This window comes from Rutilus rutilus (assembly GCF_951802725.1).
Source record: "Rutilus rutilus genome assembly, chromosome: 22".
NCBI lineage: Eukaryota > Metazoa > Chordata > Actinopteri > Cypriniformes > Leuciscidae > Rutilus > Rutilus rutilus.
The window spans coordinates 14,295,835-14,407,064 of NC_140227.1; the positions used below are offsets into that span (position 1 = coordinate 14,295,835).

The 111,230-nt window shown below is 37.4% G+C and overlaps 3 protein-coding genes across 9 annotated transcripts in view; 2 read left to right on the forward strand and 1 right to left on the reverse strand.

The window, feature by feature from the left end:
* The window catches only part of slc4a10a (solute carrier family 4 member 10a), a 56,123-nt gene extending 49,914 nt beyond the window's left edge, over positions 1-6,209 (forward strand). For 3 of the 5 annotated variants that reach the window (XM_084394566.1, XM_084394567.1, XM_084394568.1), the window contains 2 exons: positions 53-163; positions 4,684-6,209. In XM_084394566.1, the coding sequence (XP_084250692.1) occupies positions 53-163; positions 4,684-4,765 (193 nt within the window). In that variant the 3' untranslated portion in view covers positions 4,766-6,209. Of the gene's footprint in view, positions 1-52; positions 164-2,156; positions 2,194-4,683 lie in introns of all 5 variants that reach the window. The other 2 variants (XM_084394569.1, XM_084394570.1) reach the window with 1 other exon arrangement.
* A 3,742-nt stretch (positions 6,210-9,951) lies between these two features.
* Positions 9,952-109,429, forward strand: mcf2l2 (MCF.2 cell line derived transforming sequence-like 2). 3 transcript variants are annotated; one of them, XM_084394564.1, is made up of 34 exons: positions 9,952-10,375; positions 29,815-29,898; positions 35,834-35,948; positions 36,026-36,116; positions 37,116-37,235; positions 40,812-40,928; positions 41,158-41,307; positions 41,566-41,690; positions 42,183-42,297; positions 42,421-42,540; positions 43,470-43,661; positions 44,851-45,042; positions 51,116-51,293; positions 51,598-51,701; positions 60,785-60,873; positions 87,631-87,697; positions 88,414-88,529; positions 90,133-90,202; positions 90,288-90,380; positions 92,375-92,467; positions 92,569-92,694; positions 92,835-93,056; positions 93,547-93,639; positions 94,193-94,271; positions 94,790-94,844; positions 95,700-95,794; positions 97,732-97,827; positions 98,650-98,733; positions 99,589-99,660; positions 101,101-101,190; positions 101,452-101,567; positions 102,819-102,934; positions 106,113-106,207; positions 108,015-109,429. In XM_084394564.1, the coding sequence occupies exons 1-34, from the start codon at positions 10,294-10,296 to the stop codon at positions 108,077-108,079; spliced, it is 3,717 nt and encodes a 1,238-aa protein (XP_084250690.1). In that variant the 5' UTR covers positions 9,952-10,293; the 3' UTR covers positions 108,080-109,429. The 3 variants fall into 3 exon arrangements, with proteins under 3 accessions (XP_084250690.1, XP_084250691.1, XP_084250689.1); XM_084394565.1 differs by lacking the exon at positions 9,952-10,375 and adding an exon at positions 19,070-19,383; XM_084394563.1 differs by lacking the exon at positions 9,952-10,375 and adding an exon at positions 21,160-21,395.
* On the reverse strand, positions 74,048-87,023 carry b3gnt5a (UDP-GlcNAc:betaGal beta-1,3-N-acetylglucosaminyltransferase 5a). The gene is made up of 2 exons (XM_084394577.1): positions 86,896-87,023; positions 74,048-75,579 (listed from the first exon to the last, which is right to left on the reverse strand). The coding sequence occupies exon 2, from the start codon at positions 75,302-75,304 to the stop codon at positions 74,165-74,167; it is 1,140 nt and encodes a 379-aa protein (XP_084250703.1). The 5' UTR covers positions 75,305-75,579; positions 86,896-87,023; the 3' UTR covers positions 74,048-74,164.
* Positions 109,430-111,230: the final 1,801 nt, after the last annotated feature.

Here is a 111,230-nt window from a genome sequence, read left to right on the forward strand (position 1 = left end):
TGACATAACAGAAATAATCATTAAAAATGCTAATGTGTTTGCATTCATTAAGGGACGATCCATCCACGGTCAACATTACAGATGAAATGACAAAGACGTCTTTTGGAAACGTCTGGAAAGGCCTCAACTCTGAAAGCACCAACAAAGATCAAAGCTCAAAAAGGTTTGGATTTAATATTCCCTCAGAACATCCCCTGGCATGCATAACAATATTCAAACATGTCACTTTAATCTCACCGCAAACCTGCAAACATTGCATTAGGATAGATGAAAATACATACACAGTATTTTATTTTACCATGGGACATTTTCAGTTTCTCGATTCAGTAGCGGCACGCTTTTATTCCCCCTTTTGGAACATTGAACTGAAATCCTACTTTTAAAGGGGTCATGAACTGAATTTTTTTAATGTTCTTTGAGGTCATCACAGGCATCTCTATCATTTTGTTGCTCGAGTAATCCTGTGTTTGCGTCTATCTCGTATTTACTACTACATGACATGTGTGAATTAGTGGGCGGGGCTAAAGAGGCAATGATGTAAAAGTAGTCGTTGATCTTGTAGTGGCAATTTTTCATTAAACAATCATCAACTGCGTAAGAGACACTCTGAAATTCAAATGATCATTAAAAAAGTATTTTATTCTTGCAAGAAGGCCCAGTTGCCACACAGAAGTCATTAGTACAGTCTGTGGAACAAGTGCGACGAAGGGAGGGAGGGCAGAGGAGCCTTTATAGTACCTTCAAGGTCTTCTGCCCACAGGCCCTTATCTAAACAAGGGAAGGTTTCTCTGCTAGTGACCTAATCCTGCTGAGTTTATTCCTACAAACTCAGAAGTCCCAAATGGGACCACCTCTGATCCCAAGGGGTCAGAGGTTCCCTTTTCCGCTGTCTCCCCCTTTGTCTCACAGTGTTCACATTAATCATTATATTGAAAAATCAGGAGCACACCTAGAGTGTGAAAATTAAAATTCCCATTACAATCTTCTTCTGTAGAGGCGGTCTTTCATCGCACTATTACGCCATACTGTGACAAAATCCGAAACGAGTTGTTTTGTGAGCTTGGTTTCAATAAAAGCAGTTTTTGGACTGATGAGGAAGTTTTAAGTTATGAAACTTACAGGATTTTTTAATAGTACAATGACCTCTTGGGCCCTAACGATCTAAGCGCGTGGTCTAAAGCGCACGGCGCAAGTTCACTTAGGGCGAATCTGAATCCACTTTTTTTTGTTTAATGACGGGAAAAATGGTTGGTGCGCCAGGCGCATGGTCTAATAGGGTTGTCCCTATTCTCATTATGAGTAATGGGTGTGTTTTGGGATTTATGTGCGTTAAACCAATCAGAGTCTCATCTCCCATTCCCTCTGCCATGGCAGATTCGCTATTTACATGACGGAATTTGATAGTGGAAAGACAGAACGCGTCTCCAGAGCAGAAACGGAACTGCTCGTGCGCGAGGTAAAAGTGCGCAAGCAGACCATCTACGGGACAAGCCGGATTCCACCATATCTTTATGTACACAATAATAATCTTTTATATTGTAATCCTTTTATTTTAAATATCTGGCATGTTTGTGTGCTGCTGTGCGTCCCTGTGTGTTTAATAAGCAGTGTACGCGCGTTGTGGATCCGCCTATAGGCGCACATTACTAACGCGCTCATTAAATAACAAAAACATATTGTCTATTTCTATTGCCTCAAAATAGCATCGCGCCAACAATGCGCTAGAACACACCTCATTTTCAGACCAGCACACCCACGGGCGCACAAATGGGCACAAATGCACTTGCTATTTAAACAATGTGGTGCAGGACGTGAAAATGATAACTGCGTCGGACTGAAACTAGCAAAAAACACTCGCGCCTGGCGCTGCATTGCGCCAGGTGTAAGATTGGGCCCCTTATGTCAAAAGATCAAGGAAAATTTGATTTCTCAATTCATGACCCCTTTAAAAACTCTGTTAAAGATCAAATAAGAAACATTTTCATTCTCAGAGCAGAGTTTGGTCATGTCTGAGCCCCTCAAAAAAGATTAATTAGCAATTAGCAATCTAGCAATATATCTGTTCAGTGAACTAAAACATGCTGTTCTCTTAAAAATGGAAGTGTGAATATCAGGCTCATATCATGACTGAATTTTTCATCCCTGTCACTCATAAGCTCCCTCTCCTAATGTCTCAGATGCTGATTTCCAAAGGTAAGACACAACTCAACCCGTCTGTGCATGAACACTGTATATACACTAGTGCTGTGGGTACGATGCTTCATGTTTCCTAAATGTTCAAACCTTTTCTCATTTTTCTGAAAAACGTTGTGTCTTCCTTTTTAGAGGTTAAGTTAGGGATAATGTACGTCCAACCGGTGGTTCTCTCAAAATAACCCCCGACAGGACACCGACGCGAAGCGGAGGGGTCTTGATCAGCCTTGAGAGAACCACCGGAATTGACCAATCAGAATCAAGTATTCCACAGAGCCGTGTAATAATGATAATTAAATAATTCCAGGCTTTACAAAGGGCATCTTAATAAAAAAAAACACGGGCATCCTGTGGGATTCAAGCTCTTTTTTCCTGGGCATTTTAGCCTCTGTGTGCATGTTTGTGTGTATTTGTTCAGAATGTTAAATGCATGGAAAAGCATGATTTCAGACAGGTTAACTCACTGGGATCATATAGTCATGTAAAATAATGACTGTCAAAGTTAACGCATACAGTTAACGAAATGTATTTAACGTTCTTTTTTTGTTTTTAAGTCTGATATTTAATTTGACCTCTGTTTCATTCTGTCCTGTGTGAATCTGAATATTCAGTCCCTGGTAGAACTCAGTAATGTTTCTCAGTTTATTCTGTATACAATATTATTTATTTATAAATCAAACTTATATGTGATGTTCAACAAAAAGTCTAGAGTGATTATAGATGTGCACACTCCATTACGAGAGTCGTCAACACAATAATTATACTTTTATTTTTCTTTCCAAAAAATGCTTCAACAGATGAATTATAAAAGAAGTGTTTAATATTAATTAATATTTACTTAATGCTACATATTTAAAAACAGTAAATAGTAATAATTAAATAATTCTAATATGATATATTTAGTACAATAATTAATTATTTTGATCATTTGACAGCACGAATAAATCATAATAATGTAACTTTAACTTTTTATCATAAAGGAGCCAGGGTTATTATTATAACTGTAACTAAAACTAAAATTAAGTAAATTTTAATTAATTAAAATAAAATAAACTTAAATATACTGTACAAACATTTAAACTTATCTCATTTCAGCTAGTTTCCAATGCAAAATTTAGACAAAAAAAAAAAAACGACTAAAATGGAAACACTTTTTTTTTTTGACAAAACAAAAAAATTACTGAAATTAAAATGAAAATGGAAAATATAAACATAAAATCTAATTCAAAATATTAATAAGACTATGATAGTATCTCAATGATACAAAAATAACACTGGAAGGCGTTCACATAAAACGCCATAAAACCTTTGGTTGCCTGAGAAGGGGATTGAGTCACTGTGTCTTCATCAGCATGACCTGTGTCTGAAGCACGTGTGTACACTCGACAATTTCATCGGCCGACGACAGTCCATGATGTGACGTGATGAGCTGAGGTGACGTGGCGCTAACAGACAGCAGACAAACGGCTAGTAGTGACCAAGGGGGTAATCTTTCAGAAAAAACTGAAGCTTCCCCGGGCGCCGCCATTGATTAGCAGACCATCATCTGCTGTTAGCATTCCATTGACTCCCATTCATTTTGGCGTCACTTTGACAGGGAATAACTTTACATCTGAGGCGCTTAAAGACTCCATTTGTCCATTATTTATTTCTAAAGAAACACGAAAATGTATAAAAGGCTCCATTACCTTGTATCTTACGTTATGGTCTCATGGACACATCCTACTCACACTCTCCGTCTCTGCAAGTTTCGGAAGGGAATGATTCAGATTTCTCTTGGCACAGCTACTAGAAGACAGACGGGTTGCTCACGTCACATCTACGTCGTCAAGCTCAGTTTGAGTCTGGCTCAGCCATCAGGAAGTGAGTGCTTCTAATTGACTTCACTTTTTTCCGTTGAATCCAATGGGGTCGCTGTGTCCATTTCTTTTACTGTCTATGGTAGTGACAGCAGCGGCAATCCACCCGTCACTCAAGTGGCCGCGCCCTTAATTATGCAGAACTTTAAGGCTTAATATCTAAAACAAACGAGTTCTAAAAAAATTCACCCTACTCACAGTTGTCATGAAGGGCAAAATTAGCTATATAGACCAAAACCACTTTTTTTTACCAGGCTGTAAACACATTTTTTTTCTGCTGTAAAGTTGGGCATATTAACATGGGGGTCTATGGGATTGACTCTCTTTTGGAGCCTGTCTCTAGCGGCCAGTCGATGAATTGCAGTTTAAGTCACTTCCATGTTGGATTCAAGAGCGAGACGGGAAGGTTGCCGCTTGGTGTACGCACACGTGTTTCAGACACCGGTCACACTGATTTGCGTTCCCTGTAGCGTCAATCCAAGATTCAGTGTCGACTTCCACTTCGAAAGGGAACTGTACGTATTCTTTTGCTCCAAGAACAAACTCGTGACTCGCTGTTTCTCGTCAGCTTTTCGAATATACTTTTTTTTTCTTCTCATGGTGATGTAAATCTTTCTCTATTATTCTTCAGCTCAAAAGTTGTGGGTGCCATTGGACATAAGCGAGGTGATGAAGAGAAGGAGACAGATTTGGATAGAGAGACGAGTTTGTGAGTTCTTGTATTTCAAAACACAGTATCGTGCCACACTACAAGCACCACTAAATGCTTCTGTTCTGTAGGTCTGTGTGTGCCAGTATGTGCTAAGGCACCTTGTTATATTTACATATTTTTTATGTGTGTGTGTGTGTGTGTGTGTGCGCGTGGGTGTGGGGGTGTGTGAATGATGCCGCCCACAAGGAGGATTGTTGGGTTGTCTTTAACGGTCCAATTGTAGTTTCACCTATAGAAATGTAAAAACTATAATAGGTTACTTTTGTTTTCAACCAGGTAGAGTGTATTTTGTATGTTTTATATTTTTTTTGACTGTAGTTCCTATTGAAATCCTTCTCTTATAGCCTGAATATGTTTATTGTATAAAATCCATTCTTTTTTTATTATGCATAAATGATAAATATTCATTTGTGGGCATAGTTCAAATATCATAACAGGAAGAAGCAATTTCTGACGGACGATGCAAATGCAGTTCTGTCAGCTTTTTCAATGTCTGTGCGATTACGTCAAAATGTTCTCCACACCACTAAATAAGATACTTGATGTTAACATTTGCTACTTACGAACAGTGACCAATATTTTTTTAAGTACTTTTATGAAGTTTTCCCATTTTGTGAATTTTATTGTAATATTTCCCTAAAAACACAAACGTACAGTCCGAGTGCCCTGTGCTCGTTTTAACATTTTCTCTTGAACTTCTTGATATGAAACACATCCATATTCATAAATTCACTGGTTGTTCTGACTGTTTTTTATTTTATTTTTGAAAACTGTTATTACGAAGCTTTCTCATTTTGTGTAGCACTCAACCATGCAAATAATAGTAAACATATATTTTGTTAAAACGTTGCAAATAATATAACTGTATAGTGTTGTTTTCACAATGTTTCTGAGTGACAGGGCATCTGACTCCTCTACAAGACTCATTTACAAACCGAGAAAAGAGACCTCATCGCTCGAACGAACGAATTATACTATTACTGCCGATAATACAAAAATCATACAAGAAATGCAATAATATTCCTTTTAATAAGAGGGGCATTATACCATGTACAAACCAGAGACGAATCTAACATTAATCATCAACACATGTACATGTGATTCTGTATTTTGTCAATGTGTATCATTTTAAATAACAAAAGTTATTTATTGTGTGGATAGATTTAAATATGTATAGAGTGGGGGGAAATTAATGTTTTCATGTTACTGTCAGTGTTATTACAATGTTTTGCCATTTTTTAGGTTGGTTGACGAAACTACGACACGCACATCTGTCATGCACATGTCGGAAGGACAGACTTCTGTCCACTGTAAAATAAGAATTTCTTCCTGGTAACAGCCACTGTTGTTTGTTAAATTATTCATTCAAATGAACATATATCGTTACAACTGTGAGAAATTTTCATCAGAATAAATGTAACTGCAAATAAACTGACACTAAAGTGTGTTTTTGTAATGGTTTGTATTTATGTTGATATGACAAAGATAACATACTGAAATTCTATATTTAAGCTTCTTCTTCTAAGACACAATTTTGTCAGTATATCCTCCTAGAGCTTTAAAGCTACAACTCGGGTTGCTACAGTATATATCTTTTCGGATTGGACTTAAGTGGACAATCATAGACTTACATTGAGGTGGTCAAAACTTTTATATATAGCTTCATTACCATATCTACCACTAGCAAAGCCTAGCAACTAGCTTAGTACATGTTAGCAAAAATAAATTGCGGGCTTATCAATATGTGGGAGACTCCTGGAACTTCCGGGAGAGGTGGGATGTCTGTAACAACGTGCTCATTCATGCTAGCAGCATGTAAAAACATGTTAGCAATGTGCTAAAATATGTGTTAAAACATGCTAGCAATATGTTTAAACATAGCAATTGGTAAGACATGATAGCAACATGCTAATCTATGAACATACTTGCAAAATAATGCTAGACACATGCTAAGACATGTTAACAACATGATAAATTTGCTAGCAACATGAAAAAACATGCTGGGAAGCTTAGTGCTTATTATATGTTGCTTTCGAGTCGCTGCACATGAAGTCTAACACACGTGTTAAGGTAGGGTAGGAGATTTTCAGAAAGGCTAGAAATAGTTAGCTGATGTTAGATGTGGTGTTTTTAATATGCTTTAAGACAAACCATGTGCAAATTCATAAGTCAACACCATTGCTGGTGTTTCTGACGTCATAAAATACCTTGTAACCAATCATGTCAACATGTGATCATCAACAAGTGGATCTCTGAGCTGGTGTGAGTGAGTGGAGGCAGGGATAATTTGCATATTCATAGAACCGCATACTAAATGAGGCAAGGGTGTACATTCTAGCTATTTTAAGGCATGAATATTTTTTTTCAAGGAAGGCCTATGCCTTAAATAGGCCTATGTCAGTTTGGTGATCAAAGGTGATTTTTAAGGGATAAAATTATTGACTATAGGGGGACTTTAAATAGTTTGTAAGGTCAACTTAGGTAAATGGAAACCCTACTTAAAGAGGTTGTTCCACATTATTAAGCAAGTCACAGTTCTCATGCAATATGGGGAGGAAGAAAGATCTTTTCAAAGATGAAAATCATGAAATGTAATGCAACGGTCATAAAAACAACAACTAATATTGTGTCAAAAATGAATGGAGATTATCAAACTATCATAAGATTTGTGAGTAATTGACAGCACAAGAGAACTCGGTCAGATAACTATTAAGGATAACTTAAGGAAAGTGTCAAAAAAATTATTGTATTAAAAGGACAGCTATAAAAAAAAATCGTGAAGGCTGGCATTGGCTTACATTTGCATTTCAGCCACTTCCAACCAAAGCTCACAAAGATAAAGGTTTACAGTGGGTCTAAGGAAAAGCACTCAGGTGCAATCAAACAAGTTAAACACTAAAAGGTCAGAGTAAATCAATTTAAGTTGTTTTGTATTTTGTCTTTGGGGAGTGTAGGCTAGGGCTATGTTCAAAAAAGCTGTTCATTGTGAAAGATATAATTTTTTAAGCTCTGGTGGTTTCGAGTTTCTGTGTTAGTTTGTGAAAAGACTACTTTTTGTTTTACAACATTACACACAATCCTGATTTCACAATTTCAATCAGGACATTTAGGCTTAATGAAGTAGCAAAGAAGTTGCTAGCGATCACAAGTTTACCTGCCTGACACATTAGTGATACAAACATTTTATTAAAAACGGTGGCTTCAGAATTCACATAAGGTATGATCGTGAGAACAAAGCTCTAGCAATGCTAAATCACAGGCTTTATTTTACTCATTCAATTTAAACCGATATTCTGGTGAAATCTCGAGGGAATCTTAGATGGCCTACAAATGGACGTCATATGGCTGAGCAGCGTTTCCCTCCTTTCTTTCTTTTATCGGTTACTAAACATCTCAAACAAGTTAGAGCGTCCCTTTAAAGTGTATATTTATATAAATTAACTGCTAAGAGATATAAAATGCAATGCAGCTCTTTTCTGTGGGTTAGATCAGCAGAGAGGATGTTTTTTTTTTTTATTCATTATACAAAACCGGACAGCAATAGAAATAGCTTCCTGTTTATCTTCCTCGTCTCAGCTTGGCTAATTTCTCGGGACTCCAATTGGTATGGTATAAATTCATAACGCTGCAAAAGAGCATTCAGTGTAGGCTATAGATTGATATGATCTGGTTGAACTCAATGGTTTCACTGACAGGGCTTAGAATAAACCAGGATTAGGCCTTATTTGTCTTATTTGATCATAATATGCAGTATTTTGAGTCGATCGGCCACAGCGATATTGATTGCTCAAAAATATTTTTTGTACATTAGATAGCGTGTTTGCAACATGAACGTCACAGTCATACTCGTGTGTCCAGCTGGAGGCGCCGCAGTTCAGGTTTCATGCATTGCCGTGGTTTGTTACAGGACCTGCAGCGCCACCTGCCGGTCAAACAGCAGTAGTTCAATATTTATTATGCTCTAAAATAAATTATGCTGTTACATTTCCTCTATGCAATTATCTGGACATTTACTTTAGCTAGCCTTTCCATTTCCAACAGTCTTGTTTTATGTCGTTATTTTGGTATAAATAAATATATCCCAAATATTTTGAGTGAAACATGCACAATAAGTTTACATGTTATGGCACGAGCACAGATGGCGTCCCATGATCGCTGAGCGTTTCCAAGGAGAGGATCTGGCTCCCATGGGCAATGTCAAGTAAGATGATAACAGCCCTTCAGCTCACATCAAAATGTGGAAAAGAGCCCAGCTCAGCCATGTGTGGATGCAGCTCCTCCACAAAATGTAAGTCAATAAATGAAAAATAAAAATGGGGAAATGAACAGGGATTTAGATATGGTTTGATAAATTGAATTTATGATGTTCCATATATTTAATTATGTTTTAAAATAATAGTAATAATAATTGAATGCATTTGTGTGGTGCAGATTTACACAGAAGTGTTTAGAAGTCAAATATTTACATATTTACAATTAATCACCTGCCCAATGCAACAAAAATACTATTTAAAAATGAATGGAAATCAATTGCATTGTTCAGTATGATAATTACATGCTACATATTGCTTTACTCAGTTATACCTCAAAAAAAAATATATATATATTTTACAAAAGATGCTGACAGGCTGCATGTAGTAGTAGCCCAGTAATAATACATTTTATTTTATGCATTTATGAATAATGTGTTCTATTAATATATAAATAAGTTAAATATAAACAGTTATTAATATAATATAATATCGTGTAGAGTAATATTAGATTCAATTTTTTTAACATTTTACAAAAGATGCTGTTTGACAGGCTGCATGTAGTAGTAGTAGTACTAATAATAATTTTATTTTATGCATCTCTGAATATGTTCTATTAATATATAAATAAGTTAAATATGAAAATGAATAGTATAATGTAGAATAATATTTTTTTAAAAATTAAACATACAAGAAGAGATGTTGTTTGACAGGCTGTAATAATAATAATACATTTTATGTTATGCATTTATGAATTATACATTTATGAATATATAAATAAGTTAAATATGAACTATTAATAATATAATATATATTATAATAGTTACATTTGATAAGAGGTGCCATTTGACTATGACAGTAGAGGCTGCATGCATAAGGCTCCACTCCACTGAATCCATTGTTCCATGTTTTGTGTGAGTTGATCTCCGTGTGTCTCTTCTCTGAAGGCAGGTATAGCCTCCCTCCGATTCTCTTCCTGGTGCCTGACACACAGTCTTCAGGATAGAAGCCATAGAGCCGCTTTGAAGAGTCCAGCCGGGATCACTCCGGCGCAGAGATTCAGAATGAATGATTAACATCACAAAAGCCCCTCCGCGACTCCACACTGTAGAACAAAAGAGCCGGATTCATCTCTCTGGTGTCTTCCATCGGAGATCTCCATCCAGGGCTGGGAGCGGCCGCTGGCTTTGTGAGAGAGAGGAGAGGAGAGGAGAGGAGAGGAGAGGAGAGGAGAGGAGAGGAGAGGAGAGGAGAGGAGAGGAGAGATATACACCCTGAGATGCTCTGCAGGCTGGAGGAGGACGAGGAGATGTCTCTACTGGAGCTTCAGCAGAGGGTGGACTGTGTCCTCACTCATGTTGGTGAGTGTATTATCCTCTGCTGAGGAGGATAGGGGTGTGTGACAGCTGTGGTTGAGCTCTCCTCCGCTGATTCAGGGCCGATACATGAATTCTGGGATTCTGGGGAAACGTTGAGGTGAGGTTTGCGGGTGTTTCCTGATGGATAGTGATAGAAACAAAGCTTGATCTTAGACCTCTTTTTTTTATTTTACCATTGAATGGCATGTTATCACACGTCATTCAGAGCACAGATTTTAGGGCAGAAAAGTGACTAAATGATTTTTAATTGTAATTGTTTGTTTTATTAGTTGTATAATGTAAGACTTCATTTTTTTTGAGGTTATGGCAATGTCTTTGCATAGGAACTACCAGCTTAGTAATGTCTGGCACCTTCAGAATCACATTGTTCGATTAATTTCAAATATTTTCGGCAAAACTAGAAAATAAATGAAGAAAATAAAGAAAATAGGTAAATAAAGAAAAAAGAAAAATGCATGTTTTATTTTTATTTTATTTGTTAACATATTTGTTTGTACTTTTAGATTGAAATATTATACTTATAATAATATTAAATATTATATTATATATTTACATATTTAAAATTTGGCACTGCATTACCTGCCCAAAGTACCAACATTAATATATATATATATATATATATATATATATATATAAAGCAAATGAATTATATTGTTCAGTATGAATAATATGACATATTATATAATCTAAATATAATCTTTATTTATTAATAATATATTATATTATTATATGGATACATTAAATATCAATAATATTTTTATATAATATAATATAATAATAATTATAGTTAATTATTATTTGCCGTTTGTCTATTACAGTACAGGCTGTATGCATAAGGCTCCATTTCACTGAATCTGGTGCAAAAAGCAGATTGAATCATTTAATCATTTAATTTTATTACTTTTTATTTTAAGGTTATGGTAATGTCTTTGCGTAGGAATTACCAGCTAATTAGTGGCATGGAATGAGACTATTTGTGTCAGAATCACATACTCATGCAACATTCAATTACATGATTTTACAAAAATTCAAGAAAATAAATGCAGCTCATGGGGGAATTCACAGCATTATGTTAAAAATCAGCTTGTATAAATCGGGCCGAATAGGAAATCTGGATATTTTTAATCCATCTCCTCTCAGATATATATATATATATATATACTGTTTGTATATTCCAAACAGTGGCATCAAAAGCACAGAAATATCCTTGTGGTTCCCCGTTCCAGTGAGTGAAGTAGGTTATTGTGCCATGCTGCTGTTCCTGCTGTCCCGCATGAGAGAGAGAGAGAGGCACTGCTCGCCCCCACTGCAGCCCTTAGGGGACGTCAGGCCGTTGCCATGGAAACTGAGATTGGCCAGTTCAGCCATATTGATTCATGGAGACACTCCATGCTTTAAACACGCAGTCCCTGCTTCCTAAGTTTATTATCCGCATTATAACACACACCGCTGCTTCAGCTCTCCGGGCCGAATGAAAATCAGCAGGCTTTTTAAACAATGATTAAACCGTTTGCTTTCGGTTCACTGCTCTGAGCTGCACTTTGGAAGCTACTAGGAATATCCAAACGTTGCTAAAAGATACATAACGTAACGGATGGCCTCTCAAACCTGCCTTTGGTTTGGAGTAAACAACATAAAAATAAAAGAGTTAATGCTTTCCGGTGATCCATCAGAGTAGCGGCGAGTGAGTCACAGATGTGACCATCCGGCCCTCTAATAGCAAGATGACTAAACACTGAGAGCTTCTGCTTTTTGATTGGTCAGCTGTGATGATATCACTCTCATGTTCATTTTAAAGTGATGTATTGCACCGTTCTGGATCTGTATTGCATTGCTCATGAATATTTAACATGCCAGATGAGCAGGCAAGCATAAATAATAGAATAAAATATAAAATAATAGGATCTATAAAATAATAGGATCTGGCCTGAGCAGAATGTACATTTGCATTTATTAGCTTATATAATTCATATTTATATTAGGCCTTTGAACATTTTTTTGATTTGAGTAAGTCAATTAATATATATACAATTGAATTCATACATATTTATATATATATATATATAAAAAAAAAAAATCTGCAAGGATGCATTAAATTGATGAAAGATGACAATAAAGGCTTTCACAGTATAATGTTGCAAAATATTTCTATTTCAAGTAAATTCTGTTCTTTTTTAACTTGCTATTAATCAAAGAATCCTGACCAAAAAAAAGTATCACGGTTTCACAATATTCAAATTTTTTTTTTATCTAATAAAAGCAGCCTTGGTGAGCATAATGGTGTGTTCAGTTCACACCAAACGCGAAGTGTATATTCGCATCGCGTTACTCGCTCTAGATTATTCGCGGGATGTTTTTCTTGTTTTTCCCGTCACTCGTGAATAAAAACATCCCGCGAAAAGGAGTGTGTCATCATCATCATCAACAACAACCCAATTTCGCGTCTATTCGCGTCTTTGCATTGACTTTGATTGTAATCTACTCGCGCAAATAATTAAATTCGCGTTTGGTGTGAACACGCCATTAGAGACTTCCCAAAAAAATCTTTCCCACCACAAACTTTTGAACGGTAGCATAAATATAACAAATATTAAAAACATTGGAGTATCTCTATCCCTTTTTGTTAAATTTTAAAGATGATGAATTTCCCCCAAAAATAATAATAATATTTTGTTGATGCTAAAGGTATAGTAGGGTAGAGTGGGGGAAAACGCCCCCCTGGAGTAAAACGCCCCCCACCTGTTTTTCCCAAAATAACCACTAAAAGTAGTCAAGATACATTTTTACTGTTGCTATGCACTACGTTGATAACGGGGATATACAAATCTCTATGGATAAGCTGACACCAGCGACACATTTGAAGAGAAGAGGATTACATGGTAAATGCTATAATTTTCAGATATTAGTAAATAAGTGTTTAAGAGAATATTGTTCTGCAGGATATCGCAGTGATGTATGATAGATGAATAGTAGTTTGAGATCATATATTATTTATAAGGAATATAATTATATTTTAAAAATTAAACTTTTTTTTAAAAACTCATAGCTTGTGGGGTAAAACGCCCCCTACGCTGAGGGGTAAAACGCCTTTTTGTTTTGTTCTATTTTCTGGATCGACTTCACCCTGAGAGTGTGTGCTTTAATCAGACACTACTCCACTGTCGCTTAAAAGTTGTTTAAAAAAACAAAAAAAACAGTGTTATTCAGTCATCCTAATCTAATCAGGATAAAGGGATTAACATAAACAAGCCAAATACTGGGCACTGGTACACACACGCGCACACGCGCACACACACACACACACACACACACACACACACACACACACACACACACACACACACACACACACACACACACACACACACACACAAGCTTAAGTACACACACAGTTCTTTCTAAATACAGATCAGTTGGAAAATTCATTCATATCATTGTAATTGTCATAATCATAACATTATTTTTTACAGAACCTGTTTTTTTGCATGGCTGCAGTCCGACAGCATTGTTTTACACTCCACAAAACAACACACACACTATCATTCAAAAGTCTGGGGTCTGTACGATTTTTTTAAATGTTTCTGAAAGAAGTCTCACCAAGGCTGCGTTTATTTGACAGTAAAAAAGTAATACTGCGTAAGTAATACTCTATATTTATTGTATTTAAAAATGTAATTTATTCCTGCAATGGCAAAGCTGAATTTTCAGCATCATTACTACAGTCTTCAGTGTCACATGACCCTTCAGAAGTCATTCTAATATGCTGATTTGATGTCTTCTTCTTCTTCTTCTTCTTCTTATCTCTTATTATTTAATTAATTTACATTTTTTTCCGATTGCTAAACAACAGTGAGCACAACTGGAGCTACATGTGCAAAACTCTTAACTACAGTCTGCACTACCAACAGTCACCTGAGCTAAACAGTTCACATCACCTGCAAAACTCATTCCAAGCAACACAACTCTTAACACATGGCTCAAAACAGGCTCAGTGCAGCCAAACACTATGCACAACCCTCACTGAGATAACACACACTGTCACTCAGAACACACTGAGAGTAAAAACACTAGCATCAAACACCAATACAGAAAATACAAACTTTTCATCTTTACAGTTTGAACAATTTCAGTGACTTCATACAAAGTAATATTTTCTTCAAAGAAAAGAGTGACATTCTTTCACATGATTTATTTAAATTTTTAGAACATAACAATTCTTTAAGGTAAATGAAAATTAGCAGTTTGCTTCAATAGTCTGTAGTAATTTACGGAATTACAGTAATGAGAAAAAAAGGTAGAAACTAAAAGTACATACTGTAATTCGAACAAATAATTGAGGGGCTAATCCTATATATATATATATACACTCACCAAAAGGATTATTAGGAACACCTGTTCAATTTCCCATTAATGCAATTATCTAATCAACCAATCACATGGCAGTTGCTTCAATGCATTTAGGGGTGTGGTCCTGGTCAAGACAATCTCCTGAACTCCAAACTGAATGTCAGAATGGGAAAGAAAGGTGATTTAAGCAATTTTGAGCGTGGCATGGTTGTTGGTGCCAGACGGGCCGGTCTGAGTATTTCACAATCTGCTCAGTTACTGGGATTTTCACGCACAACCATTTCTAGGGTTTACAAAGAATGGTGTGAAAAGGGAAAAACATCCAGTATGCGGCAGTCCTGTGGGCGAAAATGCCTTGTTGATGCTAAAGGTCAGAGGAGAATGGGCCGACTGATTCAAGCTGATAGAAGAGCAACTTTGACTGAAATAACCACTCGTTACAACCGAGGTATGCAGCAAAGCATTTGTGAAGCCACAACACGCACAACCTTGAGGCGTATGGGCTACAACAGCAGAAGACCCCACTGGGTACCACTCATCTCCACTACAAATAGGAAAAAGAGGCTACAATTTGCACGAGCTCACCAAAATCAGACAGTTGAAGACTGGAAAAATGTTGCCTGGTCTGATGAGTCTCGATTTCTGTTGAGACATTCAGATGGTAGAGTCAGAATTTGGCGTAAACAGAATGAGAACATGGATCCATCATGCCTTGTTACCACTGTGCAGGCTGGTGGTGGTGGTGTAATGGTGTGGGGGATGTTTTCTTGGCACACTTTAGGCCCCTTAGTGCCAATTGGGCATCGTTTAAATGCCACGGCCTACCTGAGCATTGTTTCTGACCATGTCCATCCCTTTATGACCACCATGTACCCATCCTCTGATGGCTACTTCCAGCAGGATAATGCACCATGTCACAAAGCTCGAATCATTTCAAATTGGTTTCTTGAACATGACAATGAGTTCACTGTACTAAAATGGCCCCCACAGTCACCAGATCTCAACCCAGTAGAGCATCTTTGGGATGTGGTGGAACGGGAGCTTCGTGCCCTGGATGTGCATCCCACAAATCTCCATCAACTGCAAGATGCTATCCTATCAATATGGGCCAACATTTCTAAAGAATGCTTTCAGCACCTTGTTGAATCAATGCCACGTAGAATTAAGGCAGTTCTGAAGGCGAAAGGGGGTCAAACACAGTATTAGTATGGTGTTCCTAATAATCCTTTAGGTGAGTGTATATATATATGTGTGTGTGTTCACTAACAAGTCTAAAACAAGACACCTGCTTAGCCTTTCAGCTGAAATTGCAATCAGCAGTGTTTGAAAGGCACAAGGCTGAAATCTATTCTGTTTTGAATGTGTGGTTCACAGTTTTGACAGCAGTGTGTTAGCATTTGAACAAAGTGCTGTAAATCCACAGTGTTGTGCAGGTTGTGGTTAAAGTCATGGGATAAGTGTGTAGAGTTTTGAAACCTGTGTTCAAGCAATGAAAAAAGAACTAGAGTTTGGTCCACATGAACTGCTGCTGTGCAGACTGCAGTTAGAGTTTTGCACATGTGACTCCAGTTGTGCCCACTGTCGTTTAGCAATCGAAAAAAACTGTATTATTATTGAAAACAGTTGTGCTGCATAATATTTTTGTGGAAACCATGATAATTTTTTTCAGGATTCTTTGATAAATAGAAAGTTCAAAAGAATATAGAAATCTTTTATAACACCTTCAAATGTCAATTTCATGTCAAATAATTTTGTGGTATGGTTGTAAAATATCAGAACTGAATACTCTTAACTTCATGTGTAAATCAAAGTCTTTCAAGCTGTCTTAAAGAGACCAAACCTTTTTATATGCCTCGAATATTAGGCATTTTTCAAGAAACTGCATGCCTAAAATAAAACACTATGAATAGCAATTATTTCTTAGATTTTTGTCTGTTCGTTTATGCTTAGTTCCTGACCGCATTTGGGTTGTGACATAAACTCTTAAAATTCTATAAACAGCCTAAAATCCTTGAACTTGGCTTTGTTGCAAGCTGCCATCGGCGTGACAGTATCTCCAAAGACTTGGACTCACAATAAAACGGAGCGATGACGCTCAAAAGGTGAACAATAGGAAGGTCATTGTACTTCCTTCCCTCCTCCCCCCGTCTGCTTTTGTGTGCTCCTCCTGGAACAGCTGCACTGTTAAAATCAATATTCTATATTCACACTCCCTTTCTCTCCATTTTCTCAGCTAATAGAATCCATTAGATTGTCAATCATCTAAGCTTTATATACTCTTCTCATTGTGCTGATGTGCGTTTTGCAATCTTTCTCAGCGATGCTGGACCCTACAGAGTGAGAACGATGATTTAAAGAGGAAGATAGTGAAGTATTTGTCACGATATGACATCTGTATTAGATATACCACACACTGAGATCCTCTTAAAATAGAGTCCAGTAATCAGATTACAGCAGAGACTGAGATTATCTGCAAACACACACTGGTGTCATAATCTGAAGCCAGAGACACACGTTCTCAACACACCTTGTACATCTGTTGGTTTTGTCTCATACTGTAAGTACTAATGGTTTCAGATTGGAAGTTCATGCCTTAGTAGGTAATATATTTTTGGTGTGTTTTGGCTGGTTGCCAGTGTGTTGCTATTTGTTTGCTCAAGTGTTCTGTGATGTTGCATGTTGCACTTGGGTCTCTCCTTCAATTTAAGCTCATGTGTGTGTCCAAAATTGCATACTTTTAGAGTATATATGAATGAACTTGCTTCTCAACCATTATTGCAGTGTTTTAGGTATGCCGGTGTGTAGAATCCCATGCAGGACTGTTACGGCCCATAACCAAATTATATTCCTCGTTTCATTTTTTAAAAATTAATAATGGACATGGGTTGAATATATAATCGGTCGGTCAGTCAGTCAGTCTGTTTAATGTTAATAATAATAATAATAATAATATTTAAAAAAACTATGGCAAGTCAATAAAAAAAAAAAAAAAAAAAGAAGAAGATTTCCAATGAGTATTTAGAATATATAATATAATATAATATAATATAATATAATTAATATAATATAATATAATATAATATAATATAATATAATATAATATAATATAATATAAAAAAAAAACTACGGCAAGTTAATAAAATAAATGTTTTAAATAATATCATGATGTCCGATGAGCATTTATAATCCCATAATGTAACATGTGGCTTGTTTGTTAATAATAATAATGAAAAATATTAAAACAAAACTGTCAATAAAATAAAATTAATGATTAATCCCACCATTTCCAACGAGTATTTAGAATACATAATATAAAATGTATTTATTTTTTATTATACTTTTTTAAATTACATAAATAAATTACATTGTCAATAGGATAAATTAATTATTAATGCCATAATGTCTAATAATATAATATAATATAATATAATATAATATAATATAATATAATATAATATAATATAATATAATATAATATAATATAATATAATATAATATAATATAAATAAAAAACGATGGCAAGTCAATAAAATAAAATAATAATAGCATGATTTCTGATGAGTATTTATAATGCCATAATGTCAGATTTGGTTCACATGTTTATAATAATAATAATAATAATAATAAAATAAAAACAAAACTGTCAAGTCAATAGAATAAAATGAATGATAATCCCACGATTTCCGATGAGTATTTAGAATATCTTAATATAACATTTATTTATTATTTATGTATTTATTCATATAAAAATGATGGCAAGTGAATAGAGTAAATTAGTTATGAATGCCAAAATGTCTAAGAATAATAATCTTTTCCACTGACCCCCTTGCACCAAACATCCCTAATGAGAGTTTTCATTATAGGATGTCATGTCACCAATAGCTTACTGTACCATACTGCACTGTACAGTACCTTTTCGAAAAGCTAACACTTTTATTCTCAATTTATGGCCATTCCATTCACGCTTGTTTTTGAGTGCGTTAGGAAGAGATCCAGACGGCTCCAGAGTAAAAGAGTGCCTTATTTTACAAGCACAAAGCTTTCCATCCACAGGAATGTCTGAAGAAGTTATCCGTGAAACATTAGCTCACCTACAAGAGTGACAAACATCCATGAAATCACTGTTTGGGTTTGCTTCCCACTTTTTGCTTCTCAATTTAGCATATTACAACTGTTTTCCACTGTCAAAGGGACTGAAAAAAAGTGATTTAGATTTAACAGTCAGCGCCACATGATGCCGTCTCATGTGTGAGGGTTGCGGGGAGGGGTTTGTGTGTGTGTGTGTGTGGAGCGGGGCTCTGTTTTGGGGTGGAGAGGGGAAAAGGAATCTGTGTGTTTGTGAGAAGTTCTTCCTGACGTTCTTTAACCACAGAGCGCTGTGAAGTGATGAATATATCGCTAAGAGAGAGAGAGAGAGAGGAAGAGGAAATACCGGCACTTCGTGCATTCTCAAAGATATTTGTGGAAAGCATGTCCGTGTGTTACCTGCGTTTCAGAGGCACATGCTCCTCTGGTAACATCTTATTAGACTCTGAGGAGTGAACGAGACACGAGGAGTGAGGGAGTGTGTGGGTCACTGCGGCTCGGACCTCTCGCGCAGCGCGGGACCGTCGGCAGACTCGGCACAATGGGTTCAGTTATGTGTGAGTCAAACTTTTCAAGACGATTTAAAGAGTATTTGTGCCTGAGGAAGAATGTGCATGTTTTTGTCTTTCTCTTCGTTTATATTTTGGAGAATCATATACGTTTTTGTCATTTCTTGAGAGTTACAGCTCTGTTGGCTTTGGTTTGGTGTTGTGAGGTGTTTCTGGGGAAAAAAGAAAGAAAAAAAAAGAGGTTTATGGGCTTAATAATGATTAGACACGCAGCAATGTGACCAGAAAAATGTGCCAGTCATTATTCCAGTGATTCTGAACGGGTTTACTTCTTCATAATCCTGCTGTGGAGTTTTGTTTAGTCAGAAAGTTCACTTTCTTTCTTAACATTGAGTGAGGTCAAGGGGGTGAATGTCAGAAGCTCTTGATGGTTCACGTGAGGATGAAAATTCAATCATTTATGTCTTTACAAACAGACTTTATGTGTTATGTGGAAAACAAACATGAATTTTGAAGAATATTCTATGTCCATATTATGGATGTCAAGCTCCAAAATGAAAAAAAAAAAAAAAAAAAAGTATTTAAGCGGTCCATATCAAGTTTTTTAAAACCACACGATTGTGTAAGTAACAGACCGAAAAATGTAAGGAATTTTTTGTACTTTTTTACATTTCTGCCATTGACTTCTATGGGAATCTGTCAATCAGATATCATTCCAATTGTGACATGCTTTTTTTTTATATACTAGTAGCCTAGTTGTTCATTAGATACTAGTACCTATTAAATATCAGGTTCTAGTACTTATTTCGATAAGATATACTTTACCTATAATCTTCCCCTTCAGAGATGTTAAGTGTTGTGATGAAATGACTGAATCTGTGAATTGAACTTGAGAACCAGATCAAATTCATGAGCGAATCATTCGGATCAATTTTGTAAACAAGATAAACTGATTGACTGAAAAGTGACTCAAAAGAATGATTCATTTAGCAGATGCTTTTATCCAAATCGACTTACAAATATTCGTGAATCGGACATCTCTTCTTCTCTCATGCATTCTATAGGGTGCTTAACCTCTGTGATTCTTTTATAATGCTTTTCATTGTTTTAGAGCTTTATAGCCCCAGTTATGTGGAAAAGAGTGGTCATTATTTCCTTTTGTGTTCTGTGTAAAACAGAAAGTCGTAGTGCCTCACTGAGAGCTCTTTTAGGAACAACACACACTAGAATGGCGCACCCACACTCAACCAATAGTACTGTTTGCTGCAGAAAGTCTCTTGGGACAGGATGAATTATTACGATGCAGAAGAGACTGAGTATGCACTGCTAATCATTTTCCACTAAAAACATTGAAAGATTGTGTCCAGAAATCCGGAAATCCAAAATTAATATTTTTAAATATATTTTTTCAAATTTAATTAATTCTAAAAACCTAAATTTTTTGGTCCCCAAGAGGAAAACAGCTTATAAATCATACTAAGTGATATTTTTTGAAAATTTTAAAATGCAGAAAGTTTTCCGTAATGGGTAGAGTTAGTGTAAGGGAATAGAATATACAGTTTGTGCAGTATAAAAATCATTATGTCTATGGATAGTCCCCATAAAACATGGAAACACAACATGTGTGTGTGTTAGGATGTTGTGTAGTGACAGCTCTGAGGGAGAGATTGTGCTCTCAGGTGGAGGTGTGTAAGTATATCCGCCACAGGAGAAGTGAACTAAAATAGTTCTCTTAATCCAGAGACCGCAACGCTTCTGACCACTTATTCTGATCTGTCCCTGCTTTTCTCTGATCTTACCATTCACACTGCTTACGCAGGAGCCACACACAGCTAGTGTGTCGTCCAGAGAGCCGTAGTTGAGCATGAGCAGGGGTATTCTGGGTTTGTGCTGCAGTATGGATGGCTCTCCACGCTATCAGAGCATCCCGTCCCACTGCTCGGTTTGTGGGACGGGGCCGGGGGCGTCCTTTTCCTTGATCCGCATCTCGGCCGGGGAAATGGAGTCCTACCATCGTTTTCTGGGAGTGTGTCTGGAGACTGAATTAGCAGCGAAGAGAAGTATGTCTTCCTCATACACCCTCACCTTCCGCTTTCTCTCTGGTTTGCTTCTGATGCAACTTTAGCTAAAAATAATAATGCAGCATTGGTGCAGAGAAATGAGATTTAGTTTGAGTTTAGTTGTTGTACGTGTGTGATTTTGCTGTGTGTGTGTGTGTGTGTGTGTGTGTGAAGCAGCAGTGTTAACCATCAGACGCTCTTAAAGAGGATTAAATGGCTGGGTCAGATTTGCAGTTTCATTCATCATTGTGGCTAATTTTGTTGTGAAAGCAGAAATGTCAGAGCAAGGGTGATAATATTTCTTGGTTTTTAATTGTTTTGGCATAATCAGCTTTGTTCGGGTGCATTAACCTTTTTGAGCTTAAAGGAGGAACCGAAAATTATGAGGATGTCAGAAGTCAGACAGTTTTGTCTGACATGAAGAAAGAAAATGAACTGATAGTATGAAATGAAAATTTTTTTTTCTTGAAAAAAATTTCATTTCATACTCAAATATAAACTCATTTCAAGTATATTTCATTATATATACTCATTTCAAAAAATATATTCATGTTATATCCATTATTTTTATATAAAAAATATAGCGATTAGCTCCTCAAAGACGACCCAAACTCCCTCGAGAGCCTCTTTAAAGCACGCCAACATAATCAAACGCACCTGTCCAGACTGGGTCAGCAGACATAGCTTTACACAGCCCACAACTGAACATCCTAGTCAAACACATACTTGTGGATGTGAGTCTTTTTGTGGATAGTTGTTTTTACATAAACTGTTCTGAATTAGGGCAATTGGCTTAACAAGAGCTTTTTTCTTAATTCATTACAATAAAAAAATATTCTGAATACTTTCTGAAATGCCTCCAAATGCACTCTCACTTTATAATGGCCTGTTTGTTGCATTTGTCTTGCTTTGTGGAATGGAGGTCTTGATTGTTCCAGGTGACAGGGTCATTGGTATTAATCATTTTAAGGGAGTTTTTGTTGTTCTGGCAGATTCAGGATGTTGTCTGACATTCTGATTCGTATCCATGTGTGGCGGCTTCCTTTTCCGTAGGGATGTGGATCGAGATTTTGAAGACTGTATGTTGGAATTCTTTGCCATTTTGGAAAAGAGATCATTGTCACCTCTCTTTCTGAATGCACATATTTGTGTATATCGCAGTATGCTTTCATTTTAAAAAATGGTTCACACAAAATTTAAAAACTCATGTCCTGCCAAACCTGTGTGACTGACTTTCCTTTCTTCTGCGGAACACAAAAGATATTCTGAAAAATGTCAGTTTTTTTGTCCATATAATGAAAGTCATTGGGGTTCAATGTTACCTGTTGTGTCTCAAACGTTCTTAAAACTATATATATATATATATATATACTATACATGAATTTTGAACAATACCCGTTCTTGTCTTAGGACAACTTTGATGAACTTTTTTGATCCACTTCAGATGTTGACTACTGTGTGTGTGTGTGTGTGTGTGTGTGTGTGTGTGTGTGTGTGTGTGTGTGTTCCACAGAAGAAAGAAACTTATACAGAACGTCATGAGAGTGAGTAAATGATGACCGAATTTTCTTTTTAAAGAAATGTCTTTTTAAAGCATAAAATTATAACAAATTATATTGAATGAAGAATTACTATATTACACATATATAATCAATATGAGGCTTAAGGCCCATTTACACTAAGAACAATAATTATAAAGATAACTATAATGATAACTATATAAGCATCCACACCAATGCATGATAACATTCTGTTTATTATAAGTACCTAAGAATTACACAAGACACGTCACTCGTATTGTTTTGAATGGGGAAAAGTGCAACGCTCAATATGGCGGAATAAGTCCCGCCTTCTAAATAAGAGCCAATCGGCGATTGGTAAAGTCATCGCGTCACTGCAATACTTCAGACGCGCACTTCCACTGTGCATGTGCATTACCTTGATCCAGACTGAAAAATTACGTTTTCTGTCATGATTCGAGCATTTAGAAACCAAATTTATGAGACAGTTGTTGTCAGATTTCATTGGTGATTTCAAATATGAAATTGAATCGGAAGCTTGGCGAACAATTTTTGAGAATTCGATTTTTCCCCATTCAAACAGATAGGAGCTGCACTTGCATGTCCGAGAGGCGTTTCAAAGATGGCCGCCGAGTGAAATGACTTGTCTTAAAGGGACTTTGATAAGTGCACACTGCCGTTATGTCGCCTGTCGCTTTAAATGCTCAAGCTCTTTAAAGCAGGATGGATTCTGATTGGCTGTCAATATATAGTTTTAGTATGGACTCTGCTATTCCTCTAAATGTAGAATGTTTTTTAAAACTATATATTATCGGTATTGTTATAGTTATCGTCCTTTGTGTGAACGGGCCTTTATCTGAGCTGTGTGTTGCTTTGTAATAGACGCCTACAGTAATGTGTGTGTGGGTTTATGTGTGAGTGTTGGGAGCATTGGGACTTCTTCCCCTACTTTCAGTGATTTCTTTATGGGAAATATGATAGATTGTGGATCTTGCCTGCAATAAAATATAGAGATCACATTTGTGAACAGCAGAGCCTTTGATAAAGCTTTACTTCAAACATTGACCTTCTTGTGAAACATTATTAAACTCACAGGGCTTTGATTTTATGATGATTTTATTTTGCTGCCTCAGACTCAATTATCCAGCCTTGTCCTAAAGTTTTTTTTGTTTTGTTTTTTGTCATACAGCAGCACTAATTTATAGAGATCAGAGGGAAGTCGAGCGGGACAATAGACTGGATGTCATGTGGACGCCCCTTAAATGTCTCAAATGGGATGTAGACAGGCTGTGAAGTCAAGCTATTGTGTTGATTCTGTTATAGTTACTCAATATGACATGGAAAACATGTGAAACAAAACCTAGTAGAAGTTTCTCATATTGTGCACTATAGGTGCTGATGTTCAGAGACCCCCTACGGCCCGTGATCGAGTTCCAAACTGGATTTGTTTACATGATATGCAGCAGTGTCCGCTGTTTGACTGCAACCGTTGATGCATTGACCCCAAGTGAAACCATGAATATGTTACATAGAGGAAGAAGTTGAGACCTCACAGAGCTGATTTGTGGTTTCTCTTCCAGCAGCTGAAGATTGAATCCATTACAGTTTGTCTTCGGTCAACACATAAGGGAGCTTTCTTTACCAATGGCCCTGGAGCAAGAGATATCAATGTTATTGCATGTTTTTCTGAATAATGAACAGATCTGGATCTGCATCATGTCATTTACCAACATGCAGGTCTGGCTTTTTCCCCCCTAAACTATCTTATTCCTGCTGTATGGCCTTTTGGAGACAAATGGAAAGCTGAAATACCTTCAGTCCTCTCGTGCCCCTCAGCTAAATTTAGTCACAGTGTTCCCCACTGCATGAACTCCTCATTGCATGTGAATGCAATCACTGTAATTGTGTGAGTTAGTGTGTTTAGCAATTGCTAATCGTAAGTGAGTTTAACATCGGTTCTGACATCCTGACCCAGGGGTGATGCTGGGACAGAAGCAAGCATTGTCTGGTGTGGACGGCACAGGTGATTGACACTTGATCATCTCACTGCTGATGGGCTAAGTGATTAATGAGCTCTGTAATGACCTATGCATCATCCCTTGGTAACTAAATACTCTTAACAGGACCTAGTCTGAACAATTAACATAATACTTCTTATGAATGGTCATGATGTACCCTGTTGAAGTGAAGACTTCACATAAATTTGCATGTGTCCTGCTCTTTATGTGACCAAATAGAGAATGAGAAGGTGACGTCACGCGTTTTCGCGTTGCATTTCGGGAAGTCGTCGCCATATTAGAAGGATACGCTATCCGTTGCCATGTTTACTTCGACAATGAGACCGAGAGCAATAGCAGCTTGATTTTTGTCAGCATTTTTGCGATACGGCCGTATTCTTGGAAATGAATGGAGAAGGAGGAAGCTAAAGGAAAGGGGCTCTGTCGGGAGAGACTAAATAACAACGCCAGGCATCAACAACATTGACCTGTACGACCTGCCAGCTACAGCATGGACATGGACATACCCTGACGTAGTCAGTTACCTGGTTTATGGTATCAGTGCCTACACAATGCAAGAGTTCAGAAGCTTTAAGTCATTAGAAGCTTATGAACAATTCTTCTGCGGCTGGGTGCAAGACTTACAAACCCACAAACCTGTAAACTGCGAGAGCTCAGTCATACTTGAGGTTTCAGGCCTCATTCATATGTGGAAATAAATCTGATATGAACTGGATACGTGCAGATCGGATATTCCCCTGTCAATGCTGGTCGTACATCATTGAAAAAAGTGACTTTTTGAAACATTTTGCGGTACAGATATATCTACAACAAATTCATCAACTTTAATTGACTAGCAGAGTATTAATTTTGTTCGTAAAGGCGACCTGGCGCTGAAATGTGTTGCTTTTGAAATCATGCCGAGTGCTCGTTGCCTCTGCTGTCAGTTTAGTGACAAGCAGTTTCTCTAAATAAAGCTGCCTGAGCCCCTTTCCTTTTCGCTTGCTCCTTCTCCATTTATTCCCAAGAAACTACGCTGTATCTCAAAATGCAAACAAACCGCTTACACAACACCGTTTTCAACTAAAAACGTAAAACTTTGTATGCGTTTTGGCCGTTCGTTTACACGACAACGGCGTTTCGGGTGTCTGAAAACGCAAACTTTTGAAAAAGGGTTTCAAAGTGCAAGTTTTTGAAAACGATGACGTCATGCACATGCGTATTACGTGTTCAGTCTATAGTGTTTCATCGCCACCTAATGGCCTGTCAGCAGAATTCAGCGTTTTTAGTCGTTTTCACGGATCCGTGTGAATGTGGATCGTTTTGACAATGGTGTCGGAAAACTCAAAGGAAAAACTTTTCAGTTTTAAGCACATCGTTGTTGTGTAAACGTACCCTTAGTTCTCCATTTAATGCTGTGGTTGTGTGAACTGGTGGACAATGGGAAGGAAAGGCACAGAAAGGCCATACAATGCCTGAGCCGAAAACACTTATGTTTGGGGAAATGCTTCTTCTTGGTACATAAACATAGTTGTTCTCTCAGGCTGTTCATGTTCAGTCCAGCTGAACTCCAAAGCATGTGATTTTTTTTCTTTTTTTTTTCTTTTAAGCTTTGCTACGTGGAATACATCTTACTCTAAACTTCCCTTTCATCTGTACCATCTCTTCCCCCCAACCAGATGCTCGCCGGAGAATTTTTTCTAGAAACTGGTACTGTTCTCTCGGTTCTCCATGGAGGAAACTCTTTTAAGACTGACAGAGTCATGTGGCTGGAAAAAGTGAGTGGAGATGAACGGTAATGTGTTGCTTTGTATAAAGCTCACGAAGACGGAGAATACTGCGAATAGATTTAAATTACAAACACACAGGAGAAAAAGGAACACAACAACTAATATAAAACGAGATCGGACAAGGAATTGAAAGAACATAGGACTTATAAACACTGGGAGAAATCATTAACAATACAAAACACCCAAACAGAATGATTAACTAACGAGAACTCAGGCAAACACAAGGGAAAAACAGAACATACAGAGTCTTCCCACAGATATTATCCTCTCTCCACTGGTTAGGCAACACAACTGAGGAGATATAACAGATGGTGGGGATCTTTGGATGAAGGGGTTTAGAACTGGGTCCAGTGTCAATTTAAATCACATTGATCAAAAAACTAAAGCAGTCCTAGGTCAGAGACTAATTTGCCTTCGATTTGTTGATGTCCTGAGTAAAGCTTCTCTCTGTATTTAAACCAAGGCCAGTGTTTTCAAAGCACCTCGCATCATGTTCACGGTCCTTGAGTTATTGTGATCAATACTAATACTATTCTGAATCTGCTCTATGAAATGTGATGCTCTGTGAAATGAATCTTATTCTGTCAAGCTTAGGTAATATAAGATTGACTGCTTGTTGGCAAACTCATCCTCCATCCTTGCATTTATCTTTGAGAAACTTCCCAGTTTGTAAAAATGTTCCTTATAGCCTACTCCCAAATTTGGATGATGCAGCTCTACAAAACTTTCTGAAATGTGCCAATCCACCAAAAACAGCTGTTTTTTTGTCTGACAGTTTTCTTTTATTTGTGAAGTGTGGAAGACTCTCGTCTTCCATTGGTTGGAAAACAAATAGCCCTGTCCCAAAACTCACACCATTGGCTGAGCCAGTGTTGCTGTTGTTTGGCTAGTCCGGATGTTTAAACAAACAGAACATTGATTTGATAGTGGCAGGGGAGTCAATCTGGGAATTTTAACATCTAAAATCCTTTAAATTAAGATAATGAATATTTGGTTTGGCTTGGGGTTTGTTTTTTACAGCGCAACCCTGCTTTCCAGACTCAGGTCAGAGTGGGATTTGTGGTCTACTTTGACAATTAGCCAGTTCCACTGAACACAGAGGGCAGTGGACCATGAGTCTGCGTGAAATGTGTGTGTGTGTGTTATTTGCACATGCTTAAGCCTGCAACCAACAGCAGTTTTTTGTCACCTGTGGAGTTTAATCTCTTGGCATGTTGACCATCATCTGCCCTGCTACAGAAAACCTGCTTCTATTGTCTGTTAATGAGTTTAATGCTACTATATGCTGCTAAAACAATGATGATGTTGCTATTCAGGGGTCTTCGTTCTTTTTAAAGCCAATGACTTTTTACCCTTTTTCAAATATTTTCAAAATAGGTAGAAACAGAAAAGCAAATGGAAAATAATTAGTGTAGCTGCGGTTAATAACATTTCAAGCAAAAGGTAGTCATGTGCATTTCATCTGATATAACTGGAGTACAAGGTTATGAGATGTATTATTTGGATGCTTTGCAAAAGAGATGTGTCTTTAATCTTTAAACTGGGAGAGTGATTCTGAGCCCCGAACATTATTAGGAAGGCTATCCTACAGTTAAGAAGCCAAATGTGAAAACGCTCTCCGTCCTTTAATGGACTTTGATATCCTAGGTACTACCAGAAGCCCAGATTTTGTGAGCTTAAAGAGCGTGATGGATTGTAGAGCAATAGAAGATCAATTAAATACACAGGAGCTGAACCATTTAGGGCCTTATAGGTCATAGCAATACTTTGTAATCAGTACGGGAACTTAATAGGTAACCAGTGTAGAGATAATAACATCGGGGTTAGCCTATATGATCATATTTTCTTGACCTGGTTAGAACTCTTGCAGCTTTTCTGCATCAGAAACAGATTACACTTTGTAGCTTTGTTATCGGCATAACAGTGGAAACTAATTCCTTGTTTTCTAATAATTTTACCAAGGGGCTGCAGCATGTATATTGAAAATAGCAGAGGGCCTAACACAGACCCTTGTGGCACTCCAAATTTACTGTATAATTCCCTGTTTAAAAAAAACAAAATGGTAACAGTCTGAAACACCATCTAAAACACCTTAATGCCTGTCCCTAATTATTGAACAAAAAAACAAGTAAATCTCTTGTACACTCTTAATGCATTATTATCAACATTTTGCATTATCAGTGAGTCATTTATTTTTTATTTTTTTTTGCTAATGTTTTAAAATATATTTGCAAAAAAAGTTTCATTGTTTGTTTTTTTCTGTCATGGGAGTGGTCCTGTACGATCCAGCCACTGTGACTTTCCACTGGGGAAGTCTTTGGCTTCTTGTTGTAATTCATGTACAGTACATATCAATGGTTGTGACTCCACTGCCAGCTGATAACATCTGGTTTTCACATGCTCCTTGACGCACATTGTTTTTCCTGTAGAACACACTCCAGAAGGATGTGCGAGCACTTAAGAAAAAAAAAAAACTTGAAACATGTTCAGTTCTGTAAGCTAAGGTTGTTCTGCGGTTTACAGCACACCACCCGTCAAACGTTTTGACTAGTGGTTTCAGGATATTAACTTCAATTCATTGCCTCAAAACTTCCTAACATCAACGCACACCGAATACATCCCAAAATGTCAGTAGTAACCCATCAACGTTGTTTGTAGCCTACAGCAAGTTTCCTCACAAGATTTAACAGGGTCTGATAAAGAGAAGTCAATGTTAATGCAGTCTTTTGTGTACGTCCACAGAGGAGCTTTTGTTCGTCTACAGACTTCATTGGGATTTAGGGTGACCCTCAGCAGATCAGTAGAGAATAGTAGCGCTCGAGTGCTCTTTTGTAAAGCCAAAGGCATAAAAGAATGGCTTGTTTGAAGGAGCTCTTCCCTGATGAACGGATACAAACCAGAGGCTGTGTTGATGGCTAAAGGTCGTCTCTAAGGAAGCAGCTGTACAGGGGAAACTCCTTCCAGAGCAGACTGAGCTCACTCTTAAGGGTCGAGCTACTGATGCACTCTGTGACACTGTATCTTATGGTTATCCTGAACATGATTTGTACAAAGTTATATGCACGTCGCAGTGATTTTATTTGCTCCTGTTCTTTTTTCTCTTTCCTCACAGATGAGATTATGCAGCAGGAGATCAGGCCATTACTGGCTGTCGATATAATTGAACAACTGCACAGGCAATTTGCTCTTCTTTCAGGTGAGATTTGAATGTCTGTTTGCTCTTTAGGTTGGGATAAAAAGGCTTATTGTTTTTTTTTTGTTTTTTTTTCAAAAGCAATGCACTTCCCAGCTCTCTCGCTGTTGGTGATGCTTTTGAACTTTGACCCTTTCTCGGTTGATCGGAAGAACGTGGGTCAGGTTTCTGTGGTGGCAGCTAATTGATGCTAATGCTCACAAATCACATCATGTCAGTACTGTTGTACAATTCCCAGCCCTCCATTTCCTCAGATGCTCATTAGCACTCAGATTTCTGCTGTCTCGTTTTCCCATGATGAATATTATATAAAAATGAATAGAGAAATATCCAAGGACTTATTGATGATAGTTCTTTTTTTTAATGTCAACCACACAGATTGTTGTTTCACTCAATATGATACTGTCTCTTTCACTGAGTGAAATTAAATATATCACAAAAACATGATTTTTTTTTTTTTGTTATACCAATACCATGCACAATTTATCGATTCCATATTGATTATCTGCTGATATTTTCCAATTTATCAGTATTGGTCACTATTGGATATTTAATTGTGCATGTTTAAATAGTTTTAAAATAGTTTCCACTATTTTAATAACTTAAAAGCAAACTTTTTTAATAAGTTAAAAGCAAAGTTAAATGTAATCTTTTGCAAATTTCTAAATCAATATCCAGTTTTCATATTGTAAAATTATAATGCCTAATTCACCTCATTCATTTAAAAAATTTTTTTTTAATTTTTTGTTTATCTTTAGAAAGATGTGTGTGCGCTTGAAAAAATAAAAAATAAAACACTTTTAATAATTTCTGCCGGTGAGGTTGTTCTGTAATTATTTAAATATGTTTTTATTAATTTTACGCAAAATAATATGGAATTGTAATATTGGCCATTTATTGGTTATCAGGCATAACTTGAAAATAATTATCTGCTTATCTGTATCAGTTAAATAGATCAACTAACATAATCATTATAACATGTTTAAACGACAAAATACGTTTAATAACGCGTTTTAAGTTGTCCTTGTTACAGTCTAATTATATATAGTAATATTAATTAACTACATGTGCTTATAGGGTTAGGGTTAGACTTAGGGTTTGGTTTAGGGTTAGATGCATGTAATTATGCATAATTTAAATATGCAACGTGTACATATTGTTGTAAAATGTTACATATGTAACATTTTACAGTTCCAAATTAAACCAGTTTATTTAAATTAACACTTACAGTACTAAATTACTTTTTACCCTGTTTGAACCTAAATCTTTTTTGTTTACCAGCTAACGTTTTTAGCCACTAGGCTACGCCACCATCCTGCTTAAAGGAATAGTTCACTTCAAAATGAAACTTGTCATCATTTACTCACCCTCAAGTTGTTTCAAACCTATATGAATTTCTCTCTTCTGCTGAACACAAAAGAAGATATTTTGAAGAATGTCAGTAACCAGACTGTTGATGAACCCCACTGACTTCCATAGTAGGAAAAATATATACTATGGAAGTCAATGGGGTCCATCAACTGTTTGGTTACTGCCATTCTTAATTTTGGAAAGACAACTTGATAACTTTATTGTTACTGATGAAAATGAAACAATTAGGCAACCGCCAGAGATAAAAACCACTGGTGACAGCTGTTTGCGACACATATATTCTATATTGACTCTACTTTGAATGAATTTTAACCAGCCTTGGTTGTGAAGCTGCCGGGTAATTAACTACGCAAACCAATTAATATTAACTAATAAGACAGAAGTGTTTACTGCTTTTAGCACATGCAGGGTGGGTGGAAAAACTTACACGCTGAACTGATGTAAGTGGGAGGGACATCATACAGACTCGCTGCTCTTTAGAGAGCTTTTCCATTCCTTCCCATCCCAGTTAGATCTCCTGAGGCCTGGCTTGCCTCCCTGTCTTCTCATCTGCCAAGAAGCCTGCACCAGCCATCAAAACCGCACGGGTTACGTAAAGTTACGGTTCAAAACAATCCCAGCACACTCTGTGCAATCTATTTAGCTGACTCCTCTTGTCTCGAGTGCTGTTTTCTGCTGAAAAGCATGGTGTCATCCATTAGGTCTCTGTGAATCAGAAATGAAATGTCCTAGGTGTCATTAAAATCAGTGAAATCATTAAACCACAAAGTACACTATACCAGTCAAAAGATTTTTTATGTTTTTAAAAGAAGTCTCTTTTGCTCACCAAGGCTGCATTTATTTGATTTAATAAAATCAAAAAAGACAGTAATATTGTTACATTTTATAACTGTTTTCTATGTTAATATATTTGAAAATGTAATTTATTCCTGTGATGCAAAGCTGAATTTTCAGCATCATTACTCCAGTCTTCAGTGTCACATGATCCTTCAGAAATCATTCTAATATGCGGATTTGATGCTCAAAAAATATTCATTATTATTATCAATGTTGAAAACAGTTGTGTACAATTTTTTTTCAGGATTCTTTGATGAATAGAAAATTCAAAAGAACCGCATTTATTTTAAAATAGAATCTTTTGTAACATTATAAATGTCTTTACTGTAACTATTGATCAATTTAATTAATCCTTGATGAATAAAAGTATTGATTTATTTTACCCCCCCCCCCCCCCCCAAATATATATTTTTGACCCATTTTGAACCGTAGTGTTTAATGTTACAAAAGCTTTCTATTTCAGATAAATGCTGTTCTTTTGAACTTTCTATTCATCAAAGAATCCTGAAATAAAAATGTAAAAAAACAATGTTTTAACATTGATAATAATGAGAAATGTTTCTTATCAAATCAGCATATTAGAGTGATTTCTAAAGGATCATGTGACACTGAAGACTGGAGTAAAGATGATGATTTTTTTTTTTTTAAATTGTAATAATATTTCACAATTTAACTTTTTTATTATTATTATTTTATTTATCAAATAAATTCAGCCTTGGTGAGCAAAATAAACTTCTTTTAAAAACATGAATAATCTTACCGATCTAAAACTTTTGACTGGTAGTGTAGGTTTTACATTGAAGACAAAGTTCCATTGAAGACAGATGAGATAGCGGATGTGAGCTGGCGGATGAGTGTGGTTTATACATATAAATGAAAAAAGAAATATGCACATATATATATATATATATATATATATATATATATATATATATATATATATAAATAAATAAAAATCACCTATACATCACCCAAGTGAGGAGATGTGGCATCTAAAGTCTAAAAATGGATGAACATGTGACATCTGAGTGGATCTGCCTTATTACTGCAAACAAACACATCTTTCTCCAGAATTCCCCTCAGGAATGAACACAATGCATGAGAAGAATCCCTGTTAAATGAGGCGATTACGTATTCACACTGACATGGCGAATATTTTGCTAAAAATAGGCTAAGTAAATAGCAAAAAAAAAAAACAGTAAATTTGGAGATATGTCAGGCTTCGTGATCCTATAGCAGGGGTTTTTACAGTTTGAGCTCAAAATGAAAATATGACAGTATGTGTTAAAAAAAGACGAAATATTTTTTCCCCTCACTTTATTTAGATTGTCTCTTGTCTCCATTTAAACAGAACAATGGAGTCTCCATTGATAACATGTAGTTATAACCCTTAAAGGTTATAAATTCACAAATATAACCATGCAACAACGGCACCTCCCCCTTCATAATAAAAGTGACAAAATATTAATCAAAAGTATAAATATGTCCCTTACATATTAAATTGTATCAAGTAAAATTAAAACCTAACACAAATATAATCAAATGTACATCAATAATAATTAATTTAACGGTTTTGTAGTGTAAACATCATAACAAATGTAAGTAAGTAGCCTATATGCACTGTAAATGTGATCAGTTAAAAGAAAGTGAGGAGACCTATTGCCTTAAAATTGAGTAAATTAATGTCATGCATTGCAATGTTATGTGAACTTGACAATTCTGCCTAACTTATTTTTTTCAATTACGCATGGCTTATTTATTTAATTTTAAGGCAATGGGTTTCCTCAACTTTTAGGTTAATTCAACTGATCACTTTTTACAGTGTGTAAGTATGAAAATATATACTATCTATGTAATTAAAGGTCCCTTTTTTAGTCTGATAATAATTTATGGCTGTGTCAGAACTCAATAGCTCATCTCATAACTCTCATAACTCATAATATCTCATACCACTGTCGCCCCCTTGTGGTTGAAATGAGTTGTGGTTCTTATTTTCTTAAATCAAATAAATATGTGAATTAAATAGAAATAAAATCAAATATGATATTTTAATGTGAATTAAAAGTGTGTGATGAATACTTAATAATTATTTTGAGGACAATTCCCGATGTATGTCCCATTAAACAGAAATGAAAGAAGTATATTTGAAAGCTATGCCCTTAGTGTAAAGAAAAAAAGTAAGTAGGTCATGGTTTTAATTTCCTCACACCTGGTTTCTGCTGCGTGCACTTTCACACCATGTGCATAGTTTCCGTTTGAGTGTGAATGGTGTCAGTCATAACACCAAAAATGAACTAAAAAAATACTTTGGTCTGTGAACAGTGAACACACACCACACTCTAAAAAAATAATTCTGTGGCTTAGTAAATAATTTTTATTAGAAAATAAAATTAATTGTTTAACTATTAACTTAATAAAGTCTCTGAATATCGTTTACTTGATTGAGTTAAACACACCAAAATAATTGACTAAAAATCCGACAGTTAATTTTATCTAAGAATTTTTATTTATTTATAAAACACTTAATATATTTGTGAAATTTCTATCAAAATATTTGAGAATGGAGAATTAAACTGATCTGTTTCAAGAAACAAAAATATGACTTAATTCAAATCAATATTATTAATATTTAACACACTCTTAAGAAATTGAGTAAGTTTACTCAATTAAAACAATGCACCCCTCCCCCACCGTCTGACGTGACGACAACTCAACGGTTGAGTGAGTGCGGGCTGTTTGAATTCTCTCCAGTCCAGAACAGTTCTTCTCTTCTCAGCGTCGCAGAATCGGTGCATTTCCTCTGCGAAATTCAGGTTTGTGTATGTTATATTTTATCAATAAAATCATTACTGTGCTTTAAATCATTTTATTTAATGCAAAACAACATTACAGAGGCGTAATGTGACACCTTAACAAGAGTCGCGCCTGTTTTTTTGCCTAATTCAAGCGCCTTGCATAAAACACACGACTTTATTCCTAATGATAATGAATATTATCAATTTGGATGATAAAATGTCTTCAGAACTGTGCATTGTTTTTTTATTGGCAGGTTATGGAGTCAGTCGCGTGCAGGACGGCGGTAACTTATCCCGCAGAGCGCGAGTCCATCTCTGGCACGAGAACCAGCGCATAATTTTATCCGGTGGAAATGGGATAACAGACTGGTTGATTACACTCGAATTAGGCTACCTGAATGTTTAAATGTTTAATTTTTACTTCTAAAATGTTTTTTAAATGAGTTTAAATGTAGGCAATATTGTGTACATGGTAAAACATTGTAAAATATGCTGTATTGCTGTACTCATTATCGACAATAAAGGCCAATGTCAAATAAAACCAGTTAATATTACTCATAAATATTGTTTATTAAATGTTTAAATATAAAATTATTTCTATTCAATTTTATGTGTTAATGTACCAGATGCAGTTGCTCAGATTTACTTAATTTTTTTACTTGCATTTACTCAATTCATACAGTAGGCCTATATTTAATTTCATTGATTTCACAGCTTTAAAATGTACTCATTTTTTTTGTGTAAAAATGTTTCACCCAAAAAACTGAGTAAATCATAGTTAAACTTTTTAGAGTGCATAGGTGCTCATCGAGATTACAAACAAATGTTGTTTGAAAAGAAATGTTTTTAAAGTACCACAGAGTGCCATTTAATATTTCAAACCTTCTTTTTCTCAGAATTAATAACTGAATTAAATAGACTCTAAATATTTGCAGGAGGAAGAGGAAAAGATGGATCTCCCATCATCACTTTCCCAGAGTTCTCAGGTTTTAACGAGGTGACGGATGAGGAATTTGTTAATGTTGTCACATACCTGACCAGCATACCAAGGTGAAACCTCATTTATCTTTGTCTTGAAGTTGTGGTTTCAAAGCCTGACCCGTCTGTTTCTGTTCTTCATCTTTCAGCATGGATGCTGCTAGCATCGGCTTCATCATCATCCTGGACCGCAGGAAGGACAAATGGAACTCAGCAATCACTTCTCTGTCACGGATAGCGGTTCGTACAGGCTCTTGCTGAAGCTTTATGAAGTTAGAACACTAGCTCTTCAACAGAAATAATGAGTCAATACATCATACTTCTTCCAAAACTTATTTTGTCTTACCCTGATTCACTATGGTAAGCCTATTATAAGTGTTTATATTTTAGACCTAGCAGGAGGGTTTTCGTGGGAAATTGTGTACATGTTTCACTCACTCGTGCGTGAGGACGTGACAGAGCTCGTAATAAAAAGAATCAACATTGGCTTGGCTTTTTAGAGAGATGGCGAGAACTGAGGGATGTGAAATGTTGTAAATAGATGGCGTTTTTATCACTGTTATGGGTGAGTAAGGTATTTTATTGAACAGGTAAATTGCCATATGTAGATCTCTAACAGGGTTCATTGTAAAGCATTATCGAATTTGAAGGGCCATTTAATTTGTTGTAGCGCTGTGCTGGAATTTATTTTTCATATTTTTAATCCAATTTAATATAATTTAATAACTATCAATATATAATATTTTTAATCACAAATTATTTTATAAGCATAACAAATTTAAAGAAAAGACTTAAAATTTAAAAGTTGATGTCTCCATTTGCTTCAGTGACAGCAGTGTTTATTAGTTTAAGTTTTTAATAAAAACTGAAAACGCTGAAAAACTTCAGTGTTTATTATTATTCATAAAATAATTGTATATGTTTTACAATTTTAAATACTACTTTTTATTTTACAGTACATACAGTAAGTGTTATTACAATAATAATAATAATTGTTTTGTGATTTAATTTTTTACAATGGAGTAACAAATAAATAATAATGCTATTGTTTTGGCCCGTTTTTACCTTTTTACATATAACATATATATATATATAAATGTTATAAATTCATTTGAAAAGTTTCAAATACAGAATAGGTTGGAAGTATCACAAAGTATAGTTAATGCCACAGAATTGTTAAGGAAATGAGGCAAAGTTTTATTTTTGCTCATATGTTTAATTTCCTTTCATGACTAAAAGGGCTCCTTCCCAGGAAATCTACAGCTTGTTCTGGTTCTAAAACCTTCACGCCTCCTCCAGAGGGCCATCGCTGATGTCAGTATGCGGTTACATAGGGATGACTTCAAACTGAAGGTACCGGTAAGCATGCTTTTGTCACTCTGGACCCTCAGCATGTCTGTTCATTCGCCATATGACGCGCAGGGCTCCTCTGGAGTGTTTGTAACCATGATCACTCATCCGCTAAATTATTAACACAGCCTGTCACCTTGTTGTTTTATGCATGTCTGAAAGGGTGATATAACCTCCAATCCTGGTTTAACAGCACTTTAGAAAATGGAGGTGCTTCCCAGCTGCTTGTCATCAAAGCGGTGGCAATGTGTGAATTCAGTAAATGCCACCTTGCTTTGACATATTGTATGCTAGTGCATGAGATTATCATCTGCATGCATTTTCTCTTGTGACGTTAAGGAAATGAAGATTGCACTGTGGTGTGCATGCTGTGATGATTTCACAAAATGTCATCTGCAGATGCATTATGGTAGATTGATAGTCATTTACAGGAATATTCCAGATTGTTAGTTCTGAAACTTTGTCTCTAATTTTCTTCACACTTCCTGCAAATAGACTTAGAGTTGTCAAAATACAGACTTCGGTACCAAGTCGGTACTGAATTTTATAAAAATGTGACGCTTTGAGCGCTGTTGAGCAGAATTCGAAAACACCTCTGATTGGCCATTGTGTCCATGCGCTCATCGGATATGTCTGTGATTGGCTAAATTGATCAACTCATTTTCGGGAGCGTTTGAGAGCACGTGGAAGTGTTTGAAAGTGTTTTGTGGTTTGAAAGCACAAGCAGGCTACTTTGCAATTCAGTAAGGCGGAATCGGACTTGGTTTGGTCGTGTCAAAAGCTAACGCTATCCGCCTTACTCTCCACACTACTGATTCCATTGTCAGCAGAGTTTCTTTAGTCATTTTGTCTGGCTCAATCAAACAATGGTGGCTTGAGTCAGTGTAAATAGCCTCTGCCAGTTAGTTGGGCTATTTGCATTTGGTGTAAATAGACACTCTGTATTTTACAATGGAAGTGAAACGGGTTGGTTCACTTCACACAAGTTAACCCTTTCCCCGCGACATTGACGGAATTTTCCGGCTTTCCGTGTTTTCACTGTTATACGGTAGGGGGGCGCTATTACACATCTTCTGAAAGATTACTGAATCTCCTGATCAAAACACAGGCGAAGAAGCAGCAGAAACAAGATATCACATGTAATCATATGTAAAATAACACAATCACCAACATTAAACGGCATAATCAAAACTGCCTTAATGTTAATGAGTGAAATGTCGACCCAGGACGAGCTATAGGACTGTGCGCTTGCTTATTAGGGGTGTTAATGGACTCGATCTACTCCATGTATTTTGTGCTTTGATCATCGTTCTGAATATGTAGTCTTTGACAAAAACACGATTTTCTCAGCTTTTTTGCTCAAAATGTTGCTTTCTTTATAAAACTTAACCACATTCAGTGTTGATAAAAAAAAGAAGGCATGAAGCTAGAATAAAATGTTTTTTTTTTTTTTTTTTAAGCAGAGGCTCTTTTCTTTCTTTTGATTATTATTGCATGTTCAGACAACAAAATCTGTGGGGAAATTACATTTCTGTGAAAATGATCAAAAATGCTGGCAGTGGCTGGCAACTTAAAAAAAAAAAAAACGTGGTGGGGAAAGAGTAAAAAAAAAAAAAAAAAGTAATAGTACATCCACAAGACTTAGGGCCCTTTCACACCTGAAAGTCCGCACCAAGGTCCGAACCAAAGTTCATGTTTTGATACATTGTATACATTTGGTTAGTTTTGGTTTGGTTTCACATTGCAATTATGCGAGCGCACTAAAGAACTTTTCATGACGTACTTGCGTCCTGTCGTCATCATCTACATGGCTGCATATTGGTTTGTAAACGGACGTGCGTCTGACGTCAGCGTGTTGTCAATTCGGCGGGTAACTTTGACAAGAATGAATGAACAGACGCATATTATCGTTGCCACTATGCTGTTATTACGGCATTACTCCCTCCAGCACCAACTATACTCGACGCTAGTTCAAATTCGCCAAATGAACGTCCTCGTTGTGCAAACAAATCATCGCCGGTAGGACGCAGGACAAATGTGTGCGTGTGTGTGTGCGCGCGCGCGCGAATCAGCTGGAAGAAACGCTGTGGGCAGGACTGACAGATCTGCACATAAATATTCTCCTTCAGTTGTTTATGCTACGCGGGAACCACCGGAACTTCCTGTAAATGGTCCGAAAGTCCGAACCATACAGAAAATGCTTTCACACTAGAAACGAACCAAACCTTTGAACAGTTTGATCCGGACCGAGACCACCTCTTTTCGTCGGACCAAATTTCGTCTGTTTGGTCCGGACCGTGGTCCGGGGGAGGTTTCACACCTGTAATTTTGATTCGGACCAAACTGAAAAGTCCGAAAGTCCGGACCAAACAAGGTAGGTGTGAAAGGGCCCTGAAACAATATAAGTGATTGCAAGGTGATGACATGATTTTAGTGTGATCAACTTTTTTGTGTAAAGTTATATAAAATGTTACCTCTTTGTTGCCATTATAGTGTTACTGTACACCACTGGCCTCATTTACTTCCAAACCCAGAATTCTCTTTTAACCTTCCTCTGCAACAGTTTTTTTTTTACCATATGTTTTTACCATTTTACCAGCAGCCGACCACAGGTTGTGAAAATACTAGGTCCTGTGAAAATGAATGTGTCTGTGGTTGTGGCAATACACTAAGGGCCGTTACATAGTCAACGCATTGGTACGCAAACACGTCCGCAAGGACGTGTTCAAGTATATTACGTTTACAGAAGAAGGTTTGAATACAATGGCGGGCGAAGAGGAAAAATTATGCGAGCTTATACGTATACATCTCGTCTACAATGTGTGTGTGTGATTTTGGTTGGGTGACAGTTGTAGGTTACAGTTTGACAAGAGTTTATAGTTTGACAAAAGCACAATGTTGTGTTTTACATAAATATAAGTAGGCTAAACACTTTGCAGTTTTAATGATGTCCTGTATGAACAACATGACGGAGTATGTTTTTATGTTTCCACTGTGCCTCGTGCCTCTCTCTCTCTCTCTCTCTGACACACACACACACACACACACACACACACACACACACACACACACACACACACACAGACACACACATTCCAGCATTGCAATCTTGCCTGTTACTATGCTGCGTTCACACCAAACGCGAATAGAGCGTCAAATTCAGGTCTATCGCGTCTAGTTCGACGCTTGAACATTTTGAATCCATTCGCTCGTCCAAAGCGAAAGCGAGCGTTTGAAGCGAAATAGACGGGCGTTCAGAGCTATGACTCTACTACCCCTTGTTGCGTGAGTGGTGTATTGCATTTCACGCATCGCCCGTGACGCTTGCGTCTGCTTGCGTCCACTGTTTTGACTATGAAAGGGAGTGCGTCACTCACATCGCTCGCGTTGCTTGCGTTGACTATGTAACGGCCCTAACACTGCTATCAACAGTGACTTTGTCTTTAAAGTAACATAAGAGAAACAATTATTTTCTGTTCCCAAAAAGTACACACATTTCTGGCATAAATACACTTCCATATATGTATGTAAAGGTTTTTTTTCTTCTTTTTTTTCTTTTTTTTTTTCTTTTTTTCTTTCTTGTAGATTGTTATGCTAAATTCCCTGTCAGACTTGCACGGCTACATTGACAAAGGCCAGCTGACCTGTGACCTGGGGGGAAGCCTGGAATATTGCCACAGTCAATGGATTCACCATCGCACAGTGAGAAGTTTTTTTTTATTAATAAACAAAGCCTTAATTAGCTTATTAATATGACTTTAAATGAGACTATACTGTATTATTTTTTTTACAGATTTGAACTGAACAGATTAGTCTACCATTTAATTTCAAAATACCATATATAATATACTGTGGAGTAGATTTAGATTTTTTTTTTTTTTTCAGTGTTATGTAAAGTATAAAGTATATAATTCAAAATGTTGTGTCCTAGGCCATTGAGAACTTTGCGTTAACAGTGAAGAGCACAGCACAGATGCTTCAGCAGTTTGGAACAGACCTGGCAGAAACTGAGCTTCCCAATGACGTGCAGTGCACCAAAGATTTGCTTATCACACACACTGAAAAACACGATAAGCTCAAGGTAGCCATCCACATTTATGGAACAGTGCTTCTAATGTTATCATACGATTTGTTTAATCCTTGTTGTCATAATTGTGTCCTTTATTTTATTGCTTGTGTCTGTGCAATTGGTCAGTCACCTTTTATCGGTTCATTGATGTTCAGTTTCTCACATAGTGGAGCAACAAAACACCATCTGTATTTATCTTGATTATTTCTGTTTTTGCATATATCCAGATTCAATCAGTATTCATATGCCATATTTCTTCTTTCTGTACAGGAAGAGCTAAAATTGGCAGTAAAACAAGGTCATACTCTGCTGTCCTGTATCAAAGACCAGGCCAGCAAAACCGAGAGTCACGTTTTGAATCCAGATGAGGTAGAGAACCAAACAACAGTTGAGAGGTGTGTAAAAAGTTTTTCCCACACACAAAAAGTTACTGTTAATGACGATGGTAGCTTAAGCAAAACTAAAATGTAACACATTTCTGCGCCACTAAGTGATATTCCTACTTGACAGCAAAACAGAATAATCACTTTGTAAGGGATTTTAACCATTGGAAATGCAAATAGAGAACTTGCTGACGTCTACCAAAAAACATTCTGATGAAAGATTTACATTTTTTAAAACTTGCATGATGAATTATTCACAATATAACCAGGAACATTAAGATAAAATGTATTTTGATTACATATTGACTGTATGTCAACTGTGTGTTGACTGACATAGTGCCATTTCCTCCATTTATAACAGCTCTTTTATCAGGTGTTAGTTCTTGTTGCAGTTCTGTTATTATTATTTAAAGCCTAGTGTCATCTAGCCTTGCTCTGTGAAATCTAATTCACTCTAGCTCCTCTGACATTCACACTGTAAAAGCGTTTGTTTGTTTGTCTCAGGTTGTTAGCGCAGCTCGATGAGACTGAGAATGCGTTTGAACAGTTCTGGTCGAGGCATCACCTCAAATTAGAGCAGTGCTTACAGTTACGACACTTTGAGCAGGACTTCAGAGAGGTATGGTGCAATGCATGTGCTCAATTGTGCTCAACTCAGTAGGCAGCCATTATACTAAGTATCACCACTGGCGGTTGTCTAGTCAATCAAGTTGAAATTGGTGTGTTTTATCCATTGCATCAGGTGAAAGTTTCTCTGGATGGCCTGATGGAAGCGCTATTGGGACTGTCTGACACCGGGGACTGTGTGGCCCGGGTCGATCACCTACTTGGGGAACTGAAAACTTTGGAAGACCAAGCTCAGGTCAAAATATTTAGAATCTAAGACCAGGCCTGATATGCAAACCACCACATTCAGTTTAACAGTTTAACTATTTGTTTTGTTTTTTTGCTGGTTAAACCACTAACCACACCCCATTTTTTACAGACAGTTAATGTTTCTTTTTAACCACCATATGTTTTGAATGCTGATCCCAAACATGGAATGTTGGTTTACTGGTGTCACCACTGCGATTTTAACTAGCTTAACTCTGCTGAATCAACCATCTTATTGCCTTTGTCAAAATGATAAGAAAGTGCAGATGTTTGAAAGCACACAGTAACTAAAGCTGAACTTCTTGAAGAAATCAAATGCACAAACATAGTGCTGCTACCCATACACAAAAGAAATATATTTGAAATATATTTTCAGGATATATTTTGGAATATATGCAAATATTTGAAATTGGCCCAATAAATATATTTCATACTTATATTTCATATATTTTTGTTATATTTCAGAATATATTTCAATGTATTTGGAATATATGCCACATATATTTTTGACACTTTTGGGGACCCATACAGAAAAAAATACATTGAAATATATTCTGAAATATAACAAAAATATATGAAATATAAGTATGAAATATATTTATTGGGCCAATTTCAAATATTTGCATATATTCCAAAATATATCCTGAAAATATATTTCTTTTGTGTATGGGTACTGACACTATTGTCTTTCTATAGCTAAATTACAGCGTAATTCAATTCTGTTTGCATCATGGATTGTTATTTACCTGTTTAACACTGTAAAACTGCTTTGAAACTATGATCTGTATTATATAAAGCGCTGTATATAAAGGTGACTTGACTTTACTGTTACAAGAGTGCAAGTCAAGTAGTAATAATAGTCAAGATAGCCTTGTACATCGTTCATATTCTGTTTATTGTGTTTACTGATCTGTACAGGAGTCCTTGGAGAAAGCTCAGCTTCACGCTCAGCATGGGGACCAGCTCATTCAAAGCAACCATTACGCCGTAGACTCAATCCTCCCAAAGTGTGTCGAACTGCGTCGGATCTGTGATGACTTCAGCAATGAGGCCAAAAAGAAACGTGACGTTCTGACCAAATCACTTGAAATCCACAAAGGAATCGACGAGGTTTGTGAAACAACTTGCATGCAGTCAAATTACCACACAGGCACCTTAATATTGAGTTTTCGGTTTCACTTCATTTTCATTTTCAGAATCAGAAAGAGCTTTATTGCCAAGTATGCTTGCGCATACAAGGAATTTGTCTAGGTGACAGTAGCTTCCAGTACACATACAATATAAAGTGACAAGACAAGTGACAAGTAACATAGGTATAAAAAAAAAATAAATAAATAATAATAAATATAAATATATAGAAAGTTATAAAGTGCTATAATGAAATGTCTGAGGGAAGTATTGCACATGTTTGTTCCACAGTAGGGGAACATTTAAATGTTCATGAGGTAGAAACTTTTCTTTTTGAGTGTGGGAAGGGTAGTGCCAGTGATTCGCTCAGCAGTCCGAACTATCCGCTGTAGTCTACGGAGGTCGGTTTTGGTAGCAGAGCCGAACCAGATGGTGATGGAAGTGCAGAGGATGGACTGGATGACAGCTGAGTAGAACTGTACGAGCAGCTCCTGTGGCAGGTTGAATTTCCTCAGCTGACGCAGGAAGTACAGTCTCTGTTGGGCTTTCTTCACATTTTGTTGTCCCTTTTTGATGGTCCCTTTAGCACATTCTGTTGACTATAAGTAAAGTTGCACCTACGTGTCTACTCACTCTCATTAGAGTGTTTGTAGAGTATTAGTAGACTGGTACATTAGGGTTTGAATAAGTTGACATGTAGTTACAAAGTTACTTATTGTCAGTAGAATGTCTGTTGAAGGACCATCACAATAAAGTGTTAGCAGATATTAAACAGACAGTCTACTAATACTAAAATGAGAGTTAGTTGACATATAGTTGCAAAGTTACTAATAATCAACAGAATGTTAAAAGGGACCATCAAAATAAAGTGTTACCGAGTTTTCATGTGGAATGATTGAGTCAGGACATGATAGATGGGTGATTTTAAGATTTGTCAGAAGACAAATACATTTACAAAACTGAAATTTAAAAAACAATAAGACTTGTTTTATGATAATATATATTGAATTAAGTTTATTACGTTTATTAACCGTTCTGGTTGTTTTTGGTTTGGGGTTGGGGTTAGAATATTAACAAATTAGATAACCTGCACAGTTTACTTTACTGTGATTTAAATGGGGTCCAGAACAAATAGATGCATTAATGTGCATCTGTGTTTTTATGTTGGCAGGTGAACCAGTGGTGTGAAAGTGGAGTGTATCTGTTGGCCTCTCAGGCTGTAGACAGATGCCAAACCCAGGAAGGTGCAGAAGCAGCACTGCAGGACATCGAGAGGTACATGAAAACAGCCAAAGAGCAGCAGCTCAGTCATCTCAAAGACCTCGGCAACCAGTATGAGATCATCCTCTCAGAGCTGGTCAAGGTACAAGTGAAGTTCATTACAGTTGAATGCATTTGTAAACAGTGGAATTCATATATATATATATATATATATATATATATATATGTAAAAAAAAAAAATATATATATATATATATATACTGTATACAGGGCCACCTTACGAAAACACAATACAACAGGGCTAAAGACACACTTTAAGAAAAAATTTCTTTTCACTGCTCCTTCACTGTATGATTGCAGAACAAATATATATGTTTTTATTGAACATTGATGGTGCAAACGATTTTGTGTGAAAATAGGTAATAAAAAGTGGTTTGTTTTGTTTAAAAATCGTATAAATGTTTGAGGTGGCAAGGTTTGTCTTTTAAACCCACACACAGGGTAAAAGGTTCACCAGCATGGCAAAAGGCACACAGTTTTTATGCAAATACTTTAGGCAAAAAAATATGGTTTGAATAATGTCTAAGTAAATACTTGTTCAAAACAATCCCTTTAGCAAAGTTTGTACTATCTTCTGTTTATTTTGATAAATAAATGAATTTTTGTTTAATAAATATACTATCATTAAAATATGCTAATATAAATATATTTTAAAAATACAGAAACAAAATTATTTTAAAAAGTAAAGATTCTGAAAGCATTGAAGGAGATCCCATAATAATTTAATATAGATTTACAGGCGGAACAATACATTTATTTTATTAGGCTATAGGATATGATTAATATCATATTTTTAAATATGATGGTTTCATTATAAACATGGTGATTATCTCTTAAGGTGGAAACCCAACCTAATACAATTATGATATTTACCATCTGAATCTAACCATGTCATGTCAACAAATAGAAAAGTCCCCCAGCTATTTATAATCATGTTAATTATTGTGCCTTTTGCCCTGACAGCCTTTTACCCCAAATACCATACTTTTACATATTCTCCCATTATTAAAAAACTGTTGTTTTAATTAACTTGAACAAAACTCATGAACAATAATTTTATCGAATCTCAGTTGCCACTTAAAAAAACACATCAAATATTAGATCAAATTAGCACTGAATTGATATATATACTATACAGTGCTATGCATAAGTTTAGACACCCATGCTAAAGTTGACTAAAAAGAGGAATAAAAAATCATCTTTTGGAAATTGAACTTAATGCCTTAATTTAAAAAATTTGGAAAAATCCAACCTTTAAGGACACCAATTTTCTTTGTGAATGAATAATGTATCGTAAATAAATACATGTTCTTCCTTAAAATACAGGGTGCATAAGTTTGGACTAGGGCTGGGAATCGATTCCAAAAAGAATCGATTCCTCGATTCCGAGGCGTTGGGAATTGAGAGTCGATTCCAAAGGTTGGAATCGATTCCATTAGGGGAATCGACTCCTCTTTAAGATTTTTTTTTTTTTACACAAACCGCGGCCTGTTGCCGAATTCATCTGTCAACACAATCACGTCACCTGTAAAGAAATAAAGTTCAGACTACTAATATACTATAGTGGGCGCGCGACCTACAGTAGGCTACATTTATTGCATTCGCAGCGTGAGCTGGAGGAATGGTTACTGTGGGAACAGTGCTTGTGTGTAGGGGTGCGTGCGAACATTATAGTGTGCACGTGACCTACGTATGACACAGACAGAAAAGAGCTCTTTTCGTGCTTTATTTGTGTCGCCAACTCGCCGCAGGTGTGCGTGTAAAAATAGTTTATATGTGTAAAGGCCTAAAAAAAAGTGAATGTGTAAAGGCCCTAAAAAAAGTTTATATGTGTAAAGGCCTTAAAAAAAAAAAGTTGTGTAAACTAAAGGCCTAAAAAGTTTGTATGTGCAAAGTGTGCATGAGTCTGTTCCTGAACAAAATGCTTTTAGAATTTAACAGGAATTTTAGCTATAGTTTTATGATACTGGATGAAATTATGTACCACAAATAAATAAAAATCGATCTATCCACATATACACTTAGTATGTGGATAGATCGATTATGTATGTGTGTGTGTGTGTGTGTGTGTGTGTGTGTGTGTGTGTGTGTGTGTGTGTGTGTGTGTGTGTTTGTGTGTGTGTGTGTGTGTGTGTGTGTGTTTAGTTAGGTATGTAGCCTATGTAAAATAGAATCTACCGCATATGTATATGGTGAACATATTCCTAGTCTTTACACTGTACCTAATGCAGGAAGCACGACGTGACAAATCCCCGAAGTAAATGCCTTGTTCTATTTATGACCAAACACTCGCAAGTCGCGGACAAATGGATTTGCAATGGTCGCTTTGTCACGCCCGGTGTAGAGAGTTTCTTGCTGTGTGGCACGGTAAGACGCGACAATGTTAGACATGCTGTTGGTATTAAAAAAGAAAAGAATCGAAAATAACAGTGAGGAATCGATTCCAAGAATCGATTCTTTTCGATTCCAGAAACAGGAATCGGAATCGGAATCGATTCCAAAAAATCCGGAATCGAACAGCCCTAGTTTGGACACCCCTATGTTAAATTCCCATAGAGGCAGGCAGATTTTTTTTTTATTATTTTTTTTTTATTATTATTTTTTTAGGATACTGTGCATCCTGATAAAGTTCCCTTGGCCTTTGGAATTAAAATAGCCCCACATCATCACATAGCCTTCACCATACCTAGAGATTGGCATGGGGTACTTTCCATAAGATCATCTCTCAATGCAAATCAAACTAGCAATTAGGCTAACTGAAATAAAACCATGCCAATCTCTAGGTATAGTGAAGGCTATGTGATGATGTGGGGCTATTTTAATTCCAAAGGCCAAGGGAACTTTATCAGGATGCATAGTATCCCGGATCCATGAAGTAACTGGCCTTTAAAAATAAAAATCTGCCTGCCTCTATGGGAATTTAACATAGGGGTGTCCAAACTTATGCACCCTGTATTTTAAGGAAGAACATTTATTTATTTACGATGCATTATTCATTCACAAAGAAAATTGGTGTCCTTAAAGGTTGGATTTTTCCTTATTTTTTTAATTAAGGCATTAAGTTCAGTTTCCAAAAGATGATTTTTTATTCCTCTTTTTAGTCAACTTTAGTATGGGTGTCTAAACTTATGCATAGCACTGTATATATATATATATATATATATATATATATATATTAGGCTTGGCACGATAGTCTGTGTTACTGGTGTTACACGGTGTTCAGTCGCAACACCGGTTTCATCACTTGCCCACCGCAGCACCGCAATTTTTCTTTTTAAAGCAATTACGCAGTATCCGTATTTTCTGTCACCAGTTGACTAGCGTTGTATGATCACGCTCAACCATTCAAGCGCAACAAAACAAGAGACCGTGCTGTAAGTCCTGCCTATTACACACACACGCACACACACAGAAAAGACGCGCGTCAGTATCGAGTTCTCTTTTCGGCCTTGAACAAAACATAACACACACAAATTATGCCAAAATGTCCGTTTTGTCGAGTGTCCTCACAAGAGCAAATGATTTAAATAATATCATAAATGAATGTAGAGATTTGTGAGAAAATGGGGCGCGTGTCAGATGGAGTGCCATTAATGTTAATCAAAGAACAAAGGTAAGAGAGTAAATTAGGCCTACTCACTCAGACCCGGCGCCAGGAGGATTAGTATACCGGTAGCATAATAATCATGAATGCACTCTCTTGTGTGCATGAATGAATCTTTTAACACATCTCCGGCGAACGGCTTCTTCACGCAAAAGGAAAACTCTTCATAAAGCGCAGTGAAATTCATGTGGCGTTTCCTGATGGATCGAGGTTGTTCATTAACTTCATTTTATACGTGCAATTCACACGAGCTCTAAACGAATGCGAGACTGCTGCGATTAGTCAAACTTTAGACTTTAGCTGTTTTTATTTGGTTCCACAGTGTTTAGGCCTAGCATTACTGATTTTTTTTTTTTTACTTTTTGTAATTCATTTAATTAATTAAAAATAGAGGACACTGACAACACGCTGAAAGACAGGACCGAGCAGGTAATATTTAATATGAAACAAAGTCTCAACTTTCAAATTTGGTCAGTCAAACAAAAATAAAATAGGCCTACCATTTTTGGCTCTTTAATGTGTCGTGACAGATTGCCTCAGTTAAAGCCAAGTTCAAATCAACCGAATTTAATCAATAACTCTTCTGACTGCTTTGTCGCACAAAAATGGTGGAATTTGATTGGTCAGATCGCATGTCAATCAAACTCAATACGAATGATGAATTGACGGCATGTAAAAAAATTTTTTACATCACTCTAACACGATGAAACCGGTAATACCGGTGTTGTCATAAGCAGTGTTGTTTTTGGCAACCCTTTTAGTTTTAGTCTTAGTCTTGTGGACGAAAATGCTTTTTAGTTTTAGTCACATTTTAGTCACTTATAAACTTGATAGTTTTAGTCAAGTTTTAGTCGACGAAAACGCAAAAAGGTTTTAGTCAAGTTTTAGTCAATTTTAGTAAAAAAAAAAAAAGTCTTTTTAGGTTAAAAAGTATTGGAAATGGGCTTAGGTTTGACAGGTTGTAGCAAGTGTTGCAATTCATAACAATTTATTTTTTGAAAAATAACCTCTGAAATGATGACTTCTGGTGAATATTGTGGAAACTAATTGATACATTTAGATAAATATATTTCATACCTTATAGCATATTATAATACAACTTATTAGGCCTATATATTTATAGAATAGCAAAGTAGGCCTAATCAATATACAAGACTGAACCACATGAAATATAAATGATCATGATCATTTTGCCAACAATGAACCATGGATTTGTTTAGTTTATAATACATTTTATTTTTAACTTAAACAAATACAACATATAACATTCAAAACTCACCGGCTTAGACTGCATTTGAAGAAAAAATAAACACAACAGTTTTCTGTAGCCTTATGTGCGAACTTATTCAATAGAATTATTAGATTATCTCCTGATGCGTGCTGCTTAATATCACACACTCCGCCGTGACAAACAGAAAAAACACGATGGCATATGGTACAATTGGCCTTGTATTCATTGTCCCTCACGCATTCCAGCCACGGGTAGTCATTTTCCCATTCAATTTTACATTTCTGTGCTCTTTTCTTTTTCGCCGGCTGCTCGGAGGTAGTCATTTTTACATTTCCCGCTGTTGTCACTTGTCGTCATCGTTGCTACGATACGTGACTCACAATGACTGAAACGACCAATTAAAAGGGCATTCTCTGATGATGTTCCAAGATGTTAAAAACGCTACGCTGATCATAGACAAACAGGGGGAGAAATTAGTATCTACCGCACCGTCGGGTTTTTTTTTCTCATAGCCTACAAATGTCTTCGTTCATAGTCTGACATATTAGAAGCTATGTGTCTGTCATGGATTTGCACTGAATTGATTCTCAAAAATACGGAACAAAGTGCGTTCTGTATCAGGTCAATACGGAACAAGACTTTATTGTGTCAAATACGGGACGATTACGTATTATACGGAATGGTTGGCAACCCTAATTGAACGTCAGACTTATAATAATTTTCGTTCCGTCTCGTCAATGAAAACTCGAAAACGTCTCGTCATGTTTTAGTCACCTTAGAGCCATTTTTAGCTAGTCATCGTCGCGTTATCGTCATAAAAAAAAGGTGCGTCAACGAAATCATTTCGTTATCGTCATCGTTGACGAAAACAACACTGGTCATAAGTCGATTAACCGGTGGGAGAATATTATCACCGTCACATCTCTAATATATATATATATATATATATATATATATATATATAATATTATAATCATAACAATTTGATTGAAAATTTTTACTGAAATATTAATATATTCATTTTGGTATTTTGTAGTATTTGATGTCCTGTTGCTTTAATGATGGCAGCACTTAAGCCTGAACTCTCATTATTCAATGAGTGACCTAGAAATAGTGCTGAATATGAATACTTTTCCTATATATTAAATATTAAATAATGTTCCGTCAATATTTCTATAGTTTACATTTTTTTTTCAAACTTTTAGACTAAACTAGATTACTGGTTTCAGAATTCTGGAGCTCACTGTAGCTTTAATGATACTATTCATCTGCTCCTGATAAATAACTGATATTTTATATCTTTTATCCCTTCCCATGCAGAGCAAAGCCCAAACTGCTCTTAAAAGACTGGATGATGTTCAAGAGATGTTTGAGAAAAGACATGCGAGTCTGAAAAAGCTGTCTACAAAGCAAACAAGGCCAGTGCAACCTGTTGCACCTCGACCAGAATCTTCACCAAAACGCACTTCACCTAAAATCCCACCACCCACTGTAGCTGGTGAGTAAACCAGGTGCATGTTGACAGAAATGCATGCATTTCCAAACCGCCAGTGGTTAGTGGTATTTGCTTGTATACTTATTTATATACTCTATACTCTTTTTTTTTCCCAGAAGCATGTCCTCATTTCGAGTTGATAACCTTTTAGTTTGAGTGTGGTTTTGTTTAACCAGTGCTCACATTTATGCAAATTTTCTGATGTTTCTGACAAGAAAACATTAAAGTTACACTTTGTATCCTGAAGTATTTAAGTTGAAAATATGAAGGCTTTCCAACTTGTTTAATTATGTTCTAAACTCTACAGCATCAAATCGCAAAGCTACAGAGAACTCCAGTACCAATAAGCAGCCCAGTGACGCAGAGCTGGCAAGGAGGAAAAATATTCGCAAAGCCAAAGGTGGCATCAAGGTACATCAGCCTTTATCAGCTCAGATACATGGTCGGAAATAAATACAAGTTTTTAAAAACGTCTAAAAGCCATTTGCATGTATAAAAAATGTTTTAGTCTGGGATTAGTTCTGGTTAGGTTACACTTTTTGATAATCCATTTTAGACATTCTACTGACTACAAGTAACTTTGCAACTACATGTCAACTAACTCATTAATTTGCTACTACATGTTAACTAACTCTCATTGGAGAATTAGTAGAATGTTAGGTTAGGGCAGTGGTTCCCAATTCCAGTCCTCGTGACCCACTGCTCTGCACATTTTGTAGGTCTCTCTTATCTGACACACTCAGTTCAGTTCATGGAGTCTCTCCTAATGAGCTGATGATCTGGTTCAGGTGTGTTAAATAAGGGAGACATACAAAATGTGCAGAGCAGTGGGTCACGAGGACTGGAATTGGGAACCACTGGGTTAGGGTTTGTAGAGTAAGTTGGCATGTAGGTGCAAAGTAACTTGTGGTCAGTAGAATATCTGTTGGGGGAGCATCAAAATAAAGTGTTAGCAGATATTAAGCAGACAGTCTTCTGGTAGTTTACTTGTAGTTGCAAAGTTACTTAGAGTTAGTAGCAGTGTTGCACTGTAAAAAAAAAACTGCATAAAAATAAATAAATGGGATGAATCAATAAGGCTCTTGTAGTATATGGGCCCTATTTTAACGATCTGAAACGCAAGTATCAAGCGCAAAACGCAAGAAACTTTGTGGCCGGGTCTTGGGTGCTGTTGCTATTATACCAGCGGGATAAATGACTCTTGCGCCCGACGCAAATCTAAAATGGGTTGGTCTGAAGTAGCTTCATTATTCATAGGTGTGGTTTGGGCGTAACGTGAAATAAACCAATCAGAGCATCATCTCACATTCCCTTTAAGAGCAGGCGCGCTTCTTCTATAGCGGATTCCTATTATAACGGCGGATTTGCCAGGCGTGCGGCAGGAGCGGTTCACAGCCGAGGAGACCGACGTCCTCGTCAGGGCCGTAAAACAGAGAAGTGACGTCGGGGATGGAGAAACACCCAAATTAACTTCGGTTAAACAGGCGTATGATAATTTGGGTAAATGTGTAAGCTAGATGTATACTTTTATAATAAACTATCTATCTATCGATCTATCTCTATCGTAATAATGTATGATTTGCAAAAATGAAAACTGCTGCTTCTGTGTAGATGAGAGAATCAAAGTGTATGCGCGTTGTGTACACGCTACATTGATTATGGCCAAGCATGCGCCCTTAAAATAGTATATAATAACATGCGCAACGCACCACTGACTTTAACCTAGGTTTTTTCGGTTAGTGGCGGAATTGTTTTCTAACTCTGCAAAATAGCATGAGGGAACGTTTGCGCCGGAACACGCCTCCTCTTTGCGCTGAACCGCCCCCGGGAGCGCAAGTGTATTTCTTAGTTAACCGACGTGCGTCTGTGGAGGGAAAAGTTCGCTGTGCGCGGGTGCAAAATAGGAATGATACATGCGTCGTGTACAAAGTCAATTGCGCTGGGTGCAAGATAGGGCCCTATGTGTAGTAGTTTGAAAATAAATAAATAGACAGACATTGCAGGGCTTTTTTTAGTCCTTCAGTTCACTAAAAGTCATAACATTTTCTTTTTGGGATCAACTCTCAACCTTACGTAACAAAGCATTAGTTGCAATGCCCAACATTTTTACTGCCAACTAAAAGAACCTGAGTTTCACCCAGCCAGCCTTGTCAGTCCAAAGATATTAAGCTGAACGCTGGTTCTGTTGTCGTTTTACAACATAAAACTGGCAGCTGTGGTTTCCAGAATAATTCTCTCTAAAATACTGTGAAAATGTAAATACATTTACAGATCAACCTGTACATTTGACAAAATTACATTTTGTGTAATTTACTCACAAAAAAATACATAAAAAAAAAAGAAGCATTTTAAATCTATCAGCCGTTTCTGTGAAAAAAAAAACTATTTTTTACTCTTAATACACACTGACGGTCACTATAATAACACTTGTGGTAAAGAGAAAAGCCACATAATGAATCCGTTTTTATCACAAGTAACTTTTCCACAAGCTAAGGTGCTAATATAGAAGATCCACTCATGTGTCATGCACACAAACACAAAACAACATCATTGTAATACACAGACACTAAAATAATGCAATAAACATTCATTTAAAAAGATAAGATGTAACATAAAACCCCAATGTATATAACTGATAAGAAAAAGTAATTAGAAACTTAATTATACAATTTTTAAACCATCAAATGTGAAGTGTCATAGAGAATAGTGGGAAAGTCATTTTAAGGTTTTTCACTGTAAATTATAAGTTATGTTCTTTTTACTTCCAAAATGTTTACATTTTACAGTGTTTTACAGTATTTGATCAAATGTAAGCTTAGATCTATTATAGCCTTTCTCCTTATATAGTACGGTAACTTACTGTTGTTAACCAGTATACAGGTTTTTACTGTCGCATTTTTACAGTCTTTACAGTAATTAATTACTAGCTACTAATTACTTCAACAGTGTAATTAGATTAATATACTAATTGCTCTCTCTAAAAAGTATTGCATTACTCATTTCTAATTACTTTCTGAATCCCATATCAACCTCGACCAGTTGAACAATACAAGGACAAACATGAAACTGTCATGACGCACTGGAAAAAGGAAGCAAATGCAGGCGATCTCAAGAATGTATGTTTATTAAACACTTAAACACAGAAGTTCAGACTCAGGCCGATGGTGAGGGTCAGACGGCTGAAGCAGGGTGGCGCAGGGACTAGATGGCCGCGATGAATCCGGCGGTGAAACGGCGTGAAGGTGAAGACAGGATCCAGACACGAAGAACACACAGCACAGGACTCCAGGAAGAAACCAACTCACGGGAAACAGGAAACACAGCACAAACATCGACCAACGATCTGACAATGAGAGAAGAATTCAGTGAGTCTTTAAAGGAACTGGAGATGAGTGGCAGCTGGCGCCGAGCTGATTACAGATGAGATGATTGACTGATAATTGATACGGTGACACCCACACACACACGCACATGGCACACAGACAACAATAACAAATGCACGAGACAAGCAGGAAGCAGCGCACTCATGAACCGTGACAGTACCCCCCCTCCTAGGGACGCCTCCTGGCGTCCCCAGACTCCCTTACCTGTCGATGGAATTCATCAATAAGGGAGTGATCTAGTATGTCTCTCGCAGGAACCCAACTTCTCGCCTCCGGACCGTAACCTTCCCAGTCCACCAAATACTGGAATCCTCGTCCCCTCCGCCTGGTGTCCAGAATACGGTTAACCGAATACGTCGGTTCCCCATCTACAAGACGCGGCGGTGGGGGAACCGGTACAGGCGGGTTAATTGCTGATCGAAACACAGGCTTAATTTTGGAGACATGGAACACGGGGTGTATCCTCCTGTACGCTGGAGGAAGGTTGAGGCGGACTGCCACCGGACTAATAATCTTGGTGACAGTGAACGGGCCAATGAATTTGGGTGCTAACTTATTCGAGACGGAACGGAGAGGAATGTTCTTAGTAGAAAGCCACACTTTTTGACCGACGACGTAAACGGGAGGCTTAGACCGGTGGCGATCGGCGCTAGCCTTAGTGCGCGCCCCCACCTGGAGTAGAGTCTCACGGGCTCTAGTCCAGGTGCGGTGGCACCTCTGGACAAAAGCGTGTGCGGAGGGAACCGCGACTTCGGATTCCAGACTGGGAAAAACAGGTGGCTGGTATCCTACACTACCTTCAAACGGAGAAAGGCCCGTGGATGACACTGGTAACGTATTGTGGGCGTACTCCACCATAGACAGTTGTTGACACCAGGAAGTCGGATTCTTGGAAACCAAACACCGTAACATTCTCTCTAAATCCTGGTTGGCTCTCTCGGTCTGGCCATTGCTCTGAGGGTGAAACCCAGAGGACAGGCTAACAGTCGCGCCCAGTAATTTACAGAACTCTTGCCAGAATTTGGACACAAACTGGGGACCCCTGTCAGAGACCACGTCAATCGGAAGGCCATGTAAACGAAAGACGTGGTCTATGACGGCAACCGCTGTCTCCTTGGCTGACGGCAATTTGGGCAAGGGAATGAAATGAGCCGCCTTCGAGAACCGGTCCACCATGGTCAAAACAACCGTGTTGCCCTGGGAGGGCGGGAGGGCGGTAATAAAATCTAGAGCGATGTGGGACCAGGGTCTCGAAGGGACTGGCAGCGGTTGGAGTAACCCATCTGGCGCGCGATTGGAAGTCTTACCAGTGGCACATACCGAGCAAGCCAATACAAAATCGTGAATGTCGCGGGCCATCCGTGGCCACCAGAATCGCTGCTTAACCAAAAACCTCGTGCGATTGATTCCTGGGTGACAGGCTATGTTGGAACAATGACCCCACTGAATAACCTCAGACCGTAGTTCCTCCGGCACGAATAAACGGTTCGGTGGGCACCCGACCGGGGGCGTTACCCCTTCTAAGGTCTTCTTGACCTTCGATTCGACCTCCCATACGAGTGTGGAGACAAATAGACTCTCCGGTAAAATGCACTCGGGAGTAACCAGGCGTTCGGAACGATCAAAAAGACGCGATAAAGAATCGGGTTTAATATTCTTGGAACCCGGGCGGTACGAGAGAGTAAAATCAAAACGACCGAAAAAAAATGCCCACCGAGCCTGCCTGGAGTTTAACCTTTTAGCAGTACGAATGTATTCCAGATTCTTATGATCGGTCCAGACAATAAAAGGTACCCCCGACCCTTCCAACCAGTGGCGCCACTCCTCCAACGCTAGTTTGACGGCCAACAACTCTCTGTTACCAATGTCATAATTACGTTCGGCAGGAGACAGACGGTGTGAAAAATACGCGCAAGGATGCATCCTCTCGTCCGTGGGGGAACGCTGGGACAACACTGCTCCTACCCCCACCTCTGACGCGTCGACCTCCACCACGAACTGACGTGAGGAATCAGGGGCGATGAGAATTGGGGCCGAAACAAAGCGGTCCTTGAGTTTGGCAAACGCGGAGCCAGCCGCGTCTGTCCACCTGAACGTAGTTCGGGAGGAGGTCAAGGCGGTCAGAGGTGCGGCTAGTTGGCTGAAATTACGGATGAAACGTCTGTAGAAGTTGGCAAATCCCAGAAACCTCTGCAGGGCCTTGCGGGAATCTGGAATTGGCCACTCTATCACAGCCTTAACCTTGTCAGGGTCCATGCGAATCCCCTCGGACGAGATAACGTACCCCAAAAATTTAACCGACTGTGCGTGGAATTCGCATTTCTCCGCCTTGACAAAAAGCCCATTCTCTAGCAACCGCTGAAGCACTCGTCGGACGTGCTGCACGTGTTCCTGGAGAGATGAAGAAAAAATCAATATGTCATCCAGGTAAACATATATGAACTGATCTACCATATCTCGCAGCACGTCGTTGACGAGTGCCTGGAAGACCGCTGGACTGTTGGAAAGCCCGAAGGGCATAACCAAATATTCAAAGTGTCCCCGGGGGGTATTAAAGGCGGTCTTCCATTCATCACCCTCCCTGATGCGGACCAAATGATAAGCATTGCGTAAATCCAGTTTCGTGAAGAGAGTCGCTCCCTGCAACCTCTCGAAGGCTGAAGACATCAACGGCAAAGGATAAGTATTCTTTACCGTGATGTTGTTCAGTCCCCGGTAATCAATGCAAGGTCGCAGGGATCCGTCCTTCTTCCCCACGAAAAAGAACCCCGCCCCTGCAGGAGAAGAGGAAGGACGAATGAACTTGGTTGCCAGAGAATCAGAAATATATTTCTCCATGGCCTCCCTTTCTGGAGCAGAAAGTGAATACAACTTGCCCTTAGGCGGAGATTTACCTGGCAGTAGATCTATAGCACAGTCGTAGGGACGATGAGGAGGAAGAGAAGCAGCTCGAGACTTACTAAACACCTCCTTCAGGTCGTGGTACTCCTCGGGCACGGTTGACAAGTCCGCTGCTTTCTCCTGTAAGACAGACATGGAAACAGACGAACAGGCAGACAAAAGACAAGACTTATGACATTCAGTGCTCCACTCATTGATAGTTCTGTGTTGCCAGTCTATTTTGGGATTGTGTTGAGTGAGCCAGGGGTGTCCAAGTACTATGGGGGCCAGGGGGGAGTCCATGATGTAGAAGGTGATGGTTTCAGTGTGGTTTCCGGAGGTGGTGAGTGTGAGGGGAGCAGTGGACAGGGTGATAACGGGGAGGTCTTGGCCGTTGAGTGCGTGGACAGAGATGCGTTGTAGAGGAATGTGGTGTTTGATGGCGAAGTGATGATCCAGAAAATTACCTTCGGCCCCTGAGTCCAAGAGTGCATGACAGTGGTGTTGGTGATGCGACCATCTAAGTCTAACCGGGAGGAGAGTAGATGTCGCTGATGGTGTTCCTGAGGTCTTAGCAGCGGAGATCCCACCCGACAGTAGCCTCATAGTTACTGCCGGGCTGGGCCTTTTAACGGACACGTGTTCAGAAAATGTCCAGATCCTCCACAGTACAAACAAAGGCCCAGGGATCTCCGCCTCTCCTTCTCCTCCCGGGAAAGCCGAGCTCTTCCCACCTGCATGGGTTCGGTGTCGTGGATGGGGCTGACCGCGTCGGTGCCGCTGGACCTCGGGAAGTCGAGGAAGTGGACTGGACGTTCGGTTGGCGTGCGTCGACTCATCCGGCCAAGCCTGGAGTCCACCCGCAACGCCAGCTCTATCAGACCATGGAGGGTCGTCGGGAGGTCCAGGGCGTAGATCTCCTGATGTACGCGGTCAGCCAGCCCATGCAGGAACATGTCCCACTGCGCCGTGTCGTTCCATTGGCACTCGGCGGCCAGGGTGCGGAACTCAATGGCGTAGTCCGATACAGAGCGATTACCCTGTCTGAGTTCCGCCAGCCTCCTAGCAGCCTCCTTCCCGGCCGCCGCACGGTCGAAGACGCTCCTCATGGCTTCCGTGAGTGCCTGGAACGACGTGCAGCAAGGGTCTCTATTCGCCCACACCGCCGTGCCCCAAAGGGCCGCCCTCCCAGTCAGGAGAGTGAGGACAAATGCCACCTTAGAAGTTTCCGTGGCAAACGTGCGTGGCTGTAGGGCGAAATGCATCTCACAACGGGTAATGAAAGCACGACAATAATCAGGTTCTCCAGCATACCTCTCAGGAACTGGCATACGAGGCTCGGACTGGGAGGGCGGATCAGCACGAACGGCGTGGGTGGCGCAGTGGGCATGCGCAGATGTTGAATTTGCTGGGTTAGCTCGGACACCTGCGCCACCAGTGCCTGTATGGCACGTCCGTTGTTGTTAAGCCCCTCCTCTTGAGCGTCCATTCGTTGAATGCTCGTGCCGATGAAAGCTTCCATCGATATCTGGGTCTCGCCTGCTGCTTCCATCGATTGGTCAGATCGTTCTGTCATGACGCACTGGAAAAAGGAAGCAAATGCAGGCGATCTCAAGAATGTATGTTTATTAAACACTTAAACACAGAAGTTCAGACTCAGGCCGATGGTGAGGGTCAGACGGCTGAAGCAGGGTGGCGCAGGGACTAGATGGCCGCGATGAATCCGGCGGTAAAACGGCGTGAAGGTGAAGACAGGATCCAGACACGAAGAACACACAGCACAGGACTCCAGGAAGAAACCAACTCACAGGAAACAGGAAACACAGCACAAACATCGACCAACGATCTGACAATGAGAGAAGAATTCAGTGAGTCTTTAAAGGAACTGGAGATGAGTGGCAGTTGGCGCCGAGCTGATTACAGATGAGATGATTGACTGATAATTGATACGGTGACACCCACACACACACGCACATGGCACACAGACAACAATAACAAATGCACGAGACAAGCAGGAAGCAGCGCACTCATGAACCGTGACAGAAACTGCTTTTTAAAATAAAAAAAAAAAAAAAAAAATTATATAAAATTGCATAAATTATTCTTTAACTGACCAAAATATTTAAAAGAAGATTGCATTAATACATACATTTTAACATTAGACGCAAAATTTTTATGTTAAATCCACTATTGTTTTATATAGAATTCGCCTTTGGCTAAGCCACACCCTAGAATGTAGATTGACCAATCACAGCGCAGCCAAGAACGAGCTCCGACAGAGGTCCGACACTTTTTCACAGCGCTCCATTGCCTTTAACACAGGCGTCTCATATTTTTGGTCTCGGCAGGCTATTACCGTCGTAGTTTTATCAAAAATATGGTTAAACGTTGTGCCTGGGGCATTTGTAACACAGATATGCGTTTCCCAGAGAGGTTGGAGGGGGGTGTCCGTTTTTTTCCCTTCCCAAAACCGAAGTCAAATCCTGACAAAAGTGTCGTCTTTGGGTTAAACTGTGTGGACGTCCTCACAGTCAGCTAAACCCCTCAAGGATCAACAAGTACACTTTTGTGGTAAATTTTGCTTTTAACCTTACTGTGAAGTTATACTAGTTAGACAGCTTTATGCTGTTTTAGGTTATGATTTCGGTTCTCTAACGTTACCCTAATTAATGAAGAATCAAGGTGCTAGCAAGCAAGCTTAGCGATAGTTTAGTTATCACGTAAGTCAGGATTGTATGTTTTGACTAGCGGCTGGATGTTAGCTAACTTTGTTATTCAAGATACAAACACCTAACGTTAATGTTACAGACACGCTGTTGTGGTAGTTTTTAAGGTAACTAACGTTACCGCCACCGTGTTGCCCAGATGAAGTTGTCGGACGTAGCAACAGTAACTAAGGAGGGCGGGGCTTAGCCAAAGGTGAATTGCAGTACAGTATATAATGCAATTCCATTATAAGTAACAGTTATTAAATTAAAGAAAAATTAAAAGTAATCCCTTACTTACTTCTTTAAGGGATAAGTAATTAAATTACAGTAATACAACTGGTTTGCAGATTGTCTATAGAGGACTTTGAAATAGATTGTTACCTTAGTTATTGCCTGTAATAATAATTGTATTTAATAAGTTTATTTTATCATTACAAATTATACGTTCAGAATACATAACGCTGTTTTTATTTAAATTGAATCTTTAACATGCAGTTTTCTGTCTTCCTGTGGTTTTTCACAGATCGAGGTCATGCATGAAGGAGGCCAAGGGGGTTCGAGTCATGTTCTCATGAACAATGAAACAGAAGAGTCGCTTTCAAACAGACGCAGGTAAAAACATGTCTTTTGAGAAAGAGCCGCTTGCACTACACAAGAGATTTCCAGTCAAAATCACAAAAGGAGTAAATGTGTTAAGCGGTGTCAGAAACTATCCTTACGAAAAGGACAAGACCCACTTGTGTATTTACCCACTGGAATTGATTTTCAGGGACTTCATTTTATAGCTAGATTAAAATGTCATCAATTTGTATATGTATGGAATAAGAAATAGCATACTTTTTTTTTCTGGCTAATGCTGATTTCACAGCTAGCTAGAATGTTATGTACAGTACATCTCACTTACACACAATTAAATAATATTTCTCCAAATTTAGGGTATAACTGTACAACTTTTTTGAAACTACAACTTGATTAAAAACTATGCACGATAAAAAATAGACTATTCCGAAGTAATATTTACCTTTATTTGGCTTTATTTCTTTTTTTACACAAGTTTGATGTTTCATATCAAGCACTTCATTGACACACTTTTCTCTTTCGTAATCATGTAGACTAATGTTTGAACACTTTTGACATCACAACTTGGACATAAAAGTGCATATGGGTGACTCATTAAATAACAAACATCTTTCTGATAGTGGCCCATTGTGTTTTACTTGGTCTAAATCTTTCTATCTTTCTTATGACACGCATTAATCTCACATGTGATGCCATATCTGAATATACAGGATTAACTAGTTTGTTAGATAGTATCTTATACCTCAGTAGTTTTCAATCCTGGTCCTTGGGCCCCATTGTTCGGCATTGTTCACGCTCATACACGTCTCATAACGGTTTTCAAACACGGATCTTCTTCACTACATCTGTGACACGGTCTCTTTTGTATTTTGCACTACCATGACTACAGTTTCTAATTTCACTACAGAATTTATAATTTGTGTTTTTCTTCCAGGCTTGCTGCTGCTTCTGCTTTTTACATTTAATTTTGACATTTACAGCAACTTTTTGCAGTGTGTTGTAATTGGTGAATCCTTTTTGAGTTGTGAAAACTAGTCAGTTCAGTGCATTTTCGCCTTGTAAAATGGCTTGTGGAGTTTAGGGGTGAGGTGTGAGGACACACAAACAGTATTTTTTTTTAGCAAAACCGCAAATTGGCAGTCTCTATGCTGGTATCTGATGCAACACAGTGCATACTGATGTCTGTAAAATCAACTGACCCCATCAACTTCGGCTGCAGAAATATGAGTCTTGAGAAGCTCTTGTGCAAGGAACTCTTCCTATTTCTGTTCTGATAAGTAGAGAGATTAAAGGTACACTTTGTAACTTTTGGCACTCTGGCAGTTAATAAATATGATGTGTCACGTAGGTACAGGGCTACTCCGCAGTGGTTGTCATCCCGTTCGGTCTAAAATAGTCCGAATATAAACACTTTTTATAGGCGTACCGTAGTAATTCGGGTTAAGTATGGTGGCCGAGAGAGCTCAATGGTGCTACAACTGAAGAAAACGCATGCAAATAGAAAAAAATATACTTTTGACAACACGTGTGCCACAATTACTCACAACACAAAATACAGAAATGCTATGCAAATACTCACAACCCAACCAAATACAGAAACGTGATGCAAATACCCAACCAAATACAGAAACGCACTGCAAATACTCACAACGCAACCAAATACAGAAACACACTGCAAATAGTCACAATGCAACCAAATACAGAAACACGCTGCAAATACTGACAACCTAAAATACATGGCAGATATGTTGATAGAATACAAACCAAATAGAGCTCTCAGATTGCAAGGGTCAAGCCGGTTAGGGTCAATTCAAAACCAGAGGGCGTTTAGCTATTTTGCCACCCACAGCTGGAACCAGCTTCCAGAGCTTGTCAGGTGTGCCTTATCGGTTTAGCTTCCTGTAAGTGCAGATTAAAAACACATCTGTTTAACTGCATTTCCTGTGGAAGAAGTGATGAGATTACACCCACTTTTCCTCTTCTTTATACAATTGGCTGACACTCAAAAATATCATGTGTTGTGTTCATTTTCTGGGAATTAACTGGTGGTGTTATTCTGCAATGCAGGACCAACCTTGTAGCCGGCAACCCCTTTACTTCTGGTTAAGTTATTCTCTTTTAACATACACAATTTGATCTGTGAGACTCTAGGTAGAGTTTACCAGCCATATCTGAACACTTTAAATCCTACATTTTTTCTATTGTTTTAAAGGCATAAGGTTCTTATAGTAACAACAGCTTTAATAGTCAGTTAGATATGATTGGAGTTGTTTTATTGCATTCAAATACAAATAAAAATATAAATTTTTATTTATATATGCCCAGTATATTTAAGTCTGTGTTTTGAGTAAACTGCAACGTCATCAAAAAGACAGATATTAGTGGTTAATGTTCTACATTTGGTTATGTGGTTATGTTGTACATGTCAATGAGTTCCTTTAGTGGCATAGTTGCCTGTTGCAAGGAAGCGCATGATGAAGGAGAATTCCAGGAAATAGTTAGAATAGAATTAATCAATAATAGGAAAATACATGAAACAACCTCTAAACAATTATGAGACAGGACGGTGAACTGAACAAAACAGGGAGTACATATACCAGAACAAAATGAGGGAACTAGTGAGTTAATTAACGATCAACAGGTGAACTAATTGAAACTGACACAGAATAGAAACTAGGTCAAGACAGGAACAAACACAATGCAACAAAACACACTCCTGACCCATAGCATGCAAGTGCATTGAACAAAGAAGAAATTACTTGTTACTGACATTAGTACAGCTGCTTCTCATTGAGCTAAGCAACATACAATATAATAGTAGCAGCATAATACCTTAAAAACGGTTAACAACGTTAAAACTTACCTGAACATTAAACACTAACAGGTATTTTGCTTTACTCAAATATGAAAAAATAACACCTAATTTCAACAATTACTGTCTTGATCCAGCTTTAAAGTCACCATGAAATCAAAAATTCCTTTTTTTTTTTTTACTACAGAATATTATAAATGATTTATCGGTGCACCATTCTTTTTTTAAAATTAATGTTCCCCCTTAATCTTTAATGAAAATAACTTTCCCTTCCCTATTCCAGCGACATCTCTTCTCTGATGATGTGCGATATATCGCATGACATTGTTAGGCGCATCTCGTCAGTAAAGCCGGTTCCTTGATTAGTATTAAATCGCCATCACCTGCTTTCAGATGGAGAACGTAGTTAACTGACAAGCTGAGCCATATCGCATTAATTATCGCAGGCGATACGTCCTCGATAATTAATGCGATATGACTCAGCTCAGCCCAGCTTGCCGCTCCATCTGAAAGCAGGTGATGGCGATTTAATACTAATCAAGGAACCGGCTTTACTGACGAGATGCGCCTAACAATGTCATGCGATATATATCGCCCAGCCCTACGAGGGCGGTCAATCACCTGTCAATCACATGAGATCGCAGAAATAGCCACAATAAATGACTCACAACTTTTAATGCAACAAAAATGATTCATCAAGTCTCAGCACAAATGGATTAACTCTTTCATGTATTCCATGTATTCACTATTATACAATAGGGGGCGCAATTACACATCTTCTGAAAGAGTACCAAATCTCCTGATCCAAAAACCAGCGAAGAAGGAACAGAAACACGTACTTAAGCTAATGCGATCATCAAACAGCAAATAAATCAAAACTGCCTAACATTACCAAATAAAAAGTCGTCCTAGGAAGAGATACAGGACTGTGCAAGCTTTGAGGGTCTTGATGGACTCAATTTAACCAGTCTATGTTTTGACCAATGTTCTGAATCCGATCCGTATGTAGTCTTTGACAAAAACACAATTTTCTCAGCTTTTTGTTCAAAATGTTGCTTTTTAAAAATGAAATTTGCCCACATTCAAGTGTTAAAATAAGAATGCATGATTTTGTTTTGTTTAAAAGTACAGGCTCTGTTCTTTCTTTTGATTTATTGTATGTTAAGTAGGGGTGTGAACCTACACTGGTCTCACGGTTCGGTTCCTCAATTTTCAATTTTACTTCAAAAGTGATGTGTGCGCGCGTGTGTGTGCGTGTGCGCTTGCCTGTTTGGGAAGTTGCAGTGACAGAAACAGTGACATTCACTGGTCAATGTTGAGATTTTGGGTTATTTGTCTTCAATAACTTGTATTCTTTCAGACTTGTGCTGAAAAAAAGTCCAAAATACACATTTAGGTCTTTATTTTACTACACTTTGTCTGTTTGAGTGTGCAGATTTCGCCTAAATTCATCAAAAGTTGGCGTTCTAAATCATCCCGCTGCTTCGCGATCGCTGTCTGCACCCCTTCATCTTATATACCGTTGGGAAGCTCTCTCTCTCCATTGCAATGCTGTCGGATCCAAATATGGTCATTTCCTGTCTATCAGCAACCAATCATGAAAGTAAAACAGGTGATTTAACTCGAAATGCGCAATCTCATTGGCTGATACCAAATTCTGACAACGTGATTCGTTCAGAATCGTCACGTGACGCGCTCTGACATTTCCGCGGTAGTTCAAAATGTCGAAAGATATGCGTGTAAAATTCTCTCAGAGAAGCCGAAAACAGTTGTCATTAGCTAGAAGACACAAGGGATTACCAACAAAGACAAAAGATGATGAAATGCCATCACATAGTGCATGGGTCTTCACAATTTTTTTCATGAGAGCCGCACGGATAGGACAAAGTCAGTAGGAGAGCCATACGTCGTCCTTTCAGTTTCGGTTCTCAATCGACCAAGTGTTTACATGTTCTCTCGATAAACCACCTCTTTCAGTCCGATCGAAATTATTTGTAATAGAGCTGACACTTTGAGTATGTAATGGGTTATGTTCAGGGCTTGACATTAACACCCGCCAACCCGCCAAATGCGGGTGGATTTTGCTCGTGGCGGGTAACGCAGTCACTCCAACTAGCCACTTTGGCGGGTTGAATAATTGTAGTCTTTTCAAAAGGCATCTGAAATAAGTGACACTACGACACTACAACTCCCATAGGGCTGTCAACGAATATTCTAAATTCGAATATATATTCGAATAGTTTTAAAAAACAGAATTTCGAAGGTGAAAATTAATATTCGAATGTGGAAAAACGCCCGCGGTAGCAGAGGCGCGGCTGTCTGCTTTGCGAGTGGGCGCGCTGCCTGAGGGATCATTTTATTTAACGTTAAACAGAAACATTTCTGAAGTGTAGGCTACTGTACTGACTGAATAGATATTGCATGAATAAGGTAGATACAGCAGTTTCATGCACTGCAGCCTCTGCAGGCTTCCACTGGTTTGATTATTTACCGTTTCATGTCAAGGAAAAGTTCCATGTTTACCACAGCACAGCTCGCTCGGAGCGTTCAATGTCGGTTCTATATACTGTAAAACTTCAATTAATGTTAATAATATTTGTTTCAATCACTGAATGAAGCCTGCTATATAAGAGTCGCGACCTTAAATTGCTTGCACAAAACTCTTGATCAGCACTCAACATTTGCTTATTGTTGTTGTTCATTTAAACTGCACAGAGCGCGTCGCCTCATTCATGCCGCAAGACCTCCAGACACGCGTAAACGCGTCTTTACACTTGCGCCAGACGCTCTATTCGCATTTGGTGTGAACGCAGCTTGAGGGAGGGCGAGAGAGAAAGAGTGCCTGCGAGTGAGCGAGCGAGAGTGAGTGAGGTCTGCGGTCTTGGCCATTAGTTGATTTACTTGTTTTCGTGTAGGTAATACGTTGTCAAATATGTTTAAACTTAAATGAAACTACCTATACAAGTAGTTATGTCTCTTTGTATTAATTTGTCCTGTTATTGACGTAATGCGCGTCATTGACAAAATGTGCAACCATGTTCGAATAGTTCAAAGATAAGCTATGTGTTTTTTTTTTAGAGGGAATATTCGAAGGTCATTTTTGAGCAATTTTGACAGCCCTAATGAGTATTGTCGCTACCCAGCAAACACATTTACGTTGTGGCAACGTCTCTGGCACGTTGCATTTCTGCTATGGCAACGTCGCTGTATACGTGCTCGCAACATTGTAACAATGTAGAATTGTAAGACGTGACAGGGCTGTAGCAACGTTGTTGCGCGACATTCAGCAACTGAGAGACGACGTTCTGGCAATATTTTTATATGGTGTATTTTGTTAGATAATTATATACTTTTTATCGTTTATTGTTTATCTATATTATTTAATGGGGCTATCAACACCTGCAAGTGTAGCCTACACTTTAAAGAGTAAAAATGACAGAAGGTTTCGTTAATTCAACTTTATTAAAATTGCATATAATCAAATTGCACTTCCAAAAGTCATACATTTGTGAAAAAAGAAAAAAAAAAGAAATAAACGAATACACATTTATTTTAAGTATAATAAATAAAACATGAAAAGCAAAGGCAGATCAGAACATTTAATGAACAAAACCGGGTCTTTATGGCAGACAGTAGCCGAGCAGGTGTCACCGGGGAAACATATCCACAAATCCAGAGGAGCAAAGAAACGAATGAGACTAAGGGTGCTTTCACACTAGCACTTTTGGTGCGCACCCGGGTTCGAATGACGTCATAGTTCGGTTCGTTTGGATGATGTGAACGCTGTTTTCCGAACTCGGGTGCGCACCCGCGAACCGTACTCGAGTCCGCTTAAAAAGGTGGTCTGGGGTACGGTTCATGTGAACTCGGGTACGATTCGCTGCTGATATGAACGCAATCGTACCAAATCGCGGAAGTGAACCGCTATTGATGACGTATAATGTGGTGCGTGCCTGCGTGCGTGTGTGTTTAACAACTGTAAAAGGGTCTATACGCTTACCTTGACGAAAACAGGGATTGACGCATGCAAGCAGAGAGATGATTTCTGCTTGCCTCCACAAAAATTGTCTTCGGCGGACATCCCGCGCTGTCTTTGGAACGGTTTTAATACTTTTGCGGCAGACAGACGCAAGTGTGTTTCTGTATATTTTCTTTGAAAACAAAACCAAAGGTTAAAAAAAAGAAAAAGAAATGTGAAGCGAGCAATTCTATCCATTTTGACGCCTTTTCATAGCAGTTACCAAGCAACACGAGTACGCGCCAGCTGCAGCTTAATGATGCAAGCGTACCACGGTTCGGATGCAAATAATATAATGTGAACACAGTCCATCGGGGGCAGGGGGAGGGGGGAGCAATCGAACTCGGGTTCGGAACAGACAATCGAACCAAGTGTGAAAGCACCCTAAATAGCGGAAAAATCAAACGAAAAACTAAACAGTGCGAGCGATATGCTTCATTAATCACATTAGAAATTAAAGCTGTATTGTGTTTGATAGCTGAGGTAGGCTAAACGCAATACTCACGTATCCTTGCTCGATGATGAATGAGAACACAATGAGCCCAAGTTCCCAACAACAGGTGGTTGGAATTTAAAAGGCTGATTTTCCCGCTTCAGGGCAGTGACGAGTAGGCTACATTATGTAGTCCAGTGGTTGTCAAGACACCCTTGGCACAACCTTAAGCAATGGCCCTGACCGATGGTTTAATGTCAACATTGTGACAACGCTGTAACAACTTCACCACACAACGTAGTTATAGCAACCTTTTGGCCATGTTGTTAAAACGTTGTTAGAAGGTTGGCTACGTTGTGCCAACGTTCTGTGTTTGCTGGGTAGTGACCGACAACAAAGAATCGAAGAGACAGCTAGCTGCCCTGCTGGAGTTATGTTGTATGCCGGTGGAGCAATGTGGCAACATATAATACATAATACATGGTTTTATTTTAAAAAAGGAGCTTTACACACAACCTTATCAGAGCTAATGATAATGACCTGTATTGTTATATATTTATGTAGTCTTGATTTGGGTGGATGTAACAATGGTTTTACATTTAAAAGGGTTGTAAATCTAGTTCAAGTAAATTTTAGCACGCCATCAGGTAATTTCACAACAACAAAAATGTGGCTAGTAAAAATGCTGTGTGGCTAGTAACTTTGGAAAACCACTAGCCACATTGGCTAGTGAGGAAAAAAGTTAATGTCAAGCCCTGGTTATGTTATAGCCCTACTTATTTTTAATGTTTTTAAGAAATATCTGTAGTGACTGGCTGCATGATATTGCGGTATTTTTTACAGCCATGCGAGCCACAAATTAAAGCTTGGTAACCCTTGGAGCCGCGCAATGAGTAACCCTGACATAGTGCGTCGATGCGTTACGAACAAGCTGTAACATTTTGAACACATCTAAATGTAAGTCAAAAAAACACATTAGATTTCAAAGCACTTAAAACCCACGAGCCAAATCCAGAAAACAGTCCCCTCAGTCAACTGATGGTGAAGCTAACCAACCAGGCTTCCTTCAGCACTGGTTCAAAACAACTCAACAGAACAAAACTAATTATGAATCATTCAAAATATCAATATTTAGAAAATTGGAGAAAGCAAACAAAGTAGACTAAATTGTTATTTGCCAGAGTATCTGCACACTCAGAGAAGAATAGACAGATCCTGACTAAATACAGGCTCAGTGACCACCAACTGGGTCAGATAGAGATGCACTTCCTCCTCCACTAGGAAAAATTATCTTCACTAAGTGATTTACACCTTGGACTAATAGCCAAAAGAATAAAACTTCCCAAAGTTAGCACCAGAAAAGAAGCTGGAAGTTCTCGTAGGAGAGGGTACAGCAGCTCCACTGACAGCTAAATATGTATTCGCTTGAGGGACTGTGATATATTTAGTTTTTCCATTCCACCTGTGTGATGGACTGTTGATGTGTTGTTTTGGATGTTATGATCAGTGATGGATGAAGCAATAATGAGTTTTGGATGTTATACAGTGTGATACATGGATTTTACTTGGACCTAAAGCATATTTTGTCTGTAATTCATGGCTTTCAATAGAAATGAGTGGAATTTTGCCATAAAAATCTTTAAATGCCGTTTTCTCAAATCGAGTTTTTTCTCACACTCCTAGTGACGATTTTCCACTTCTGTAGCACCTACATACACCAAACTTTACAGTCGTATTCCTAACTATATTGTAAAGGTTTGTTCAGAGGGATTTGTTGATATATCATTCTTGGACTGATTTATATGACATTTTATGCCAATTTTTTAAGGCTATTGGCAGTATTTAATGTCTTTTCATTGAATATATCAACAAAATGCAAAAATAAGTTTGAACCTTGTTTTTTTCAATGGTCAGATTCGTCACTTCAAAACATATGCAAATTAGGGCATTTTTAATTAGATATAGCCTCATTAGCATATTTAAAATAAAATTACAGAAAACTTGCAATGCATTTTTTTCTCCTATTTATGTGAGTAATCAACTGGTAAAGTTTGATGGCGATATCTGTAAGTTAACAATTTTACCCTATTCACCTGTAGTGTCTCGCCTTAAGAAAAGGAAAATCTGTCAAATAAATTTTGTTTTAAAGAAATGTTCATTTAAAAGCAGCGCTCCTTAATCAGTGTATTATGTTACCATTAAAGATGTGCGCATCAACCTTCGCCGAGTCCGTTGTTGAAGGTGACGATCATCCGGAGGTGGACAAAGTACACAACTTCCTTACTTTAGTGAAAGTACAGATACTACTGGTCAAATATTACTCCGTTACAAGTAAAAGTTGGAAAGAGCGATTTTTACTTAAGTAAAAGTACAGAAGTACTTGTTTTTAAAAGTACTTAAGTATCAAAAGTAAAAAATAAATGTCAATGCATTGTTTTATTATTGTTGTATGTAATACCAGTACCTTATGCCTCTGAATATATGCCTGCCTGCCTGCCTACCCTCATATCAATATCACATTTATTTCTAGAACACAGTTCCAGTAGCGGGATTGAATGACATTCATTGGTTTCGGACACCCAAATGGCTGTTCCCTCAAATAGTGCCCTATTTATGAATGTATGAATATGTTAGCCTTACTGTTATCTATAAGCTAGTGTGCTCCAAAACAATGACAAAATTTGAATTTAGAAGACCAAACCCAACGCTGAAAATGAAAATCAGGTTGATGTCAGAATCCAACATCAGATTGACGTTAATCTCCAATGTTGGACAGACTTTCCAACCAAAATACAACGTCAGATGCTGACGTCAATATGACGTCAGGTTTCTGACGTCAACCCGACTTTCATTTCCAACCAAAATGCAACCCCTGACTAATGTTACTACTTTCTACTCAAGGACCTTGACAGAAATGTAGTGGAGTAAAAAGTACGATATTTGTCTTTCAAATGTAGGGAAGTTAAAGTAAAAAGTTTCCAGAGAAAATAATACTCAAGTAAAGTACAGATACTTAAGTATAGTCGTCAAGTAAATGTACTTTGTTACTGTCCACCTCTGCGATCATCCATTTATAATCACGTGTAACAACACATAATAATTGCAATTTGACCATCGGGTGTGGATACTTAAATCAGAGAAAATTATTGGGGCGGGTGGATGATTTGTTTTTGGCTGCGGGTTCGAGCTCATCCGCTTACTCTAAAGCAGTGAGCTTGGGCTGAAAATGGCTAACGTGGTTTATCAAGTTAGTGGTTTTACCTCCTGCATATTCTATTTGTGCGTGACATGAGCGTGTGTCTTCAGCAGGTTGTGCTGTTCAATTTCGACACCCCTAATGTTCAGATATTCATACAACAAAATATTCTGTGGGCCATGAAAGTTTTGTGAAAATGATCAAAATTGCTGGTGCTGGCTTGCAACTTAAAAAAAAAAAAAAAATGCTGGCAGGGAAAGAGTTGTTAACTTCGATTTTTTGAAACAAAGTTGTGACAAAATGTTCAGTAATTTTGTTTCTTTAGCTCATTATAATTAAGTAATTTAAACAAGCAGCAAACATCTACATTTTTGGCATTATTTGTGCAAAGACTAAAGCATATTGAAGCATCTCATTCTTTTTGTAGCAACAACTTATTTCCAAATCTTATTATTTTCAATGGAGATTCTCCTTATATTCTGTAATACAGTCATTTTACATTTACAGTGTCAATAATTGTTTTGCACATGATGAGAATTTAGGGTAAATTGTCATGATAATGTCAATATGCAATACATCTCAATACACTTTGTTTTATTGAAGCAAAATATAACTTTATCTTTTACCAGTAGCAACATTTGATATAATCTGCTCATTAAAATGCCCTCTTGCTGTTTAAAAGCTTTAAGCAGAAGCATATGACAATTTTGACATGAAAGATGTGAAGTTTTTATTTCCATAAAAAGTGAAGACATTAGTTATTAGTTCTATAATTACATGCCATAGTGAAACATCTTATCTCACAGTCTTATCACAGTATCTTGTCTCACATTATCAATGGTGCAATACAAAGAAACTGAAATTGAGCACAGCTAGATCTCACAAAAACATGTCCAATCCTATTTCACCCTACCAAAATAAGGGAAATGGCCATTATTAGCACCATACTTTTTTTTTTTTTTGCCTTTTGAAATTATTTTAATGATGATAAACAGAAAATGTTCAAATATTAATATTGGTTTTTGGTATTAATATTTTCATTTAATATTATAATTGATTTTATTCTATTCTAGTTTTCTCATTTTTTGTAATTCTTATTCTCAGTAAATCTTTTTTAAAAACTGATTTAAAAAAAATTATGCGTTTTAAATTTTTTTTACCATGAACTATAAACACTGCTTAAATAAGTAAGGGTTAATGCCCGACGAGGTGTCCATTGTCAGGTATTAATGGACGACGGCGAGGCGTGAACCGTCCGACGCGCAGCGAAGTCCATTAATACCTGATAATGGACACCTCGAAGGGCATTAACCCGCTTATACCATGGTCACTTGCCAAATAACACTATAAATAACTAAATTAGTTTGTATTTTAATTAGTTTTACAATCGAAATCTAAAGTTTTTACAAACAATAACTTGGTTTCCCTGGTTACGCCTGACGGTTTATTTAGCAACCGGAGATATTTATAGTCCGCTCAGCTCGTAGAACCCTTCAGTTTAGCTAACTTGCGAGCCAGAAAGTTTACGTATTTTTTTTCATGTAAGTTAGGCTTGTCTAGCCATGGGTGTTACACTTTCGGTTTTTTTTTTAACCTATAATTAAAACACACAGGTATAGGGGAATTATCACCCTACGTCACACGGCGTCACGCAGGTTCTACTGCGCATGTCGGGACCAAAAGACAACATCCGGAAAAATTTCGTGTCGTGCAGTCGGTTGCCAGAATCGTAAATCTGTATAAATTTTTTTTTTAATCGAACTATTAGTATTATTCTTATCCGTATCCGTGTAATGATCAGCTGTTAAACGGTTCTTTCTGCAACCACAATGCGCGCGCATCCCGGATGTTTACAAACCTATAATTGGTCTATATAACGGCTAACTAGATGATTGTTTTGATACAATAAATTGTAAACGGATACTTTGACTGCCTGTTGCTATGGTTACTCACAGCTGATGTAGCCAGCGCATTTATTTATTAATTTCGAACGGTAAACAGTCAGTTTCACCAGACCTCCTTTACTAGGTGTCCTCTATCACTTTTTAATGGACACCCTGCAGCCAATCAGAATCGAGTATTCACCCAGACCATGGTATAATATATCATAATTTATCTTGCATTACTGTGGAAGCTTGTTTCCGCCACAGAATAAAAAATATCTCGTGATATAAAGTTGGAATTGTGAGTTAGTGATGTGAAATCGTAAATGTGTGTTATAAAGTCAGAATTGCATGATATAAACTCGCAATTCTGAGAAAAAAAGTATTTTTATAGCACACAAATGTGAGATTATATCTAGCAATTCTAACTTCATAACTCGTCTCCCACTGACTTTATTTCTCATGTAAACTCTTATGTAAGTGTTGAACTATGAGTTCTATGTAAACTCGCAATTATGAGATAAAAAGTCGCAATTATCTTTTAAAATGTTTTATTCTGTGGCGGAAACAAGCTTCCATACATTACAGAGGTGAGAGAACGTTCTTTTTTTTTTTTTACTATGGCAATTTGTGTGGAAAATCTGAATGGTTTTTAAAAAATTATAATTTATTTTAATTTTTTATAAAAAAAAAAAAAAAGAATAAATAATCTTCAAAAGAATTAAATACGAACTTGACAGGTTTTGTGAGGTTCCTATCATGTTCATGTTCTATCCAATTCCTGCTCTTTCACCATGGGATTGTTACATTGTACAAAAAAAGTCAATATAAAAAATAAATGAAAAAAGCAGAAGTGCTAAACATATGCTTAGGGCGCATTTATCTTTATTAGGAAATGTCACAATATAACATTTAAAGCAAAAGTAAACAGCAAAAAAAATAAAAATAATGAAATACTGCTCGGACTTCATCTCACAGCGCGTTATGTAAATGCACCCATGCATGAATACGTGTTTGTAAAGTACGGCTTACAAAGCAGCATCATTTTCACAGCTGTACAATACAGTTTCCCCACCAATCCAGACGAAATACCTTCTACCTGTGGTGAGGTTGCAACCTTCCACAGATACCTGATATCGTCCTCGTGTCCATGAGAAGTGATCATTTTTTCATAGATGCACGGGTGATAGGGTGTTTTCCCCTCCCCCGAGAAGTAAACATGTTCCTGAGGTGAGACGCCGGCTGCAATGGCACATACGCCCATGAAGACATCATCGATGTACATGGAGGCGTTAAGAGACAGCATGGCCTGATATATTTTGGCTGCTACGTCGCCAGACACCACGTACCCTGCCCCGGCGGTGTAATCTGGGTAGGAGGACCACTGGTACATGTCAAAAGGCATGTAGTACTTACTGTCCCTGCGGCGAATGGGAGGAGCCCCCCTGTGCACATGCCCGACCCAGAGATTGCGCACGTTCCGTCTTCTGAGGTCCTGAAGGTAGTGCACCAGATTGGGCATGTGAATGAAGACGTCGTCGTCCGCGGTCATGAGGAAGCGGGCATGGGCGCAGTTCTCGTGCGTCCAGTAAAACTGAAGCAGCAGTTTCACAGTGAGGTTGTGGAATGTGTCAAGGAAATCCTGCTGAACCAGGTCACCATGGTTCACATGTTCCTTCCACAAGTCTTTCAGAAGTGACTTATTAGTGAGCATGTCTCGGTTAGTGCCCATAGCGAACACTACCTTGACGATAACACCCAGCTCGCGACTTATGTAGGACTCGTCTCCCCAAGTGGAGCGGATGGCCTGCCGTCTCTTGAAGTTTCCCGGAGAGGACTTTACGAAGAGGAGGAGCAGCACGTCTTTGTCCTTACAAATGTCCTTGTTGTTTAGCAAATATGGGAAACTTCCAAACCTGGCGGCTTCCTCCGGGCTGACGCTGAGGCTCTTGTTGATGAAGCCGTACCTGTTGATCAGGTAGCGGTAGGAGTACGACTTCACGTGGCTCACGACATGGTGGTTTACGTGTTCCCAGCAAACCATGAGAATTGACATGACACAGCACATCGAGACAAGCCGTAGAAAATGCCATTTTCTCACCCTTCTGCAATTTATGAACATTCTGCTAAAGCTGCGCACACTCTCAAAACCCTCTCTCGTCAAGTCCAGTAATGCAATCCAGATGTACTGCTTTCAATGATTTTCCAGCTATGAGTTTGCCTGAGTTCCATCATAGTCATCTCACTGCAGGTGTGTTTTCCAACCAGAAGCATTAACCCCGAACATCTTCCTTTTTGTCTTTTTTTCTTACACTTCTTTTTACAAAAAATGTCTGCCGTTATTTGCTTTCGAAGTGAAGACAATCCACTGTATTGCATTAATGCCGCATTTGTGTTCTGTAAAGAAAGAAGAATGATTATTTCAAAAGATTGCATATACTTATGATTTAGAGTAAGCTACTGTACATAAACCTTTATTGTAGCTATTTATGCAGACAACTTCGGGTTTGGGTGTCATTCTTGACAGAACTCTGTCTTTTGAAGCTCATATTAACATTCTTTCATATTAGGAATATAAATCGTCTGCATCCTGTCCTTTAACTCAAGAGTATTGCTACGCTTGTGCATGCTCTTGTAACATCACAAATCAACTACTGTATTGCTTTGTTTTACGGGCTTCCTTTCAAATCTCTTCATAAATTACACTTGGTACAAAATGTAGCAGCTCGCGTTATTACCAAAACTTCCATTTCTGAACATATTTCTCCTGTTTTACAAAATTTGCATTGGCTCTCAGTTACATTCCATGTAAATCTAACTTACAAAGCACTTAGCAACTTGGCTCCTTCATATCTTCTAGATCTTGTTCATATACATACTCCTTCCCGCATTTTAAGATCGGCTTCTGCACTTACACTTGTTCTAACACAACTTCGGGTCACAATCTCGTCTTAAAACGTATCTGTTTAGGCAGGCTTTATGTGATTTAGGGCCCTATTTTAACGATCTGAAACGCAAGTATCAAGCGCGAAACGCAAGTAACTTTGTGGGCGGATCTCGGGCGCTGTTGCTATTATACCGGTGGGATAAATGACTCTTGCGCCTGACGCAAATCTAAAATGGGTTGGTCTGAAGTAGCTTCATTATTCATAGGTGTGGTTTGGGCGTAACGTGAAATAAACCAATCAGAGCGACATCTCACATTCCCTTTAAGAGCAGGCGCTTTTTCCAGGCGCGGTTCACAGCCGAGGAGAGCAACGTTCTCGTCACGGCCGTAAAAGACAGAGAAGTTACATTGGGGAAGGGAGAAACCCACCCAAATTAGCTTCGGTTAAACAGGCGTACTGTATAATAATTTGGGTAAATGTGTAAGCTAGATTTATGCCTATTTTTTCACATCTTCATGGACACAGCAATGATTCCCCTCGTGTGTTAATATTTTTCCTTGTAATATTGTATGGTTTTATAAAAATAAGAACTGCTGCGTCTGAGTGAAGATAAGATAAGCAAAGTGTATGCGCGTTGTGCACACGCTACATTGATTATGGCCAAGCATGCGCCCTTAAAATAGCATATGAATAACATGCGCAACACGCCACTTTGTTTTGTTTTCTAAACCTGTAAAATACCACCAGGGAACGTTTGCGCCGGGACACGCCTCCTCTTTGCGCTGAACCGCCCCCAGGAGCACAAGTTCATTTCCTGTAGACGTGCGTCTGTGGAGGGAAAAGTCTGCTTTGCGTGGGTGCAAAATAGGAATGATACATGCGTCGGTGTACAAAGTCAATTGCGCTGGGTGCAAGATAGGGCCCTTAATGTTTTTTGCTGTACTGGTTTTATTGTTTAATGTCATTGTTTTTATAGATTTTGCAAGGTGTCCTTGAGTGCCATGAAAGGCGCCTATAAATAAAATGTATAATAATAATAATAATAATAATAACTTCATTGAATTGCCTCTTGGTTGTCTGCATAGAATTTGAGTAGATTATCTGGCATTTTAACCCTCTGGGGTCTAAGGGTTTTTTGGGGTCCTTGAGATGTTCTGACATGCCCTGACATTTGTGCTTTTTTCAGTTGCTTATAAACATATTAATGGCAAAGGTGTAATTACACTCTATTTAGCACAAACAGGGCTACCATAATATGTGAGCAACATGTATGTACATGTTTGTATTTTTGAGAGAATAATGTTTATGCATGGTTATTGAAAAAACTAAAAACTAAAGTTTCTGAAATAAGGCCACAAAACACATACTAAATATGTGTCAATAAGACTTCTGAATAATGCATTTTGTCGCCTAGAGTTTTTTCTTCAAAAGATCTGAAAATCATCCTGCCTTATCATTCACATAAAACAATACATTGATTTAAATTTTGCAAGACACTTTCTGTTTGGAAAGGCAATATGCGAGTGGGCGTCAACGATCCAACACCATCATGCATATTTAGTGGTTCACACCTGAGGAGACAATGGGGCCCGCATACTTAATGAGCCATTCATTCAGGTGTGTCACTGAGCCACAAGAAAGAATGCAAGAGCAATATGTATATATATATATATATATATATATATATATATATATATATATATATATATATATATATATTCTACCAAATTGGTTCACAGTTGGAAGCATCACATTTTTTTTTTTTTTTTTTTTTATGTCTAGTAATTGTGCAGTTAATTCTCATACTGTATTTTCAGTTTTGGAATATGTATCCTCTCCCCAAATTTGTCACTAATAAAACACAATAAAAATTATTTAAAGAAAAGGCTTATATTTACCTTTTAATAGTTTGTTTACAACTACCTTGTAAATATATTTTTTTATTAAAAAGGTTACAATTACATCAACAATTCAAGTGCAATCTTTCTTTGTAAAAACTAAAGTATACATTTTATCATACATATTTCAAAGTTAAGGATTCATTACTTTGAATATAGCCTAGGCTACATTGGAACAAACACATAATAACATATTATTTGATTACTTTATTTTTGACAAAACATACTATATTTAACATATGAGCAAAAATTGACACACAAAAGCTTATTTGAGGTGGCAAATATTTTACAGTAAAAATGTATAATCTATCCAAAACTAGTCAATGAAATGTTGTCTTTCATATGTCTGTAACATAGGTCTTTCGTTTATATAAGAAATATAAATGTTAATTTGCAGTTTAATACGTTGCTTATACAAATACGTTTTATTTCAACACAGTCGATTTTTACTCATCTCAGTATAGCAATATAATTTGCTAAAAGCGGATCATTCATTCACACACAGAAATGCGATTCAAATTTAAACCGTCTTTTTGCGAGTTGTGGTAAACAGCGCGCATCTCTGCCGTTCATTCATTCACACACAGAAACGCGATTCACTTGAGAATGAAAAAAACTTACTACAGTATTCCATAGCTCAGGATCCGTTGCTCCTCGAAATACCAGCACTTCTGAGGTACATTTTCCATTATTATTATTACGATAGTATTATTCCTCACAGCGCCGCGAGACGGTGTAAACAAGTACAATGATCTGAATAAACTTGATGTGTTTTCTCGAGCTGATATGGGGGCGTTCACAGTTTGCATGGATGCCTCAGTCATTTGCGTTTGAATAGCGCGTGCTCTCCGTGGGCGGTGTCACATTAAAAATAATTAGCTGAGATGAGAACGACTGACATCTCGCCCTTTTCATACAGATTACATAAACTGAGAATATTTGTTTTTTATAAAAATTACTTCATTTAAAAGAAGGGAATTCAAGCTTCATGCCTGTGTGTCTACATGCCTGTGTGTCTGTATGCCTGTTTGACTGAGTATTCGCTGAGTTATTGTTCATTTTCGGACGCGTTTCAGAATTGACTTCACTGACAGAGAGAAAGCAGAACTCACATCATGTTTATTTTTCTTTATTTAGCAAAAAGCACAACACTTTGTTTTTATTGTGAGTATACACAAAAATAATACACACTTAACAGGATCGATTGATGTATGAAACTGGTTTGTAAGATCAAAGTCAACAGAGTATTTGGAGTCTCGTTTGAACTGATAAGAAAAAAACCGAGCAAATCACGCCGGCGTGATTGCCGACCTCAGAGGGTTAATAATAATAATATGTAAATAGTTCATTTACAATAAATTAATACACATTTTATTATATTTAAACTACTTCCCAACCATTCAAAAAGTTTGGGGTCGGTAAGATATTTTTATGTTTTTGATAGAAGTCTCTTAGATTCTCACCAAGGCTGTATTTATTTGTTTGTTTGTTTATATATTTTAAATATTATTACAATTTAAAATATCTGTTTTCTATTTGAATATGTTTGAAAATGTAATTTATTCCTGTGATGCAAAGCTGAATTTTCAGCATCATTACTCCAGTATTCAGAGTCACATGGTCTTTCAGAAATCATTTTAATATAATGATTTGCTGCTCAAGAAACATTTCTTCTTATTATTATTATTATTATTATGACCGCCGCTAGCATAGCTAGCGAAAGCGGTCATATAGGGATTGTCAAAGTTTTTTTTTTTTTTGTCATCTACTGAATTTTTCGTCAACGATACCAGGGACACCGAAACACCGGGGAACATGAAATTTGGTGGGCATGTAGCCCCACTAGACTTTTACGGAAAAATTTCGTTTGGTCCCCGGGGACCACTCCCCCCCTGCGCTGGGCCCCCCCAATCCCAAAAAATGCAGTTTTTCCTAAATAACTACCTGAACCGTGGCACCGAGGATGAAGAAATTTTTATGGTATGTTAGTCTTAAGGGCCCACCTCAACCTAGCCCATAATCACTCATTTGTGATTTGCGCCCCTCCCATAAAAAATGAAAATGCAATATTATTCTGCTTTAATCGCCCCTATCTTCAGTTGAGATGTTCAGAACTGCACCATATTTCATGTGTATGATTAACTTGACATCCTCGGGGGGTATGCTAAGTTTCGTAGAATTTCATCCATGGGGGGGTATAAAATAAATTCATTTATGTGCACATTTAGTGACTGTACACTCATCGGCCTGTAGATGGTTGTGTTGAGCGAAGGGTTGTTGGTTTAGGATGATACTGTCACTAAGGTTGCCAACTGTCCCAAATTAGGCGGGACGTCCCGTATTTTGGGCCTAATTTATTTGTCCCGTGCGTGACCTCCCGTGTCCCGTTTTTTGACAAGCTGATAAACCACTGACTGATACAACAGCAACAGCAGCAGTGCTGACCACGACACTTGAGAATGATCACCGACACCTGTCATCATCCAATCACAGCTTTTTTTAATCACTGTTTTGAGACAAATCATTGTTTGATTTGCAAACATCCTCTGCCGTCTGGTCGCTTTCGCTTCAAGCCGGACTCGTCTTGCGCTAACGGTAATTTCCTTTCACTGTCCACGTTTTGATTTCGGCTAATCAATTTTGGCGAATGCAAACAACGTGATTATTGTTCATGAGTCTAACATCCAGCCACGCAAGAAAACATGTAATCTACCTGAGGGAATAATATGCTCAAAAAACATTTCTGATTATTATTAATGTTTTAAAGCTTTTAGAAAGTACATAGAAAGCTTTTGTAACATTATCTTAACTGTCACTTTTGATTCATGTAATGCATCCTTGCTGAATAAAAGTAGGCAATTACTTTATTTTTTTTTCCCAAAAAATAATCTTACTAACCCCAAACTTTTGAACTGTAAGCCTAGTGTATAATGTTAAAAAAGCTTTCTATTTTAGATAAATGCTGTTATTTTGAACTATGGTTTGTTTGTAATGTGACTTTTTTCATGTATGACATTAAAATTATTTTTAGAATTAAATACATAAATAGGTTAACCCTTAAAGACCTAGAACATTTTTGGGGCGCCTGACTCACCTGTACTTTTCTTTGTTTTTCTAACCCATTCTAGCAGCAAGCATCAAGTGCCATATATCATTTTAAACAGGAGAGCCTAAAGTTTCCAGCTAGCTCATTTAAAGTCCCAGTTTTACATTTCTTTTGTCAGAGAATTTATGAAATTAACAGGATTTTAAGAAAACCGGCAGCAAAAAATGTGGTGTTTTCAGTGTGAACTCAAACAGAACTTCCTGAAGTTTAGTTTTTTTCTTTTAGAAAGTTAGACTTGGTTGTTTTAGACTTCCAGATGAAATTTTGTCTACATGTAACAATCCCTCAGCAAGTTATAGCCATTTATTATAATATTATTCTAGGCGTTTTTGAGTAAAAACAGGTGTATTACATTTACTGACAATGTAGATGTGTCCAAATAAGTTCAGGAAGTAAAGTAAATAGAAAAGTTGTTATATTACAACAGAACACTGAAGCAAACATTTTTCTTCAGAAAATTATATTATAATTTGAACATGAACAACAAATGCAAACAATATAACAAGTAGTGACAACTGTGCAATATAAATACTAACAATACAATATACAGAGTGTAAATGAACAAATGGTTCAAATAATCTTCACAAACTAAATACAAATAGATAAATAAACAGTGCAAATGATTCAAACAATCTTCTGAATTGGAAGGTTCCACCAGGTCTAACGACTCGTTTAAAAAAATCAATTCGAACACATCCTCCGATTTGTACTGCTGTTTTTTTTACATACTCATGCTCTTTCGTGTTTTATGCTCTTTCATGTTTTGCGCTCTTTCGTGTTGATCAAAAACTTTGCATCCGTTAGTTTTCATGCGTAGTTTTCAATGCATTGCGTTTGTTAAAAATGTATAAAGAAACGTGATTGGTTGTTAAAATCACCAATCACTATGTTTGTTGGTTGAGTTGATGACCGTTTGAACGAATCTGGGCATGGGGGTGGGACTACTGTCGTTCCTGTTTGGCTCAGAGAAAGAAACCACATGTGTTTCCTTGACGAATCACTGCTGCAGATTTTGATGACGCAATCACCGGCACTACGGAGCCATTGAATGACCAATAGAGACAGCCGTGATAACACGGTAAAGCTGAGAATCTCATCTTTACGGTGCATTTTAAAGCATACAGATTGGATTAGCGACTCAAAAGTTCTTAAACATTTTAGAACGATAGTTATTTTATGCCGCGGGCGGCTGTATCGGTCTTTAAGGGTTAAGCAATACAAATGTGTTTATGTCTGATAACCTTTTAAACACAAACTTAACTGCAGACACTGAAATGACATACACTGTGTGATACAGTACAAATATTTTGAGTGTCCCTCATTTTCCTATAAATAACCATGATTGTCCCGCATTTTCCTTTTCTGAAGTTGGCAACCCTAACTGTCACACACACACATGCAGGAATACAAACAAACGCAAGCATGCACACACACTGACATCCACACGCACAGACACACACCCATACACACACATACAAATCCACATGCACAGACACACACACACAAACACACATGCGCACACACATGTACGCACGCATACATACACGCACAGACACACACACACACAGACACACAGACACACACATACACACAGACAGACATGCACATACTACTACTTTTTTTAGGTATATACATAAACACGCAATACAGCCAAATTGCTCCACGTCATTTATTTTTGTGGAAAGCCAGTGCAGGCCTGAGCGGCGGTCATATTTTGTACCGCCATGCGGTACATCTAGTTTCCTTTCACTGTCCACGTTTTGATTTCGGCTAATCAATTTTGGCGAATGCAAACAACGTGATTATTGTTCATGAGTCTAACATCCAGCCACGCAAGAAAACATGTAATCTACCTGAGGGAATAATATGCTCAAAAAACATTTCTGATTATTATTAATGTTTTAAAGCTTTTAGAAAGTACATAGAAAGCTTTTGTAACATTATCTTAACTGTCACTTTTGATTAATGTAATGCATCCTTGCTGAATAAAAGTAGGCAATTACTTTCTTTATTTTTTTTCCCAAAAAATAATCTTAACCCCAAACTTTTGAACTGTAAGCCTAGTGTATAATGTTAAAAAAGCTTTCTATTTTAGATAAATGCTGTTATTTTGAACTATGGTTTGTTTGTAATGTGACTTTTTTCATGTATGACATTAAAATTATTTTTAGAATTAAATATATAAATAGGTTAAGCAATACAAATGTGTTTATGTCTGATAACCTTTTAAACACAAACTTAACTGCAGACACTGAAATGACGTACACTGTGTGATACAGTACAAATATTTTGAGTGTCCCTCATTTTCCTATAAACAGGGGTGCAAACAGCGCGCTTTTCGGCGCCTCCCGCTTTTTTCACGTCAGTTTGGGTGACTTGTGTGAATCGTGCAGATCCGAAGAGTGTTTTTTTAAGGGGGGGGGGGGGGGGGGGGGGTGAGAGGGTCTGATTATAATTTAACCAACAGTAATTCTGGATTGCGTCCACCAACAAGTAAATAGGAAATAAGCGAATCAGAACGCTGCGCGCCAAACCAGCAGTATGTGCGCAAGCGTGAACCACTAGTGTTTCTGTCTCACTCTGGATCTGCCACTGCATCACATTTCTCTCTGCGTGGCGTGGAGTGTCCGTTTTTATGTCGGCTCTCATGTTAACTGGTTAGAGCTTGTGTTAGAGCACAATGCCTGCGTGACACACACACTTCTCGAGCCGCGCCGAAACCGCGTGCTAGAAATAGAACCGCAACCGACGCCTATTTTTCATGCGACAAGCAAGAGTGTTGGAAGTTTTCAGACAAAATAGAAGGCGCAAATACATATTAATAAATTACATTTTGATGCTTGAAAGTCTCCCGGTTTTGACAAATGCATTTATAATTGTAATTTAAAAAATAGGCCTATCGATTTTCTAATATTGCCCCTGTCAATAGGCCTACAGAACGAAATATTCTGTAGCCTATTTTGCCGTCAATACTGCCGACGTTGTCTTTGGCTATATCAGGCTATATATATTATGTTTAACATCCAAATGTAGATGGTCTGTCGGCGCACAGAGCCACTCAGTCGCAGACAGCACGTGAAGTTCGTGAACACCGAATTCCCTTTTCTTTCTTATCTATTTGTGTTTGAACAGACATGTGCACGAAAAAATAAGCCAGTGTCCGTCTCAACGAGTTTCCCTGTAAACGCAGTCAAAATAAAACGGATGCGTGTCATTACCGGTATTAGATACGTGCATTCGTCTTAAGGGACAGCACCCAATATACCTGCAGCTGTTTGTGTCACCAAAGTTAATCAAACAACAAAAGAGAAAGAGAAAAATCACGTTTTGTCAAAAGATAAACTGTATTAATACTTAATACAGTTAATTTACCTGAAAAACATAAAGCACTGTTTTATTTCTCGTGTATTTGTGTTTTATTGTATTTATATTTGTATTTTGTTTATTAGTTTCTATGCAGATGCACTAGGCCTACCCTACACAATAACCCCAATCATCCTAGAATTATTAATTCTTTACAAAAAGAGCTATTCAAATCATCAGGTGAAATTATTTTCTGGAAGTAGCAGTGAAGCAAGAAGAAGAAGTGCAAGATAGTTTTTCTAAATTTAATTTGACTCTATGTGCCTATAGGGGTGGGTTGGGGATGGTGGCAATGTAGTATCTGGATATTTGCCGCGGGACGAGGGCTTCGATTACCTCTGTGTGTTTGCACCCCTGTATAAATAACCACGATTGTCCCGCATTTTCCTTTTCTGAAGTTGGCAACCCTAATTGTCACACACACACATGCAGGAATACAAACGCAAGCATGCACACACACTGACATCCACACGCACAGACACACACCCATACACACACACGCGCACACACATGTACGCACGCATACATACACGCACAGACACACACACACACAGACACACACATACACACAGACAGACATGCACATACTACTACTTTTTTTAGGTATATACATAAACACGCAATACAGCCAAATTGCTCCACGTCATTTATTTTTGTGGAAAGCCAGTGCAGGCCTGAGCGGCGGTCATATTTTGTACCGCCATGCGGTACATCTAGTTATTAACAGTTTACTGCTTAACTGCTTAATATTTTTGTGAAAACTGTGACTCTTTGATAAATAGAAAGTTCAAAAGAACAGAATTTATTTGAAATAGTGTACTAAATTAAGTCTTTATTGTCAGTTAGATCAATTTAAATACGTCCTAGCTGGCTAAAATTATTAATATAAAAAATCGTACAGACCCCATACTTTTGAATGGTTGTGTAGAAATATTACTAAAATATTTGTTAACACTTTACAATAAGGTTGTATTAGTTAAACTACTTTAGTTAACATGAACTAAGAATGAACAATACTTCAACAGCATTTATTGATCTTAGTTAATGTTAATTTCAATGTTTACTTATACATTTATTAAAATCAAAAATTGTATTTGTTAACATTAGTTAATGCACTGTGAACTAACTATGAACGGCAGTATTTTTATTAACTAACATTAACAAAAAAAATAATAGTACAAAACAAACAATACAAATGTATTGCACTGTTAGTTCATGTCAGTTAACTAATGTAAACAAGCAGGCTTTACTGCAAAGTGTTACTGAATATTTGATCACTTTTTCAATAGATCTTTTGCCTATTTTATCTTTTAAAATCATTGTCATTCCACCTATTTGCTTTCAAAACCACATTCCTCTTTAACAAATGCTTCCTGTTTACACCATTTGTTGCGAGAGCTTTATTCAAAACCTTGAGGGGACTCGCCGAATCGATCTTGTGAATGAAAGCAATCGTCGACTCAGCGCAACGTTGAATAAAAGAAGGCTTTAAGCCACCGAACGCGCTGATCTGCTGAGTGCTGTACAAAACATTCACGACCACGAAAAGATCATTACAGCAGCAAATCTACTCAAAGGCACGACACGGGAACAATGAAACTCATAATGTCACACACCCAAAACTTTTGCGAGCCTGGAGCAGCAGGGATCGTCTGTCAAACTGGATCACCTGCTCACACCAGCCGGCTAGTGCAATTATTTACCTTAACAACAGTCTACATGACTGTCCATCCCATTTTTCCCCTTAATTTTGATCCAAACTTGCCTAAAAATGCATTATAGCTCTTTTTGTGCAATCAAGGATTACAACAGTAAAGTCATACATAGAGAAAGATTACTCATGTAGATTTCAACACATTTCTGCTTTTTTATACATAAATGATTGTGAGCAAAACCGGTTTCCTTACTCTAATGGTAACCACCTTCTCATTCTCACATGTGAATTCTTTAAATTCTTTCAACACTGTATTGTGCTTTTATGCCTTTTGATCTTCACGGCCTGTTCAAGTTCTCTATTTAATACCTTTGTCAACGTTTACTCATCTTAAAAAAAGTCTTGCCTAGTGATCACAGTCTGTAAAAGTATTTCTTGAATTTAACATTAGCATTATTTGAGTTTTTCTTATAGGTTAAATGTCATTAAAAAATAATCGAGATACTCCCAAAGAGACTCCTTGGAAAAACACCTCATGCATAGATTAATTTGAATAGATAATAATCATACTGTATGAGTCGGACAGCATGTTTAAAGGGCTTGGCGCTCTCATTCGTTTTCCCGTATATCAAACTCAAAACTCAAACTCCACAGTTAGAGTGTAAATTTAGCATGAGGTCTCTAAGGCTTGACATAGCAATGGAAAAAACATTTTGGCTTCTAGAAGTTAAATCTTTTAACTGTTCTCTAGAAGAACTCTGGGAAGAAACTCTATAATGAACTCAAAATATATATACGACTTACCATTGAGAGCGTTCCCCATTCATGATGTAGCAAATATGCAAAAGTCGTAGGTGTTTGTAAGCCCTGGACTTCGACCAGCCTGGTCGTATTGTTACAGCGGTATTGAAAGCAGAAGTGTGTAACTACTACTAGAGCATTTGAGCAGGAGTGTTTCCTGATGGGTGGGAGTGGGAAAGTACATGCCTCTTTTTAAACATTGGCCAACTTTATCATATGAACAAACTGTGAAAAGAGAGTCATCTCTGACAGAAACATTGAATTTGGGTCATCTGATTCACATAAGCAAGGCTGCACCTCAGCACAATAAATGCGATTCATTGGCCTTGGTCTGTGTTAGAGGAGAACAAGTTAAGACAAAATGAAATCTGATACCTAGAGGGTCATTTATAGCACCAAGCATTTTAACAAAATGTGTTAACATTTGATTTTAGAGTATAGAAAACAAACTAGATGAGCGATAGCGCCGACTGTTGACGCAAAGATTGAAACTGAGCTGCCTTTTTGTTTGTTAGTGGTAGATTTGACATGTCAATGCAAAATACCAAATGGTTTAAGTTGAACAGCCTTTATCAGACATTTTTAGCTTATTTTCTGCTATGTAAACAATTATTTTACTAATCTTCCTTTTCTGAAAGCCCTGTTCATAGTTTAGCTTCCATAAAAAATCTCTCGTCACACTGATGTTCTGACCTTTGTATGACCGAATACTGACATATTTTTCATCTTTCTTAACAGTCACATAATGAATGAATTGATTGAGACGGAGAGGCTGTACGTGGAAGAGCTGCAGAGCATCATAGAGGTACATGCATGTGAAATAAGAAAGGAAATAGGAAATGATCTTGTTGCAAGTTGTCTAAAACATATCAAAAGTTTAGGGTTTGTAAGAATTCTTTTTTTTTTTTTAAAGAAATTAATACTTTTATTCAGCAAGAATGCATTAAATCAAAAGTGACATTAAAGGTATTAACAAAATTTATATTTCAAATAAATACTGTTACTGCAGCACAACTGTTTTCAGCATTGATAATAATAAGAAATGTTTCTGATGGATCATGTGACACTGAAGTAATGATGCTGATGCATAAGATACTTCTTTAAAAAAAACGATCCCAACTTTTAAACGGAAATTAAACGTAATAATAAAGTCATTATATAAGTGCATAAATATTCAAGCTTTCACACAGACCTCATATGATTTGATTTTATATTTATTAAAAATATTAAATACATTACTCAAAAGGCCTCATCATCACTTTTATCACAATTATCTCATGCAGACCTCTTATAAATCACTTAAATTGTTTTTATTTTATTTTTTGTAAATCTTAATAAAAGACAATCTCTCACAGATCTCATAAAATCACAAAAAATATGTGATTTGTCAGAACAATAAAAAAGCATTTGCTAAGAACCTAAGCATGCAAATAATGTAAATGTTGCATGTGAAACATTTTGGGAAGTGAAATGTGTGACCGCTTTGGTGGTTGTGTTTATTTGTGTGTCTGTGCCCTGCAGGGATATGCCGCTGCACTGGATGACCCCGAGCTGATCTATTTGATACCACCGTCTTTGGAAAACAAGAAGGAGGTTCTCTTCGGCAATCTGCCAGAAATCTATGAATTTCACCAGAAGTAAGGAAACTGATTTTCTGACCCATGTTGGAAGGTCCAACGTAAGGACATGATATTGGATTTCCAGCTGGTCAGAACAGGTCAGTTAGGTTGCTAGTGTGTTGCTTGTCCAAGATGATCTGCCAGTTTGAACCGAAACCAGCTGCCATTTTCCAAAACACAGAAAACAGCTTGAGCAGGATTTTCCAGCACCCTTTTCCATGAGTCAGACCCTCCCCCAATGTGCTCCCACATTCCTGGGATGGCTTTTAGGACAACTGGTTAGGTTAGTTTATTTTCCTGAGGTTAGCACTCTGATATTTCCTATATTGTTAATTGTAAACTCCACAAAACAAGGAAGTCGTTTTAACCATCACTTTGCGGCTTCTTCTTCTTTTTTTTGTATTTAATAAGTGTAAGAGAAACAACAATGTGTCTGGGTTGGGAGTGGGGCTTGTGATATCAGATTGTAAAGTCATTGTTGCTAATAATCAATAGGGATTACCTGGTCCATTATTCGGCTGGCCTCATGCTAGCGATTATTCTTCTAGAGTTCATTGTCTTCTACATGGCATTGAGTTTCAGCAAAGTCCAGGAATAACAATAAAAGCCCTAACCCCCCCGAACAGTGTTGTGTGCCTCCCCATATGCGTTTCCCCAGCACCTGTTTCTACCACGTCAATCAGGTAGAGATACACGACGCCCACCATTTCCAACTGTAACCTTGGTTTTGTGCTTATACTGTCATTGAAACACAAGCCTGTCATCATGTCAGTAATGAAAAGTTTGACTTCAACTAAGGCTTTTGTGTTTGTTGTTGATATTGGATGTTCTGTATTGTTTTGTTAGACAGGGATAAAATGCATATAGCTTTTGCTTAAATAATCATACAAAGGGCAACAGATGGATAGTTCAAATAATATTCATTATTTATTCACCCACGTGTCGTTCCCCACCTTTCTGATGTTTTTATTTTGTGCAAAATAAACAATGTTAATGCTATTCTTTCCCATACAATGAAAGTGAATGGTAACCAACAATTATTTTTTTTTTTAATTATTTTTTTTATAATTTTTTATAATTTTTTTATTTAATGTTATTTAATAATAATAATAATAATAAAAAAATATATATATATTTTTTTTTTAATGAAAACTCACTAAACATCAGATTCACGAACAAAGACAATGGAAACATGAGGGCTATTTATAAACAATGACTAAACACTTAAGACAAATCTAAAAGTAAACAACACAATAAGAACATGACACATGAACCAAGGGAACCAATAAGAACATGACACATGAACCAAGGAAACCAATCAGAACTTGACACATTTCAGAAGCTCTACTAATTTTATGGTGCTGCTTTATGATATTTGGAGCAGTGAGAACTTTCTGCCTTCATTGATTTTCATTGAAAGAGAAAGTCTAATTCATTTAGAGAAAACATGAGGGAGAGTAAATGGTGACTCACATCACTGTACATTCAGCACCTTTTTGGTGCTCTGATCTGTTTTTTGTTTTTTTTTACCCATCTCACGGTTTCCCTACACGTTTAGCTCTCGTTCCATTACCTCATTTATTTTTTGTCTGTACTCATTTTTTCCATCATGTTTTGACAGGACGTTTCTTAAAGAGCTGGAAAATTCTGCAGAAAAGCCAGAGTTGGTAGGGATATGCTTTTTGAAGCGGGTGAGTGACATCATAGAGATGTGGTTGGAGATACAGTACAATTACAGTATGTGGATCCTAACGCTTGTCATTTGCTGTCTTACAGAAGGAAGAGTTACAGATTTATGAGAAATATTGTCAGAATAAGCCACGCTCTGAGGCTCTGTGGCGGCAGTGTGGGGACAGTATGTTCTTTCAGGTGATGCCTACAGTATATATACATAACACGAAAGTTTGGGGTCGGTAAGATTTTATTTATGTTTTTGAAAGAAGTCTGCTGAAAGATTCTTTGAAAGATTTATTTGATCAAAAATGCAGTTAAAACATTGTGAAATATTATTATAATTTAAATATAATCTATTTATACTGTGAATGCAAAGCTGTTTTCAGCATCATTACTCCAGTCTTCAGTGTCACATGATCCTTCGGATATCATTCTAATGTGCTGATTTGATGAGCAAGAAACATTTTTATCATTATTTTGTTGTTATTATCACTGTTGAAAACAGTTTTGCTGCTTAATATTTTTTTGGAAAATTATTTCCAATTTTATGATACAATTTTTACAGGATTCGTTGAAGTATAGGAAGCATTTTTTTTTTATATTTGAATCTTTTGAGACAATGTAAAAATTTCTAATAATCTTTACTGTCACTTTGTCCTTGCTGAATAAAAGTATTTATATCTTTCAAAAAAACTAAAATAAATCCTGACGCCAAACTTTTGAACTGTTGTGTAATGTTCGATATTTAGACATGTTACTTCCTTAGAAGAAAAAACTACCGTATTTTCCGCACTATAAGGCGCACTTAAAAGCCTTTAATTTTTTCAAAAAACGACAGTGCGCCTTATAATCCGGAGCGCCTTATATATGGATCTGGCGCCTTATATTAATGTCTGTAAAACAACCGCTGACTTAAACCTTGTTTATACTTTCGCCTGGCACCGGAGCGCGAGCCTCCGCTGACTGCGCGCGCACCTCCCCAAACAGACGAGGCATTTATACTTGACGCAACTGTTTTGTTTTAGACTGAACACAAGACCATACAACTGATTTGACGCGCAAACTGGGTGCCGGTGTGATGAGATGTACTAATATCCGTCTGCTCGGGCAGATCCGGCTCATAGTCGTGCATCTTCGGATGCGGAGGCGCGTGCGCTGTTACAATGACGTCATTTTTGCCGCGCACGCGCCTCCGCATCCGAAGATGCACGACTTTGAGCCGGATCTGCCCGAGCAGACGGATATTAGTTTTTTTATTACCTTCGCGCTCATGCGGACGCGTCGAGTATAAACAAGGTTTTACAGCTCAGCCACTTGTTTTTTCATAATTTTTTGAGTGGTAGATCTTGGTTTACATTTGGACTTTGAATGTGATCTTAGGCTTGAAAAGGTTGGTGACCACTGCATAACGCAAACCCAGTCAAACATTTGACTGCAGTATCTTCTATTCTATGCGCCTTATAATCCGGTGCGCCCTATATATGAAAACAGTTCTAAAATAGGCCATTCATTGAAGGTGCGCCTTATAATCCGGTGCGCCTTATAGTGCGGAAAATACGGTAGTTCCCTTTTAGATGTTAAGAACACTTTTGAAACCCTGTAACATTAATGACCTTTGATATTCCCGGTCAAAAATGATTGCAATTTTCCCAATATTTTACTGAATATTGACAAAATGATCCACAAATACGAGATGTTCCTAACTGCAGAACACGAAATCCAAGGGGAGGAGTTGGATCCAGATCCAACTCCTCCCACCTTACATATACCTAAACCTACCCATCTCCACCCCCTGATCCCTAAATCCACCCCTAAACCTACCAATCTCCACCCCTTAGATCTGGATCCAACTCCACCCCCTGGATCTCGTGTACTGCAGTGAGGTGCTACTGACAAATACAGCTTTTTTCACTTAAAAACTGAGGTGCAAAAAGCTCAGATCAATGAGGCATCAGGTCAATCAGTTCCAGAAAGAAATACAAAAACCTGTCCTAATTGAAAGAAAACGAGTTGACAAAAAGATTTAATCCAATATTTGGTGATAATACAGCATAATGAGAGATTTATAAGCTATTTTTGTAGGTGGGTCATTTTTGACCCGGAACACCACAAGTGAAAAATCCAAAATGGCCGGAACACAACATTTTTGTGTTATATTTTTTTTGTTGGTTTGTTTGTTTTTTATGCAGGAGTGTCAGAAGAGGTTGGACCATAAGCTTTCATTAGATGCGTATCTGCTAAAGCCCGTGCAGAGAATCACCAAGTACCAACTGATGTTAAAGGTGAGTTTTTCAGTTTTATATTACATTGTTGTTTGTTTGTATATTGAGGTGATGACCTCTCAATTGTCTTTTATTGTTCTTTAAATCTGCTCATTTTACAGGAGATGCTGAAGTGCAGTAAAAACTCAGAGGGAACCGCCGAGCTAGAAGAAGCTCTGGCCACAATGCTGGACATCATCAAATCGGTCAATGACTCCATGCATCAGATCGCCATCACTGGTTTTGAGGTTTTTGCACATTATATTATTTTTATTTCAACAGTTTGCATGTTGAGCACCTATAGTATGGTGAAGGTCATTATTTTGTGTGTATGAAGTCGCTTTGTGTGTGTACTAATGTAAATCTGGTGTGTGATTTTGTCTTTCAGGGTAATCTGAATGATTTGGGCAAACTGCTCATGCAGGGCTCGTTTAACGTTTGGACAGACCATAAGAAAGGTCACAGTAAAGTGAAGGACTTGGCCCGCTTCAAACCCATGCAGAGACATCTCTTCCTCTACCACAAAATCCTTTTGTTCTGCAAGAAACGTGAGGAGACGTCTGATGGTCACGAGAAATCCCCTTCCTACAGTTTCAAGCACTCATTAAAGGTGGGACAGTAGGAACTTCCTATTGGCTCTAAGGTGTTCCTATTGGCTCTAAGGTGTTCCTATTTGCTCTAAGGTCTCCTTTAACCTCAGAGCAAATATTTGACCTTTTCAAATGTTTTCTTTTGATTGGTTACGTTATATGCAAATGCAAACAAAAAATTCCTCTAGATAGATCAGTTGTTCTCAAGTGGTTTTGCCTCAGGCTTTACATTACAAGTGGCGACCCACTTGTAATTTTTATTATAATAAAAAATTATAATAAATAAGTAAATAAAAGTAAAAAATGTTGGAATAAATTATTGAATTGTTGAATGTAATTAATAAATTAAATGAATTATATATTTTTAATTGTGAAATTATCTTTAAAATACAGTATCCTTAAAAGGGAAGTTTCCTTACAGTATATGTATATATATATATATATATATATATATATATATATATATATATATATATATTTAAATAAAATAATTATTCTTATTTTTTTCAGATGAGCTCAGTGGGAATCACAGAAAATGTAAAGGGAGACATCAAGAAGTTTGAAATCTGGTACAATGGCAGAGAGGAAGTTTACATCATTCAGGTACAGACTAATGTTACAGGAACGCTGTGACACAGAATTGTTTTTTTTTGAGTATATGCAGTGGGGTCCAAATACCCTGCAGAAAAATCCAGAAATCAATGGGCAGCGGGAGTTCTGGTGGACCAGCGACACCATCAGCTCAGTTTTGCTTGAGAACAGCATGATTATGCTGGTCCACTAGCTAGACCAGCATGTTTCCAACCTCCAACTAGCATAAACCAGTCTGGACCAGCATATAATGCAATCTGTTTATGCTAGATTTTTCAGCAGGGTAGTGTGACTATGTAAAAAAATAAAACATAAATTCTGTGAACCAAATGAGAGTCTATTATTATTATACTCACAACAATGTCTGTTGTGTCTGTGTTCTGTTGTGAACGCTTCTGGGTAATTCATATCTATGCCCAGTCAGCCGTATTCGTTTTATCTAATCTATTTTGTTGTCGAATGGCATCCTGTTTTTCCATGTCTTGACCATGAGAGGGAACTGTTGTCCCATAGCAGGAAGGTTTCCACTGTCATAGTATATGTCTGTTTCTGTATTCTCTGTCAGGCCCCTTCCATGGATGTGAAGAACACGTGGGTGTCAGAGATCCGCAAAGTCTTAACAAGCCAACTGGAGGCCTGCCGAGGTATTTCTGAGCAAACATTCCTAATCCTCATCGTGCAAGCCAAGACTGATAAAAATAAAACTCTTGTCTAACCTGATGAAGTTATTTAAGAACAAACATGTAACATGCAAAGCCAAAATGAATTGTAAACTCACAATGACAACTTTAAATAACCTCACCCTCTAAACTCACATTTTGCACATTTGCACATTTGCATCCTTGCCCTGTAAAACCTATTTATAGAGTTCTCCTCAGTGCTTAGAAACACCCAAAGAGAGCATGTGGTATGAGACTCTCTGATAGAGAACGCATGATGTTATCTAACATTTTTTCAGTTTCATGGTTGTTTAGTAAAGGTGGTGAAATCAACATCAAAGATTAAACAAATCCTGAGGTGTTTTCTGTGGTTTTAATTTGCGTTGTCTGAATACAGTGCGTAAACATTGACTAGCCTCTTTATAACCCCCCTCTCTCTCTCTCTTTCTCTCTCTCTCTCTCTCTCTCTTTCTCTCTCGCTCTCCCGCTCTCTCATTGCACAGAAGCCAGTCAACTCCATCAGAAGATTACAGAGAACATCTACCATGCTCCCATGAGGTACTTTTTGCAAGTTTGTGTTTGTTTGTGTGTGGTCATACATACTTAAAGTGCCCCTATTATTTTATTTAAAAGGTTCATAATTTCAAAATTTAGTTTTGAAGGTCTCCTACAGCAGGTTTACATGCATAAAAGGTCAAAAAAACGCTTTCATTTTCTCATAATATACATTGCACATCACAACATTTTTCAAAGTTTCTTAAACGACTTGTCCGAAGATTCAGTCTCTCTAAACCCCTCCTTCCTGAGAGGCTACTTTGCTCTGATTGGTCAAATGGCCACGAAAAGGCCCATTACCATATCTGAACTTCAGCTCTGGAAGCTTCCTAAAGCTCAGCGATTGTACACACTGTAACGCACTTTCGGCTTCACAACTTTGCAGATCGTTAACATTCACAGACCGCTACATTACACACTGCATGAAAGGTAATATTCAAAAAAGCATGATAGAGGCACTTTATAAAATTTCATCACAGATATATTTCTAAAGAAATTATGCAAATTTTCTAACAAATGATGCTCAACCTTTTCTCAAAGCTATTTTTTTAAGCATATTTGAACTTGATTTTATCTAACTCCCAGTAATATCTACTTTTGAACCAGTTTTGCTTTTGAATAATTAATAATTTTGAGACTGCGGAAGTCATTAAAAGTTGCATTTTCAGTTGAATTTGGGGAAACCACTTGAAACATTTGATGTGTTGAGCTATTTCAATTACTTTTGTTTGATTTGTTCATTGCAAACAGCAAAAAATGTCTGTAAATTTTGCCAATAAACTTGATTTGCAATGGGGGTTGAATCATTTTGACTATAACTGTACCGTTATGTTCAGCTGACTTTGCTTTCATTGACAGATATATGCGCAAAACAGCTCTCCGACAGTCAGACTCTTCCAGTCCTGAAACAGGCTACAGACGTGACACAGGCCCAAATATGCGTCAGAAACGAGGTGAGAGCCCTTCTAAATCTCATACCCAAACAGTGCAAACCTACCGTTTCTCTAACCAACCAAGCAAACTGCACTATTTGTCCTTCAGAGCCTGCAGCAGTCAACAAGCATTCCAGATTTGTGGTCATTTGAGGAGAAAGTCGATTTATCTCAGAGTGTTGTCTGTCTTCCTCCCTCCTGCTTACTTTTTTAACTATTTAGTGCATTTTCTTTAATTTGGCCATTATCTCTAATCTCTGCTTAATCTCTGCTGTAATGGCTGTAAAATTGCCACCGGGTAATTGGTTACTGGTAAGCACTTCACAGATTCATTCTCCTTGGTGAGGTGATTTAAGATGAGGCTCAGTTAAAATGCCATTAACATCTGGATGAGCGTGATGAATCTTCCAATCTCCGGTTGGTCTGACCTGGACTTCTCCCTTGTACCTCACCTGTGTGTGTTGGTGTCTGGTTAAGATGGAGGGGTGGTTTGGGGTAAATATCGCTATATTTGGTCTCTCCGTCCTGCCTGGTTGCAGATTTTGAATGAGTAAAGGATTGTGACAGGTGTTTAGTTCCTCTGAGGATAGAAGTCCTCTGTGTGCTGACCCAGCGCTCCTGACAAACTCAGCCTGGAGGCAGTGTTGTGTTCAACTGCAGCGGAGGATTAAGAGTCTCTGACCTGAGCTGGAGATGTTTTACACTCATAAACATGTCTCACCTTAGTCTTTGACACAGCTAAAACATCCATTATGTCACAGATTGTGGTTACCCCAAGGTTTTTTTTTTTTTTTTTTTTTGTTTTTTTTTTAAAGCCGGTGCTAATGCAATATCTACCGAGCATAATACAACATAATGTAGATTTTACTTATCTGTCACAGACTTGGGTTGGGTATCGTTTGAATTTTAACGATTCCGATTCTGCTTCTGATCAATTCTGATTCTTATTGATTCTTAATTTGGCAAAAAAAAAAAAAAAAATTAGATATCATTCATATTTATTCTAAGTCTGATTGCAAAACGTTGTAGTTGAATACCATGAACAAAAATAAACAGGCTAAAGAACACTTATACAAGGAACTTTTGCCTATGGTTTAAAAAAAAAAAAAAAAACTAAAAACTAGACTAACTTATATAAATTTCAAGCATTATTAAAGACAAGTAAACACTCCGTGATTAAATAAGAACAAATAAACAAATTAGCAATCGCACAAATAAATACAACTGAACAAAGATGCGATTGAAATAAACAGTGTTTTAAGATTTTCAGGTATTCCGGTACAGAAACTGTAATCAAATGTAAAACAAGACTGCACTTTATAAATAAAATATGCATTACAAATATAGTTACAAAAGTTATTTAGTCAAGAACGGCGACTGAATTTTCTCTTTGTCTTTTGTTGTTTGATTAAACACCGCAGCAGGAATGTTAGGCTGCTGTCACTTTAAGAGCTGCACAGATCCAATATACTGTTATGCGTTTTCTTTGTCAACTGTTTACGTTCACTTAAGACATAACGACTGTGCTTACAAGAATATTTTGCGATGTTTTTGTGAGTATTTGTCCGTTCAAGTGCAAAAAGACGTGGAAGGGAACTGAACGGAAGTTCATTATCGCGCACTATATAGTATGAGAGGCGGCTTGCTGTGTTCACGTTTTGGATGTGTAAAAAAGTGCGCTGGTCTTTATGCGCTTGAATGGTTTAAAGTCATATTAAAATGCACACAAAGGAATCGATAAGAGAAATCTAATTTTTATTTTGTAACAAGTACCTGATTCCTGACCCTAAGGATCCAATTCCAGAAATAGAATTTTTCGATTTTTGATTCCCAACCTTATCACAGACTAAGCATTTTTATTTCATGACAGATCCTTCTTGCTCTCGTTTCCCTGCTGTTCACCTCACCTTTCCTACCTGCTTCTTTAACCGCAGTCCTCTCCTCCCCTCCTCTTATAGCTGACGCTTCAGCCAGCCTCGGCTCAGAGCGATCTGCTCTTGCTAGAAAACGCTTCACCTTACAGGGCCTGTCAAACCGCAGGTCTCTTCCCGCAGGTAATGGCACAGCACCATGGCTCGTCTCTATTTGGACTCATCTATCATTTCATTCTGATGTGTGCCTGTTGCCCCTGTTGTTAAAATTCATCGTCATCACTCTCTGTCAGTCGTCTCTGAGATCACTTATTGCCTTTTATTTGACTTCTGAAAGGAATGTGGGAACCTCAAGAGCTTTGTCATCATAGAACATTCAAATTCTCAGAGGAATTTGAATTGTGTGCAAAGCAGGTCAGCCTCCGCTGAAGACAACAGAAGAACTGAGATACTTCAAGCACAAGCAAACGTCATAGTGTAGTGTTACACTGAGCTTACACTATTCTCTTGACATTTTCAAAACAGTGCTGGCATTTTAGTTGGATGTTTCTAATTCATAGGTTCACTTGAATTGCCTAAAGGCCAAAGCAAGACCAACAATCTATATGTCGGTCTGTAAAATCTTTGTCAAGTCGGCATCAAGTTTTGTAAAATTACAGTTGGGTACATTTCTTAGAATTTTTTATTTCTTTTAATTCTACATCTTCCAAATACATCCATTGTCATTCTCGGCTATCCTTTTTTACTTCCTTTTGTGTTAAAATAAACATCTGACTTACCACCATCACTTTATTTCAGCAGATAGAAAAGTACAGAGAGAGATCAACAGGAAAGAAATGAGAGTGAGCAGGAAATGGTATTCTTTTGCCACCCTCAAAAGAACCATTGCTGAACATGTCAGAGAATGTGCACTATCTTCCATCTGCCTGTCTCTCATTTCACCACTTCATCCGGTTTTCTCTTAAATCAGACTAACTACTAACCCATCCCTTCCTTTGACTTCAGAACCTGCAGCTAAGGAGACTGAAGTCACACGCCGCTTTTCCTTAGTCTCAACTGTCAGCTCCGCCTCTGCACCGCGCACTAAAGGTACAAAAAACCGCTTGTGTGGTTTTACTCATGTGCATGATCACCTCTGAACACATGTGAACTAACAGTCGACTTCACACATTCAGTTTAACAGCGTTAAGGTAAAGAGGACAAACGTTATAGTACAACTGAACTGTGCATATGCGTTTTAGACACATTATTCTTGCTCCCCACATGCAGTAAATGCATGTCCTTGAATGAGCAGAGATTTCTACTGTATTTACCTTATATTCAACTACTCGGGTAATGTCAGTGGTATGTGGTATGTCATATATATATATATATATATATATATATATATATATATATATATGGGTGGGCCTGTCCCACCTATTCAATGGCTTAGCACACTGGGAACCCAATATCCCAGCTCTGGCCCAACCTGAAAGTCCTGTAGCCCACCTCCTTAGAACTGAAACTGGCATTGTTATACCTTTTTGGTATTTTACCATCAACCTTCATCTCAAGCTCCTTCATTGCTGCTCATATAAAATGTTTGAAATGCACAGAATCAAACTGTGCACTTTGTAGCAAATTAATCCCCTAAAAAACATGAAGAGACAGCTGCACTGAATAATAAATACTGACTCTTGATAAGTTGACATTTGGGATCTGGGATGACATTTAGCAATGAAGCCCCGCTGCGCAGCTCTGGGAATGTGAATGAGAATTTAGATGCACATGAGCCTTTTGTTTCTTGTGGGCCCATTATTCTCTTTTATTGTGATGAAAGCGTTGCAACTGCAGGGGAATAATGAAAAATTAGTGTGATTATTAATCTTGGATGGATAGGTTGAAAGAATGTGATAGATGAGCTGGGCTTCTTTCCTAAAAGAAATGCATGTTTGTGCTTAGTTCCTCTCTCCTCTAGCCTTAAGAGCAAGAGGCATCAGATCAAGAGCGACCCAACACCTTTTGGCTATGAAGGTACCACATGGAAAGCACGGCATGTTGCATGCTGAAAATAGTCCTTGTAAGATGTTGTTTTTTTTAGTTTGTTTTTATTCATTTATTGTCTATAGTAAGAGGCCAGATGGTTTTATTCAAAGCAACAGGACACTATTTACCAGGACAGTTGTTCTGGAACAATTTGGAGTTAAGGATACCATGGAAGTATGTGATCTTCTAAAATCTTTTTAGTTGTAGGATCACCTCTACTAGGACCTGAACCTTAGACCTTTTGGTTTGCATTCATTAACAGGGCTGTAAATATTTAAAAATAATAATACTATTATATGTGTATGTATGTGTGTGTACATACACACACTCACATTAGTGCTGTCAAATCGATTAATCGCATCTTACATAATATATATATATGTATACATATATGGGTTTGTAGTGTACACACACACACACACACATATATAAAATATATATATATATATATATACATATACACTTTGTTAGATGCAATTAATCACGATTTATCGATTTGACAGCACTAATATATATATATATATATACACTCACACACATTTATATAGATGAATAGATATAGATTAAAATATATATTTTAAATGCATTTATTTAAAAAGTGTTTATAATTTTAAATTGTACTTTCTAATTTTAAGATATAAAATGTATTATATTTATAATATTATATTTATTATTTACATCTATAATAGGGCTCAATAGAAAACAAAATACATTATAATGAATGGTATAATGTTTACATTTTTACATGCATTTATCATTTTATAAATTGTGTTATTATTAAAAAATAATTGTAATTAATTTAAAATAGATTTGTACTTGGATTTCTTACATTCTAATATTTATTTTACTTTTTTCAGTATTTTTTCATTGAATATTTATTAAGTTAATCTTGACTAAAATCTGCAAGAACAGTCTGAAATTATACAGCTATATATAACCCTATGAGAAAGTCCAAGAAAGCCATAAATTCATTAACACTTTAACTGAAAAATGATGGCATGGATGGCCAAACATTACTGATTTGTCATTTCCAAACCATTCTTACAGATGCTACAAACACTTGCAGTTTTGAAAAAGCCTTATCTGTTGGTTAGCCTGCATTAATCTACCAGATTTCAAGCTTGTTTTGATCTATTCTGATTTTAAGTGTTTATGCTTGCACCGTGGTGTTGTGGTGGTGGCTTTCAGTTCAGATCAAGTGTGTATCATCCTCCAGATCTTATCTTTTCCCTATTTTGTGCTGCTCTCTGTTTCTCGGATAAGGTTATGTGTACATTTCAGGGTGCAAGTGACTTCCTGTTGCTATTTTGACATTTGTTTTGGCAGTTAACTGTGGCTGATTTGTGCATGATAATGTGAGGTTTCGTTTCACATGCATCGCTACTATCATAGAGGTCATGTTTGATAAAACAGTGAATTTTCTCACAGACACCGTACGAGGTTCACTTCCCGCTGAGAGCAAAAGTAAAGGTACCGCCGGTACCAAGCCCGCTGTGCCGAGGTCTGCGTCTCAACCAGGTAATCATGTGAAAACAGGCAGTGATATGCCAATCATTTTGGGTCCTCTCAGGAGTTTTCGTCTATTTTCATTCCTCATTCGATGCCTGACGGTGACAGAATCAGTCAGAGTTATTTTCATTGAGTGCTTCAACATCTTGTCTACCTTTCACAGAAGATTTTTTTCCTTTTTTTTCCGGCAAACTCAAGCACTATTCCCTGAGTGTCGTCTCTCGTAAGGTTTTTACTGAATGAGGTTAACTCGTGTGTATTATTTTCCAGGATGGAGTCAACGGCATCTGCCATCAATGGACGCTGAGGATTTTGAGACCATTCCTTCGAGTGCTGAAGAACTCTCCATTTCCTCAGATGGAGAGGATGAAGGACATAACAAAAACGTAAACGTCTTTATACACATTTTGTCCACATATCTCACCTTCCAATTTTGTATTGTATTAGAGGATAATACTAAAAAATAGAGTTCACCAAAAAAAGATTTCTGCCATTACTCTCATTTAATCTCTCATGTCAATAATAGTAATAATAATTATTTATATTTTAATATAAAACATTTTTTTTTTGCATTTATTTAATATATATTTTACATTATTTTTAAATAACACTTACTATTTACTTTTTCACACACATTAAATATTTTCACAGAATATTACGGTTTCTTTTTAAGAAATTGGCAAGAATTGCCGTAGTTTAAAATGAGAACAATAAAAAAAAATATATATATTTGACCTCATGTCGTTCTAAACTAAACTTTTGTTCATCTTCAGAACACAAATAAAGATCTTTTTGATGAAATCTGAGAATTTCTGTCCCTCCATGCCTGAGCTTCTGTTTACCACAACTGATGTGTGAGTTGATGAATGTTTATATGTGAATAAAAGCTTAAATTCAATCTGTTCATCATATAAAGCGATCGTGTCTCTTCAGAAAATTTGGACTAAACCGCTCAATTCATATGGATTACTTTTACAATCTCTTTATGAACTATTTGAAGCGTCAAAGTGGTAGTTGCGAATAAGTCAATGGAGGGACAGAAATCTCTCAGATTTCATCAAAAATCTCTTTATTTGTATTGCGAAGATGAATGAAAATCTTACAGGTTTGGAACCACACCTACTCAATGCAATTGAGTAATTAATGACAAAATTTTAATTTTTGGGTGAACTATTCCTTTAATTGTCCCTTTTAAAATAAAATAAAAGATTTTTTGTGCTGATTTTAAGTGAGCTCAGATAAAAGATAGCAACATTTTACAGTTAATACAGAAAGGAGGCCAGATTATCTTTGACTCTTAAACACCCAGAGGAGTTTCTCTGTGTTTAATCCTGCCTGATGCATGAGGAGTGGAGATCTGCTTCAGAAGTGAGGCTTAATAGCAGCTATGCAGCATAAAGTCATTCAGAACCTCTTTAATGGTGGCTAGAGGGAATTAAACTGCACATAAATGGTTCCTACCACCAGAGGGCATCCTTGAATAAACAACTGATGAGATTTCTCTGATAAGAATGACTAAATGCAGACCTTTGTATGAATCTAACTTTTCCTGCCCATTTCCTCCCAGTTCCAATAAACCCAATAACTGGTGCCATGACCCTGAAATAAATGATGCCTATCTTTGTCTCTCTCTTAAGGGGGATAACGATCGCTATCAGGTGCAGCTGACGTACGAGTCGGGAACCGCTCAGGATCTTTCAGTAGAGGCTGGAGAGTTAGTACAATTCCTGGAAGAGTCGGAGAATGGCCACTGGTGAGTAATGAGGAGCCTCCATCCAGATATATCCCTGCAGGAGTCAAATGATGCCGTCGTTCAAGACGGCTTCACTAAAAACCTGACAGTCACTAACGAAACTCTCATTCTGTTGCTCATTTTGTTTGAGGTCTCATTGTTAATATCATTATTCAAAGGTTTTGCTTTTAAATACCCCACACAGTCAAAATAGGAGTTTCATGAAAATTTTATCAGAATCAGTAATTTGTTGATTTTATTCAACCAAGCCATTCTCTATTTAGAAATTGGGCTGTCAAATTGGGCTGTTTTTGGATCGGTTTATTATGATGTGTCTATTTTTATTTTTTATAAGAAAAGTAATTTTTGTCAGGGTGATAAAACTGCCCTGATGTTAATGAAGAAAAGAAAAAAGCTCATTAAATAAATTATATTCTTGAAGAGAACAAAATATATTTCTCCAAACCTGCTTCCCTGCTTATTAATATTTGAAAAACCCAAAAGGCATGTAGAGCAACCGACAGGCAGAAACACGTTAAAAAGCATAAAAAGCATAGAACAGGAAATTATATTCCAGAGACACCTTCAGACCACCTAAAGTCCCTTAAAATATTATTTTATCCTCTCTTTAATTTTTAAAATATACCTTTTTATGATGGGCAAGTCCCAACACACACATACATTATGTATATAACGTCTTGGGTTAAGTTACCCCAAAAAAAGTAATTTATTTACAAGCTATTACTGTACTAATTACTATCTCTAAAAGTATTCTCATATCAACCTCGACCAGCTGAACAATACAAGGATATAGACACGAAACTGGACTTTTAATTCTTTCAAATAAACAAAATGCAATTGCACAAAATGTTCTTGAACTGACCAAAGTGTGTAAAGAGAGAAGGTTATATTAATTGCATACAGTTTAACATGACATTTTTATGCTAAATGCACTATTGTTTTATATAGAACTGTTGTACAGTATTTAATGCAATCACATCAGAAGTTAACTGTAATTAAATTACAGGAAATAAGAGTAATCCTTTACCTTTTCAAGAGAAAAGAAATTAAATGATATATATATATATATATATATACATATATATAATTTCTTTTAATATATATATATATATATATATATATGAATGTACTCATCTTAATGATATAATCTTAATGAAAATCTGTTATTATGCCAAATGGCTTTTTTTTTTTTTTTTTTTTGGCTATTTTTTCTACTTTATTATTCTTTTTACACCCTTATTTTTCATTTACCCAATTGATGAAAAGATGAAAAAGAGGTTTCACAGGGTTCTAATACTTTTGGGGGTGCTAAATACCACCTAATCTAACATTTCTTCACTAAAATGAAAAAGCCAGCCATATTCTGAAGTATCTCATACATATTTAATCTTGAAAACTGTCTCCAGTCATTTTTCTGCTTTGTAGAGTGTTTCAAAGTTTTCTTTGCTCACCAATCAACCCCCTAAAACCCTTCACAAGAAGTTTTCAGGCTTTCATGGATGTGGATGTTTTGACATTGTGCAGAGTCAAGCTAAAGTTAAGGTAGTTTGAACCACAGGATGCTAGAGTTTGCTTAGTTGTGTCAGGAGGAGTGTATGCGATACACAGCCAAAAGACTTGATGTGGTTGGGCTGTACTGTCTACATTGATATTGCTCGCCAATATCACAACATAATCCCAGTATCCCACAGTATAACCAATAAAACTCAGTTTTAACCCACAAAATCATGTGCAACTTTTACAGTGTACACTTATTAAACTTGACCCAAACAGGACATGTTCTAATCTACTGTATTATTAATGTTGGTCCTGGAAAATTATTCAGATATGCACTGCAAAAAATGATATGATCAATAAGTTTGGACAACATATGTTTTTACACTGCTTTAACTCATCATAAAAAGTTAAGCAGTTTTCAAGTTTTTTATGTTAAACATGATTCAGCTCATTTTTTTTAAGTCAGTTTAATGTAATTTAAGTTGAAATGACTTAAACATCAGCACCAGCTATTCTTTTTACAGTGTGATCTCCTAGAATCAGGGATTAAATCGACAGTTATTTCAATCGACCTGCTTTTCCCCCCCGATGCACTCAATGTATGAATTCGCTCACTCGTTTTCATTCACTACTTTAAAGGTGCAGTGTGTGATTTTTAGCGGCATCTAGTGGTGAGATTTGCGAATTGCAATCGGTCAATAATTCGCGGCCTTTCCTTGAAATTTCAAACTCGAATGAGAGGCTACGGTGGCCGACGTAGGAAGCCGCGTCTTTTTCTGCTGCTTCTCATTCAAGTTAGTGATGAAACGCGTCTGTCTGTTTGCTGTCGGCTACGGTAGAAACATGACGTCACGATATGGCGACCTTCATAGAAGGGGTGGTCGCGGTTATGTACATATAAATGACTCATTCTAAGGTAATAAAAACATAATGGTTCATTAAGTAAGGTCTTTATACACCACTGAAAACATAGTTATGGATCTTATATTGCATTTCTGTCAATAGATCCTCAGAAATATCACACATTGCACCTTTAAGTCGACTATATTAGTGAAGTAATGTAGGGAATAGTGAATGAGGGTATAGGGGGTAATTTCGAAAACAGCTTTAGTTTTTAGATTTTCCTCCTATCTCAATTTTCCCATTACCATATTCCTTTATGGGCTCCGTAAAAAATAAATAAAGCCTAACTGAATCAATGTAGCTTAACCTATAACTATTACAGCCATAGGTGCACAACACTAAAAAGTACAGAGCAAAGACATTTTTAACTGCAACTAAATTAACGAAACTGCTCCTGACCACAAGGGGGCAGTGTCAACTTGGAAAAGCAAGATTTTTCAGAACGTGCTAAGTCAATGTTTTGGATTTAAGTTGACTAAATATACGTTTTAGATCAGACGTTTGTCCATTACAATGTTACGGTCTTGCTGGAAAACACGTAGGTCAGATTTGGATATCTAGTAGTCAGCTGAGTTTCTTTTTGTGCTGTGGCTTAATTTTTTTGCTTAGTACATTGTTTTGTGTTGTGGGCCACCATATATAACAGGTCCATCAAACCTCTTTCGTCATTTGAATGAAAATTCCAAGGAATCAGCCAATCATATTGAGCCCTTGTTGAGCTCCAGGTCCTCTATGTTCGTGCTGCCGTTGAAGATGAACACTGTCTCTCATGTTCTAGGCTAGTCAAGAACCTTAGAACTCAGAAGACAGGACTGGTTCCACCCACTGTCCTGCAGTCCACAGCAGAAGAAGTAGACCTTTACAGTAACTCTGGTACCGCACACCAATCCCAGGAGGAGCAGCAGAAGGGCATGACTGACATCACCACTCTGAACACACTTAGTTCAGACTGATGGTCACCATAAAATTCATTCAGATATATTTAGCGCATACTTTATGAGGATTACATCTTTTATGGCGATGCATTAGATGATGCACTTTGCCCTCTCATGTCACTCAGTCCCTTCTCGCTCTTACACATATCTTACATGTGAATGCACACAAGACACCGTCGTGAAACATACCGGCTGTAATTTGAGATCTAGGTCAGTGAACGGCGAGACTGACGGAGGCACCTGTTTGCAGTCTGCTTTTTTTTCTTTTTTAAGAGGTGTGCATGACATCACCTCCACAGGCATGCACTTCATTCCATGAAACCTTGGCGTGCTCATTATGCCACTCTCGGTCTTGTTTGACTGGTTTTCTCACACTTTTGCTATACTAATAACAAGGTGCTGCATATAAAGCTTTGACTAAGAGCCGAGGCAGCTCTGGACTCAACTCTATGGATGTTTGCCCTGTTAACACTGACCACAAAATATATGCATACAGTAAATATACAGTAAAAACTGTAATAATGTGAGATGATATTACAATTTAAAATAACTCTTTTGGATTTGAATATATTTCAGATATATTGATTAAAACAGTTGTGCTGCTTAATATTTATTAAAAAAAAATCAAGATTCTTTGATTAATTTGACATTGATTAGAATTTTTTGTGACAATGTTAAAAGTCTTTACTGTCACTTTTGATCAATAAATTGCTGAATTATGGTAATAATTTAGGATTAATAATAAAAAAAATAATAATAAAAAAAAAATATATATATATATATATATAAATATATACATTTTCTGGCTTTTTTCAGTCTAGAAGGCACCAACTTCTAAAATAATTTCACATTTCTACTACATTTTACAATTGTAGAATTTAATTTCTAAATTTAATTTAATTTAATTGTAGAATTAACAATTTAAATACACATTTATCTTTCCAGCGGTGAAATATCCCTTTAATATTTTTTTGGAACCTGTGATACTTATTTTCAGGATTCTTTGATGAATAAAAAGTTTAAAAAGAACAGCATTAATTCAAAATAGAAATATTTTGTAACAATATACACCACCGTTCAAAAGTTTGGGGTCAGTATTTCTTTTTTCTGTCTTAAAAAAACAACAACCTTTTATTCAATAAGGATGTGTTAAATTGATCCAAAAAAAGTAATAGTAAAGATGTATATTGTTAGAAAAGATTTCTTAATGATTAAATAAATGCTGTTCTTTTTAAACTTTTTATTCATCAAAGAATCCTGAAAAAAGTATCACAGGTTTTATATATATATATATATTAAGCAGCACAATTGCTTCCAACATGAATACATCAGCATATTAGAATTTGAAGGATCATGTGACCCTGAAGACTGAAGTAATGATGCTGAAAATTCAGCTTTGCCATCACAGAAATCCTTATCCAATAGATTCATCCTTATAGTTGAGCCCTGCAGCTTCAGAATATACATGTACATATATATGTTTTTCATGTTGCGCTTCAAGCTTCTTCCACCTGTGCTGAACAAAACTCCCTCATCCCATTTCAAAAGACGTAAAGCACATTAATCACTCTGAAGGTTTGCGTCTTTGTCGTGTCTTTTCTGTTTTCTTGTTTGTATGGATCTTGTCCTTGCTATGATCGAGTGCTGTTGCAAGGTCTGGTTTTGTTTGCCACCTGTTTCCCGTTGCTCTGAATGAAAAGACTGTACGTTACGTAACTAATCTTCTGTTTTTAATTTCATTTCAGATATTTTCAGTGACCTCTGCACCGCTGCCCTTACCAAAACAGAGGACGCAGACGACACATGCTGAACATCCCGGATGCTCAGGACAGCAGATTTGCTCGCTGAACGTCCCGTGATAGTGTCCTCGCTTTCCCCATGCTTATACATCATACTCGACAACAGCTTTTTGTAATACCACACAGACACCTTCTCCGCTGAAGGAATAGATAAACTCTGCTGCTATACGAGCGTTCTGATGAGACCGATCAATCAGAACAGATTCCGGTCTTTTCTGGCCTTCTCCAGCGCTGACGCCACATTGACAACATTCTGCAGTCGTGAGTCGCAAATTCAGCACGCAGCCTTCGTGCGTTCACTCTGCTGTGCCTTAGCAGCAAATGCAGGGGTATTTGAAGAGAAATATCCAAATATAACCGCAAAGGACCTCTGTGAACACCCGGGCGTTGTGCGGGATGATATCAGCACTGAGGTGGCCATTTGAAAACGCTGAGAGAAAGAGACTCAAGACCGTTCCGTCCTGCTGAAACCTCCACTGAAATGCTATACTTGATTTGTTTTGTTGTTCATGAGACTGTTGGTCAGAAACACAGCACTTTTGATGAATTAATATGTACAATATTTATACTCTCTTTTATATTCTGACATGAAAGTTGCATAAGCCATCTGTAAAGCTTCGTTGCTCTGCTGTTTGGAAAGCTGAATATCTGTAATCCTTCCTCAAATATTTGCCTCTATACGTGATATATTCATCTCTATCATGGTCTGGTTGTAAATAATCTCGAAACGTAGTAAAAAATGTGTAATATTTACAGATTTTTTTTATATATATATATTTCAGAAAATGATTGTTGTTGCATAAATATTCCAGCTTTGCTGTTATTTTACAGTACTGCTCATGAATGTTGTCAGTTTGTGCTAAAGAGTAACCGAATCCAATACAGAAATCAGATGTACTGTATCCTTCCTCCTATGACATGAAGAACCGGAGCGCAGTTTGACCGTGAATGTAGTAATGATGCCAAATGTTTCGTCTCATAACCGTAAATATCCACATATGATTGCGATTTAAATGTAGTCGGTAGTTTGATTACTTTCTGATATCTATCTGATCTTATTGAGTTGCTTTATTTGTTTGAATGTAAATATCTAAGTAAGCACAAAGATTTGATATTGAATGCCGATGTAATTCTTGGTATCATCATTCTGTGCACACTTATGTGAATATTTTGCTTTTCACAGCTTCCCTATGGACAATATTACAGCTGATGTGAATATGTATTACACAACTCTGTAGATTTTCATATGCATAATGAAATACATTCATTGCAAAACCATACGACTTTTCATACGGAGACTATGAAGCCTCAACCGAAGTTTGATAAATGTGATGAAAATGTAATAAAATGAACAAAATCTTCTCCGCGGATCCCCTTGAGAACCTTCAGGAACTTGTGATTGAGAGCTGTGATCCATCAGGCTGTTTTTGGGTTGTAATTGGAAGCTTTGTTTTTAAGAGAGTGTGCAACAGAGAAGAGCCAGTCTGAGAGAAGGACAGCGAGGAGAGAGAGGGACAGGCAAGATTCACTTGGCTTTGTTCTACAGAGGGTGCTTTCAAACTCCCCAAAAACTCCTGAGGGGCGGCAGGAGAGTAAAGCAGGAGAGAGTGGAGAGAGCGGGACACAAAGACCCAGAGAGATGTGACAAGCATTGAAACCGAATTTTAAAAAAAGTGCACTCCAGCAGCCTTCACTTTGGCTTCAGGTGTCTAAAGATTTTGAAGACACCTGGCAGTCTATTTATCAGGAGTCGTTCCTGCCCGAAACCAGGCCTGGCAGAATAAAGAATGAGACTTCTGTCAGCGGGAAAGGGGCTGCACTTTTGGATGACCGGAGGGCATTTCAAAGGCTGATAATTGGGCGAGATCACATCAGGACAGTGCAGGATGATAGGTTTTAATCTTCCGGACAGAAGAGTTCACATTTGAGATGAGAGTGAATGCTAAGGAAATAAACTACATTTCATAATTTAATCATGCATTCATTTGTTTTCATACATGGTCTTTATTTAGTTTGATATGAAAATTGACTATACCATATTTTTCATTCAAATACAATTGTTACTACAGATTTAGTTGCTATAAACCCATATAGGCTAAAAAAAAATTATATTGGATTTTCGAAAATGGATGCATATTTTTTTATTATATAGAAGAAGAAGAAGAAGTTTTATTTATATAGCGCCTTTCCATAGCTCAAGGTCGCTTTACATTGTACATTACAATACATTTAAACCCCCACACATACAGTCACATAGGATACAGATAGTCACATTATACAAAATGCATGTTATATAGATATGTTTTTAACTGGGTCTTGAAAGTAGCCACAGATGAGGTATTACGTAGTGTAAGAGGTGGCGAATTCCACAATTTAGGAGCATTAACACTAAATGACCTTCCACCTACAGTAGACAGCCGGAAACGAGGGATATATTGAATATAATATAGGTAACACTTTATTTCGATAGTCCACTTTAGACATTCTACTAACTTTGCAACTATATGTCAACTAATTCTCATTTGAGTATTAGTGGACTGTCTGCTTAATATCTGCTAACACTTTATTTTGATGATCCTGATTCCTGACAGACATTCTACTGACTATAAGTAACTTTGCAAGTCAACTTATTCTCTTAACCCGAACCCTAACAACTAGCCATAACCTAATAGTCTGACAGTCTACTACTGCCTACTAATCTAATGTGAGTTTTGACATGTAGTTGAAAAGTTACTTATATAGTTAGTAGAATGTCTAAAGTGGACTATCGAAATAGTATAATGTAATCAGGGCCATAACCACTATAAACATTGAGGGAGACAAGTCCCCCCAAATATATGGCCAACATTTGATATTCTTGATGCTGCTTTGCTGCACTCCATAATGCACCGCTGTTTGTTGTCAGGATGACAAAACATGAAAATATGCTATCATTCATTGACATGATTCATGTAGGCAATTTTAAAAAAAGTATTATTTGCAAATAGTTTCAATTGATTACTTTGCAACTACAATTAGACCTAGGATTTTGCTGTTTTCTTTATTCCCTTAAATCCCCTTTAATTCTTAAATTATTTGAGTCCTTTAAAAGACCAGTCCCCCCCCCCCCCCCCCCCCCAAAAAAAGAGAACTTGACCCCAATATAATATAATGTAGCCTAAT

Coding starts and splice junctions, on each gene's coding strand:
- mcf2l2 (XM_084394563.1), top strand. CDS start 21,200: ATGAGCAGGGGTATTCTGGGTTTGTGCTGCAGTATGGATGGCTCTCCA. Junction 35,949..36,025: donor TACCTGACCAGCATACCAAG/GTGAAACCTCAT, acceptor TTCATCTTTCAG/CATGGATGCTGCTAGCATCG. Junction 92,695..92,834: donor TCGCCATCACTGGTTTTGAG/GTTTTTGCACAT, acceptor TTTGTCTTTCAG/GGTAATCTGAATGATTTGGG.
- b3gnt5a (XM_084394577.1), bottom strand. CDS start 75,304: ATGTTCATAAATTGCAGAAGGGTGAGAAAATGGCATTTTCTACGGCTT.